The following is a 144,179-nucleotide window of genomic DNA, read 5'->3' as shown; positions in this document are numbered from 1 at the left end:
ACCATGAGGAAGGCAGGAATTCATTCCACACTAACCTCTTAGTTGAGGCAAGCCACTTGGTTTCTAATTGGTTCATTTTTCCTCTTAAGACACAGAAATGCTGATTCTCTATCCTTCTAATAATAAAGTTACCATGTTGTAGCTCTGGAGACCTGTGAGATCATTGAGCTCAGACCCCACTGAGTGCAGCAGCACAGGGCTGCAATTATGCCATCCAAGACAAACAGACATTTGTCTGTTTTCTAAGGCATCCAGGGAAAGACTTTGCAAACACTCTTAGTACTGTAATCTATATCTCAGAACTTTGCCTCTACTGACTAGAAAGTTGCCTTGTGCAACTGAAGCCCATTCTCCTTGTGCTCCCAGGAGATCATGGAAAATAGCTGGCCATTACATAGGATGAAAATAATTTCTGAAATGGTGTCACAACCAGTTCAAGTGTGAAAAACTTTAACCAATTGTTTTATCAAGTCAATAATCTCCCACAAGTATATGGCAAAACTTCTTTCCCTGATTTTCTTATTTAAGACTGCATTTATACTATACTCAATGTTGATTCAGCCGAGAAAATTAAGCAGAAACATAAATTTTTCTTAGTTTTATGTAAACATGTACAATTTATTATTGTTATTATTATATAGACCAAATATTTGAATCATGACAACTCAGGGTAAGACATTCCTTTTTTTTTACTTGTTTATTACTTTTATTATTTTTTCTTTAATGTTTTTATTGGAGTATAATTGCTTTACAATGGTGTGTTACTTTCTGCTTTATAACAAAGTGAATCATTTATACATATACATATATCCCCATATCTCTTCCCTCTTGTGTCTCCCTCCCTCCCACCGTCCCTATCCCACCCTTCTAGCTGGTCACAAAGCACCGAGCTGATCTCCCTGAGCTATGCGACTGCTTCCCACTAGCTATCTATTTTACATTTCGTACTATATATGCCCATAGATAAACTACCACTCTCTCTCCCTTCGTCCCAGCTTACCCTTCCCCCTCCCCGAGTCCTCAAGTCCTTTCTCTACTAGGTCTGCTTCTTTACTCCCTTCTTGCCCCTAGGTTCTTCATGAGCATTTTTTCTTTCTTTTTTTTTTTTTTTTTTTTTAGATTCCATATATATGTGTTAGCACACGGTACTTCTTTTTCTCTTTCTGACTTATTTCACTCTGTATGACAGACTCTAGGTCCATCCACCAATTTTGTTTCTTTTTATGGCTGAGTAATATTCCATTGTATATATGTACCACAACTTCTTTATCCATTCTTCTGTCGATGGACACATAGGTTGCTTCCATGTCCTGGCTATTGTAAATAGAGCTGCAATGAACATTGTGGTACATGACTCTTTTTGAATTATGGTTTTCTCAGGATATATACCCAGTAGTGGGATTGCTGGGTCGTATGGCAGTTCTATTTTTAGTTTTTTAAAGAACCTCCAAACTGTTCTCCATAGTGGCTGTATCAATTTACATTCCCACCAACAGTGCAAAAGTGCTCCCTTTTCTCCACACCCTCTCCAGCATTTATTGTTTGTAGATTTTTTGATGATGGCCATTCTGAAAGGTGTGAGATGATATTGCATTGTAGTTTTCATTTGCATTTCTCTAATGATTAATGATGTTGAGCATTCTTTCATGTGTTTGTTGGCAATCTGTATAACTTCTTTGGAGAAATGTCGATTTAGGTCTTCTGCCCATTTTTGGACTGGGTTGTTTGTTTTTTTTATATTGAGCTGCATGAGCTGCTTGTAAATTTTGGAGATTAATCCTTTGTCCATTGCTTCATTTGCAAATATTTTCTCCCATTCTGAGGGTTGTCTTTTCATCTTGTTTATGGTTTCCTTTGCTGTGCAAAAGCTTTGAAGTTTCATTAGGTCCCATTTGTTTATTGTTGTTTTTATTTCCATTTCTCTAGGAGGTGGGTCAAAAAGGATCTTGCTGTGATTTATGCCATAGAGTGTTCCGCCTATGTTTTCATCTAAGACTTTGATAGTGTCTGGCCTTACACTTAGGTCTTTAATCCACTTTGAGTTTATTTTTGTGTATGGTCTTAGGGAGTGTTCTAATTTCATTCTTTTACATGTAGCTGTCCAGTTTTCCCAGCACCACTTATTGAAGAGGCTGTCTTTTCTCCATTGTATTATCCTGCCTCCTTTATCAAAGATAAGGTGACCATATGTGCATGGGTTTAACTCTGGGCTTTCTATCCTGTTCCATTGATCTATATTTCTGTTTTTGTGCCAGTAACATACTGTCTTGATTACTGTAGCTTTGTAGTATAGTCTGAAGTCCAGGAGCCTGATTCCTCCAGCTCCATTTTTCTTTCTCAAGATGGCTTTGGCTATTCAGGGTCTTTTGTGTTTCCATACAAATTGTGAAATTTTTTGTTCTAGTTCTGTGAAAAATGCCAGTGGTAGTTTGATAGGGATTGCATTGAATCTGTAGATAACTTTGGGTAGTATTGTCATTTTCACAATGTTGATTCTTCCAATTCAAGAACATGGTATATCTCTCCAACTGTTGGTATCATCTTTAATTTCATTCATCAGTGTCTTAGAGTTTTCTGCATACAGGTCTTTTGTCTCCTTAGGTAGGTTTATTCCTAGGTATTTTATTTTTGTTGTTGTTGTAATGGTAAATGGGAGTGTTTCCTTAATTTCTCTTTCAGATTTTTCATCATTCGTGTATGCAAGAGATTTCTGTGCATTAATTTTGTATCCTGCTACTTTACCAAATTCATTGATTAGCTCTAGTAGTTTTCTGGTGGCATCTTTAGGATTCTCTATGTATAGTATCATGTCACCTGCAAACAGTGACAGTTTTACTTCTTTTCTGATTTGGATTCCTTTTATTTCTTTTACTTCTCTGCTGGCCATGGCTAGGACTTCCAAAACTATGTTGACTAATAGTGGCAAGAGTGGACATCCTTGTCTTGTTCCTGATCTTAGAGGAAATGCTTTCAGGTTTTCACCATTGAGAATGATGTTTGCTGTGGGTTTGTCATATATGGCCTTTATTATGTTGAGGTAGGTTCCCTCTATGCCCACTTTCTGGAGAGTTTTTATCATAAATGGGTGTTGAATTTTGTCAAAAGCTTCTTCTGCATCTATTGAGATGATTATACGGTTTTTCTCCTTCAGTTTGTTAATACGGTGTATCATGTTGATTGATTTGTGTATATGGAAGAATCCTTGCATCTCTGAGATAAATCCTACTTGATCATGGTGTATGATGGTTTTAATATGTTTTTGGATTCTCCTTGTTAGTATTATGTTGAGGATTTTTGCATCTATGTTCATTAGTGATATTGGCCTGTAGTTTTCTTTTTTGTAGTATCTTTGTCTGGTTTTGGTATCAGGGTGATGTTGACCTCGTAGAATGAGTTTGGAAGTGTTCCTTCCTCTTCAATTTTTTGGAAGAGTTTGAGAAGGATGGGTGTTAGCTCTTCTCTAAATGTTTGATAGAATTCACCTGTGAAGCCATCTAGTCCTGGACTTTTGTTTTTTGGAAGATTTTCAATTTCACTACTTGTGATTGGTCTGTTCATATTTTCTATTTCTTCCTGGTTCAGTCTTGGAAGTTCATACCTTTCTAAGAATTTGTCCATTTCTTCCAGGTTGTCCATTTTATTGGCAAAGAGTTGCTTGTAGTAGTCTCCTAAGATGTTTTTTATTTCTGAGGTGTCCGTTATAACTTCTCCTTTCTCATTTCTAATTTTATTGATTTGAGTCATCTCCCTCTTTTTCTTGATGAGTCTGGCTAAAGGTTTATCAATTTGTTTATACTCTCAAAGGCCCAGCTTTTAGTTTTATTGATCTTTGCTATTGTTTTCTTTGTTTCTATTTCATTTATTTCTGCTCTGATCTTTATGATTTCTTTCCTTCTACTAACTTTGAGTTTTGTTTGTTCTTCTTTCTCTAGTTCCTTTCAGTGTAAGGTTAGATTGTTGGAGATTTTCTTGTTTTTTGAGGTAAACTTGCTATAAACTTCCCTCTTAGAACTGCTTTTGCTGCATCCCATAGGTTTTGGATCATTGTGTTTTCATTGTAATTTTTCTCTAGGTATTTTTTGATTTCCTCTTTGATTTCTTTAATGATCTCTTGGTTATTTAGTAACGTATTGTTTAGCCTCCATGTGTTTGTGTTTTTACCATTTTTTTCCCCTGTAGTTGATTTCTACTCTCATAGCGTTGTGGTCAGAAAAGATGCGTGATATGATTTCAATTTTCTTATGTTTACCGAGGCTTGATTTGTGACCCAAGATGTGACCTATCCTGGAGAATGTTCTGTGTGCACTTGAGAAGATAGTGTAATCTGCTGTTTTTGGATGGAATGTCCTATAAACATCAATTAAATCTATCTGGTGTATTGTGTCATTTAAAGCTTGTGTTTCCTTATTAATTTTCTGTCTGGATGATTTGTCCATTGGTGTAAATGAAGTATTAAATTCCACCACTATTACTGTGTTACTGTCAGTTTCCTCTTTTATAGCTGTTAGCAGTTGCCTTATGTATTGATGTGCTCCTATGTTGGGTGCATATATATTTATAATTGCTATCTCTTCTTCTTGGATTGATCCCTTGATCATTATGTAGTGTCCTTCTTTGTCTCTTGTAACATTCTTTATTTTAAAGTCTATTTTATCTTCTATGAGTATTGCTACTCCAGCTTTCTTCTGATTTCCATTTCATGGAATATCTTTTTCCATCCCCTCACTTTCAGTCTGTATGTGTCCCTAGGTCTGAAGTGGGTCTCTTGTAGACAGCATATATATGGGTCTTGTGTTTGTATCCATTCAGTGATCCTGTGTCTTTTGGTTGCAGCATTTAATCCATTCACATTTAAGGCAGTTATCAATATGTATGATCCTATTACCATTCTCTTAATTGTTATTGGTTTGTTTTTGTAGGTGCTTTTCTTCTCTTGTGTTTTCCACTTAGAGCAGTTCCTTTAGCATTTGTTGGAGAGCTTGTTTGGTGGTGCTGAATTCTGTTAGCTTTTGCTTGTCTGTAAAGCTTTTGATTTCTCCATCAAATCTGAATGAGACCCTTGCCCAGTAGAGTAATCTTGGTTGTAGGTTCTTCCCTTTCATCACTTTAAATATATCGTGCCACTCCCTTCTGGCTTGTAGAGTTTCTGCTGAGAAATCAGCTGTTAACCTTATGGGAGTTCCCTTGTATGTTATTTGTCATTTTTCCTTTGTTGCTTTCAATAATTTTTCTTTGTCTTTAATTTTTGTCAATTTGATTACTATGTGTCTCGGTGTGTTTCTCCTTGGGTTTATCCTGCCTGGGACTCTCTGTATTTCCTGGACTTGGGTGGCTATTTCCTTTCCCATGTAAGGGAAGTTTTTGACTATAATCTCTTCAAATATTTTCTCGGGTCCTTTCCCTCTCTCTTCTCCTTCTCAGACCCCTATAATGTGAATGTTGTTGCGTTTAATGTTGACCCAGAGGTCTCTTAGTCTGTCTTCAATTCTTTTCATTCTCTTTTCTTTATTCTGTTCCATGGCAGTGAATTCCACCATTCTGTCTTCCAGGTCACTTATGCATTCTTCTGCCTCAGTTATTCTGCTATTGATTCCTTCTAGTGTATTTTTCAATTCAGTTATTATATTGTGCATCTCTGTTTGTTCTTTAATTATTCTAGGTGTTTGCTCTTTTTTTTCTTTTTATGTCTGAGTAATATTCCATTGTATATATGTGCCACATCTTCTTTATCCACTCATCTCTCAATGGACACTTAGGTTGCTTCCATGTCCTGGCTACTGTAAATAGTGCTGCAATGAATACTGTGCTACATGACTCTTTTTGAATTATATGCCCAGGGTTTTCTCAGGGTATATGCCCAGTAGTGGGATTGCTGGGTCGTATGGTAGTTCTATTTGTAGTTTTTTAAGGAACATCCATACTGTTTTCCATAGTGGCTGTATCAATTGACATTCCCACCAACAGTGCAAGAGGGTTCCCTTTTCTCCACATCCTCTCCAGCATTTATTGTTTGTAGATTTTTTGATGATGGCCATTCTGACTGGTGTGAGGTGATACCTCATTGTATTTTTGATTTGCATTTCTCTAATGATTAGTTATGTTGAGCATCCTTTCATGTGTTTGTTGGCCATCTGTATATCTTCTTTGGAGAAATGTCTATTTAAGTCTTCTGCCTATTTTCGCATTGGGCTCTGTTTTTTTTTTTTTTTTTTTTTTTTTGCTGTACGCGGGCCTCTCACTGCTGTGGCCTCTCCCATTGCGGAGCACAGGCTCCGGACACACAGGCTCCGCGGCCATGGCTCGCGGGCCCAGCCGCTCCGCGGCATGTGGGATCTTCCGGGATCGGGGCACGAACCCGTGTCCCCTGCATCGGCAGGCGGACTCTCAACCACTGCGCCACCAGGGAAGCCCGGCTCTTTGTTTTTTTGATATTGAGCTGCATGAGCTGCTTGTAAATTCTGGAGATAAGTTTTTGTTCTTTAATTATTCTAGGTCTTTGTTAAACATTTCTTGCATCTTCTTGATCTTTGCCTCCATTCTTTTTCTGAGGTCCTGGATCATCTTCACTCTCATTATTCTGAGTTCTTTTTCTGGAAGGTTGCCTATCTCCACTTCAGTTAGTTGTTTTTCTGGGGTTTTACCTTGTTCCTTCATCTGGTACATAGTCCTCTGCCTTTTCACTTTGTCTCTCTTTCTGTGAATGTGGTTTTCACTGCACAGGCTGCAGCATTGACCCTACACTGATTATTAAAATGGAGTTGTAACATTGCATTTTTTTTTTCATTTTCTGTGAGTAAAGAAGATGCTTCACAGAGCTGGTCATATGAGTAATGCCATCAATGTGTATTCTAAACCAGCGTTTTTCAATTTTTAATGTGTAAATAAATTACGTGGGGTTCTTATTAAAGTGTAAGTTTTGATTTTCAGGTCAGGAGGGCCATACAATTTTGCTTTTCGACAAATTTCCAGGTGAAGTGAAGTTATTAGTTCTACAACTGATCCATACTTAGTGTAGAAAGGTTCTAGCCTACACCTTCATACCAGTTTGACTGACATCTATAGCTCTCAATACACTCACTGGTATATCAAGCAACCAGTCAACCAGAGGAAGCAACTAGCATAAATCATTAAATACGGCTAAAATAATTTGATTGGCCACCCTTCAATCATCTCATCTCAGTCTAAAAAATACAATTACTAAGTAAAGAGAAGTATCTCCAGGATAGTTTTATAAAAACCACACATAAAATATTTGTGCACTCTCTCCCTTTCCCCCTTCTCTCTTTCACACACACACACACACACACACACACACACACACACACACACACACCTTATCAGTTCTGTTTCTATGGAGAACCCTAATACCCCTGTGTATGAAAAGCTGAGCTTTACTATCGTCTTGACAGTTCTAACCACTGGGATTCTTAATTCTTTCCTTAGGTTTAGACTTTAAACATACCCCAGAGACAGTGTCTCAGTGAAGAAATTATGAATAAGCTTTAAGCCAGGGACTCACTGGATCACCACATAATCAACTTGATTGGGTCTTGAATGCCAAGTCCTTAGACTCTTGGACTGTTTCCAGAGGATCAAGTGCCTGTAAGCCCCACCCTCTTTCATGGACTGGCATTCCTGCCCTTGAGGGCCAGTCTTACATGACTAAAGGCAGCTGATAGATTCCTGTGCCTACTGCTCAAGCTTTTGTGTTTTATCCTGATCTTGGGCTCATTTTCAACCTTTGACTAGTGGTGTTTGCATACTGCTTGTCCTTTGTCCTCCTAGACTGATTTTCCAGATGTGAAACAAGCTGAGATCAGTTACCAAATCCTGGCATAACCATATTGTTTGGCAGCTGGGTTTTGTCAAATTTTTCTCTCTTTATCTGTGTTCTAGCCAACCCACAACTATCTAAACCCTACTCCTGACTGAGACAAACACACCAAATGTGCCATCTGGCCCCTGACTATTCTCCAGCTTCCTTTACTGCTAATTCTTTCACCTGCACCCCAAACCTACCCCAACCCATAAACACACCCTGCACTGTGCCCCCCATGAGTCTAGCTAGTCCCTGTACATCCTGGGTCCTTTCACCATTCCCTGCCTCTCTGAACAGGCTCTTCTCTGGGTGGAGTAAACTGCTTTCACTGAGCCTTGAAGAATCTGCACAAACACTGTCACCCTCAGGTCATCAGTGACCCTCGTAGTTGCCACAGTATTCTTTCCTCCACCATTTTGTTTATATCTCTTTAGAGGGTGTACTCTGCAATAGTAGTATTATCTGTTGTGCGTTGCTTTCTCCAGTAAACTGTGACTCCCTTGAGGGAAAAAACTAATTCTGTCTTACTTTTGTGATCCATGGGACTACTACAGAACTCATCACTGGAGGAGCTTAATTCTCTTTCGGTCCAATTATTGATTAACAATTCTGGGCAGAGAATGTCTTGTCGTCTATCAATAACCATCAACCTGGAATAAATCATTGTGACATTAAATTAAATTACTAAATTATTTTTCCTTCCAGGTATCAATTTTTTAGTATAAACTGGCTGTACACCAAAACTCAACTGAATTATAAATGCAGATGTAGAGGACAAATGCTTTATCCTCAATTTATCCCGAGTGCCAGTAAAAGCAACTACTGGAAAGAAAATATCCAGTAAGCTTATCTACAATCTCAAACCTAAAGTTCCATTGATCTAAGTAAGGATGTGGAATAATTAGAAAGCCATAAAATCCACAGAAGCTATACTGTACTATTTAGCATTTTCTTACATTCTTTATTCTTCCCTAGATGCAATGTCTTGTTTTCTCAACTAAATTTTAGGCTGCAACCTTTCCTCTAAGGTGCAAATTTTACTTGTAAGTTTTGGTTTCAGAACTGGCCTGCTCCTCAAGCAACAGAAACCATTGCTTAAGTGTCCTCTCTCCCTCCCAAGCACCTCACAGAGGGGCTACCTACCACACATGATGCCTTCCCTAATATTTTTTCATCAACAAACTAACAAAGCAAAATCTGTATTAAGTTGTATAGCCATGACAAATCATAATTCTCTCACTGCATCTTTATTTTAAACAACAAAATGATCAAGTGTGGATTTTGCTGTTGCTGAGAAAGCTGTCCAGGAAACTATGGATAAAATTTTCCAATTCAGAGCAAACTGCTTTTCCAGAAAGTGGAGGCTCAACCAGAGACAGTAAAGTTCATGACCTTAGCAGATAAAGTTTAGTCAGATCCATTAAGGCTGGGTCCTTTATGCTAACTGACCCTCATAATTGGCTGACAATAAGACTTGGGGATTTTATAATCCCTCAACTTTTCTTTGATGTCATACAAAATACTACAGATGATTCTTCCCAGTGAACCACATTGACCATATCCATACCTTTGTGTAGTCTCCTCTTCTGCAATCTGGGCTGGCCTGTGCCTTGCTTAATAGAATGTAGATAAATGTGGAAGAAGTTATGCCGACTTCTGAAGTTTGGTCAAAAGAAAGTTTGAGCTTCTGCCTGGAGTCCTGAGCTGCCATCTAAGAAGTCTGAGCCCCCAGGACCACCATGCTGGGGACAGCACATGTAGGCATTCAAGGCCACAGTTCCAGCTAACCCAACTGTCCAGTAGTCATCCTAGTTCAGCCACCAGACATGGGAGTGGAGAAACCACGTAAGCATCCAGGCTTGTCAAGCCTCCAGATGGCTTCAGGCTTAGCTGACAACTGGATGTGACCAAAGAAGAGACCTCTAAGCAAGAACGAGTCAAATCAGAACCATAAGAGATAATATCAAATCACTGTGATAGGGCACTAAGCTTTGAGGTAGTTTCTTATGTGACAATAAATAACTAGAACACTGTAACCAGGGGGAAGTAGACAAGTCCAGAAACAAGGCCTGATGTAAGAATTCCAAATCAGTGGGCACCTGGACACATGCAAGCTGAAAATAGCTTCCTCCACTAAGACCTGGGTCTTTGACCTCTCAAGAGAGAAATCATATTTGAAGATACCTTTCATTTTGACATATTTTCCTTTCCAGATGACTTAATTTTACTCCTGCTTATCACTTGGTAGTAAAGAATTCTACCCATTTTGTCACTTGAAGCAATAAAACAGAACCCCACTGTCCCTCGAGACTGCAGAAAACAATGAGAGGACCCCCATTCCCTTCCAGGCTGTGAGTCAGAACAGGGGGAATTGTCACCCCAAGTTCTGATGGCAGCTGAGCCAGCACATGGATTTCTCCCCTTGCTTTTCCCTTCTGTAAACTAGCACAAGAAAATGACACAGGCAGGAGCATGACAGTGCCCTGGGAGGTGAAGATGCCACATGAGGATGAGTCTGCAGAGTGGAGCTTTGTCCCTCTGCTCTACAAAGCTCATGATCCCACTTACCCAGCAGTGATTTAGCAAGTCTGCTTTCCAGGAAGTTGCCCATGAGGTTAACTCACTGCAGCAGGTGCAACTGTAAAAACAATGAAAGCTGAATTATATTAACAATCCTAATGGCAACTAAGTAGGTACATTTAGGGGCCTCTCATGATGGAGGAGGAGAAAATTTTACATGTACAGGTGCTTATGCTACAGATCTCATTAAGTGAGTTAAAAGAGAGAGAGAACTGGGCTTCCCAGGTGACTGCTGCCTTACTTCTTGTCACTCCAGAGTACTGTTCCTGAATGCCAGCACCATGTCAAACTGGAGATAGTATGGCTCCTTTGCCATGGAATTACGACAATCAGAATGCTAACCCAGTGAGAACTTGACACAATCATTGTTTCTCTTTGTGACCTCCTTGGGCACTTTTGCATCCCCAGTTCTAAGTACAAGGCCTGGCACACATAGGCATTTAATAAATATTTGTTAGGAAGAAGACTAGAAGCAACATAAGATGAGCTAGACTAGGTGAGCAGGTCAGGGAATTTATACACATGATATTTATTACATATCTACATCTCTATCTATTACATTTCCTCTCTGGTATCACATAGGGGATCTTTTAAAGCTGAACTACTTTTATAACTATGTATGGTGATGGATGTTAAATAGACTTATTGTGATCATTTCTCAATATATACAAATATTGAATTATTATGTTGTATGCCTGAAACTAACAGTTATATGTTAATCATACTTCAATAAAAAATAATAATAGTAAAGCCAAACAAGACCTTAGTTGGTCCTTGATTGCCCCAATCTTGCACAAAGAACATTTTACTTCAGACGCAGTCCAAGCCAGATCCTGAGTCAATGAGAACCAGGCCTGGTGATCAATTCAGGGCCCCATAGCCACTTTGTTTGGGGCTGTAGAATTACTCTTGCTGTTCTATGTATAATAGGCTCTCACATTTCCCTAAAGATATATAGCTTTTCCCTAAACTTAGGAGTTTCTAACAGTTTCTGCAATAAAGTATTTTTTCCAAATTAATTTTTATGTGAAACTCCAAAAATAAACACCTAAATGCAGGCCTATGTGTAAATGCTAGGCTACAATACAGATGAGGAGGCAAGGCAACTCAGCCTCTCTCTGACCCCTCTGAGATAAGTCTGAAGAATCATAAGTAAATAAGTACCTTGAAGCTGCTCATTAAATCAGGAACTCTAGCTCAGTTCTTGTCACTGAGATTCACACTCAACATGTGACGCCAGGCCATTTGGTTGGCAAGACGTGGGGTCTGGCCAGAGTTCCAATCAACCCTAGACCCACGGCACAAGAAGCCATCAGGCTGTGAATGACACCATTGCACTGTCCTCTGCTGCCAGGGCCTGTCCAACAGATCTAACCCCTTAAATGTTGATACCAGCCTGGATCAATCCTCATTTTACCACATATTTTAGACATAGCACTCATCAACCTCTACATTAATTTTCTATTTTTAGAGAACAAATTACGACAAACTTAATGGTTTAAAACAATAGATATTTATCATCTTATCACTACCATGGGTCAGGATCCAGGCATGTTTTAGCTGAGTCTTCTACCGAGAATCTCATAAAGCTGACATCAAGATGTCCCCTGGCTGCATCCTCTTTGAGAAATGGAATATTTCCTGCCATATCAGTTAACCAAGCACGTTACAGTCATCAGCGATTGCAGTCCTCCAACGTGAAGCCGGTGAGCCTTGAGGAAACTCAGGAAGGAAAGAATACCTGCCGTCTACCAGCCATCAGACTGCAGCCACTCCCTATGTTGAGCCCTGAGGAAACTCAGGACATGAAAACACAGGAAACTGGCCCTAGAGAGCTGAGGTGCACATCAAAGGAATGATTTCAGTGAGCCCAGACTCTTGCATCTTCCCATACATAGAAAAGCACTAAATTCCTTAACTTGAGATAACTGGTTTTCCTTTAATTAACAGTCATCTTTTGACGTGCAGACTACCTGCCCTTTGTTACAAAACTTCTATATAACCTGGCTCCCCCCTCACCTCCTGGGAGCAGTTCTCTCAGGGTTACTTGAGATGCGGCCTCCCAGGCTTGAAGTCCTAAAAATCCCCGCCGAATAAAGCATAACTCTTAAGTTTTAGGCTGTGAATATTTTTTTAGTCAACATCATTTAGAGGCACAATTAAGGAAAAACCTACTTCCAAGCTCCCTCAGACTGTTGGCAGAATTAATTTTCTTGTGGCTCTAGGACAGGTTCCATTATCTTGCCAGCTGTTGGCCGAGTACTACTCTCAGCTCCTACAAGCCCCTCTCAGATCTTGGCCACATAATTTCAGTGTCAAATCCCTTTCTCACTTCCCATCTCTTGCACTCCCTTTTCTGCTATCAGCTAGAGAAAATTCTCTGTTTTTAAAGGGTTCTTTTGATTAGGTTAGGCCCACCCAAATAATTAAACTCTTTGCCAACTGATGGGTCACTTTAATTGCATCGGGAGAATCCCTTTTTCCATGGAACATAGCATAGTCACAGGAGTAACACCAGGAGGCAGAGGTCATGGGGGCCATCCTGGAATCCTGCCTACCATACCCTGATAGACCCACTCCACATACCCCTGGACTGTTCTCTGTATTGGTCAGGAAGATTCATTGCCATAACAAAGAAACTTGAGGATCATAGCCTAGCACGATACGGGTTTACTTCTTTCTCACATCAGAGTCCTTCTAGGTCAGCAGGGGCTCTGCTGCACATTGTGATCTAGAAACTCAGGTTCCTTTGGTCTAGTGGCTCTGCTATTCCTTAGCACCCAGAGTCTTTCACTGGATCTTTTGTATTCTGCTAGCAGATGAGGGAAGGGAGCACATAAGGAAGATCTTGAGGGAATATATAGGCCAGGGCTGGAGGTGGCCTACGTGATTTCCACCCACATCCCATCAGCCAGAACTAGTCCCTTGGTTGTCACTAATTGCAGGGATATGTATTCGGGAAATGTAGTCTACGTGCCAAGAAGAAAAGGGAAACAGTTGGTGAAGAACTAGTTTACTCTTTGCTTAACTCCCCAGGGCTTAGCATACATTCTGGACTTGACACTCCAGATATTTACCTTTCTTTACCACAAATCCCATTCCTCTCCCTGCCTGCCCCCCAACACAAAAAAAATAAACAACAACAACAACAAAAAAAAAAAACAGGTTGGTTTCTGAGTCCTTTCATCGAAATATGGAATTTAAAATAATGACAGTGCCAAGATATCTAGCTTCTGATTCTGATGCCATTCTTTCAATAATTTTAGGTTCCAAGTAAACCTCTTTATCAAGCATTTATTATATCAAAGCACAAAAATTTCATCACATCACAAGTAGAAGGTTTGCAATTAACATGTAACATATCTGATTAGAATATTGAAAATTGAAAGAAGAGGTGGCTTAGAAAGGGATGTAAGAAGAGAGGGACACACATACACATTTGTTTTATGTAGTTAAGCCAGAGCCATCCCTTTTTCTACCCTCAGGTAACTTCCTATTCACTTTCAAAAACACCCTCTGAAGTCATTCGTTTCGGAGACTTTCTGGTGTGACTGAGTTTTGTTCTATGAGCTGCAAGAAAACAACTTGTTATTTTTGGAGAGTTACAGTTCCTGTGCTGGGTCAAGGAGAACATGCATTCCAATTCTGAGAGAGATCTAAGGGTAGTTTTAAATCTCACCTTGTGAAGGAAAATTGTTCTTTTCTTCCCTAATTTAAAGGGTGCTGAGAGGGAAAGTTTAAAAGATGCTGGAAGCCCTTGAAATGCCTGGAACTTGGGATATCCAAGGTTTTAGACATCTTGAAGTCTTTTTTTTTTTTTTTTTTTTTTTTCTTTTTGCGGTATGTGGGCCTCTCACTGTTGTGGCCTCTCCCGTTGCGAAGCACAGGCTCCGGATGCGCAGGCCCAGCGGCCATGGCTCACGGGCCCAGCCGCTCTGCGGCATATGGGATCCTCCCAGACCGGGGCACGAACCCGTATCCCCTGCATCGGCAGGCGGACTCTCAACCACTGCGCCACCAGGGAGGCCCAACATCTTGAAGTCTTTACATTCATATTTCAAAGGATTAGTTAGGCTGCTATTTATGTAAACATCACTTTTCACATCAGTCTTTGTTCATTTACTACCTGCTCACTTGTCCTATTTAATTTTCCTGTTCAATGACTTAATATAGAGATTTTTTTTACATGCATGTTTAATCAGTTCTGAAAGCCTTGCTTGTTTTTCAGATTACTACACCCCATCCCCATGATGCAGCGTCTTTGAGGGTAGAAAAGCAGGAAGTTTGAGACCCACCTTCCAAGTCTCTTCAGGGGGATAAAAACATGAGATCAGAAATGTCAGGAAGAGCAAGCAGAATTCCCCCATGGGAGTGGGCACAGATTTGTGGGAAGGGTGTTTTTTATACTATTTAAAGGCTTCATCGTGTGGTTCCTCTGTAAAAGGTATAAGAGGCTGGATTACGTTTGTGTGGTGAAAATGAGGCATCATTTCCTATTTGAGCTAGATATATTTTCTTAGAATCAAAATAATTTTTGAACAGCACAAAATCTAGGCTTCGTGATCCTTGAGATCAAATTGAGAGTAAAAATGATAGAAGGAAGAAGAGACAAGGAGAGCAAACAACATATCAAAGTAGACACTTTGCCCATGGCTAGGGTTCCAGCCACCCTACAATCTCTTCTGCACCTCTGATCTCCCAAACCGGTAATTTTGGAAGACTGTTTAGAAATAAAACTCTCAAAGATACTTTCTTCTGTGAGTTATTCTTACCATTACTTTCTATAAGTACCCTGTATAATGCTGTTCAGTCTTTATATCCAACCCACCTAACCTATTAAGTATAGGAGAATCAAGAAAATCAAAGTTTGAGCAGAATACACACACTTAGCACACATCTACCAGACACAGTTTACTCTCTGAAACACTGAATTTGAAGGAAGCAAAAGACGGTGGCCCATATTTCACTAAGGATGACTCACAGCAAACAGTTTTGGAATATGACCTGTTTATCAACTGTGCTATTTCATTAACCCTACTTTTGTTTAGAGGTAGGTATCTTCTGGTGTCACAGCCTACAGATTTATCTGTGTTAAATATGAAACACATGCTCTGAGCTACCAAGCCAGCAAATTATTCTGCTCTCCTTTGGCCATTCCTTTTCTGAGTACAGATAACTCTACCAAAGACCCTCAGTGAAAGACTAGAAGGTTAATAACCAGTCAAGCTCCTGCTATCATAACTTAAGATGAAGAAGCCACAGATGAAATATATTCATTCAGATGTTCAGGATACAGTGCTTAGGTGCATTATATTTTTTATTAGGTTTAATGTCTTTTTATAGGGCCATCCACCAAAATGATAAAAGGACTTTGTCATGTAGCTTAATAGCATTGGCTATTTGTATATGATGAAAAAAGGTGTTGCTCTCCAGCTGTGTGATCTTTATTTACAGAAAAAGCATGCAGAGGGTGAGGTCTACCAAAGTTCAGGGCTTCAAAACAAGCTGACTGTCTTGGCTGTAAATTACCTGTGACCTTGCATTACTAAATGGCTTTTCAGTGGGGTCCTGCTCTGAATCCTAGGATGGTGCCCTGCGAGTTATGAGCTCCAGGCTGCCATCAACTCTTCAGGGTGATGAGGAAGAAGTGTACTCCTACGGACATTTGAAACTGAAAGAAAATTGCAGGCACTGACCCTTCTTGAGTCTGTGGCCCTTTCCACAGCAGGGAAGCAGTTTGATGCCAGTTTTCTTTCTTTGTAACCAAACCTGCATTCCCTTCCTCCCCCTTCCCCTAGGTTTATTTCTCTTGCTTTGCCTACCTGGCAAATAGGATATGATGGGTTAACACAGTAGAAGATCCAGTTTGTCTCTTAGTCCTGAGGAATAGCTTTTGATACGTGCAAATTCACACAGTATTGCACTTCTTGCAATTATTTTATATGTGTCTATGTTTGGTGTTGATGGATAGCCTATGACTTTGCTCCTTGAATTTCTCCCAGCCCTCTGAGAAGCAGACAACAAGATAAGATTACAGATGAAAGAGATGTACTAGGAAAATGCCAGTGAGGGGCAATGGGGAGGGAAACTGGAGGAGGCTGGGAGAGCATCAAACTGCAATGCTGACCCCTATGTAGGAGAAAGGGAAGGAAGAAAGGAAGGAGGAAGAAAAAAGGGAGGGAGGAAGACAAGTCTTACACTGCAGTGCATTTCTAATAAAGTTCAGTAAAGCTAGCATGGAGTCCTTCTGAGCCAAAATCACCTGTCCAAGAAGACTTTTAACTCCCCAAAATGGGTCTGCCTGGGCATCCCTGTCCCATTCAGCACTGGCTAGGAACAGCCTTCAGAAAGTGAGACCCAGGCGCAAATATAATAATGAATTTCAAAGCAGAGCATAAGGAACAGCTGTTCAACTAGACTCCCTGCAGTAGGAGACCTGAGGGGCACATTTTCATGGCCACTGCACTCCTCGTGATTCCGCTAAGGGGAAGTGACTTCCTTTTCACTTACAGTTGAGGAGCGGTGAAGCGGGATTAATGTTTCCAACCCCCTATCCCCTGCTCAGTTACTCCTCTGAATTAATCTAACTGGTGAGACCAAGGAAAGTCTGACCTTTGCTAGGCTGTGTTACTCTATGGATGAGATCACAGCATTATAAAAGGAAAGGTAGTTATTTCTAGTTCTATAAACAATTAGATTTTTGTGAAACAGGCCATATTGTCCGTTCAGCTAGCTAGATAACTGTTAAATAAGAAAATCCAACTCTCCCTTAGATTTAGAACAAGGAGTAACTTCATTCTACAGTTCAGCTTTACCAGGAATCTCCTCACTTTGAGAGTTCTGGGGAAGTTGTCTACTCTGTAAATAAATCTAATTCTATGATTTTAATCTTTAATTATATTCTTGTTGCTATTTATCATTTGAATGGATCCCGGAAGGGAGACTGGTGAGTAATTAGTATCACCTAATTTCTAATGTATGGATGAATGTGAGCTTGCTTACCCAAAATACCTGCATTATCCTGAGTATAATGCATGAGGACAGCAATGTACTTATATGCTCCTTAGCACTTAAAATAATATCTGTGCTATAAGTAAATATCTTTTGGTGACAGCCCTTGTCATCGAAATAAAAGAATCAACAAATAGTGCACAGAGAATCATGCTTGCAGTCGAAAACAGCTATTTATAATCAAACACCTCAGGACTTTTAAAAAACAATAGAAATACCTTTGGCTTCTTAAGAAAGCAAGGTGAACACATAGATAAGATTCTCTTCATGGAGGTCTCTTTATAAATGCAAGTCTCTAAAAGACCACTCAACCTGGAAACAAGAAGAAAGTTTCATTGGTAAGAATGATAATCTCACTGTGAGATACCAGGAATAACTCCATTAAGAATTTATGAAGAGAGTTAAATCTACAGAGAGCTCAAGTGTTCCTGTCATAAGAAGGCTCTCCAGAGTGATAATGGTTTTCACCACGGGTAAACTGGAAGGCTTTTACTTCATCATTTTGCAGTCCACAGGAGAAGATGGTAGGCAGAAAAACATAAATGGGAATTCAGGCATTGATTCATCATGGAAAAACTTGAATTTATCCATGGTTGTTGTTTTATCTCTGGACTAATTGTCTTCTTCTGTTATTAAATAGCAAAGAAAATCTGTTTATGCTATTAAAAAATGTAATAAACTTATTGAATCTCAAGAACATAAGTCTGGAACACATTTTTTTAAATGGTAGAAGCATTGTGAATAGTGTACAAAAGTGTCAGACATAATCTAAACAGCATTTCCACCATGATTAAAGAGAATATCCAGGAAGCACTTTGAAAAGAGCTTTCAAAGTCATCTGAAATCAGTCTTCTTTGAAGAAAATTATCCTGGAAAATGGAGTGTAGCCAAAGCTATTCTTCCTGCTCTGCTTAGGAATGATGCAGTGTTTTTCAGAGGACAAATAGAATATTACTCAAATCAATGAAACATATATCATTGAAAAGTCTACGTCTTTGTGTGGTTACAGGTCCAGGTGTATAAAAAGCAAAAATATGGTTTCATTTTATCAGATCTCCTACAGACAAAATGTTCCCATAAATTCTAAATCAGTAAGACAATTCTTTTAATGACCAGCAATTCACCCCAAAACCTATATTTTCTTGGGCTAAATAGGATAATTGCCTAGTAAATCATCCAGCTCCTAAAGAGATATTTTGTTTGCATAAATGAATTCCTATTCATACACAGAGGCTCATTAAATCCTATGACCTAGAATTATAAGCAACAAAGGCAAAGCCAACACGATAAATTGGAGATGATAAAATGTGACCTTTTTTCCTGGGCCCCTACTCCTTCACTTAAAAGTGACTGCAAAGATTGCATCAATAGCCTACTCATGTGAGATGGCTTAGATCAAGGGTCTCCTATCGCACTTTCCCCCCAAGATACACTGAAGAAATAATTAATCTGATTATCCTCTGAGGTCCCAATCATGCCATGTGTTTACATGGGTTTATTTGGTCGAAGAAAAACATGTGGTACATATCTTCATTCCAATAGCTATGGGAAGTTCCATCTGCTACATAATAAAGGAAATCATTAAAGAAGCCTGACACTTGGTAATCTTAGAATAGTGCTCTGCATGGAATCCAAACTCATTATACATGAATTCATGTACAAGTCGCTTTTATGGGCTACCATTTGTGGACATGTCATGGTCTCACATGCAACATGGATTCAAATTTGAATCTTCAAACTCTGCCTATAAATAAATAGGAAAAGTTATAGCTGGGATGTTTCTATAGGTATCACCTTATCTTTCCAATTATATAATTTTCTGTTTATATTCTCCAAAGAAACAGTTAAGATTACATTCTTGTGTGATTTTTCCAGCTAAAGTGGTTGTGGTTACAGGCAGATAACTAATCTAACATGAGCTCAACACATGGGAGATTTCCACCTTCAGGCATTTGCCAATCTTTAAGCTACACAGGAAAATAGGTTAAGAAATTAAACAAAAGTTATTTTAAAGCAGAGCAGAAATCCTCAATAAAATTTTAGGAAATCAAATCCAACAGTAAATAAAAAGAATAGTATACCACAGCCAAGTGGGATTTATTCTATTGGAGTATCCAAGGGAAGTTTGATATCCAAAAATCAACCATTGTAATCAACCACATTAACAGGACAAAGAAGAAAAGTCGTATGATCATATCAATTGCCTCAGAAGAAGCATTTGACAAAATTCAAAATCCATTCATTATAAAAATGCTTAGCACACTACGAATAGAGGGGGGACTTCCTTAATCTCATAAACAGCATCTACGAAAAAACCTATAGTTAACATCATTCATACATCAAAGGCTGAATTCTTTCCCTCTAAGAAGAGGAACAAGACAAGGTATATGCTTTCACCACTCTTATTCAAGATATTACTGGAATTTTTAGTCACTACAAATAAGGGAAGAAAAAGAAAAAAACACACATACTGGAAAAAAATAATAAAACTCATCAGGCTGAGTTACTGTCTCTATTCACAGATGACATGATTGGCTATGTAGAAAATTCCTAGGGATCTACCAAAAAAAGTCCTGGAACTGTGAGTTCAACAAGCTCACAGAATGCAGATCAAACATCAAAATTAACTGCACTACTCTACTCTGGCAACAAAAAAAGGAAACTCAAATCAAAAATACAAACCATTTACAATTGCTCCAAAGAAAATTGAAGTCTTAGGTATAAACTTAATAAAACATGTATAGAATCTTTATGATAAGAATTACAAAATGATGATCAAAGATGATCTAAATACTTGGAGAAACATACCACTTTCATGGATTACAAGGTTCAACACAGTAAAGATGACAATTCTCCCTAAATTGTTCTATAGGCTTAACACAATTTTTATTAAATCTTAGTAAGGTGTTTTGTATAACATACAAGTTTATTCTAAAAATGAATAGAAAGAACTTGAAATAGCCAAAACAACTTTGAACAAAGAATAGAGTAGAAGAAATCACTCTTCCCAATGTTAAGGTTTACTATACAGTTGACCCTTGAACAACATGGGTTTGAACTGCACTTATAAAGTCCACTTATATGTGGATTTTTTTTCAACAAACAGTACATACTACAGTACCACATGATCCACGGTTGGTTGAATCCACGTAGGTGCAGAACCACAGATATTAAGGGTCAGCTGTAAAGTTGTACGTGGATTTTTGACTGTGTGAAGGTTGGCACCTCTAACACCCACATTGTACAAGGGTCAACTGTATAGCAAAAGTAACTAAGACAGTGTGGTACTGGTGAAGGGAAAGACACATAGTCCAATGGAACATAATAGGAAAACCAGAATTATAACTACATGAATATGAGCAATTGATTTGTGACAAAGATGCAAACAAATCATTAATGTTTTTAATGATTAGTGCTGCAGTCATTGGATACCTACAGGCAAAAGCATAAACCTTGACTTAAACCTCACATCTTGCACCAAAAATTAACTCAAAATGCACTGAGGACTTAAATGTAAAATGTAAAACTATAAAACTTCTAAAAAATATATATCAGAAGATTTTCATGACCGCTTAGGACTAGGTAAAGTGTCCTTAAACTTGACACCAAAAACTCACATGTGCACACACATACACAAAAAGAAGTTTAATATTTTAGTTTTTATCCCTGGCTGAAGGTTTACTCCTTTTTGTTATAGTCAAGGGAAAGTATCTCATAGATACTGACTGAGGATCACAGATCCTTGTGCCTGGCGACTAGACCTTCCTCTAATAATACTGGTACCTGAACATCTAGAATCTTAAACTTCAAAACTAGACTAGAAAAGACTGCCAAAAAGCTAGTAAAAATATGGCATAATGAATCATTGAGAATGATAATGATTCATGGATTTTTGAGCACCTAAATATGTACATAGGAATCAAATGATATCTTAGATGTTATTGAATTCAGTCATCCCCAAACTTGGTCACCAAGAAACCCTCTTACTTTTTCAACAATGCATTCTGTGTTAAAAGCTTTGTCTATTAGAACTAGTAACTACGAATCATTGAAGCCTGTGTGCCTGTTATTATGATAAACATTTATATACCTAATTTGATATTTTAAAAATTATAAAACATCTACTGTCAATCATTATTAAATATATGAGGAAACTAAAGCCAACAGTGGTTAAGGAACCTAAGATCACATAGCCAGTAGAATTGGGATTTGAACTCAGGCCTGTCTGATTTCAAAGTCAAAGCTTTCAACCTCTGTGATATACCACTTCCCCATTCTAAGATACATTAAAAACATATTACATTGAACCATATGAAATCATTCTCTTTTTAGGTCAAAAATTGTCAAATATCCTCAATTTTATATAATTCAACCTAACGATTAATTCCTTCCCTCATTCTGTTTAGTATAAGAAAACCACAATTGCCATACTGGGCTGATAGTATTCCAATCAAAAGCAAAATGAATTTTCTATTTTATTTGGCCTATGTACCACTGACATAGATTTTTTTTTTTACAAACTATTAATTTACTTAGGCTTTTTGAAATATTAAAGTAGTGCTACACTCAGGTTGGGAACCACTGATCTACCTAACTCCCCAAGCTCTTATTTTTATAGGCAGGGAACTGAGTGTCAAGATGACAGAATTAGTGACAACACAGGATTAGAGGCCCTCCTCTGATTCTGCTTCTCTGTGATATGATAGCATCTAAAGTCTATTCATTTAAGTAAATTCAGTTTACCAATAACAATTCCTGGGGCAACTGTTTGCCTAAATACCTATATACACACAGGATATATACAGTCCCTGGAACTTTGAGTTTTCTTAGTGCTCTTCTAACTTTGTTGAGGGAGTGGGACATAGAATAGAATGCCTGGCTATTTCTATCTAGATGAAGGAAGGACAATATTTCACGGGACATATTTCTTCATAAGTCTAGATCATTTGCTCATTCACTAAATACAAAATCTTCAAGAAGCCAGCAAACTGAGAAACCAAGAAGATAGCAAATTTAAAGGAGACTATTCATTGAACAGCACATATCACCATGGGGTAGGAGTGGGGATGAGTTCCAGGGGTGCTCGCTGGAGTGGAGCAGCTCCCTTGCTATCTGGGTGTAGCTGTATAGGATGCAAAAGGCCCTCCTGCCTTCTGCAGATTTTTTACAGGAGTCATCTGTCTGGTGTGAAATCTGTTGTGAAATGTGATTCTGGAGCAAAAAGGACGCCAGTTAGAGACTGCCTGGATACTGGGTTAAGGGTGAACCTCTAGAGAACTTTGGAAGGTGTTTTCAGTAAATAGGAGATTTAGCAGTGATAGATGAAAAGAAATTATAGCACCAAGTTCTGAGACAGAAAACTCCTCAAGTTATTGATGGCAACATTTCTGAAAGCTGAAATAACTATTTTACTAGGGTGTTATCAGGTAAAATATATGGCTTTCTTTAAGAGCTAGTCACCCATTTACAAAAGCTCACCATCTTTTAGCTACCACTGATCTATCAATCATGGACTGCTTTGACGCTAAACCTGGCATTTGAGCAAGCCAAGCAGAACTACGATTCAGGGTCTCTGCTCCCTGGCCATTAGCATTAGTGTATTCTAAGGATTATACTATAATATCTTGTGTCTTTACAGCACCTTTCTCCAGGGAATTGCAGAGTTATAGACTTTTACTCTAATCCTCAGAAATAGTTCTATGAGACTGTCTATGAGACAAAGAAAGTGAGGGACAAGTCTTCTGAGGAAAGTTTAGCCATCTATATCTGACTAAACATTTTCCGGTGACGAGAGTAGCTAGTCTAGAGGCAATAACCAGAGGTACAGTCACATCTCTGAGCTCATGCCTCTCGGTAACCAGAGATGAGTTTCCTGCTTGTCTCCATTTCTCCAGCTGTAAGGAAGAGTTAGAGCTAGCTATCAATTAGGGCAGACGCCCAACACTGACAGGGCCTAGAGCACAAGTACAAATGGACCCCTCCCCAAATGCTCTGTTCTTCCCACTCCCCATGGTTCTACATATGAAGGGCCTCGTGTGGCTGCTTGTGGACAGCCCACTGTGTGCACCTACCCTCCCAAATGCCTGTCCCTTGGCCACCTCTGTGGCCTAGGCTTGAAAGCTTGGGGCTTTCTGGGTCTTGAGTACCCAAAGTGCAGTTAGGAGGGATGCAGTCTTTGGGCCCTAAGGCCCCTGAGGAGGGGCAAGGCTGGAGAAAGGAGAAAGGTCAGAATGGAGCCTTCCAACATACAGAACCCGAGGCAAAGATCCAGTTGCCCAGGTCTAAGATGTCATGGAGATTGTGATGTACTTCCCAGAATCCCCCATGGGACAGAAGGGCTCATTCCTCCAGCTGCTCGGAGTCCCGCAGCTCACAGCCCTCAACTTCAACTGTCACCTCTCCCTCTCTCGGAATAGCCCTAGGTTGAAGAAAGTTGCCTCAAATAAGTCACATCCCATTCCTGAGGCCAGCCTCCATCCAGTGGCTGATTGACATGGGTGTACAACATCCTGGGCCCCTCATCTCAGTTGCAGAAAACGCTGCAGGGTCATCCCGGCCTTAGAGCTCCCCCAGAGTTAGCTGAGGCCTTTATTGAGACTGCACCACAGTCAACTTCTCTTCTACACAACCCTGCTTCCTTCCCTTCCCCCACACATCTCCTGCACACTACCTCCTTCTCAGAGTCTACTTCCTGGGGAACCTGATCTTTAACAAACAGCAATGCTAGAAACACCCCCAAAAAAGCTGAATACAAGAAAACTATAAAACGCTTGTTAAAAACAGTCAAGTAATGCTTACTCACCTTATAAAAATGGGCCTTTGCTTGATACAAAGCTAAAATGGGATTTACTTTAGGGTTAAACAAACTGTACTTGTGTATGTGTTTGTTTATTCATTATTTTTGTCCTTGAGGAACTGAGGGAGGAGAGAAGTGATTTGGGGCTGAGGGACTAAAAATAAAAGGTCCTCCACAGTCAGTTAAAGATCAGAGATCTCATCTGCAGGAAGATGGCGGAAGAGTAAGATGCAGAGATCACCTTCCTCCCCACAGATACACCAGAAATTCATCTACACGTGGAACAACTCCTACAGAACACCTACTGAACGCTGGCAGAAGACCTCAGACCTCCCAAAAGGCAAGAAACTCCCCACGTACCTGGGTAGGACAAAAGAAAAAAGAAAAAACAGAGACAAAAGAATAGGGACAGACCTGCACCACTGGGAGGGAGCCGTGAAGGAGGAAAGGTTTCCACACACTAGGAAGACCCTTCGCGGGCGGAGACTGTGGTTGGTGGAGGGGGGGAAGCTTCGGAGCCACGGAGGAGAACACAGGAGAACACAGCAACAGGGGTGAGGAGGGCAAAGCGGAGAGATTCCCGCACAGAGGATTGGTGCCGACCAGCACTCACCAGCATGAGAGGCTTGTCTGCTCACCCGCCGGGGCGGGCGGGGCTGGGAGCTGAAGCTTGGGCTTCTGTCAGAGCGCAGGGAGAGGACTGGGGTTGGCGGCGTGAACACAACCGGGTTAGTGCGTCACAGCTGGCCGGGAGGGAGTCCGGGAAAAGTCTGGAGCTGCTGAAGAGACAAGAGACTTTTTCTTCCCTCTTTGTTTCCTGGTGCGCGAGGAGATGGGATTAAGAGCGCTGCTTAAAGGAGCTCCAGAGACGGGCGTGAGACGTGGCTAACAGCGCAGACCCCAGAGACGGGCGTGGGACGCTGGGGCTGCTGCTGCCGCCACCAAGAAGCCTGTATGCGAGCACAGGTCACTCTCCACACCTCCCTTCCGGGGAGCCTGTGCAGCCCGCCACTGCCAGGGTCCCGGGATCCACAGACAACTTCTCCAGAGAACGCACGGCGCACCTCAGGCTGGTGCAACGTCACGCCGGCCTCTGCCGCTGCAGGCTCGCCCCGCATCCATGCCCCTCCCTCCCCTGGCCTGAGTGAGCCACAGCCCCTGAATCAGCGGCTCCTTTAACCCCATCCTGTCTGAGTGAAGAACAGATGCCCTCCGGTGACCTACACGCAGAGGTGCGGCCAAATCCAAAGCTGAGCCCCGGGAGCTCCGTGAAAAAAGAAGAGAAAGGGAAATCTCTCCCAGCAGCCTCAGAAGCAGCGGATTAAATCTCCACAATCAACCTGATGTACCTTGCATCTGTGGAATACCTGAATAGACAGCGAATCATCCCAAATTGAGGAGGTGGACTTTGAGAGCAAGATTTATTATTTTTCCCCTTTTCCTCTTTTTGTGAGTGTGTATGTGTATGTTTCTGTGTGAGATTTTGTCTGTATAGCTTTACTTTCACGATTTGTCCTAGGGTTCTATCCGTCCGTTTATTTTTTTATTTTTTTAAATTTTTTTCTTGGGCATCCCTGAGAGTGGTTGAGAGTCTGCCTACCAATACAGTGGGACACGGGTTCGTGCCCAGTCCGGGAAGATCCCAAATGCCGTGGAGCGACTGGGCCTGTGAGCCATGGCCACTAAGCCTGCACATCCAGAACCTGTGCTCCGCAATGGGAGAGGCCACAAGAGTGAGAGGCCCGTGTAACGCAAAAAAAAAAAAAAAAAAGTTCTTAATAATTATTTTTTATTTTAATAACTTTATTTTATTTTATCTCCTTTCTTTCCCTTTCTCTCTCTTTCTTCCTTTCTCTCTTCCTTCCTTCCTTTCTTCCTTTCTTTCTCTCTTTCTTTCTTTCTACTTTTTCTCCCTTTTATTCTGAGCCGTGTGAATGAACGGCTCCTAGTGCTGCAGCCAGGAGTCACTGCTGTGCCTCTGAGGTGGGAGAGCCAACTTCAGGACACCGGTCCACAAGAGACCTCCCAGCTCCACATAATATCAAATGGCGAAAATCTCCCAGAGATCTCCATCTCAACACCAACACCCAGCTTCACTCAACGACCAGCAAGCTACAGTGCTGGACACCCTATGCCAAACAACTAGCAAGACAGGAACACAACCCCACCTATTAGCAGAGAGACTTCCAAAAATCATAATAAGTCCACAGACACCCCAAAACACACCACCAGACGTGGATCTGCCCACCAGAAAGACAAGATCCAGCCTCATCCACCAGAACACAGGCACTAGTCCCCTCCACCAGGACCCTACACAACCCACTGAACCAACTTTAGCCACTGGGGACAGACACCAAAAACAACGGGAACTACGAACCTGCAGCCTGCAAAAAGGAGACCCCAAACACAGTAAGATAAGCTAAATGAGAAGATAGAAAAACAAACAGCAGATGAAGAAGTAAGATAAAAACCCACCAGACCTAACAAATGAAGAGGAAATAGGCAGTCTACCTAAAAATAATTCAGAATAATGATAGGAAAGATGATCCAAAATCTTGGAAATAGAATAGAGAAAATACAAGGACCTAGAAAAACTAAGGATGAAACAAGCGACAATGAAAAACACAATAAATGAAATTTAAAATACTCTAGATGGGATCAATAGCAGAATAACTGAGGCAGAAGAACGGATAAGTGACCTAGAAGATAAAATATGGAAATAACTACTGCAGAGCAGAATAAAGAAAAAAGAATGGAAAGAACTGAGGACAGTCGCAGAGACTTCTGCGACAACATTAAACACACCAACATTCGAATTATAGGGGTTCCAGAAGAAGAAGAGAAAAAGAAATGGACTGAGAAAATATTTGAAGAGATTATAGTTGAAAACTTCCCTAATATGGGAAAGGAAATAGTTAATCAAGTCCAGGAAGCAGAGAGAGTCCCATACAGGATAAATCCAAGGAGAAACATGCCAAGACACATATTAATCAAACTGTCAAAAATTAAATACAAAGAAATCATATTAAAAGCAGCAAGGGAAAAAAAAAAACACTCAAGGGAATCCCCATAAGGTTAACAGCTGAACTTTCAGCAGAAACTCTGCAAGCCAGAAGGGACTGGCAGGACATATTCAAAGTGATGAAGGAGAGAAACCTACAACCAAGATTACTCTACACAGCAAGAATCTCATTCAGATTTGATGGAGAATTTAAAAACTTCACAGACAAGCAAAAGCTGAAAGAGTTCAGCACCACCAAACCAGCTTTACAACAAATGCTAAAGGTATTTCTCTAGGCAAGAAACACAACAGAAGGAAAAGACCCACAATAACAAACCGAAAACAATTAAGAAAATGGGAATAGGAACATACATATCGATAATTACCTTAAATGTAAATGGATTAAATGCTCCTACCAAAAGACATAGACAGGCTGAATGGATACAAAAACAAGACCCATATATATGCTGTCTACAAGAGACCCACTTCAGACCTAGAGACACATACAGACTGAAAGTGAGGGGATGGAAAAAGATATTCCATGCAAATGGAAACCAAAAGAAAGCTGGAGTAGCAATTCTCATATCAGACAAAATAGACTTTAAAATAAAGAATGTTACAAGAGACAAAGAAGGACACTACATAATGATCAAGGGATCAATGCAAGAAGAAGATATAACAACTGTAAATATTTATGCACCCAACATAGGAGCACCTCAATACATAAGGCAAATACTAACAGCCATAAAAGGGGAAATTGACAGTAACACATTTATAGAAGGGGACCTTAACACCCCACTTTCACCAATGGACAGATCATCCAAAATGAAAATAAATAAGGAAACACAAGCTTTAAATGATACATTAAACAATATGGACTTAATTGATATTTATAGAACATTCCATCCAAAAACACAGAATACACATTTTTCTCAAGTGGTCATGGAACATTCTCCAGGATCGATCATATCCTGGGTCACAAATCAAGCCTTGGTAAATTTAAGAAAATTGAAATTGTATCAAGTATCTGTTCTGACCACAACGCTATGAGACGAGATATCAATTACTAGAAAAGATCTGTAAAAAATACAAACACATGGAGACTAAACAATACACTACTTAATAACGAAGTGATCACTGAAGAAATCAAAGAGGAAATCAAAAAATACCTAGAAACAAATGACAATGGAGACACGATGACCCAAAACCTATGGAGTGCAGGAAAAGCAGTTCTAAGAGGGAATTTTATAGCAATACAATCCTACCTTAAGAAACAGCAAACATATCGAATAAACAACCTAACCTTACACCTAAAGCAATTAGAGAAAGAAGAACAAAAAACCCCAAATTTAGAAGAAGGAAAGAAATCATAAAGATCAGATCAGAAATAAATGAAAAAGAAATGAAGGAAATGATAGTAAAGATCAATAAAACTAAAAGCTGGGGGCTTCCATGGTGGCGCAGTAGTTGGGAGTCCACCTGCCTATGCAGGGGACGCGGGTTCGTGCCCCAGTCCGGGAGGATCCCACATGCCGCAGAGCGGCTGGGCCTGTGAGCCATGGCCGCTGAGCCTGCACGTCCAGAGCCTGTGCTCGACAATGGGAGAGGCCACAACAGTGAGAGGCCAACGTACTGCAAAAATAAATAAATAAAATAAAATAAAATAAAATAAAATAAAACTAAAAGCTGGTTCTTTGAGAATATAAACAAAATTGATAAACCATTAGACAGACTCATCAAGAAAAAAAGGGAGAAGACTCAAATCAATAGAATTAGAAATGAAAAAGGAGAAGTAACAACTGACACTGCAGAAATACAAGAGTTAATGAGCGATTACTACAAGCAACTCTATGCCAGTAAAATGGACAACCTGGAAGAAATGGACAAATTCTTAGAAATGCACAACCTGCCAAGACTGAATCAGGAAGAAATAGAAAATATGAACACAACAATCACAACCACTGAAATCAAAACTGTGATTAAAAATCTTCCAACAAACAAAAGCCCAGGACCAGATGGCTTCACAGGTGAATTCTATCAAACATCTAGAGAAGAGCTAACACGTATCCTTCTCAAAGTCTTCCAAAATATAGCAGAGGGAGGAACACTGCCAAACTCATTCTACAAGGCCACCATCACCCTGATACCAAAACCAGACGAAGATGTCACAAAGAAAGAAATCTACAGGCTAATATCACTGATGAACATAGATGCAAAAATCCTCAACAAAATAGTAGCAAACAGAATCCAACAGCACATTAAAAGGATCATACACCATGATCAAGTGGGGTTTATTCCAGGAATACAAGGATTCTTCAATATATGCAAATCAATTAACGTGATACACCATATTAATAAATTGAAGGAGAATACCCATATGATCATCTCAATAGATGCAGAGAAAGCTTTTGACAAAATTCAATACCCATTTATGATAAAAATCCTGCAGAAAGTAGGCATAGAGGGAACTTTCCTCAACATAATAAAGGCCATATATGACAAAACCACAGCCAACATCATTCTCAATGGTGAAAAACTGAAACGATTTCCACTAAGATCAGAAACAACACAAGGTTGCCCACTCTCACCACTCTTTTTTTTTTTTTTTTTTTTTTTTTTTTTTTTTTTTTTTGCGGTATGGGGGCCTCTCACTGTCGTGGCCTCTCCCGTTGCGGAGCACAGGCTCCGGACGCGCAGGCCCAGCGGCCATGGCTCACGGGCCCAGCCGCTCCGCGGCATATGGGATCCTCCCAGACCGGGGCACGAACCCGTATCCCCTGCATCGGCAGGCGGACTCTTAACCACTGCGCCACCAGGGAGGCCCTCACCACTCTTATTCAACATAGTTTTGGAAGTTTTAGCCACAGCAATCAGAGAAGAAAAGGAAATAAAAGGAATCCAAATCGGAAAAGAAGAAGTAAATCTGTCACTGTTTGCAGATGACATGATACTATACATACAGAATCCTACAGATGCTACCAGATAACTACTAGAGCTAATCAATGAATTTGGTAAAGTAGCAGGATACAAAATTAATGCACAGAAATCATTTGCATTCTTATACACTAATGATGAAAAATCTGAAAATGAAATCAAGAAAACACTCCCATTTACCATTGCAACAAAAAGAATAAAATATCTAGGAATAAACCTACCTAAGGAGACAAAAGACCTGTATGCAGAAAATTATAAGACAAAGATGATACAAATAGATGGAGAGATATACCATGTTCTTGGATTGGAAGAATCAACATTGTGAAAATGACTCTACCACCCAAAGCAATCTACAGATTCAATGCAATCCCTATCAAACTACCACTGGCATTTTTTTTTTTTTTTTTTGCGGTACGCAGGCCTCTCACTGTCGTGGCTTCTCCCGTTGCAGAGCACAGGCTCCGGACGTGCAGGCTCAGCGGCCATGGCTCACGGGCCCAGCCGCTCCGCGGCACGTGGGATCCTCCCGGACCAGGGCACAAACCCGTGTCCCCTGCATAGGCAGGCGGACTCTCAACCACTGCGCCACCAGGGAAGCCCCCACTGGCATTTTTCACAGAACTAGAACAAAAAATTTCACAATTTGTATGGAAACACAAAAGATCACGAATAGCCAAAGCAATCTTGAGAAAGAAAAACGGAGCTGGAGGAATCAGGCTTCCTGACTTCAGACTATACTACAAAGCTACAGTAATCAAGACAATATGGTACTGGCACAAAAACAGAAAGATAGATCAATAGAACAGGATAGAAAGCCCAGAGATAAACCCATGCACATACATTCACCTTATCTTTGATAAAGCAGGCAGGAATGTAGAGTGGAGAAAGGACAGTCTCTTCAATAAGTGGTGCTGGGAAAACTGGACAGGGACATGTAAAAGTATGAGATTAGAACACTCCCTAACACCATACACAAAAATAAGCTCAAAATGGATTAAAGACCTAAATGTAAGGCCAGAAACTATCAATCTCTTAGAGGAAAACATAGGCAGAACGCTCTATGACATAAACCACAGCAAGATCCTTTTGACCCACCTCCTAGAGAAATGGAAATAAAAACAAAAATAAACAAATGGGACCTAATGAAACTACAAAGCTTTCACACAGCAAAGGAAATCATAAACAAGACAAAAGACAACCCTCAGAATGGGAGAAAATATTTGCAAATGAACAACTGACAAAGGATTAATCTCCAAAATTTATAAGCAGCTCATGCAGCTCAATAACAAAAAAACAAACAACTCAATCCAAAAATGGGCAGAAGACCTAAATAGACATTTCTCCAAAGAAGATATACAGATTGCCAACAAACACATGAAAGAATGCTCAGCACCATTAATCATTAGAGAAATGCAAATCAAAATTACAATGAGATCATCTCACACCAGTCAGAATGGCCATCATCAAAAAATCTAGAAACAATAAATGCTGGAGAGGGTGTGGAGAAAAGGGAACACTCTTGCACTGCTGGTGGGAATGTGAATTGGTACAGCCACTATGGAGAACAGTATGGAGGTTCCTTAAAAAACTACAAATAGAACTACCATATGACCCAGCAATCTCACTACTGGGCATATACCCTGAGAAAACCATAATTCAAAAAGAGTCATGTACCAAAATTTTCACTGCAGCTCTATTTACAATAGCCAGGAGATGGAAACAACCTAAATGTCCATCATTGGGTGAATGGATAAAGAAGATTTGGCACATATATACAATGGAATATTACTCAGCCATAAAAAGAAACGAAATTGAGTTATTTGTAGTGAGGTGGATGGACCTAGAGTCTGTCATAGAGTGACGTAAGGCAGAAAGAGAAAGACAAATACTGTATGCTGACACATATATATGGAATATAAGAAAAAAAATGTCATGAAGAACCTAGGGGTAAGACGGGAATAAAGACAGAGACCTACTAGAGAATGGACTTGAGGATATGGGGAGGGGGAAGGATAAGCTGTGACAAATTGAGAGAGTGGCATGGACATATATACACTACAAAACGTAAAATAGATAGCTAGTGGGAAGCAGCCGTATAGCACAGGGAGATCAGCTCGGTGCTTTGTGACCACCTGCATGGGTGGGATAGGGAGGGTGGGAGGGAGGGAGATGCAAGAGGGAGAAGATATGGGAACATCTGTATAACTGATTCACTTTGTTATAAGGCAGAAAGTAACACTTCATTGTAAAGCAATTATACTCCAGTAAAGATGTAAAAAAAGATCAAACAGAAAAGTAAACCATTTCTGCTGTTAGAGTATGAAGCAAATGGAAACATATGTTTTATCTCTACCTTACAGAGCTCCTAGCAGAGACCTTCTTTACAGGATGCATGTTTAGAATGCTGCAAGGACTCCTAACAATTTAGAAATGCAGTGCATTACTTTTCAGGATGCAGGGCAATTTTCTGAGTTGTATTGAAGGGACACAGGAGCAAAATCCGTTCTTCCTAAAAGAGGGATAATGCACAACGTCCAAGTGGCTTCTCCCCAGCTACTTACTAGCTATTGGGATTAAATAACATAACGTGTGGGGCTTCCCTGGTGGCGCAGTGGTTGAGAGTCCGCCTGCCGATGCAGGGGACGCAGGTTCGTGCCCCGGTCTGGGAGGATCCCACATGCCGCGGAGTGGCTGGGCCCGTGAGCCATGGCTGCTGGGCCTGCGCGTCCAGAGCCTGTGCTCTGCAACGGGAGGCCATAGCAGTGAGAGGCCCACATACCGCAAAAAAAATAAAAATAAATAAAAAATAACATAACGTGTGAAGAAGAAATTTGAGGTCTAATCCTAAGAAGAGCATGGGTTTGGTCCTCCTGCTCATTTAGCATCTTAACCTCTTCTCTCCTTTAAAAAGGAAGATCTGTTCAGTATCAAAATAAGAGGACGGCTCATGTTGCTGGAGCTGAGCGACAAAAGTCTGATTCAGCAAGAAAAAGTAACAAGAGATAAGATAGCAGTGATTGGCAGTCAAGAAAAGAACTGGCAGGCAGACCGTAGAGCCCTCAACTGTCTTTGGGGAAGAAGAAAAAATATTTCCTAGGAGAGTACAATAAGAAATTGTGGTCAGAAAATTCACTTTCTAATACCAATATTTACAGCATCCATAATTTCACATCCCCAAATTTGGACATGCTGCTGTATGATCTGACAGATGGTCCTATAACAGGGAAAAGCAACTGAAGTCAGTAGTGTCTGAGGAAACAATGGAGGCTTAATGCTAAAATCCCATAGCTTCTTTTCCTAACAGGATAGTTTATGAATCTGCTTTTTATATCCTAATCAGTAATTTTTATATCCCCCAAGAAAAGCAGAATAGGGACAGAATAAATCTTGTTACACATTGATATGTTCAATGTGTAACCATGCTTCAATGGACAGAGTTGCTAAATTCCTGAACTTTCAACATGGCAAAGAGTACATTCAGTGATAGTTGGGAAAGAAGATAGGAAGAAGGAAAAGTTACCTCACAGACTTTCTTTACTGAGCCAGCCAACCTGGAGGAGGAGGACCCACTTATATATTCACAGAATTGGAAAGATCTGTACTCTTTCAAAATATTTACATAAACTGGTGGTGGGTGAATGTAGAGGCACTGATGGCTCCTCAGGAAACCCTAAAGTCATGGCCATATTTTCATAGCCAGATGAGTCAAAGATAGTAATAGTTAATATTTACTAAGCACTTTTTATATAAGAAGCTGTGTGCCAGGTACTTTACATTCTCAGCCACTCTGTATGAGAAGGGATGTAATCCCCATACTATAGATGAGAACAATGAGACTCAGAGAATTAGGTGATTTGCCCAAAATCACAAAGCTAGTCAGTCATGGAGTCAGGATTCAACCTCAGGTCTGACTCTCCAAAGCCCTCTGTTTTCCACTATGACTAAGTCTCTTAATCCTGAAACCAATGGCCAAAGTTTTAGCTGCTACTTTGAGCTGAAGAATTTCTGGGATCATCCATCATTGTGCATTTTCTCTGCTCCTTCTCACTGGGACAGTCTGCTCTGTAGAATGAGTCAGAAAGATCTCTGTACCTGTGATTATCAGATCACCTGCAAACTTGACCTGGCAATCTTAGTGAGGTAAAAGGCTGCCAGGTGTTCTTATGGAATCCAGAACAACTTGAGTAGACCTGTGCTTGTGTCTCTGTGCCCTAGGCTCCGTATCTGAGGTGCTGTGATTGCCACCAACGCTGATGTCACCTACCTGCCATGGGTGGTATGGTGTGTTCTCTGCAAAGATGGCCACCAATAAATATTCCCATCTTTAGGCACGTGCCCATCAAGACTTCAAGACTATATCTGGGCTGACTGTGTGGTTTGCTTTGCCAATAAAATGTGACAGAAGTGACTCATGCTGAGTTCTGGACCCAGGCCTCAAGAGACCAGGTAGCTTCTCTTCTCACTCTTGTTTGGAAACCTGAACCATTGTATAAAGAAGTTCAGTTACTCTAATGGACACGTCACATGTAAGTGAAGTCCCACTCAATAGCCAGTACTAACCACCAAATGCATTAGTAAACCACTTTGTATCAAGCACCAGAATGATGCTGCCACATAAGATAGCCTAGTTGGGACTTCCCTGGTGACGCAGTGGTTGAGAATCCGCCTGCCAATGCAGGGGAGACGGGTTTGAGCCCTGGTCTGGGAGGATCCCACATTCCTCGGAGCAACTAGACCCATGCGCCACAACTACTCAGCCTGCGCTCTAGAGCCCACAAGCCACAACTACTGAGCCCGCGAGCCACACTACTGAGCCCGCATGACACAACTACTGAAGCCGGTGTGCTTAAGCCCATGCCCCGCAGCGAGAGAGGCCACTGCAATGAGAAGCCCGCACACCACGAGGAAGAGTAGCCCCTGCTCGCCACAACTAGAGAAAGCCCACACGCAGCAACGAAGACCCAAAGCAGCCAAAAGTAAAATAAATTAAAATTTTAAAAAAGCCTAGCTGACACAATAGAGAACAGAAAAAGGATCAGCTGAGCCCAGCTAACCCAGAGAATTGTAAGAAATAATAGTTACTGTTTTAAGCTACTAAGTTATGGGGTAGTTTATCATTCAGTAATAGGAAACTGATACAGATGGGCCACACATGGCTATTGCTCCAGACCCAGCAATAAAGCAAAGTTTTATTCACCTTCCACTGGCCAGCTGTACTCTATAGAGTACACATTCTAGGCACTGCAGGCAACCAGCTTCCAATGGAAGGTGGGTGGAAAAAGGGAGACCATCCTACCACCAGTTTGCTCCATATCCTTTGTCAGCATTGAGTAAGACTGAACCATCTAGCTTGCTCAGCAAAAGTGCTACAAGCCCTTTGGGTCAATTAATCATTCAGTTCTCTTCTGTAAACCAACACTTTCCTCAATCCTTTGGATCAAAGAAGAATAACAAAAATATCATTTCAAAGCTATTGATCCCACGTATTTGTTAAATGAGCTTTAAATCTGGTCTCATAGAGCCCAAGTACTGAGCTACCCTTGCCAGCACTAAGGCTCCCTTCCAACTGTCCCCAGATAGCAGTTCCACATCCCAGCATTGATATATAAAGAGATTCTGCTCCCTGTTACCCACTTCTCTGTAGGAGGCAGAATCTCACTGAACCCACGAGAAGGAGGACACGTTCTTCCTCCAGTTCCCAGGAGGCACCGCGAGTGACATGATCCTCAATCAGGTGTTTTATTGAAGGGTGATATTTGCCCTTAGAGCTACTTGGCACTGGTCATGTATGTCTCTTCAGTTTCTCAGTGCCACTTCACTTGGAGCCCTTTTAAAATTTCTTTCCCTATTGTACAGATGAAAGCTTCATTTTGACCTTCCTCAGATGTTATATGATGTTGAAACAAGTGAAAATCTTTTTCAAGTTCTGGTTTTATAAATTCACAGACTCCTAAAAATCTTCACTGCACAGAATAACAATCTCTAAAAAAAGGGATGTGACATACAGAAAATAATGAAATTCATTCTACAGAGAGTAAATTAACTGGTTTAATTTGGAAAGAGGCAGGAGAAAGGAAGATTATATTATAGGGGAATTAGACTCGAGGTTTAGTAATCACAAGGAGAAAGAACATCTGCCTGTGTCGTCATGATGGCGGACTGCCTTGGAAGTTGTACTAAAAGATGGGAGTGGGGTGAGTAGGAAGAGAACTGCCTTGGTAGGAAATCCAAGAAGAGTCAGAAAAACATGACTCTCAAACATGAGATAAGAAGGTCAAAGGACAGGGCAAAAGAAAACTGCTAGAGTCTTTGAGACCAAATAAAAAGAGGAAATCAGAGTGGGAAAGCCCACTCTAGAAGTCTGAGAAAGACTGTTCTTGGTAATAGTCCTTAAAAATAGCCCAGAGTTACTTAAACAGAAATACTGTCTAGACAGGAGATTTTATCTTTTGTTATTTGTTTACTATTTAAACATTTGAGGCTTATTTAAGTTAGTTAAGTTTTAGTAAAGATCATCTTTTTTTAATTAAAAAGAAAAGGAATTCCCTTTCCTATGCTGATCAACCACTTCCTTATGCCACAGGGTTTGGGACCATTTGAGCATGCCTCTCTACTTCACCAAGTTATTGGAGGCGGAGTAGATGGAGATTGCCAAAAAAAAAACCCATTATTTCCTGGATCTCATATAGTCACAGGAGTGACAGCTGTGCACATCCTCCTTGATTTGACCCTGAAGCTATGAACTGGCTGCCACAGCCATAGCAAAATTCCCGTGGTAGAAGAGAACTGTTTCTCCTCTCCTCCTCCTCTCTGCTTCTCAGTTCTTAACCTCCAGCCTGACACCTCCGTGTGCTTTTGAGTCTGTTTCCACAGTTTCCAGGCAAACTTTGATTTAATTATTTGTATTGTATCATAGACTGCAAAAATACCCATGACTAATCATTTTCTGGAGAAGGCACATGTCTCCTTTGAAACTTCATTTTCATTTTTAGAAAGCCAGCATTCTAACGAAGGTATCATTTCCTTATTTAGGAAAGGACTGTCTGCTGTTTGTTGGCCAGATTCCCTAATTCACCCGAGCTAGAACATCTAACATCTGCCAAACACTTCCTCTGTGCCAGACACTCTGCTAAATGTCTTTACAGCAATCCTTTGGCAGAGGCATGATGATCTTCCTCAGTCCACAAAGGAAGAAGCTAAGATGATCTGATATGCCCTGGCTATGCCCTAGTAAGTGGCAGAGCTGGACACCAACACTTCATCCCCTGACTCCAGGGACTACTGCTTCCTGGTAGTATAGAAACAGAGGGCCACAGTTTATCAGATCAGGTCTCTTCAGATTGGCCGTCAAAGCTGCTTCTACAAAATGCACTCATAAACTGGTTTGAATTTCTCACCAATAACTTGATCTTAAGTACCACTTGCCTAATCAATGAAAAGTTTTATTTATTTTAACTGTATTGCTAATGTATAGCGACTCTAAACCCCATTCTTGAGTATGGTAGGATGGAGTATCTCGTTCTCCATTCTCGGATAAGGAAGATATTTAAAGTCAACCTACCTCCCTTTCTCTCTCATTTCACACACTTAAGTGAACCATGCCAATTGCTAGGTTATCTACCACCTATGACGTTTAACAGAAAAAGGCAGAACAGCTTAAATGGCAGTCAGGATCACTTCCTAAATCTCCACCTCACTGAAAATGGTATTTGGGATAATATCCTCCCTTTATCCTCCTAGTTAATTCTTCATCCTTCTAAACTCTGCTCTCTGCCCCAGGAGGCTGACATGTTCAGAATACATCAACATAACCCCTTGCTGTTGGCTCTTGTTAGATTCAGCCAGTGGGACACAGTTTCAGGAGATCAGAAGCGGGAGGAGAGTGAGGGTAGGTGATTTTTCCCCAGGGAGTCCCCATACTGGGCTATGAGTTGGCTGAACTCCTCCACTGTCAGGCAGCCCTCTCCATATACCTCTCTCTCTCTGGGTCTCCCTCACCTCTCCTTTCACTTGTTCCTTCAGACCTGACAGTATTAACAAGAACCATGGCATAGGAGTACACACCATCTCTGCTGCTTTTCCTAAGCTATGCCTACACCCTTCTAAATAGACTTTTCATCAAACTCCTCTCAAATTACCTAATCTTAATGTGCCATCTGTTTCCCGTTGAAATCTTGACTGATACAATATTGAAAACGTTGGCAAGAACCTACAAGCCTCGCAAAAACATTACGGCTCTATAAAATTCCTACTTAAGATATAATCTCAAAAATTAGGAGAGAGAGCTTTTTTTCTAAAGACCAGGCTTTCATTTATTAGAGGTTAATTATGAATTGAATCAGATGAAGAAAAGAAGGTCTATTTCTTTCTGCCTAAGTAAAAATATTGCAAACATAATATAGCAGAAGAGAAAGAGGTATGTTTATCTTTATAATTACCAGGGTTAAGGTGCCCTGACCTGCAATGTTCTTTGGGCATCCAAAATGTCTGAGAGTACCATGGATCCTCCCTGTTCTTGCTTATCCTCTTGCCCTATTAACTCAAAGTAACACGAAGGCCCACCCACCTCCAGAAATCTGGGATCCAGTACTTGCCCTTCCACTTAATAATTCTGACCTTGGCTGTATTATATTATCTCCCCAAGCCTTGGTTCCTGTTATGGACTGAATGTCTGTCCTCCCAAAATGATTATGTTAAAACCCTAATTCCCAGTGTGATGGTATTTAGATGTGGGGTCTTTGGGAGGTAACTGGGGTTAGAGGAGGTCATGAGAGTGGGGCCCTCATTAAGGGATGTAGTGCCCTTAGGAGAAGAGATACCAGAAAGCTTGCTCTTCCTCCTCCATGTGAAGACACAGTGAGAAGGCAGCCATCTGCAAGCCAGGAGGAGAGCTCTCAGCAAAAACAAAACTCTGCTGGACCTTGATCTTAGACTTCCTAGCCTCCAGAACTATGAGAAAATAAATCTTCTGTTGGTTAAGCCACATGGAGCTTTGTTATGGTATTTTGTTACGGTATCAGCCCAAGCAGATCGATGCAATCCCCTTACCTTTAAACCAGAGGTGAATACTAGACTACCCGCATTGGAATGTCTCTCTCCCACTTATTAGTTGTACAGCCCTGGTCAGGTTGATTAACTGTACCTCAGTTTCCTCATCTGTAAAGATAGAGTAATAACACTACATACTTCTTTGGTTTGTTGGGAGGATTGAATGAGGTAACAAGTAAAGTACTCAGCACAGTGTCTGGCACTTACTAAATCTCAATTAACATTAATCATCATCATCACTCCAATGGAAACTCAGAATAAATAACTCTGCCAGGGGTAGGACAGAGTCAGCAAAGGCTTCCTGAAAGAGGTGATGAAGAAAACAGGTAAGACCACATCCTATAGTCAGCCCTTGCTGCACTCGCAAAATATGTAACCCAATGTTAGCCATACAAGTGCTTATAATCTGCTCTTTGATTAATGTATTGGTATTTGAAACAATAATCCAATTATAAATACACACATTTAATAATGTGTAATTTATATTATGAGCAGTTAAAGAATAAGTGTGGAAAATGAGCTGACCAGTAAGGAGAGAGTTCAGTAGGCACTTCATGAGTTCATGGCTTGTCCCTTTGGATAAGGGGTAAGGGGTGGATGTGATATGCCCAGCTAGAGAAAGGATGCACATTATCTTAAACCTCCTTATGACAGGATGTTTAGCTTTACTGAGTTCTGCGGATGTGAATTCCCTAACCAGACTGTATATTTTCTTAGGTCAAAAATCATACTTCATTTTACACTTGATGCTCACCGCCCCCCAGGATCATCTCAAAGTACTGAGCATATAGTAGACTTCAACACATCTTTACTGAATGGTCAAATACTAAGTAGGCCGGCCCTCATACTTTCAGTCCATTGAAGAAGACTTCCTGAAAAGAAAGAATTTGAGGAGCCATTTGAGCAACAAGTACAAGATGGTGAGTTTACACAAAGGGGGTTGTTTCTGGGCAAAGATATGCCTTGGAAAAGGTCAGTTTAAAAATAATTTCTCAAAGAATTTTGTAACTCCTGCTTTCTAGTTTTGTTTTAAAAGAACTGCATAAAGTTAAGAAGAAGAAGAGGAAGGAAAGAAGAGGAAGAAGAAAAATGCCCTAAAAGCCCTGGGAGAAGCCCAGAGACAGATGGGGGTGGGCAGTCCTGAGAGAGCAGGAGACCTCACTTCTCCTTCTGTGGGAAATGGGGACCGTTGCAGCTGACTGTAGAATGAGGCAGCAGGACCGTCACCTGCTCTACAACCCAAGTCTGATTCACATGAGCAAGGATCAAGACTTGCTCAGTTATCAGTCTCCACCCCATGTTTCTCTGGTTTTGACAAAATGCATGCAGTCAGTATTCATAGAGTTTGTAGGACTCACCACTTTGCTAGGCCCAAATGCTGGAGAGTAACGGGACATAGCAAGATAAACTAGAATAGACATCTGTTCCCAATGACTTTACATCCTGAGGGATAGAAAACACACAAAAGTGACTATATAGAAAAGAATATTATACACAGAAGAGATTGACTCAAACACCAAAAATGTTATACCTTTGTTAACTATAAGGTTGATCAAAAAGGAAGAAGAAAAGTAAAAGATTTTTCACAGGATGTAAGTCTGAGAAAGGTCCTGAAAGAAACGAAGGAACTGGCTTGGCCAGGGTACATAAGATCATTTCAACTTAGGGATGGGGGAACAATCTGAGGAGGAGTTGGACAAAAATAGACAAGATATATCTATCACTTAGAAATTGTGTTCCAAGCCCGCCAACACTGTATTATTGAGCATATTTTGGGATTTATTGTTCTCTCATATAAAAGATATCCAAAGGGGGATGATACAGGTCTGGTATGGTGCTCCTTGATGTCATCAGAGACCCACACTGTTTTGAATTTTCCCTTTCACTATCCTTGACCCTCATATTCTTATGTTCTCAAGATGGCTGCCAAAGCTCCAGCCATCATGTCCATGTTTCAGACGAAAGGAAAAGCTAGAGTAAATAAGCACACGCTTCTCTTTTGAGGAGCTTCCCCAACAACTTCCGTTTATACCTCATTGGCTAGAATTCTGTCACATGGCTACCCCCTACCTGCAAGGAAAGCTAAAGGTATATGCTGTTCTTCTGGGCACTCCGCTACTCTCCAAAGAATCAAATATTTATGAGTAAGGAATAGTTCTAGAGCTCAATAAAAAGTCATATCAAAAGTATTCGCCGGGGCTTCCCTGGTGCTGCAGTGGTTGAGAATCCGCCTGCCAATGCAGGGGACACGGGTTCGTGCCCTGGTCCGGGAAGATCCCACATGCCGCAGAGCAGCTGGGCCCGTGAGCCATAGCCGCTGAGCCTGAGTGTCCGGAGCCTGTGCTCCGCAACGGGAGAGGCCACAACAGTGAGAGGCCCTCGTACCGCAAAAAAAAAAAAAAAAAAAAAAGTATTCTCCACAAAAGATGAAGAGTGCATGTAAACAACTAACCCTGTCGTTTGTGGCCTATGTCAGACTTTGAAGAGGGAGTTGAAGACAAAGTGACAATTGTTGCTCTTGCAAAGTAAGCTGGTTTTGAAGAGACAGATTAAAAGCTTGTCAAAGAGCTCTTAGAAAACCTCATGCCGAGGAATTGCGAAGTGCAGAACTTGTTCTACTGGATGTGCAATGTCAATCACTGTGGAAACGTGTTCAGGACCAGCAGAGCACACAACAGCACGTGGCAGTCAGTGGCTCATATGAAATATGACACTGTGATCACAGTCTCTTTTAGGACCATCAACATCCCAATGTCTCTCTTAAGACCTTCAAGCTCCCTTGTGTTGACATTTGGTACATTTTCGAACTGTCCTCATGGGATTCTGACTTCCCATCAGTTGAGTTTAAAATATAAGTCAAGAAATTCTCATACACCATTTTGTAAAAAGTATTTGGTTGTATCTTTAGGAATATAAATGTAATTCTTTTAAACTTGGGTTGAAAATATTGATTTAAGACATAAATATGTTCTCTGAAGTTTAGAAAACCAAGAGGTATTCTACCAAGGCAACGTTCACCAGGAAGATGTTCTGCAGAGTATGCCTATGACTACATCATGTGCATCCCAAGAGTCCAGCAGGAAATAAACACAGCAGTTAACAGGGTACCCATGTAGCTTAAAGCCACTGAGGGTACCCATGTAGCTTAAAGCCACTGAGGGCACCACTCATACTATGATCTATAATAATTGCACCCTTGGGGCACAACCTCATAGACCAGCCTGCAAATAGCACCCACATAATGGTCCTGGTAACAAATGTCTATGGAAGAGGATGCCTCTCTAGAATTTCCACATGGCAATAACTGAAAACAGCTGTAATACTTTATTCTTATTAAGTGTTTTACAATTTAAAATATCTTTAACATACGAACCAATCTGGATCATTCTTCTTTTTAACAGCAGAAGAAACAATTTCATGAAAATTTAGTGACTTACACAGAGCCACACACCTCCTAAGAGGCAGAATCCATGGCCACAGTGGTATACCTATGTGTATTCAGACTGTACCTGATGGGCAGGATTCAGTCTCTCTCAAAGTTACTGAGATCATGACATTCTAAATTTATTTTTACTGATATGGCTGGTGAGTGCTAAGAGATTATAAATCGTTTTTTCTTCCTCTGGTTTATATAAATGATACAAGAGCCTTAGACACTATAAAATTATTAGTTTGTTTAACTGTATGGTTAAAACAAAAAACCTACCTTCAGCCCCTCTCATATCCAAAACTCACCCACCTCAAACAAAACAAAGTCCTTAGTTTAAATTTATGATATGTGAAAGGCACCAGACTTGGAGTCAAGAAGCCTGGATGTGTTCCTAACTCTGTAACTAACAAATGTTTTCACTGCTAGGATCCTCAGTTCCCCCTCTGTAAAATGAGGGCATTAGAGCCTCAATACCCTTGTAAGCTTTACATCCCAAGATTCGTTGCTGGCCTGGTTAAAATCTTACTCAAGCTTACTAAAAGGACTTGGACATTCCAAACGTTAAGATCCATGACACGGTAAGGAACAATGCCAGAAAAACATGGCTTGCCCATGTGACAAGACGGCCTCTATAAATAGGAATCCCAGAATATCTGTTCATAAGACTAGCGGCTGGTAGCTCTCAGCTGCCTGGAGCTGCTATAGATTTAGAAGAAACTTCTTTGTTTGGCTCTTGTCCCGTATTTCTAAAAATCCAGTAGCTAATTTAAGATTTAGTACTAATAGATCACCGTTTTATGCAGCTTAGTACACTGACAAGCTTGTAGAACTAGGTTTATTGCCTGTATATCCTTAGTTCGTGACTTCCAGAAGAAACTGTGGGAGTGAGTCCTGTTCTGTCTCCTATTTAGCCCCCCTCATAAAAACCTGGAACTGTATTTTAAAATAGGGCAGCAAACTGTACTCTCTTAGCTTGGGCCGGCCTGGGTCTGGAAACCTGCTGGGAGAAGAAACTCAACTTTCCTGTCAGCTTCTCCCCACCCCACGCCCAAATTCGCAGGGTTGTAAGAAGAGAGGGAAGAAAGAGAAGGCCCGGGAAGACCCAGTTGACTTGGTCAGTGTTGATGTTCTTGGTTGTCTGACAGAGGACCACAGTCAACTATTTACCTTGGGGAAACATTTGTGGATTCCTCAGAGGTCCACGATGATCTCCTTTAGATGACCGGTTGCTACATCCCTCACATCAGCTCCTGTCTTAGCGGTAAACCCTAGAGCCTCAGACTCTGGACCCTCAGTGCCTTGCAGAACCCACTGCAGGAGGCTCCAACCTGATTCCCTTTCATGGCCCCCATTTGGCCAGAGGAAGGTCATACATTGTTGACAAATGTTAAATACGCAACCCTTGTTCTTGCCCTGCCTTCATGTGTGGCTTCAGCCAATCTTTCATTTCCAAACTACCTTCCACAGAGGAGTAGCATGCACCCCCAAATCCACACATCAAGCTTTCAGATCGGCTGCCTTACAGCCCCTCTCACCAGGCTGAAATGAGAGGGAAGCACCCAAAATTCTGTTGGTGCTGGGAGCAGGGGTACACTCCCCACACAGACGATTCACCAAAGATACACCCTCTCTTGGCTTTTTAAACATCAACTCTTCTTACCCTCAAAGTGCATATTGGGCTAAAGGTCATAAATCTTGTGCCTGACCATCTCCTTTGCATAAGGGAACCTATAGGGGATCTAACCTCAGTGCTGGATGTATAAGTACCTGCCCTCTGATGCTCCTTCTCAGACAAAGAGGGCCTATAAGAAAATAATTTCTTTTTAATATCCTTTTGTTTAATTTACAAATATTCTTCCACCCCTCAAAATATTTCTATGAACATATAATCAATCAAATATTGTTTTCCTATAAATATAAATCCCTAAAGTTTTTCATTTCCTCCTTCTCATGGGCCCTTCCTCTTTTGTGAAGTGTGCTTTACCCTCATTCATTTACTTTCCTTACCCCTTCCATTCTTAATTGCTTCAGTATCTCTGTTGCCCCAGAGGCTTTATCCAAAGAAGTATATAGGCAAAAGTTAGGAAGAACTTCAGAGTTCACCGAATTCAACTGGTTAGATTAAAAACAGTAAAACCAAGACCAGAAAGAATTTGCCCAAAGTGAAAAAACTAGTTAGCACCAAAATTATAGACAGCCCTCCACGTAAGGCTACTCCCCCTCTTCCTCTCCAGACCCCAGGGCTCAACCCTTACTTCCTCCTTACTGCCTCCTTCGTTGTGGCTGTTCATTCATATTTAAGCTCTGCCTCTATAGAGAGTAATATGGATGCTTTGCCCAGCTCCCTTGAGACACCTTTATATGGATTGTGAGGTGGAGGAATTTTGGGGCAAAGCCACTCTGCATGAGACTCTGCCTGAGATCACACGCTTGCTTCACCCCTCCCCCTCCTGGCCTACTGCCCCGGTTCCTTCATTCGTCTCCCATGGGAGCAAGTCCTTCATGAGCCAATTGCATCCAAGCACTTGTCCCAGGAGCCGCTTCCGGGGGGAACCCATCCTATGACAGATTCTAAAGCCTTGCTCTTAATTCCACTGTTATGCTTCCAGAAGAGTCTAGCCCTGTCACTGCACAGAGTGCCCATATAGTAGGTACCTAGTATATGTTTGATAAATATATGTTTTGCAATAAATTTTAAGAAATGACAAGCCGTTTGAATAGAGTAGATGGGAACCCATTTTCTCTTTTATGTAGATATTTGATGTTGATACAAAAAGCATGTGACAACTATTTGTCAGAGAATTTCGAAAATTATAAGCTTACGAAAAGGAAGATATAATCTGAAATTGTCTGTCAAAACAGTTTGTTACCAAATGAAAATGAGAGTAATAAATGGCAAGTTAAAAGTTAGCAGACAGGGCTTTCCTGGTGGCGCAGTGGTTGAGAGTCCGCCTGCCGATGCAGGGGACGCGGGTTCGTGCTCCAGTCCGGGAAGATCCCACATGCCGCGGAGCGGCTGGGCCCGTGAGTTATAGCCGCTGAGCCTGCGCGTCCAGAGCCTGTGCTCCACACTGGGAGAGGCCACAACAGTGAGAGGCCCGCGTAACGCAAAAAAAAAAAAAAAAAAAAAGTTGGCAGACAGATAAATTCTAAAGTATCTGAATAGCACATCAGAAAGTTAAAACTGGTCCCATCTTAATAAATGGCCCAACAGTAAGCATTCCCACTAATGTCCTAAATGTGAAATTTCTGAGAAATGTTTAAAAACGTACCCTCTTTGGTTCTCTGAATTTTGTACCAATACACACACACATACATATATATTCACTGTCTCTTCATTATGACATCACACACAGTAGGAAAAAAAAGTACTTGAGACCTTACAGAGGTTATTTAGGCTTGATTTAAATGTATTCTCAGTAGCTATTCAGAACTTGCCTGGGACCATTCCAGGCACTTAAAAAAAAAATTGCTGGTCAGCTTTAGCCGTGATTTGAGAGATACCAAGTGGTCAAATGGGTAGGAATGCACCTCAAGCAAGTTTAGGTTAACCTTGGAAAAGGGATAGAAACAATATGCTGCTTTTTCCCAGAAAGAGAGAGTGTCAAATTTATAGAATGGACCCTAACCACCTAATGAATAGCTTCTGTAGTGGTAGCCTGGAAATAAAATGTCTGCACTCCAAAGAGAATTACTGGACAGTAGAGTCAGGGAATGCAGAAGTTATGATCTCTCATGTTTCTGGTGGGCCTGAGAGGGCTGTGATCTCTGGGCCTACAGCACCCCTTATTCCTACCTCCACTAAAACAGCTGCTACGATCAGGGCAGAGCTTTATCACCTTTGTTGCTGGGAGGTAAGCCCTCCTGCACCTGTGCCCCATTCTAAGGTGCTGTTTCCAAATCTACCTCAGCCTATTTCCGATGCCCAGCTTCAACCCTGAGGCCAGGCACATTCCTAGGTCCTCCTACCCATTGCAGGCCTTCAGTCACTGGCCTCTGCCTGGGACTCCAGCCTGGTACCTGTGGCCTGCTATCTGGTCAGCATAACGGCGCATTCCCTCTGCTGCCAGTCTGGCACACATGACGATGATATGTTCCTCCTTTCTGCGCTGTCCCCTGTACCCCATCTTGTCCCATAGCCACCACAACCTGTTGCTCGTAAAATATGAGGGATCTTTATGGATTTTAGGTGTGAAAAACCTCTTCAACAAGGAACAACTGTTTTCAAGGAACAGACACTACACAAATTAGCTTAACCAAAAATAGTGGACTTTTCTGGAAGGACACAGGGGACTTCCTGGGATCCAGAGAAGGTAATATAGTAGAACCTCAGAAGAATTAGAATGAGTGAGAGGGACCGAGAGCAGTTTCGAACGCCAGACTCATTGGCCTGGGGGTCTTTTACCTCATGTTCACTCTGCTGCCAACTTTCTATGCTTTGGCAAACCTTAGCGAATGCAGACCCACCTTCATGTAGCTTCTCACCTCATGCACCTGACAAACACCAACTAAAGGCTGTGTGTCCCACTTTCAGGTTCCTGAGAGAGTGGATTTGATGGGTCCAGCTGGGAAAAATAAGCCATGGTGACAAGGGAAGGACAGATTAGCACCTGTGGCTGCTTCCTCTGGGGCTATGGGAAACACGCTCCCTGGCGGTGGGAGGAGTGATGAGCATGTCAGTACACCTTATACTCCAGAGCCCTGGAGAGTGAGTCATCCTGGTCATCTGATTTCCAGAGAGCTGAGATTTTGGAGAAGCTCCAAATTGTGCATTATTGTCATTACATTTATTGAAAATCTTTTAAACATGCATTTTAAACTTCCCTGCTTCCTGATCAGTATGCTGTGGAGCCAAACCTTCCTCTTATGACTCATCCATCCTTATCATCACCATGTACCGTACCTTCTGCAATACAGAGAGGGCCAGAGATCCTTTTGAGGGAGGTCGGTGGGGCTATTTTCACCCACAGAGAATGGCACAGGTTATTATGTTCGGGGGTTGCTTGTCATCAGCCGCTTCCTGTTGCTCTCATTGTACCTATTTCTAAAAGCCCTTCTTCTCAGGTTTAATTTACTACTGTTACAATCCCTGTAGCTTTGCAAATTAAATCACCCAGACTATTTGTCACGATCCATCAGGTTGCAAGGAACAGCTGTGCACTCAGGTTCCTCAGTTAATGGAGGACCATATAAAAATTCACAAAATATTGAAGAAGGCTCAGCATTCCCAAAGCCAGCTCTCATAGGGAACTAGGTTACTGTCCAGGGCACACAGCCCAGCTCTTCTGGCCCAGTTATCACATTCCCTATGGGGGAGGAAGAGTGGGAATTCATAGAATGCACAGGATGAAACTATGGGCCCCTTAGCGCAGCCATCACCAGGTAAAAGAATTTGGAACGTGTTCTGATGCATCCTACCATGACTGAATCATGTATTCTGTTGAATTTTAATGTGAGCACAAATTAGCTGAGGCTCTTATTACAGATTTGGATTCAGTAGGTGTGGGTGTGGCCTGAGTGTCTGCATGGTCCACAAGCTCGCAGGTAGCGCCTATGATGATGCACCCTGAGTAGGAAGGCTATTGGGCATGTTCAGTTGTGGCCCGTCAGTGATAAACCCCACCTGTGTCCTGCATCTCTTACATGAGGACCTAAGGAGGAGCTTCACTCTGGAGGAGGCTTCCTTGTCTTGCTACTACCAACCTGTTCCCTCTTTCCACCTTCTCTGTTTCTGCTTCTACATGACTTCTATTGCCCTATGTTTCCTGCTGACATTTTTCTGTGTGTGTGAATCTGGGCTTCTACCCTTTATGTCTCTATCCCTTTCTAAGTCTCACTTTTAAACTCCCCAACACACAGAATCTGCCTGTGTCTGTTACTACCCAGTTGGGGCCATTCCATCTGAACAGAGGTATCACACCAGACCGCCTCAATAGCCATTGGTTCTCCATGGATAGCTGCCTTTGCCTCTGGTTCTGGTCTCTAAATAAGGTCTCACCAGATGTGGCCGGCACCAAGTAGCATTGTAGAAAGAACTCAGGTTTAGAAGAGAGAAGGGCTGGCTTGGTAACTTAGCTATGTCACTTACTATGAGCCCTTAGGCAAGTCACTGGACATTGCCGGGTCTCTATTTATTCATTTACAAAATGGAGATAAAGTTATTATTGCAAGGAATAAAATAATATTCATATAAAGCACTGTGATGGTTTTTTGATGTGTTAACTTGTTTAAACTGAACAACAGTCCCCAGTTATTCAGTCTTTTTTTTTTTTTTTTTTTTTTTTTTGCAGTACGTGGGCCTCTCACTGCTGTGGCCTCTCCCTTGCGGAGCACAGGCTCCGGACGCGCAGGCTCAGCGGCCATGGCTCACGGGCCCAGCCGCTCTGTGGCATGTGGGATCTTCCCGGACTGGGGCATGAACCCATGTCCCCTGCATCGGCAGGCGGACTCTCAACCACTGCGCCACCAGGGAAGCCCAGTTATTCAGTCATTTGATTGAATAATGTAGGTGCTGTTGTGAAGAGATTTCACAGATATCCCTTGTGGGCCTCAATCAGTTGGAAGGGAAATTATGCAGGGTATGTGGACTGAGAGGCTTTAAAAGAGAACTTAGGCTTTCCCTGCAGGAGGGAGGAGTAAGGAGGAGAGAGAAGGAAGAGGGAGACTCTTGCCTGTGGACAGCAGGCAGGGAAAGAGGGAGACCCCGTGCCAGTAGGTTCCAGCCTGCTCATGATCTTCCCTTGCTGACGACCTGCCCTAGGAACTCTGGGCTCAGTGGACTTAGTCAGTCCTCACAATCCTGTAATCCAGTTCCTTGAAACAAATCCTTCATGTGTATATATATATATATATATATATATATATATATATATATACACTTTTTAAAAACATCTTTATTGGATTATATTTGCTTTACAATGGTGTGTTAGTTTCTGCTTTATAACAAAATGAATCAGTTATACATATACATATATCCCGATATCTCTTCCTTCTTCCGTCTCCCTCCCCCCCACCCTCCCTATCCCACCCCTCTAGATGGTCACAAAGCACCGAGCTGATCTCCCTGTGCTACACAGCTGCTTCCCACTAGCTATCTATTTTATATTTGGTAGTGTATATATGTCCATGCCACTCTCTCACTTCGTCCCAGCTTACCCTTCCCCATCCCCATATCCTCAAGTCCATTCTCTACGTCTGAATCTTTATTCCTGTCTTGCCCCTAGGTTCACCAGAACCTTTTTTTTTTTTTGATTCCATATATATATGTGTTAGCATATGGTATTTGTTTTTCTCTTTCTGACTTACTTCACTCTGTATGACAGACTCTAGGTCCATCCACCTCACTACAAATAACTCAGTTTCGTTTCTTTTTATGGCTGAGTAATATTCCATTGCATGTATGTGCCACATCTTCTTTATCCATTCATCTGTCGATGGACACTTAGGTTGCTTCCATGTCCTGGCTATTGTAAACAGAGCTGCAATGAACATTGTGGTACATGACTCTTTACTTTTATGCTTATTTTACTTCTTGGTTCTTAAGCATGTCTGGAATAGGCAAGATTGCTAGAAAATAGCAATAGTTGATATTGAGAATTTTTTGAGAATTTCTGAGCTTATGTGTCAGTTATTTAATGTTATTGAGATTGCTCTGAATGAGTAGTTGTAAATGAAAAAAGGCACAATAGTCTCTGTAATCCTACTTGACTCCACTCTGCCAAGCATCTCTTGTCTTCTCTTCATCAGCACTCCTATCTCCTTTCTTCTGGCAATAACACCCTGCAATGAGGGAATTAATTAGCTCTGTCACATCTCATATGGTTGGAAGAAGGATGTTAACAATGAGACTCCGTGTATGGCCACAAGGATAAGCACAAGAGCTGATTCAAGCAATGATTCTATGGTATCTCCCTGGACAGGGGGGATGCATGGTGGACACGTGAATCCATAGAGTCAGATAAGAACTCTACCTTAAGATCATATATGGGACTTCCCTCACGGCACACTGGTTAAGAATCTGCCTGCCGGGCTTCCTTGGTGGCGCAGTGGTTGAGAGTCCGCCTGCCAATGCAGGGGACACGGGTTCGTGCCCCGGTCCGGGAAGATCCCACATGCCACGGAGCGGCTGGGCCCGTGAGCCATGGCCGCTGAGCCTGCGTGTCTGGAGCCTGTGCTCTGCAACGGGAGAGGCCACCACAGTGAGAGTCCTGCATACCACAAAAAAAATAACAAAAAAACCCCCAAGAATCCGCCTGTCAATGCGAGGGACATGGGTTCAAGCCCTGGTCTGGGAAGATCCCACATGCTATGGAGCAACTAAGCCCGTGCGCCACAACTACTGAGTCTGCATTCTAGAGCCTGTGAGCCACAACTACTGAGCCTTCACTCTAGAGCCCACAAGCCACAACTGCTGAGCACACGTGCCACAACTACTGAAGCCCACACGCCTAGAGCCCGTGCTCCACACCAAAAAAAAGCCATCGCAATGAGAAGCCAGCGCACCACAAGGAAGAGTAGTCCCCGCTCGTCACAAATAGAGAAAGCCCACGCACAGCAAGGAAGACACAGTGTGGCCAAAATAAATAAATAAATAAATAAATTTATAAAAAAAAAAAAAGAGAGATCATCTATGGACCCGGAGAAAAACAGAATCTCTCTCCTAAATCATGAGCCATAAGCATATGAGCTTATGATTACCTGAAGCCATTGCCTATATAACATACAGAGCTAATTTGAGGACAAAGGAAAAATAATTGGAAAGCCGAGTTGAAAAGCAGAATAACATGGTTCATTGACTTTAGCATTTGAGACCCAAGATTTAGCTATGCCTCAAACTGCATCATCTTTTGTTAGTTATCTACTGCTACATAACAATTTACCCGAAATCCTAGCAATTTAAAACAATAATGTGTTATTTCCCGAGTTCCTGAGAGTCAGGAATCTGGGAGTAGCTTAGCTGGGTGGTTCTAGGCCAGGGTCTCCCGTGCGGCTGTAGTCCAAGTACAGGTCAGGCTACAGCCATCTGCAGGTTTGTCTGGGTCTGGAAGATCCACTTCAAAGATGGCTGTTGGCTGAAGGCTTCAATTCATTGCCAAGTGGGTATTTCCACAGGGCTGCCCAAGTGTCCTCACAACATGACTCCCCCAGAGTGAGTGACCCAAGAGTGAGAGCAAACAAAAAGTTACAACATCCAAAGCTACACTCTGTTCTGCCACTGTATTCTATTCATTAGATGTGAGCCACTATTTCCAGCCTTCCGTCAAGGAGAAGGGAATTAGGTTCCATGCGCACAAAGCATTTGTGGATATTTGAAACTAACAACTATCCCTGGACTTCCAATTATATGACCCTACAATTTCTGTTTTCTCTTGAACTAGATTGAATTGGATTTCTGTCACTTGCTGTTACCAGTTGGAGACTTCATCACATTTATTCCTTGTGTAGCTATGACCTTGATTCCATATTCTCATAAGTGGAGCTTTCTCCAGGTGATATGCCACCTGACGTACATGTTTCTTACCTTGTTTTCTTGTACTTAAACCGAATGCTGATAACTGCTCAGAGGTCAGTTGCTCCAGGACTGAGGCCCTACTAACTCTACTCCAATTCCCAATGACTACTACCTACCTGGAACTGCAAGGATCTGCTTGATTCCCAATGACTACTACCCACCTGGAACTGCAAAGATCTGTGCTCCTGATGTTTTGCTTTGGAATTTCTTTGTGTTGCCTGCTTGCCTATTATCATTTTCTACATCCTCATGCTGTACCTTTCTACCTACATGGATTTCTTCTCTTCACTAACGATAAGGTCTGTGATTTCCTACTACCTTACTAGTGCCTACCTCTTCCTCGACCTTGCATGATTATTTTCAGATCATAGTCCTACAACTCTGGCCCATCTCTCTGCAGTTAACCCTTCCATATCTGTTTGATTTATAAGATATATTACTCTACAATTCTTTTCATTAAAAAAATTGATATAACTTTACTTAACAAAACCTTGACTTAGGAACAAAGTGACAAACCACCTTGAAGTTATTGATAAAGTCCCACTGGGAAAGAGCTGCAATGCTAAACGTTGGTATTAAGATCAAAACAAATAAATGGCCACATGACTTTTAAATTTAAAAGTCTCATGAATAGGAACCAGAATACAATATAAAAAGTGACATTAATCAAATGATGTTAAAGCTGGAAGCTCTAGACATTATTGTGTCTGATGTTTTCCAACCTGGGGCCAATGAATGTAGTAACAGCAATCATGAGATATGTTTTAATATTAAAAAAAAGAATGGAAATATTTGCTCACAAGGAGGATATCAGACTGACTAAAATACCAGTGTCTTTTATCTTGCATGAAATTTTATTAAATCTGTATAGTACTGTGTAGAACAAGAACAGAGTACCGATTCTCTATTAGTGATCACGTGTTTTGACTAGTTATATGCGATAGCTGGTTCACACTTGTTAACACAGTCATATGTAAGGAGATTTCAGGACCCAAACTGAACATACCTAATGTACAATTGACCCTGGATTGGAAAACAGAGTAAGAACAACAGTTAATAATCTGTAACAGTTAACAATACTAAGGTATGTCTGCACTTAAACTTCATTTCTGAGATTGCATACACTCAGAGCCAACAATCTATAATTATTAAGACATATACACAGTGGTGAAAATTTCTTAAATGTTCCATAGCGAGCAAAATCACCTCCAGTTGAGAATGACATTTTATCCACATGATAAAATCTAAACTTCCATACTTGAAATGTGAACTATGTCTCTAACTGCTACTGACTGCAGGTCTTCTAAGAAAGACCTCAAAAAATCCTAGTTGGGGGCTTCCCTGGTGGCGCAGTGGTTGAGAGTCCGCCTGCCGATGCAGGGGATACGGGTTCGTGCCCCGGTCTGGGAGGATCCCATATGCCGCGGAGCGGCTGGGCCCGTGAGCCATGGCTGCTGAGCCTGCGCGTCCAGAGCCTGCGTGTCCGGAGCCTGTGCTCCGCAACGGGAGAGGCCACAACAGTGAGAGGCCCGCATACCGAAAAAAATAAAATAAAAAAATAAAAAAATAAAAAAATAAAAATCCTAGTTGGAATTCAGCTAAATGACTGGAATGACCAGTAAGGAGGGAATTATCTACCTCTGGACTAAGAAAAATAGGTTGACAAGGAATTTATCAACACAGATTCAAACAACTCAATCTAAAGCTGTGATTAACAGGAAAAAGGGTAAAGCTGGTCAGTGCCTACATTCTGAAGGAAGCAGAAAAGTGGCTCTCAGACAGAGACTACCTTATTAGGAAGCAATATAATGACGCTTCTCAGGATCATGCTTAGTCATCTTAGCTCAGCTCATGCTTTAAATGTCTCCAGTTTTCTCAGATGCCCGTCCCGTTCCACACATGTCCTAAGTTATCTCATCTACTTCAGCCATCTCAATAGCTACCTAGTGTTGATGAATTCCAATTTCAAATTTTCAGCTCAGATCTCTTCCCTGAGCTCCAAGTATACACCTTCAATTTCCAACTGGGCATTCCACTTGTAGATCCCACAGATCTGTCAAATCCACATACCTAAAACAACACTCAAGCCAGAGCTATTTTAGCCAAAGCTTTGGAGTAGGACCGTGCTAGGATCACAGTGGTATCCAGGCAGGAACAGATCAGTGGGACTACAAGCTGGTTGTCCATGAACACCACAGTGTGTCTGTGACCTGCCTCCATGAGGTCATGTGTGTGGGTGGTTGGCCTGATAATAATGAACAGATATGGAATGGGCAGGATCATGTTCAGAAAGATTCAAGTTAGCCATGGATGAAAAGGTTTCCATTCTATCTCTTTAAAGAAAAAAAAAATCAGGAAAGGGACCTAGAAAAAATTGTACATTAAAAAAATGGTACATTGGGCTTCCCTGGTGGTGCAGTGGTTGAGAGTCCGCCTGCCGATGCAGGGGACATGGGTTTGTGCCCCAGTCCGGGAAGATCCCACATGCCATGGAGCGGCCGGGCCCGTGAGCTATGGCTGCTGAGCCTGCGTGTCTGGAGCCCGTGCTCCGCAACGGGAGAGGCCACAACAGTGAGAGGCCCGTGTACTGCAAAAAAAAAAAGGTACATTTTGACATATTTGATATCAAAACATACTATCCTATTCCCAAACAATGGCTCCAGCAAGTTAATAACCTTGCATGCTGTGATGCCAAGTCCCATTGAAATCAGACCACCCATCCTGACCCAAAGACAGTGTAGCCGTAGGCCTCTGATTTGATAACATGTACATCCTGCCAAGTGGGCTTTGTGTTCATATTCTAGTATCTCTTGACCTTGGCACCTGGGCTATTGGAAGCTGTAATGAGGAACAGTGTGTCCTGACATGAACACAGCCTGAAGCAGGCTGTTCTAGATGAAGCAGCTCAGCAAGGCACAGTGACCATCACAGAAAATGTTGACACAGGATTTTCTTAAAAACTGGCCCAAACAGTAACATAAGTCATTCCCACGATAGTTGGCTCCGTGGTTTGCATTGGCTTCCCTAGCACTCCCACGATACTAAGTCTCTCATTGCCAATGGAGCTGTGATGGCAAAATTCAAACCGATTGCCTTCTAAACAAAGCCTCCATATAACTACTTAAGAGAACTGCCTGAGAGAATTATGATGCATTTTTCACTTATCTCCTTTAAGGTCTACATTTTCAAACCTAGTATAAGTAATGCCTAGGCAATGTTAAATACTTACAGCTTTTGGTGTGTTTCAGAACTCTTGTAGAACTGTACTAGGTACAGTTTGGAAACCATTACTGCAGCTACTGCCTCATACTGGGTTGAGGGAATTGGCTCCCAGAAAAGTTAAATTATTTGACAAGGTCACCAAGCCAGCTAGTAGAAGTGATAGAATTAAGCATTGTCCTTTGCCTCCCAGTCCACCTCATTTTCTAGCACACCTTGCATATGGAGTATGCGGTGTTGGTAGAACATCCGGGTAGAGACATCCAGGACTGAAATTTGAAAAGGAGGTGGAGTTTAGAGTTACCCACTCAGGAATTATTCACATTGAGACAAGGACGGAGGAAAAAGAGTTATGAGGAATAGAAGTCAGACTATAATTCCAATTAAACATATTATATGAAACTATGATCAAATCACTGAAAAATTATTTCAGAAAACAGGGTCTGAAGTGAAGCAGTGAAGAATTTCATGGCATACAAACTCTTTCATCAGTTTCACATTTGTTCCATTCATTCACTCACCTGCTAGCACAATGTTAAGTGCTGGGGGATATGGAGATGAATAAAAACTTATATGGTGTCGAGATAATGACAAGCTACTGAGAAAACAAATGAAAAATGAATTTTTGGCCAGAATAGAACTACTCCCTTAGTATTTGTCATTTGTTATTAAAACTATAATCAATCTAGCAATTAATAAGAATTTATTATTGTTTAATACTATGCTAAGTATTCTAAATAATAATTTGGTCTTGATCACACAGCTAACCAGCTAATCAACCAACCCTAATACCTGTCTTACAACTAGACTTTCTATGTAAGAGAATGCATTTAAACAAACTTGAGTTTGGCTTTCTGCTACCTGCATTCAAAACTACCTAAATAAATATACTGCATTTCAACTATCAATAATAGGTAAGTAAAAGAAACTACTCCTACTTAGGAATGGGGAACCATAAATCATACTGCATATAAAATTATAGGAAAGCCAAATTTGAATGCTGTGTTCAACTGTCTGAGGGCTCTCCATTCTGTATATGTTCACACATTTCATTATTTTTTTCACCCTATTTTTAGTGACATTCTTCTATACAGTATACAAATTTCTACTGCAATAAGCGAAGCACCGGCTAGAATTTTTATGGTGCTATCACTGAGCTTCACACACCAAAATTTAGTATTATTGTGCCCTGAAGCCTGTTTATTTTCCCGTTGTGTTGGTGATATCCCATCTGAGTACTGAATCTGTTCATTATTCAGTTAAACTGAATGGAAAGAAAACACTACCTCACCCCTTCAGTCCAGGTCATTACTAAGCAGTCACAGATTATAATGCTGAAGATTTGTGTTATTTGTAATGACCATGTATTTTAAAGGAGGCAGAATCTGTCTAATCTAGTTTCATCCTAAAATTTGATATGCCCAGCTTTAGAACCAAGCAATAAATTTTGAAAAATGGGATGTTGTCTATAAGTTGAAATGAGCACACAGCTAAAATATTAACATTTTTATGTTACTTGATGCCCCTATAAGTTTGAAATGGCTCTTCTATTTAAAAGGCAATTTTCTAGATGACTGGAAAATTACATTCACAGATGATGCCCCAATACCTTTTTTTTTTAGTTTTTTAAATTGCTTTATAGCAAGTCTATGAGTCAGCATGCACTGTACCACAGATAATTCAAATTCAGAAACCAAATCTCCCGGATTTAAAGAAACAAATGACTTAGAGAAAGACAAATATCATATGATATCACTTATATGTGGAATCTTTAAAAAATGATATAAATGAACTTATTTATGAAACAGGAATAGACTCAGAGACATAGAAAACAAACTTACGGTTACCAAAGGGAAAAGATGGCAGGAGGGATAAATTAGGAGTTTGAGATTAATGGATACACACTATTCTACATAAAATAAACATCAAGGACCTACTGTAGAGCCCAGGGAACTATATTCAATAACTTGTAATAACCTATAATGGAAGAGAATCTGAAAAAGAATCACTTTTCTGTACACCTGAAACTAATACAACATTGTAACTCAATTCTACTCCAATAAAAAAGAAGCAAATGACTTAAAGCAAGTTGAAAATTCTTTAAATTTAAATTAAATTAAATTAAATTCTTTAAATGACTCAGAGTGTGAGGATGAAAAACTTTTGCCTTCCCTCCATGTCTTTATTATAGCATGATTATTCTTAAAAACATGTTGTATTTTTGCCATTTTAAAACAGAGAAAATGCATAATTGTCCAACAGATAATCAGCTTGATCACTAGTGAGCAGCTACACATGAACGAAAGAGGCTAAATCAATGATTTCAGAAGATGGGGCAGGTAAACGATCCAGAAACACATTCAGTTTCTTAGAACCAAACAAAGGTGATCTGGGGATTAGATTTCACTGGAGTGCTCTCAATAAACCTGCAAAATGAACTATAAAACTATTATATCTGGGAAATAGAAAAACTAATGGTCCTCGTCCTCCAGACGTTGGGGTTCATAATTCAAAAAATAAATAAGAGAAATGAGAGGATTATAAACTTCCTTGAAATTAAAAAAAAAGAAGGCACTTCAAAAGAAGCAGTAAGGGCTTCCCTGGTGGCGCAGTGGTTGAGAGTCTGCCTGCCGATGCAGGGGATGCAGGTTCGTGCCCCGGTGAGGGAAGATCCCACATGCCGTGGAGCAGCTGGGCCCATGAGCCATGGCCACTGAGCCTGTGCGTCCGGAGTCTGTGCTCTGCAACGGGAGAGGCCATAACAGTAAGAGGCCCGCGTACCGCAAAAAAAAAAAAAAAAAAAAAAAAAAAAAAGAAGAAGCAGTTAAAATTTTTTTTAAAAAAGGGTTTTGGCAGCATGTTCTTCACAAAACAATCTGAAGAACGAAAGCTCCAATTATGCACTGAGGTGTGTTTACCCTGAAGTAGGCTTCCTTTCTCTCTCTGAAGCAGGCCCTGTACCCAGCACTGGGGCCACTGTTCCCTAGAAGACAGTTCTATTTCATAGCACAAAAAACAGTTACACACAACGTTTATTTTTCCACCTCAGCAAACTCTGTCCCTCTTTCTTCTTGAAAATGTCTTTAAGTCATTTCCCCCTCCTTCTTTGCTCTGGAAAGGAGAAATATAACCAGAAAAGTAGCATAAACATTCTGAATAAAGTATTTAATCCCTGGTAGGAATAAGATGGAACAAAATAAAGTACGTGACTGAAAAGTGTAACAACCTGACCAGGAAATGTTATGAGTCCTGAGCAACGCCATGAAGGAAAAGAAGAAAACAGCAGCAGCGTTTGTGTTGACTGTTAAGGGAAGAGCCCCACAATGAGAACTCTGGATTTCCCAATAGGGTTTTTAGAGTTATCACCTGTTTTTTATCCCTTGGGCAACATAACCACAAGCAAAACTGTTGTTATTCTGCATTCTCTCTTACACATTTTTCACGACAGACAGTTTAGTAGCAAAAGAAAGGAAAAGTCCATCATTAATAAGATAGTACAATTTACTGCAAAATTATTCCAAATTAGAGTTAATTGGCAAACCTTAGCCTGACAAATGTACCCACAGTAGTCCCCCCTCACCACTCCTCCCTCCAGCCTGTCCCAGGCAGGGGCCCTTCCATGCCACATATATATTTTATATGCTTTTCCCTCCTGCCTGCAGGTCTTGGCTTATCCTATACCCCGATCCAGAAGGCTGCACCTCAAACTCCTGTTGAGCCACACTCTACAATTCCTTCAAGACTGGAAGCAAAACTTCTCCATCCTAAGCAGCCTTCTCCCACTAATCCCGCTTCACCAGGTAAATCTCCCTTCCTCTAAATGACATTATGTCTACAGCACATTCAGCACAGTGTCTGGCCTCAGTGAATTAGTTTTTATTATTATAACTTTGAATTCCTTCAGATGTTACATTGCCAATCTAGAATATCATAAAGGTCACCTCCAAATTAAATATTTCAAGCAACCAATTTTCTCCTTTATAGTTCTTATCTTCCCTTTCTAAGTAAATGTAGAATGCTCAAGTGATACTTGATGAATTGAGTTTGGGGGGCTTATTTTCATCTCCTGAATTTAAAATGCAAGTGTTTATTTTTAAATTTTAAACAAATTTATGACTTCTTATAAATTCATTAAGTCAATTCTGTCAATAAGATAGCCAAATGGTTGATTTATGTTCCAGATCTACATGAATACAGAATACACAAAATTGTAAAAATGTGTCTGGTTGTGCTTATGGCTAAAGACTAAATGGAAAATGAGGGATAAATAAAGTCCAATGCCCTGAGAATATCTACCTGCTCTACATCTCCACGGTTGAATCAGTTAAATGTTTAATGCAACTGCCATCCCATAGTGAATGACCTTCATAATTTGACTTTCCATCTAAATGAAAGATCACCCTCCTTTCTAGTGAGTACAGTTGTTCGCCTAAAGAGCTAATGATTTCTGATACACTTCACTTTCATTCTTTATCTTCTCTTTGAATTTCGAAAACCTAATTAAGTTTCTTTAACTTGATTCCATAGTAGACAAGGTTATTTGAGGACAAAATGAGAAACACATTTAGAGGCTCTTTTCTTCTTTAAAAAGTTTTAATTTTTTCTTCTCTTTCTCTTCCAAACTCTATTTCCTCTCAGAAATAATGATGAAGAAACCATACCTTCCCATTCTTTCTCAGACAAAAAAGGTCTGAGAAATTTCTGGACTCATTAGCAGATAATGGGAATAATGAAATCAGAGTGGTCTCTGAAGCCGTCCTATCCCAGGTGTCTCACTCAAAGTTTGGGTATGGTATGGTTCATTTATTAATAAAGCGATTACTCCATGGCTGAACTATCAATCTCATCTGTTGGACCTTTGCCTAGGATGAAAATTGTATCTTCCTGAACATCCATCTGCTTTATTCTCTCAGTCCCTATCTTGACAAATGACTATAACTTACAGAACAGATTACTTTCAGCAAATACCATCTAAGCTCCCATCTTATGCTTAACATTTTTTTTATCAGTTGATGCCCTTTTCTTAAATAATCTACGTAGACAAACTACTGCTTTTCTTTCTTTCTCCCTGCCCCATGCCCTTTTCCCCACACATACATTCTGACTGATACAAATAACTTCCTAGTTATGTATAATTTCTGTATCGAATATCTTTACTCACAAAAACAATTTTCCAAGAACTCTGAACTCAAATTATTACAAATAGCTGTGGAGAGTCAGGGACAGGCTCTAGTGAATTGAGGCTTATCCCAAAGTTCCTCTCTATCATCTTCCTGAAAAACTGACACCCCTAAGACAGAGCATAAATATAGCCTTAAAAAATAATCTTACAGCAGATTTCAACCTTCTAATTACCATTCATAACCCACGCAGGAGAACACTGCTGTATTCTTCTCCAATGGTCTGATTTCACAGAATCACAGAATCTTAGCACTTGGGGAGGGACCTTGAGTGAGGAATCTACTCCACCTTTCTCATCTCAGAAAAAGACTGTAATTCAGATAAAGTCACTTCTCAGGGTCAAACAGCTAGTTAGTAGCAGACCTAGGACTAGAATTCAAGTCTTCTGACTTCAGTCCAATGCTCTTTACACTATTTTGTTAAGTTAACAATATTCCATGCAAAGAAGGAGTTGAGTGAAATAAATTCTGCATACAAATTCCTCTAAAACATAGCATCATCCCTGGGAAAGAGAAACTTTTTTTTCACATATAGTGAGTAGAGATCTGTGTCAGATGTTCTGTGTCAGAATTCTGATAGTCAGAATGTCTATAAAATACCCAGGTCTCCAGCGTGTGTACACACACACACACACACACACACACACACACACACACTCGCTCGCTCTCTCATTTCTTCCTCTTCCTCTCCCCATCCCCCATACCTTTAACTCTGAGCCAGTTTCCCCATTTTCCATCAACAGAACTTATCGCAGCCAGCAGCATTATCAAACTGCAAGAAACGTGTGTCTGAGAAAATGGAAGCTATGTTTTCTCTAGTATCTATGCCATTTTTAGAACATGACGCTCCTCAGACTGACTTAGAGGACGCCATCAAGGCGACCCAAGCTTCTTTTGTCAACCCCTAGAGCGATCCAGAAGGAAAAAGAAAACATCTTTCACCCTCTTCTCCTGCCTCACTTAGAAGTCCTAATCCCATCACACTGCAGTATGAGAGGAGAAAGAAGCAAGTTTATTAAGAGACCCAAATCAGCAGTTAAGCTTCCCTATCATATATTTTTCATACTGTACACTATATACGAGGGGTTTTGCCCTGACATTTCATTTGTGAAGTGAGCAACATCTAAAAAATCTATACATATGGGAAAGGCTCTTTTGCATCCCCTGGAAAGCCAAGTGAGGAATTCTAATATATCCAGCTTTATTTTAGCAGAAGCACTGAGACAGAAAGGAAAAGCCTTGGGGTGGAAACAAGAGTCACCCCAGCCATTCATAACTGTGTGGCTTTGACCTGTCCCCTCTGAGTCACTACTAGATTTGAGGCCCGCCATCCACAAGCCCTCCTGAAGCAGTATGCCTACCCACAGCCCCTGTGATATAAATGACCACATTTGTACCATGTGACCCAGTGACCCACAGTCAATTGGATCACGATTTGTGCCTTCAAAAATATGGTGATCCGGGCTTCCCTGGTGGCGCAGTGGTTGAGAGTCCGCCTTCCGATGCAGGGGACGCGGGTTCGTGCCCCGGTCCGGGAGGATCCCACATGCCACGGAGTGGCTGGGCCTGTGAGCCATGGCCGCTGAGCCTGCGCGTCCGGAGCCTGTGCTCCGCAACGGGAGAGGCCACAACAGTGAGTGGCCTGCGTACAGCAAAAGAAATATATGTATATATGGTGATCCATCCATAGACTGGGCTTCAGTCTTTGACATGGTGGGAAAAGATGATGTGAACAATTAAAATTCCATTCTTCAGAATTCAGCACTGGGAAATCCAGAGTTGAGGCAACTGGTAATAGAGGCAGGAGCTAAAAAGGGCATCAGGACATGTCATGTGGCAGAAAAGAGCCAGAGAGAACACGGCAAGATGATGCCATATGTAAGATGATGTTTTCAGGAAGCAGAAACTACAAGGAAGCAGTGAAAGTGAAAGTCACCTGGTTGATGGAAGAGAAGAGAGGCGACATACAGAGAGGGAGAGCCTGAGACTCACTCCATCTTTATCTACCTTCTTCCTTCCAGGTAAGCCTTCTGGTTAACGCCTCAGTTCATCCCTCCTACTTTGCTTCCCTTGCTCTGTTTACTTTCCCAAACAGACCTCACTTAGCATGGCTTTAGATCCGCCTCAATCGTGAGTAGTGCTTGTGCTGGGCCCCAGGCTCTGAGAGCCATTTGACTTTCCAGATAATTGTCAAAGGGCTAGACTGAAATGTGAGGTTTGATCTAGAGGGATGCAAATCATGGAAAGTGAGAGACAAACACTGCAAACTTTATAGGTTGAATACAATTTTGGCATTACCATGATTTTTGAAAACCATTTGCAGAGCTGAAATAGCTTTTCATGTATATAGATAGCACTATTATAAGTGTCCTTACTAGCCCTTTCCCAGCTGAATCATTCTCACTGTGTAACTTTTCCTCTTAAATCTGTTTTGAATTCTAATTATGGTCATTCTCCAAGTTCAATTCTAAACCTTGGAATTTGATAGAAATCAGCCTAATCTTTTGCTTCATGCTATGCTCTTTAATGATAAATTGAGAGAATAGATAGAGAAATCTCAGGTCTCTTTTAGCTCTAATATCTACAAGCTAAGATGTACTAATCATTAGCTTGATAACTGGAAACAAATAAAACAGAACAAAAAGACATTTTGTTTTAGTATCTGTGCTCTAAAGGAGGGTTTTGGTAGAAACTTCTTTTTGGAGCAGGAGCTTAGGGAGAAACTTGAGGATTTTTAATTATCTTTACAGAATACATTAAATATGAATAAAATAAATAGTATTTATCCAGAAAAAATGTAAGTGGAAAGGAGTTCTAAGGGCCTAAGATATGGCCTTACTTACCCTAACATCTTATAAATATGGTCTCTAAAATCTGCCACCCCTTCCCATGGGTATACTCAACAATTCTGGATGAGCTCAAAGATGAGGAAGATCAGAACTCACTGTTTTGGATTTTAGATCAGGAAGCAAAATTTCCTGAGTACTTAAAGGGATTAATAAGCTGTTTAAACATGCCAACTAATCAGGTGAATCCATCAAACTGATCAAACCCAGTGAACATGTAGCCATGTTGAAATATTCCCTGTTACAGGCTAAAAATCATCAAAAACAAAAGAAAAAAACCCACAAATATTTGTGAAGCCTTTTTAAGGGCTTTTTTACCTTGTATATATATATCTCCAGGCTTATCATCCACTCAAATGTTGAAGAGCCTAGAATGGGAATGTGCCTTCACATGAGTGATTGATGGCTGCTCACTCCAGCCAGCTGACGTGCATGGAGAGAAATTCTGTGTAGGCTGAGGCTAAGCATTCAGACAACTGCAGAATTGGGCCTGAGCACCCTGATGAAGCAGGACAGAACGCCCAGTTGTAAACGGGTCATAAAAAAGATGAAAGTCACATAATTTTTAATGGCAGTCATGTAACTTCTAACGGCAGTGGACTAGTTCTCAGAGTCCAAAACAGAGCATATGAAGAACAGCAAACACTTACACTTATGTTCAAGCTTATGAAAATAAAATCTTTTTCTTTTTTTATCTTATCTTTTTTTCCTTATACTTAAAGAAAAGTATGTCTCAACTCCACCTCTATATTCCAGAGCAGGTCAGACCACCTCTAAGTGAAAAGAGGAATTGGCAACACAGTGGAGACGTATTTCAGAAAATTTAAGTATATAAATGTCTAATCAAATTAGGCTTGTACTTCCCCCTTCATTGAACCATAATTCAATAACTCTCGTTGAATGAGAGTTTTATTATGCAAATCCACTAGAAAGCACGGTTCTCTACATCTCTGCCAAATGTTGAGTGCAACAATGGCCGTCATGTCGTTCTAGTAAGAAAACACTATATCCTGAGGACAGGAACTGGAGCACATATAAAATTTTAATATGTTCATATTGCTTAATACAGTAATATCTTGAGAGAATACAATAAATAACACTTGGAAGTGGCACTGTTCTGTGCCAAGTTAACCAGAAAGAAATGGCTAATGCTTAGCTATAAAGCATTAATCTTCCAAATAAGTCTCTGGCTGTACAGTTTTCCGTATACTTTGCTTATGCCTGTTTTTGTTGCCTTTGGTTGTGTATTTTATGTCTGCTTCTTTTTTGTATTACCATATGTATAATCCTTCCAAATTAAGCACTGGTCTCATTGCAAATTGTTCAATGTGTTCTTCACATTTATCAAAATAATAAATGGGATAAGGTGAGTCACTAAAGATTTTCTTGTTCACACAAACACAAATGACTTAAGGAATTAATGTTTAAGCATTCTTATACAACCAGTAAGTTAGCTGAGCCATTTCCCAGGAGTTTAGAGACACTCTGAAAAACGTAAACCTTCTAATGACCTACCAAATGATCTCATTAACTTTATGAAATTGCAATAAAGCCCACTAATGTTCCTTAAACATAGCATTTACTCCAATCACTGCTGCTGGTAAATGCTGGTCAAACAATGCCTACACGGCAGAAGGGCTGAAAATCTTTACTTCTAACAAACATCAAAAGAGTCCCTTTGGAATACATAATTCCAAACCCAAAACATTTTATTTTCCTGTTAGAGTGATATCCACTTAAAGGAATTTAAGCTTAGTACAGTCGATGTAACTCCGTTCTCCAAGTTATAATGAAAAACCAGGTCCAAATCTCTGTCCTCATTCTCCTGCAACCACCTGATTTGAGCTGAGCAATAGCCAAGGATGCTGCAAGGGCCACACCCTGAGCCATTCCTGGAACATCACAGAATAAGAACATCTCCAAGTGGTAGAGACTCACAACTGCCTTGCTGCATGGAGCCCTCTCCAATAACCCCAGCACGGGGTCATCCGGACTGCTGAAGAATTCCAGGGATGACTCGCTCACTGACCTTTTATGCTATCACTGGGCAACTCCAACTTGGGGAAAGGTTTTCTATGTGCTTGCTATCTTAGACCTTGCAAAGGATCTTTTCTATCTACGCATGACATTGCCAGGGACGTGGCAAAAGCCTCCTACTAGCCTCTGGTTCTTCCTGTATTTTCCACTCCCATTTACGTCATCTGGGTCAGGGTGTCACACTCCTGCCTTTCCTGGTTCTCTGAACCCCAGGCTCAGCTCACAGCTCCCGATTTTCACTTCAGCCCCAGTTTGCACTGACAACTATTTAGACATGCTTCTCCCACACTCCGTAGCATGTTCATAGAAACATAATTTGTAACTTGCTCTCTGGCTCCACAAAGCTATAAACTACATGCAAGAGAGTCTCCCGCCTTCTGCCATCTCCCCCTCCTTGTGCCCTGAGTAGCTCTCCCACCAAAGAGCCAGAATCAGATTACGAAGAGCTGAACCGTCCTGAAACTTCTCCTCACACAGCCCCATTCTGTACCCTGAAGTCAAACAGAGCAAATAAGATGTGGTTATAAAAAGGTAGTTCAGAGTTTACCAGAACAGGAACTGGGGGCTTCTGGGGGCAAAACAAGGTGGAGTTCAGAGCCCGCCCATATCAAGACCAGAGGCCCAGGCAGAAGAAAGGATGAGGCTAGATCCCAAGGCAGTGCTGCTCCCCTGTTGAGGGCACACCCCCTGGCCTTGGTCCTGAGCCATCGCCTCCAGCCTGCTTTGGAATATGCTCCCTCAGTAAGTCCCCCTTTCCTCTCTCTTTGCCTCTCTTCAACAATCATGCTTGACCCATCTCTCCTTCAGACCTCACAAAGGTTCCACCAGCCAGACATGCCAACTTCCTAAGTGTATATTTTGATCTTTTCCTCTCCAACTCTGCCACTACTGCTTTCATCCAGCCCCGCATCACTTCACACTTCCCTTCCTGTCTCTGGCTTGTTAGCCTCAAAACCATGTAGCCAAAGAGAGTTTTCCATAATGCAGAATTGCCCGTGTCCTTTCCCACTCATCCCTTTCAGTGTTTTCCATGGTCTTAAACAGAGAGTCCAAGCTTTTCAGTGTCATAGACACAGATCTGGCCTCTGGAAACTTTGTCCACCACACAGGTCATCATTTCCTTTCACTCCCTGTTGCAGAAAAAACAAAAAAAGTTGTTTATTGTGCCCTGAAGACGCCAAGCTGGGTGCTTTCCTCCACACCTTTGTTCTTGCTATCCTCTCTGCCTACAGTACCCTGCACCTACCTCCCCATTCCTGACTTGAATATTTCTTCTTCATTCTCCAAACCTCCACTTGAGCATCACCTACTCCAAGGAGTCTTTTCTAAATCTCTTAACGCTAAAGAAGGCTGTGGATTCTCTATACCCAGGGCCTCTCCCTAACCGTGTCGTATTGACTGTGACTGTCTACTTAGGTATGTACGAGCCTCTTGAGGTCAAGGCACGTCTTATCTCTCTGAATAGGTGGCACCTGGTGCAGAGCCTGGCACACAGCAGCAACATGTAAAATGTTTATTAAATAAATAGCTGAACAAAATTTTTAAGGATAGGACATACCAAGCAAACGCATGAGAATCAATGGTTTTACAATCAAGGGCAAAACAGAAAGTTTCCAGGTAAGTGCTATAATGATTGAGTTGATGGTGCTCTATGAACATGAAACCCTTATGGGAATGGTTTAGCAAACTTGTAGTCAATAGTTTGGAGTCAGTTAGAGAATAGAAGGTGGTTTGTATTGAATGGAGCATGTGTTACATTTAGGTCAGAGTACTAATAGAACTTAGACCCCATAAAAATGCAAACTATACTGAGGGATCACCACTCTCTAAGCACAGAAATTAATGAACAAGAGTGAATCAGGACCATAAAGTAACACTGTCTTCATGTGACTTATCGAGTAAGTCTTCATTCAACCACAAGCAAGCAAGAGCCTTTAGGGGGAAGAAAAAAATAAAAACAGACCTCTATCAGCACCTTAGTAGAAAAAGAATACCTTCCAGACCAAGACTACAACCCAGGAGAGCCAGGGCCTCTGAGAAAACAGAGGGTGCTGAGCTCCTTGTAGCCCCACTAACTGTGCCCTTGGATTCCAACCCTGACCACACAACTAGAGTGGTTTTGGTACTGGGATGAGTACTGTGATTGTGGCTTCTGTATTCACCGTGTTTATCTACTTGGGTCAGGAAAGACAGGCAGAGACAACATATTAGAGAAGAAGATATGATAGAAAAGAAAATGAATCTGCAACTAAACAATACGGTTATCAATAAACTAGCAACCTAAGAAAAACATGAATTCTATCCTTTCCTTTTCTTTCCTCTCTCTCTCTTTTTTCACCTCTCCCCCACCCCTCTCTCTTTTTCTTTAATCTTTCTGTCTTTATTTTTTTCATTGCTCTTGCACTTTTCTTCTCTTTCAAGGTAAGGAGAGACTGAAAGGCGAAAAGTATGAGATTCTGTGGATTTAGGAGTTATAGGTTCAATGTCTAAATCTTGGAAATTTTTTCTGGCACATATACCCACACATGTACCCATAACCTCCAGTTATTTCAACAACCATTACTTTTAAATGTCTAGAGTTCTGCCTCCAAATCATCATTCATACCACAGGAGCCTCAATAGCTACCTTCAAAACACAAACCTGGACAATTACTATATTTATGTTCTATAGTGGGTTGAATGGTACCCCTACTCCTGAAAAGGTATGTCTACCCAGAACCTGTGAATGTGACCTTATTTGGAAAAAGTGTCTTTGCAGATGTAATTTAGTTAAGGATCTTGAGAAGAGATCATTTTGGTCACCCTAGTTGACACTAAATCCAATGACAAATTGTGATGAGAGAGATAGGGATTGGAGTAATGTGTCTACAAGCCAAGGACTTCCCATAGCCATCAGAAGATGGGAGAGGGGCATGGAATGGACTCCCCCTCAGAGCCTCCAGAAGGAACCAACCCTGCTGGCACCTTCATTTTGGACTTCCAGCCTTCAGAACTGTGAGAGAATAAATTTGTTGTTCTGAGTCACCTGATTTATGCAAATTTGTTACAGCAGTCACAGGAAACTAGTACATGCAATAATTACAAAGTCATCTCTGTACCACCTGCTTTACCAGCAAGCATTCTAGTGTTTTTGTGGATGGAGGGGAATTCTTCCTTAAATGTTCCTGAAGGTCCTTTTATTTCTTCTGGGGATCTGAGAACAAGTTCTCTTTGTTACTCATCTGCTGTCTCTTGTTGCCATCTTCCAGGTCTAAATGATGCCATCCCTTGGCCTGACAACTCTGTCCTAGGAAGTGAGAACTCCAGTTCCCTTGTAGATACCACTGCTGTCAGTATCAGAAGATGTAACACCGAGAATAATTTACAACTGCTAGCAGATGTGGTTCATTTCATTGTCCACATGCCCTACATTGCACAAGTCTGGGGGGGCACTATTTACCTTTATTTCCACATGAAAGATAACCCCTGAAAGCAGTGTAATGCAGTGAAGGGTCCTTCTCATGGGGCCCCCTACAGAACCAGCTCCCTTACCTAGCTCCACCTGTCAGGTCCCAACTTCATTCCAACTGCTTGGAGTGAATTTAAGCAGCCTCATTACAGTCCAGAATCAAAACAGCCACGAGGACCAAAAAAGAAAAGTTCCCCCTGGAGCCAATCTAAAGCTCATCTTCTCAGGACCAGCCTCTTGTGGCTAACCAGGGAGACATCTTCACCTTTCTGAGATAACCTCACCTCCAACCCACTGTAACCTCACCTTGTGGCCCCCAAAGCCAATGACATCAAAATTCAGCTGCTCAACACCTCTTCATTCCTCACAGCCAGGTTCTTCAGTCTTGCAGTCACTCACTTAAGACTATAGTGGCTATCTCCATGATGGCCATCATTAATTCCTCTCCTTCCTGAACATGCATGTTAATCTCACATTCAGAGGTGGAAAACATTCCTTCACCCCCTTCAGTCTTGTCTGGTCTTTTTTATTTGGTGTGGGAGGGGTATAGTTGTTTTACAATGTTGTTTTACTTTCTACTGTACAGCCTAGTGAAGCAGAGTTCCCTGTGCTATACAGCAGGTTCTCACTAGTTATCTATTTTATACATATCAGTGTATACATGTCAATCCCAATCTCCCAATTCATCCCACCCTCCCGTCCCCCCTTGGTGTCCATACATTTGTTCTCTACATTTGTGGCTCTAGTTCTGCCTTGCAAACCAGTTCATCTGTACCATTTTGGTCTGGTCTTTGATGCTTTGGCAAACAAGAACTGAAGAAGTGACCCTGTGCCCAGCTCCAGGCCTGTGAGGAGGGCTGACAGAGCTCACTTTAGTATCTGCCACCTGAGCAGCCATGGAGAGGTCCAGCTAAAAGGAAGTCCAGGTTGAGCTTCGTCTGGTCTGGTCCCGTTTCTTTCTATGATGGCTCCTACAGTGTGTGGGGAAGAATAGGTCTGGCCGTCTCTCCTGTTGTCTATTTTACCTCAGCTTTTGGGCTTTTGTTAGCATTCAAACAAGATACATACATACCTATACACCCTTCCATTAGAATAAGCAATAATTTACCCCCAGAGCAATATCTAAATCCATACTTAGGATAAAAAAAAAGCATTTCTTAGAAACAAAACCCACAAAAATGTACCTCTGATTCAACTGTACAAAACAATTGCTATCACTAAACCATCTCAAACACTTGCAGTCAAATTAATAGTTTCTTCTCTGTTTTCCCCAAATGGGCATTTACTTTTGCATTTGCATTTAGTTAAAGACTCTATTTAGTTAGTTTTCTCCAAACAAATATAGAAGTCTACCCAGAAAGAGTAGTCACATTTCTACCTCTTTTAAGACAAACACTTTATGCAGCTTAGAAATGACAATTATTTCCTTTTCTACCACTTCCATCAAGGTTTTAAAAGCTTTGGGAATTATAGCTAGGGCTCTATGTTATACTTCTATGCCTGTAAGCTCAAGTTTTATTCTAAGAAACAATCAAAAATATGTGAGCCAGCATTATATTGCTCTCAACCCTTGATTATCTCTAGAAAATGTTAATGTACATTAAGAAAGTGAAGGAAAAAGCAGAGACAGGGAGCAGATATGAAAAGGGCTGTCTCGGGGGTGGGGTTTAAGCCATTTCAGAAGGAGAAAAGCTGAAATGAAGACGAGAAATTCTATTTCCATTCTATTTCTTTCTCCTCATATTCTTCCTGGCAATTACATGTACTTCACAAAAACAGCATCAGGACCAGAATACAGCTCAGGGGCAGTCTTAGGCTTAAAGTGTTCCAAATGAATTTCAAAATTTCCAAATATTTGAAATATAATTGAAAATATTCCACTCCATGAGAGTCAATCCAAACTGGTCCGTCCGGTATCCACCAAGGGATGGTATCTGCATTGTCATCTCGTTGTCACCACCATTACTGGCTGTAGGAAAAGCTGAGTTCACTGCTTATGCTGCAGAAATAATGCTCAATTTATCCAAGTTACATGTATACAATAAGGAGAATAACAACTGTTTATAACTTAGCAGAAACAAAAAAAGGTTATTCTGAATGTCTTGTTAGCAAATCATTTTTTAAGGGTAAATACCAGCTTGTCTCAAATACAGAGTCTATATTTATTGTTAGTGCTTGACCAAAAATAGATACTTTTAAAAGAAGTAACAAAAGCTCAAATAAGCATCTGTTTTATAATCCAATATGTAATATAGATAAAAATGTCCAAAATTAGTAATGCAGTTAGACTATGGGCCTTTAAAATCCCCAAAATGCAACATTAAACCAAACAATAATAAAGAAGAAAATCAATGCCTCTACAAGAAAAAAGAGTTAATGAAGCCTTCAAAACCTAAAGGCGCTATGGTTTAAAAAGATTTCTTATTATTTATTTCTCTTTAAAAGTACAAAATTAATATAGTTCCCCTTTCTGTAGGCTTTTAACTGTTTGAAAGTTGTGACATCATAAAATATTAGATTTTAAAAAAAGGAGATTCTAGGAATTCCTGAGAATAGGGACAATATTTAAAGTCAACAATGATTAGTAGCTGAAATATCAATATATCAAGACCTGGGGGAAAAAAACAAGAAAAATATGTGAAATCTAATAGAAAAATGGCAAAGTACACCAGCCTATTCATGTAAACATATTAATTATAGCTATGCTAAAGCCCTTGTCTATCAAGGTGATCTGTATCACCTGTGGGTCTGTTTCTATGGTCTACTACTTAATTCATTCTCTCTCTCTCTTTCTCCCTCTCTCCCTCCCTCTCTCTTTTTATCATTTGTTCAAGATTCATGTATGCGTAGTAAATTTTGACTGAATGCCAGATGTTGTACATGATATCTTCTTCTGGAAAGGGTTAGCCCTTTTCTTTGCTAGGCAGATAAAATAGAGGCGGCCACCTTAATCCATTCATGGACTGAGCAGTGTCATGGATGAGTTACAGTTCCAGCAAGGCTCTGTCTACAACTGTATTCCTCTCCTCCAAAGATAAGTGCACCAGGGCTTCCAGATAAAACCTGGGGTGTTCACCAGGTCCTCTTCCCCTGGTGTGTCTGGTAGTCTAATCCTTGTCTTCTCAGCCCACAGACCTGTTGAAAATTCCACTCTATCTTTGGAGCTGTTCTGCTTGGCTTCTTAGCCTACTACCTGTTTAGCATCAGTATTTAACAAATGTCTTGAGGGAAAACAGGTAGTGTGTTAGGTTCAGTTCTCCACTCCTCCCTTCTCAAAAGGATCCTGACCTCCCAGGGTTTTAAGTTTTGCCTTTCAAACCCCACTAGACTGGCAGAAACTCTGCAGGTTTCTCTTCCTCTTAGTAACAGTTCTTTTCCCAGCTCTGCAACATCTTCCCCACATCTGGAATTGGCAAAGGCCCAAGGAAACATTCATTCACCTCCCCTTTTCCTGGGATCTTGTCCCCATAAGTACTGACTGCCTCAAAAGATCTCCAATGTCTTTAGATGTGTTATTTATTTATTTTTTTTAATCTAGCTTTTCTAAACCCCTTAAGCTTTGGTGGGTGCATTGGTCTGCTGTAAGCATTCAATCATACCTGGAGGCAAAAGCTCAAGGTACATGAATAACACACATAAGAGGAAATCTGGCAAATTCATAGCAAGACTAAATGCCCTGTGATCCAGTGATCCCACTTCTTCTTCAAGTGTGCTAGTCACAGAATCGTTTGGGGCAGGGACCTAGAGGCATCTTCAGTTACTATCACTAGGTCAGTGGATAAGTAAACACTATAGATGCACACTATAGGGTGCTATGAGGCAGGGAGGAATAAAGAGCTAGATGCCAATACAGGTGACCTTGGACGGCACAGGGGTTAATCCATGCATAACATATTCAGCCCTCTGTATCTGCGGTTCCTCCACATCCACTGATTTGACCAACCACAGACCCTGTAGTACTGTAGTATTTAATATTGAAAAATATCTGCATATAAGTGGACCCATGCAGCTCACAGTCACGTTTTTCAAGGGTCAACTGCATAGCCCACTGGATACACCTCAAAAGTACAGAAACAAAACAAAATATACAGCCTAAAGTGAAATCAAGCACACAGATACACACACAAACACTCACACAACATTACATATATTAGAAGAATACGTACATCCTTGAGAACACAAACACATTAGAACAAGTGCTTGTGGGAGGGACTATCAGGGATAAAGGGGAAGAATATAGAAAAATAATGAGAAAACACTTTTAGAGCTGTTACTATGTACCTGGCATTGTTCTAAGCAGTTTATAATGACTTAAATTCTGTCAACAGTGCAGGGAGACAAATGCTATTATTATCTGTACAGTTGAGGAAACTGAGGTACAGAGTGGTTAAGCAGCTTGCTCAAGGTCACACAGAGAGTAAGTGGTAGAGCCAGAGTTGAAACCTGGGAAATCTGGAATGAGAGGCTATCCTGTGCCATCTCTCCTGGGAGGCTTCAGATCAACAGCAGGTACTAATGTTGAGGAATGTGGTGACTTCAACGTGCTGCCCCAGAGGTCCAAAAATTAATCAACCGATTACTTTATATATTACCTGATGAGAACATTTGGGTAAGGCTGACTGCATCAAAGGCTTCAATTTCTTTCCAGCAGAAGCTCATCTTTCATGAAAAGTATTTTCCTCATTTCCCTTCAGCAAACAGTCTAAACCATTTGAGGTGTTGAACAAATCTCAAAGAGAGTTGAACAGTGGTTGTAATCTCAACAGGAGCATATGGTTTATGTTTTATGCTTCTTTTACTTGAGGATCAGTGACATGATCTTTGGCCATGTCAAGCCCCACAGTTCCCCTCAGGGAATGGATCTCACAAGAACAAAAACAAAAGACACTGTGGAATGTCCAGGAAAATATCAGGAACTTGAAAGTAGAGAGGAGTCCAGATAACTGGGCTTATGGTGGATTCAATACCACACTGATTTGGGTCTTAGGAGAGATCCTAAAAATACTTCTTAAGGTAGAAACTTAAAAAGACATGTTAATGAAAATAATTGTGGGGTTCCCGGCCTTGAGAACACTGAAATCAGTAAATGGAATGGTAGACAAGGTAAAGAAGGAGGAGACAGTAATCACTGTTTAGAAGAACCTGCCTATTGACTAATGGAAGTAGTGCTCTGAGAAATGGATGCAAGAACAAGCGGGAGGGAATGGTGGGAGAGAGGGGAGTGAGGAGAGACAGAATGAAGAGGAAAGGGAGGAAGGGGGTAGAGAGTGAGAAATGGGAAACGAAGTGGGAGAAGAAAGAGAAGAGGAGAAAGGAGGTGAGAAGAAGTGAAGAGGGAGAAAAGGGAGGGGGGATTAAGATGGGGAGCAGGGGGAACAAACTACCCATATTCTGTTTCATAAAAATAACTTTGCCCTTTACAAAGTGTCTTTCAAGTCTATTCCTCTGGTGAATCCTACCAAAGTGAAAATCAGTTGCTTTTACTCTTCCCTCCACCCCCTACCCCCACAACACACACACATTTACCTTCTTTTCTTCACTGTATTAACAGCCAGAACTTATGTATAGATTTAAAGAAAATGGTACCAGCTGTCCCCCCACCCCGGTGTTATTCACATGTACATACATCACCACGTGTGATGTGCGGGCCATTTTCTTGTTCGCTCTCAGATCCGGAGCCTGTCTGTCCCCTCTTAGGCTTCAGATCGACTACAGCTATTTTTGTTTTCTTTTTTTTGGTTTTTTTTTTTTTTTTTTTTTTTTGCTGTATGCGGGCCTCTCACTGTTGTGGCCTCTCCCGTTGTGGAGCACAGGCTCCGGACGCACAGGCTCAGCGGCCATGGCTCACGGGCCCAGCCGCTCCATAGCATGTGGGATCTTCCCGGACTGGGGCATGAACCTGCATCCCCTGCATCGGCAGGCGGACTCTCAACCACTGCGCCACCAGGGAAGCCCCTCGACTACAGCTTTGTACTCCTTTGCCTACTAACTTCTAGTTGGTTCAGCAAATAAATAGAAAGCACTAGTGGAAGATGGGCAATTGGGAAGCAAGAGAAGCCAGGGTATGTGTCCCCACTGTCCTCAATGGAGGCAATGTCTCCAGTGGTGCCTATGCCTCTTCCTTGACCTCAGCTCCTCCTTCTGTGGGTTTTCAGCTGCAGCCTGGTGGCCCTGGCTCCCAGGCTCTGGTAGCGTTACCTGCTCCTGCGGTCCCTCCACCTAGACACGCTCACAGCTCTTTTGGTAGTTCAGCTCTGAGTTGAGCTGTGCCTTCCCTTGTCTTCAGCTCCTGAATCACCTCTATTTCTAGGTCTCCAGATGCAGTTCCCCCTACTGAGTACAGCCCAGTTTTTCTGCCTGGAGCCTGTCTGAAACACTTGCAAGCAAGCTCAGATAGTATAGGAGGGCACACAACCCACCCTTCCTGTCCTCAGCTCTCTTGTGTGGCAGGCAAATACCAACATCCACCCAAAGTTATCCACATCTTAAGCAATCCTAGGAAACTGTTTTTTACATGGTAGAAGGAACTTTGATCCTGGATTATCCAAGCGGACCCAATGTAATCACAAGGCTCCTATAAGTGAAAGACAAAGGCAGGAGGGTCAGAATCTAAGAAGGAGATGTGATGGTAGAAGCAGAGGTTGAAGTGATATGATTGCTGGAGAAGGCCAGAGGCCAGGAATGCAGGCAGCCTCTAGATTATAGGAAAAGCCTAGAGCATTCAAGCCCCTCCTATTACCTTGATTTTAGCCCAGTGAAATATATTTTTGACTTCTGACCTCCAGAATTGTAAGATAATAAATTTGCATTATTTAAAGCCACTAAGTTTTTTCTAATTTGTTACAGCAACAATAGGAAACGAATACATCCTGCAAGGGTCACCTACCCTAGGGAGCACAGACCACTAAAAGAAACCGTAGACACTCCTGGGAGAATCCTGGGAGAATCCTGGGCATCACAAGCTCACAGGAGGGCAAAAGGAATGGAAAAAGCGATAACCCCTTCACCAAGGACCAACAAGTCTCAACACCAGGTCCCAACAGGCACATATGCAGGGATCCTAATACAAACTAGGGAATGACAAGAATTCAATTCAAAGCCAACATGACACGTAAAGCACCTGATTTTTCAATAATGGAATGTAATAATGTCACCTGAGCTGCCCGCTATCACACTTCACAGTGTCCTCTCTATCAGGACACCAGGGAAATTTTCTGAGTTCAGTGTCAGAAATCATTGTTTCACTTATTTGACTAGTTTGATCTTACTTAATAGAGTCTGTAAAATGTGTCAGGCCATGCTTCCTGTTCCCATTTGGCTGTTAGATTTAGGGCTTAAGTTATGGTTCCCCTGTGCCTACAGCATAGGACTTTTATGGACTAACCTCACTTCTGACTCCATTGTACGTTCCTACCTTATTTTTTCTTTACTTGCATCTCTTATTTTAAATTCATTCATTCTTTATCATGCATACCTTTAAAACTAAAATTAAGACCCTTCTGACACAAGATAGGGTATAAAGAAGCGAATAAACACATAAATTATCAACAATGGATGCTACTGGCAAGAGAGGATGGGAGAAGAGAAAGGCATGAATGATAAAGGTCCAAAGGGCTAATGCAATCAGAAGTGAAGTTGAGACTGGAGAATATTGGGAGAAACATATTTTCAGTTAAGCAAGGATGTATTTTGAAGGATGCCAGTCAGATAAAGGAGGCAAGAGCTCTCCACCATCCCTCCACCGGATCTCCCGCAGCTCTCTGACCACAACTACAGACTGCCAGTGAGTGTGAAGAGGTGCAGACACTAGAAAATCCCGGTGGGCAGTGGGACACTCACAACAAATGGACAAATGTACTCAGATGTAGTTCTTGGCATTGATCAGTATTAGCCTAGGTATTTTTTCCTTCCTTCCCAGAAAAAGACAAGAACACACACATACTCCAGGGCCTACAAAAACTGCACATAAAACAGACCCAGGAATGTTCCTTTGGACTCCTCCATGTCACTTCCTATCTTAAATGAGATTTTGCAGGCAGGCTTTATATTTGGGTAAAAATATCCATGATCCAAGCAGCTGTTATTCATAATGATTATTTGAAGATTTATAATAGGCAGGATATAATCACTGCCCTAATTAACAATATAGACTAAAAGCATCAGGTAACTGATCTTCAGACCAAAACTATCCTGACAATAGGGAACATAATTGCTTATTTATACAAATGGTCTGTGCACTCAGGCATTCTGTTTAAATAGATCATTATAGCCATTTCCAAGACATTATAATCCATTAAGGAAATTAGACATGTTTTACAAGTCCTAATGATACAGCCCCATGACCAAATACCTCCAGAAACATTTATCCAGTTCATCTCTCTGACCAACCTGACTTGAAATGAGGGCATTCGGCTGAGAAAGCTACCAAGTGGTTCTATTTTGAGAAAAGGCCAGAGCAGGATCTCAAGGTTCAGGGGGTCGATGCTTTCTTTGTGCTGCTGAGCAATAAATGATTATTCAGAACCAACCCCTACTTTTGAAGTCACTAAATTATGAGATTTTTAATAACCACCAGTAAGACTATTCTCTTTATTCATCACACAGAGGTAATGATTTTCTTCTGAATAGCTTCAGTAGGTTTCATCTTTCTTCGCTGCTACTGTGACTCTTGCTTGCCTAAGAATAATAATTCCCTGGCCTTTTCCCAGAGCGGTTCTGCCCTCATCATCCCTTGCCTGGATGATTCTGGTGGCTCTTACTGGTCTCCTGGTCTCTGGTCTCTCTCCCTCCACTCATTTAATGCATAGCAGCGGATGAATCTTCCTTAGGCAAAAGTAGTAAGTATACCTTGCTTTGCCACATATGCTAACACATATTTTCTCATTCAATTATTAATCTGAGAAAAATTAGATAATTTCCCTGATTAAAACCCATGATTCCTCACTGCTTACAACCAAGGTGACCTTGACTTTGACAAACTCAGTTTGCCCAGGATAGACCCAGCTTACATCCACTGTTCTGATACAATTCTTAAAAGCACTGCTTTCACTCTCAAAAGTGTCCTAGGTTTGGACAATAATTTTATTGTTCAAATACAGGGTAAAGCTGAAACTCTTTGGCTTAAAGTTCATACCTACCTATCCTGAACAGGAGTTCCTCTAGGCATAACTGTGTTAAGCAAAAAGCTGAAATCCCAGTAAATCTGAGGGAGCAACTAACCACCCTGCCACCATTCACACTAAACACTTCTGGGACAGAGTATACTGCCCTTTAGAAGCATGGAGACTACAGGCTTAGAAAAGACCCTCCAACTCAAGCTATTCCACCATTTTATCGATGAGCAAACTAAGGCACAAATAGCTGATGACGGAGCCAGGCACAGGCACCTCTGCCTCCTAACTCTTGACCCAGGGTGTTTTTCCTTCTGCAAAAAGTGTGAATATGAGAAAGATGTTTTTTTCTCAGTATTAGGAATAAATGTTAAATTGAGCTGTTTACATTCCTCCATGCCCAGAAGCCATGGCAGCATTTAAAAGGACTCTACAGGGTGAGAGATGCTATCTGTTCTTGTGAATCAATAAAGCTATATGACTCATAAAGAAATCACACTCACAACCTCAATTTCACTAACAGCTGCTATGCATTAAAGAAAGGAAACAGGTGCATTTTCAATTAAAAGAAATTAAACAAATAGACAACCTACTGAATGGGAGAAAATATTTGCAAATGATATGTCAAATATTATTTGGTTAATATCCAAAATATATAAATGGTTCAAATAACTCATTATCAAAAAACCAAACAACCTAATTAAAAAATGGACAGGAAACCTGAATAGATAGGTCTTTTTTCCAAAGAAGATATAAGACGGCCATCAGGCACATCAAAAGATGCTCAGCATCACTAATCATCAGAGAAATGCAAATCAAAACCACAGTGAGATATCACATCACACCTGTCAGAATGGCCATGATCAAAAAGACAAATAAATGCTGGCAAGGATGTGGAGAAAAAGGAACCCTCGTACACTGTTGGTGGGAATGTAAATTGGTGCAGCTACTTTGGAAAACAGTATGAGATTCCCCAGAACACTAAAAATAGAAGTACCACATGTTCTAGCAATTCCACTCCTGCTATATATCCAAAAGAAACTACGACACTAATTCAAAAAGAAATATGCACCCCAATGTTCATAGCAGCATTATTTACAATTGCCAAGATATGAAAGCAACCTAAATGTCCATCAACAGATGAATGGATAAAGACGTGGTATGTATATATACACTGGAATACTGTTCAGCCATTAAAAAAATGAAATATTGCCATTTGCAACTACATGGATGGACCTAGAGGGTATTATGCTTAGTGAAATAAGTCAGACAGAGAAAGACAAATACTCTATGTTATCACTTATATGTGGAATCTAAAAAAGGAAAACAAAGGAATTAATATAATAAAACCGACTAACAGACATAGAGAACAAACTAGGGGTTACCAGTGGGGAGAGGGAAATTAGGAGGGAAAAGAAAGGTAGGGGATTAAGAGGTACAAACTATTGATACTATGTATAAAATAAGATATAAGGATATAGTCTCAGCACACAAAATATAGCCAATATTTTATAACAACTTTAAAGGGAGTACATCCTACAAAAATATTGAATTACTATGTTGTACACCTGAAACTGATATAATATTGTAAATCAACTATACTTCAATTTAAAAAAAAGAAAGAAACTAGGGCCTCACACCCAATGGCCCCCCAAAAAATTACAAATGGGTCTCCAGCTTCTTTGGTGTACTTGTTTCTTTTCTAATCCACAGGCCCTGAGCAGGAGCTCAGCTCTCTGTCCCTCATTTCTTTCTGTCCCTCTTTCTTCCCTTGCTTCTCTCCACCATCACATAAGCGACAGGGGCCAAGCCTGAGTCTCCCCATCATTCCTGTGCTGCTTCGAGTCACACTAGCGGGAAGAGCGATAACAAAGGACAGGTCACTTCAGCCAAACTACCTCACAGCACATTTCCTCCTTCTGCATTGAATCCTTGCAGTCTAGCAGCTTCACGGGAGTTTTAGGAAAGAATTAAAAGTATGAGATAGGCAGCAGGGTGTGGGGAGATGGGGAGTTGTTGTTCAATGGGTATAAAGTTTCATTTTGCAAAATAAAATATTTCTATTAAACACTAATGTGTATATAGTTAACACTACTGTACTGTATACTTAACAATGGTTAAGATGGTAAATGTTACGTTCTTTGTTTTTACCCCCCAAAAAAGTATGAGGTAGGTGTAATAGTTAGTTTTATGTGTCCACTTGGCTAGGCTGTAGTCTCCAGTTGTTCAATCAAGCAATGTAGGTGTTTCTGTGTGAGTACAATTGGTCCTCTGTATCCACAAGTTCTGCATCCATGGAGTCTACCAACTGCAGATCAAAAATATTCAGGAAAAAAAATTCCAGAAAGTTCCCAAATGCAAAACTTGAATTTGCTGTGTGCCAGCAACTATTTACATGACATTTACATTGTGTTTGCAACTATTTACCCAGCATTTGTATTAGGTATTATAAGTAATCTAGAGATGATTTAAAGTATATGAGGGGATGTGTGTAGGTTATATGTCATTTTATATAAAGGACTTGAGCATCCACAGAATCTGGCATTCACGGGGGATCCTGGAACCAGTCCCCTTCAGATACTGAGGGGCTGCATTTTGCAGATGTGATAATAGTCCATAATCAGTTGACTTTCGGGAAGGGAGATTATCCTAGATAGTCTGGGGGCCTGACTCAATCAGCTGAAAGTTCTTAAAAGCAGATCTGAGGCTTCCCTGAAGAAGAAAGTGAGCGAATGGACAGTAGCTTCACCTCATATCCAAGAGTTCCAGCCTAACCTTCTTGATGGCCAACCATATAGAAGTCAGACATCCTTGGATTTCAAACTTGCCTTATCAGCCACCACAGTCAGATAAGCATTTGCACAATCATATAATGCTTTGCAATAAATCTCTTAATATAGGACTCCCACGGGTCTGTTTCTTGATTAAACCCTGACAGAAACAGTGGGGACAAAAAACTCTAGGTTTTTCTTTCCTTTTGTTGTAGAATTATATAGAGAACATCATAGGTTTCCAATTGACATATATTAGAGACCTAGCCAGGTCCAGATCTTCCAGCAGGTGGTTAGACCCCAGTGGAAATAGTGCCCTCACTGGAGTTCATCCCCCTCCCCCTTTTCTACCTCATCTCCCAATCTTTGACATTTGCCCATCACAGCTGTATATGCCTAAGACTTCCCAAAGGATAGGCTCTCTCCAGACCAGTGATTCTCAATCCTGGCTTCACTTTAGAATCCCTTAGCAAGTTTTAACAATACTGGATCCTGACCCCACACGAGACCATATAGACCTGAATCCTAGGGATGGGGCCTGGGCATGATTTTTTTTATATATATAAATTTATTTTATTTATTTTTGGCTGCATTGGTCTTCATTGCTGCACGCGGGCTTTCTCTAGTTGTGGCGAGTGAGGGCTACTCTTCATTGCGGTGTGTGGGCTTCTCATTGCGGTGGCTTCTCTTGTTGCGGAGCATGGACTCTAGGTGCGTGGGCTTCAGCAGTTGTGGTTCACGGGCTCTAGAGTGCAGGCTCAGTAGTTGTGGCGCATGGGCTTTGTTGCTCCACGGCATGCGGGATCTTCCCTGACCCGGGCTGGAATTCGTGTCCCCTGCACTGGCAGGAGATTCTTAACCACTGCATCACCAGGGAAGCCCTGGGCATGAATTTTTATAAGCTCCCAAATGACTCTAATGTGAGCCACTGGATTTGACTGGCCAGTTGTAATTATAACTTCAGTGTCAACTAAAATCATTCTGCCCTAGATAATCTAGATAAGATTGTCTGAAACCCCATTCACCACTTATGGAAAGCCCAATGTCCTTGCTAAGATCTCTGCACATTTACTAGGGCACTTATGGTCTATGGTAGGGTGGCCAGATTTAGCAAATAAAAATAAAGGATACCCAGTTCAATGGCAGAATTTGGCAATTTATTGGAAAAGACTGAATATAGGACATTTAGGGCATCCTAACCAAGTCGATACATGCTTCAGGACAAAATCATGAAATACATGTGCATGTTCTATATAGAGAGAGTGCCTGGCAATTCTATGACCCATGGACACCCCTCAGTCCAAGTTCTTTCTCTCACTGAATTGTTTTGATTTATTTAGTCTACTTGTAATCCTATATGTTCTGTCAGGATTCTGCATATGTGAATTCAGATGTACATCTCACTTCCTGTCCTTATGTTCACCCTCGTGGGTAAGTGGCTTTGCTAGAAGCCTGAGAAGGGTGTTAATATTGCAGCAACACGAACAGCTGAAGACTGAATAAGAGGTAGCTTGTTGTACATGGTTATGGTCACTTCACTTGACTGTTCAGTCTCTTCCTCTTCTATCCTCTCTTCTCTTCTCTGCTCTTACCCAAATCCAAATTCCCACTTTTTTCTAATGAGGTATGATTTAGCAACCTCTACAGTTGCCTTCTTACCTTCTATCTGAGATGCCTTACAAGATACAGCCCTCAACAAAGGCAGGCCCTTCTCTCTGAGGGATTCTATTACCACCCAGAAAAACATTTATTTTTCACCCATTCCCTGATTATGCTAATATTTTTTACATCAACAAATACTCATTGGGTCCTCAGAGTTTGGGAAACCATTTTCCTGGAGTTTTCAATAAAAGAGAGCATTTTCAAGTCAACGTTAGCCTTCTAAGGGGAGCAATGTGAGCTAGGGAAGCTGGATCACCTAAAACTCCACAGTCTGTTAGCCTGACTGGTTAGCTGGAATGTGCAATGTTATTAAGTCAGACTTTGGGTTTAATGCAGTTTTCCAACATACGCTAATCATCACCTTACCTGGGCCTATTAAGAGTACAGTTTCTGACTCCCAGCCCAGACATAGAGAATCAGAACCACAATGTGGGTGATTTGAATAATTAGCCAAGTTTAGTAAACATTAGTTTTAGCACTTAAAGTCCCTGTTAAAATGTAAACAAAGACATTTCCAATATGGAAGGATCAACATAAACTGATTCCACTGAGCAGTCCTGGAGGGAAGATCCAGTCTGGCAGTACACCTTAAATCTCTGGGTCTAATTCTCATTGGTTCAGTGGCTGGGCTAGAATAATCTCTAAAGTTTCTCTCAACTCTAGAATTATAGAATGTACCACTGGATCCGATAATGAGGCTTCCAGACCACCATCCAGGGTACTGACGCATGGGAAGGAATAAAGCCAGGAAGAGATCAAGAGGCCAAACAGTGAGAAGGGAAGCAAAGCCTTGTCAGAAAGGATACTTTAGGGCCTCCCTGGTGGCGCAGTGGTTAGGAGTCCGCCTGCCGATGCAGGGGATATGGGTTCGTGCCCCGGTCTGGGAGGATCCCATATGCCGCGGAGCGGCTGGGCCCGTGAGCCATGGCCGCTGGGCCTGCGCATCCGGAGCCTGTGCTCCGCAACGGGAGAGGTCACAACAGTGAGAGGCCCGCATACCGCAAAAAGAAAAAAAAAAAAAAAAAGAAAGGATACTTTAAACTGGAGGATCCTGAGTCCAGTGGGAACACAAGAGGCACTCGGGAGGGAGCTGTGACTAAGAGCACAGATGGGGATTTCTGCGACATTGGTTCACTGTGTCTCGGGACAGTCTTACCCAGGACTACCCCCTTTATCTCTTCATATAAAAATTAACGGTCAGATGTTCCCGATATTCCTGAAGGACAGGCCAGCCTGCTTCTACTCCCACTAAAAATCGTAGCATGGGTGTTATAAAGGGGGGATGTGACATCACTAAAGTACTTACTAATGGAGCAAGATGTTCCATTACCCCAAAGACCCCAGCTTTCTGCTCAACGCACATTTAACACACAAGCAGCTGACTCAACACAGAGGTGCAACGATTAGAAAATGATCGGCAGGGACTTTTTTAGTTGTGCCATGGAGAGTATGTCAGATTCAGGATTAGGCATCCATAAGGGGCGCGGAGAGGGAAAGGGCAGTTTCCATGTCACTTATTTGTCCTTTAAAAATGGCTGCTCATCACCCCAGTGCATGTTTCCCCTAGTTACTCCATCACCCAGAAATGATTCCACATCTGAACAGATATTAAATTCAGGTATGAAAGCTTCAAATCATTCATGAAAAATTAAAGATAAGTGGCAAAATGCCATGTTTACCCATTGTTCAAATGAAACTAAGATTTTTCAAGAAGAAAATCTAGACTACTGCTAGAAGTTTCAAAGCAATAACTGCAACTGTTCCAAAGAAATGCAAGCAAATGATTAAAACAATGATAAGGCAACATTTCTGGAACATTAGTTCCATATAAAATGAAGAAGAAGAAGTAGGGGGGAAGGGGGGAGGTGGGGAGGGGAGGAGACTGTGAGTGTAGCATGTTAAAAGAGGAAGAACATTGTACTGTGAACCCTTTTCGTAAAGAGTTTCCTAAAGAAGAAGGAGGGAGGAAAAATGGAAGATAAAAAGGAGGCAAGCTGTGCTCTTCTGAGAGGTTACTGACCACCTCAGATGGAGCTCCAGATGTGGCTCATTAAGATCCATGTCTCGAGAGCCCTGTGGGAACAGGTAGAAGATAAGTCAGAGTGAAAGAAGGAGAGAACCAGGAGTTAGAAAGCCTGAGCTGCACCTTTGTAACCATGGACAAGGAATTTGGTTGCTGTGCCTATTTCCTTATTTATAGATTGAGCGTACAATGCCAAGCTCACATTATGGTTAAAGGATTAGAAATCCTATAGGAGTCCATTACATCTAGTAAGTGCCTAATAAATAGTAGCTACTGATATGACCTGAAATCCTCACCATGTTTTATTACTATTCTGTTTACTAGAGGCCTGTTGGATGCATGAACATTATAAATTATCAGACATTCCCTCTCTAGGAGCAATTACATGTCTCCAGTAATATGTTATCAGGCCTGGTTTTGCTAATCAAAACCAACATACAAATGTCAGAATTTTGAAGACTGAGAAACAAGACTGACAAGTTTTGATGACAGGAAAGTGAGAAGGAAGAATAAGCACACACAGTAGAGGCCTGGTAGGGTTGCCCAGGCAACAGAGAGTCAGGATGAAGGCCCTGCACAGTCCACTGGAAGAAGCCTCGAAACTGAGATAATGAGGCACTGAATATAAAATCTGCCTCTCTCACAAATGTGCCTCCAGCAAATGCTTGGTAGTTTGCCCTTCTAAGGTCACCGACTCAGGAGCCTGGATGTCAGGGTTTGAACCTTAACCCCACCACTTCCTCGCTGTGTAACCTTGAGCAAGCCACTTAACCACCCTGTGCTTTGTTTTGTCTCCTCAGATTTACAACAGAGAGAATGCTGGAATGCATCCCTAGGGTTGTTGTGAAGGTTACACGAACCTAGCATGGAGGGAACAGTGTGTCAAGGGCCAGTATTGTTACTAACAAAACTATCTACTCAGTAATATCTCACAGGAATCCTGAGTAAATATTTTAACTACCATTACTATTATTTTTTACCTTTAATTAATTTCATACTCTCACTAATTAAATCTCTCAGACTCATAGGTTAACAAGCCTTAACAATTCTGAATATGGAAGGCTGCTTTACCTAAATGATTTTAAGGATTCACACACAATAGGTTAACTTTTAGTAACTGTTGAAAAAATACACTAATTCAGTAAATTTTCTTACAATAGAATTAACTGTTATTTTTGTAAAAACAATACTTGCTAATGGCTCTTTTTAAGTTCAACCAATTAAAAAATACAAGAAAAAGATTCCAAAGTTCACTTCGAATCCAAGTACCTAAAATAGCAAATACCAACATGACATTCATATAAATCCAGGTATTCTCCAAGTAGGCAGGGGGACAGACAGATAAGTGATTCTAGAAAACTTAGTTATTGTTGGGAGAGTATTACGAATTGTGTTGGAGAAGGAGAAGAGAGGGGGATAAACAGTGTGACTCAGGTAATAGGAATTTGATGAAATCTCTTCCAGAATGCTCCCCCATTTTGTTTGTAGGCCATGGCAGCTAAGAAGAAATCCAAATCAATTCAGTGGACAAGATGGAGAAGGTTACCACATTCAGTCATAATCACACATGTTACAGCTCCTCTCCTGAAAGTCAGAATAAGTCAAATGCAGAACGCCCTGCCATCCACACCAGCCACAAGAGCTGACCCTGACTTCAAAAGGCAGCAGCAAAAGGAGCTGTAACCTCAGCAGTGACCGTCTTGCCAAATATGGTCAATAAAGTTTAAATCACTTGAAGTTCAGTTCAAAATAAATATGTTTCTAATAAAAGTGTGTTTTCATAGATCTTCACTGATGCAGACACTCTTGGCTTGGGGATCCCTGGGGTTTTATCTCTAAAGAAGGCAGGCCTGTGAACAGAGCTGAGGGGGCAGGCGGATGGCCACAGAATTACATGAACCAAGCTGCACGGAAATTTAACCACTTTCGACATTCATACGTAAGGAGGGAGAGAACAGGAGTAGGATGTTTAGAATTCATTATCTGTGTACAAACAGACAGAATCTCTTCCACCATTTTTGGTCCAGAATAAATAAATCGTGTTTCCTCTATTGCATTGTTGTGTATTGTTCATTAACTCACCATTAAAAAGTATATAAATAATCCCACTTTTAGTAACGTGATGTCCCAAACATTTTGTAGACAATTAGATTCCCTTCTGAGCTATAATCTCATGTATTTCTCCAAGCAATTTATATTTTAGGAACTTCTAATGGCACTATAAAAACTTTTTTTTATGGATGCTGGCAAATATATCTGCCACAGGGCGATTTAACGTATTTTAATGAACATATTAATAACTTACTTTTTTAGTTTTTTTTTTTTTTTTTTTTTTTGCGGTACGTGGGCCTCTCACTGTTGTGGCCTCTCCCGCTGCGGAGCACAGGCTCCGGACGCGCGGGCCCAGCGGCCACAGCTCACGGGCCCAGCCGCTCTGCGGCACGTGGGATCCTCCCGGACCAGGGCACGAACACGCATCCCCTGCATCGGCAGGCAGACTCCCAACCACTGCGCCACCAGGGAAGCCCAATAACTTACTTTTTTAAACTACCCTTTACTATCACTGATCTAAAGCATATGCCTTAGAGAGTATCTGTACCAAGAGGATTATATTAAACAATTCTCTCAAAGAGAGTTCAGGGAATTTTTTTTCTTTTTTTTTTTTTTTTTTTTTGGCTGTGTTGGGTCTTCGTTGCTGCGCACGGGCTTTCTCCAGTTGCAGCGAGCAGGAGTTACTCTTCGTTGTGGTGCACGGGTTTCTCATTGCGGTGGCTTCTCTTGTTGTGGAGCACAGGCTCTAGGCACACGGGCTTCAGTAGTTGTGGCACACAGGCTCTAGAGCGCAGGATCAGTAGTTGTGGCACATGGGCTTAGCTGCTCCGTGGCAATGTGGGATCTTCCTGGACCAGGGCTCGAACCCACGTCCCCTGCATTGGCAGGCAGGTTCTTAACCACTGTGCCACCAGGGAAGTCCCTCAGGGATTTCTTTTTAATAAGAGATTTAAAACCCACAAAAGACAAGTTAAAATCTATTTTGCCATATTGCTCAAAATAAAACTTAAACATAGTGATCTCTGACCATTGGTCAATAGATCATTGATTTTTATAGTTAGGTTCAGTAAAAGAAAATGACTTCTTGTTATGGACTGAATTGTGTACACCAAAATTCATATGTTGAAGCCCTAACTCCCAATGCGACAGTATTTGGAAATAAAGCCTTTAGAGAAGTAATTAAGCTTAAGTGAGGCCATAAGTGTGGCCCATAATCCAATAGGACTGCTGTCCTTATAAAATGAGGAAGAGACACCAGAGATATCCCCTCCTGCCTTCCCTTTCACACCCTCTCTCTTTCCCTGCACATGTACAGCAGAAAGGCCAAGTGAGGAAAAAGCAAGAGGCAGCTATTATTAGCCAGGAAGAGGGGTCTCACCAGAAACTAACCCTGATGGCACCTTGATCTTGGACTTCCAGCCTCCAGAACTGTAAGAAAGTAAATTTCTGTTTTTTAAGCCACCAGTCTATGGTATTTTGTTATGGCACTCCAAGCTGATTAATACACCCAACAAGGAATTCCAAAATAGTATGATAAATGCTATGAAAATGGGAAGAAGCCCAGGGGCTTCAGAGAACACAGAAGAAGCAGCTCACATGGGCTTGGGTCAGGAAGGGCTTTCAGAGAAGTGGCTCCTAAGCTGAAACATAAGAGATGGGTTTAAGCAGCATCTCTCCAAGGGTGGTCTGAGGACATCTGGGAGACTCTGAGACCCTCTTAGAGGGATCATTGAAGTTCTGTTTTCCCAATTGCTATGAGTTGAATTGTGTCTCCCCCAAAAGTTACATTGGAATTCTAACCTCCAGTACCTCAGAATGTGACTTTATTTGGAGATAGTCTTTACAGAGATAATTAAGTTAAAATGAGGTCATTAGAGAGGGCCTTTTATATTGAATACATATTGAAATGATAATATTTTGGATATACTAGGTTAAAAAATATATTATTAAAATTAATTTTATCTGATTCTTTTGGAGTTTTAAAGACCTACTCGAAAACTTAAAATGACAGTGCTGGTCTAGCCGAACGTAGCTACAGAGCCTTAAGGTCAACAGGAAACTGTGTATCTAAGTTTTCTTTTAAAATAAAGTTGGCTTATTAATCTCTTTAAGATTTTGGAGCTCAAGCAGCCTTGCTTGGGACCACTCTTGTCACCAATTGAGAATATAACAGGAGGAGGAAGCATTCTCCTAATTTTAAAAAAGGTATCTAAGGAATAACTGAGGCCCTCTAGGACTCGTACCATTAAGAGATCACGAGGACTGCAATGAGGGATTGCCCATATTGAGTCAAGAACCTCTAGAACGCCCATATAGTAGCTGGAGATTGAAAAAGGAGCTGGGGTTCCTGGGTTAGGAGGCCAAGGCTTGGAGCTAGTGTGGACTTATTTACCACAATGACTACTTGAAGAGTATACCTGTTAGGATGCTTTTAGCTGCAAGTAAGAAAACTTAAAATAGCATAAACAATAGGGGAATGTATTGCATAACAGAAAATTCAGAGACAAGGCAAGATCCAGAGTTTGTTGATCAAAAAAGTTCAAAACCATGAGCAAACATTCAATTTCCTTTTGTCCCTCCCTTTTTCCATGTACATCATCCCAGACTTTGTAATGCTGCTTTGTTTGGGCTTTTTCTCATGGTTGTATAATTTCACTGATGGTATTTAAAGCCACATGCTTCTTTTTTCCCACCATAGAGAGAAAGAGAGTGGCTTTCCATGTCTCTTTCTTAAAAGCAAACAATGTTCTCCACAGCTACCAGGAAACTCTCCTCATTTCTCATTGGCCAGATTTGGGTCACATGCCCATTCCTGAACCAGTCACTGGCCAGGGTGATAGGATTACACTTAGACCAATCAGGTTCCCTTTTCCAGAGCTGAAGGGTAAGATAGCATCCTCTGAGCAACTTGTCTTGCAAGAGGGTGAGGTGGATGCCTGAACAAAATTCAGGTCATGTTAGGAAGGAAGAGGGCAAGGAATTCTACTGGGTAGGCAACTCACAGTGTCCATAGCAACTGTTTAAATACAAATAAAAAGGAGCCATCTGATAAAGGGTTAGTGTCCAAAATATATGAAGAACTCACATAATGCAATAGAAAAAAATAAACAACCCAATTGAAAAATGGGCAGAGGATCTGAATAGACATTTATCCAAAGGAGACATACAATGGCCAACAAGTACACAAAAAGATACTCAACAACACTAATCATCAAGGAAATGCAAATCAATGACACAATGAAATATCGCCTCATGCCTGTTAGAACAGTTATCATCAAAAAGACAAGAAATGACAAGTGTTGATGAGGATGTGGAGAAAAGAGAACACTTGTACACTGATGGTGGGAATGTAAATTCGTGCAGCCACTATAGAAAACAGTATGGAGGTTCTTCAAACAATTAAACATAGAACTACCATATGATCCAGCAATCCCACTTCTGGGTATTTATCCAAAGGAAACAAAATCCTAACTCAAAATGGTATCTGCACCCCCATGTTCATTACAGCATTATTCACAATAGCCAAGATATGTAAGCAGCCTAAGTGTCCATCAATGGATGAATGCATAAAGAAAATGTGATATACACACACTGGAATATCTTTCAGTCATAAAAAAGAAGAAAATCCTGCCATTTGCAATAACATGAATGAACCTTGAGGGCATTACGCCAAGTGAAATAAGTTAGACAAATATTGTATGATCTCAGCTCTATGTGGAATCTAAAAAAAAAAAAAAAACTGAACTCGTAGATACAGAAAACAGATTGGTCGTTGCTAGAGGTGGACGGTAAGGAGTGGCAAAATGAGTGAAGGTAGTCAAAAGGTACAAACTTCCAGTTACCAGATATCAAATAAGTTCTGGGGATGTAATGTACAGTATGACAAATATAGTTAAGAGTATTGTGCTGTACATTTGAAAGTTGCTAAGAGATTAGATCTTAAAAATTCTCATTACAAGAAAAAAATTTTGTTTAACTATGTGTGATGATGGATGTTAGCTAAACTAATTGTGGTGATCATTTTGCAGTATACACATGTATCAAATTATTATGTTGTACACCTGAAATTAATACAACTTATGCCACTTATGTCTTAATTCCTAAAAAAAAGAAAGAAGAAGAAGAAGAAGAAGAAGGAGCTAGTGGGGAGAAAGCTTAAAAACACAAAAGAGGGAATAATACTTCCAGCCAATTAGTCAGTCCTGAGCCAACTTCCTTCAGCCTCACATCAGCCCCACAACTGGTTTGGCTCAGGGAAAACCATCTAATTTTAAGTGGCCAAAGCAATAGGTCATTGTGAAAGAGCATTATAAAAACAAAGATTCTATTTCAAAGCTAAATATCAAGGACTTCCAAAATATCTCTTGTTTGGTACTATCTGGACCTCCTCTGCCTCCGTTTTTTTGCATAAATGGCGAAGAAGCAAATAATCCTTAATCAGCTTCTTGCTCCATTTCCAGCAGATATACTTAGCCCATCTTTATGTTCCATCTCTCTACCTTCACACAGTCCCCAAGCTTTTCAGGCCACAGTAATGAGAGTGTGTTCTCTTGTGACAGTTTTCCAAGCCTCACTGGATACAGATAGGCCATAATGTAAGAGGAAAGAGTAAGCTTGTAGGATCAGGGTTTGCTTTGTAACTGAGAAGGGGACAAAAGATGTCCTTTAGTTACTGTTGTGTTTATCACAAAAACAGCTTGGGTTTTCAAACCCTTGGAAGTAAATATTCTAATTCCCCCACATGACTCCTTCTGTAGCAGCCCAAAGGTCAAGATATACAGAAGGAACTGGAACTCCACAAAGTTGTGTCTTCACTGAGCACAGTGAAACACAATGGGAGTATACAGTCAGGGCTAGTAAGTAAAGGAAACAAATCATGCTGACATGGCTCCAATCAACCAGTGGAATTTTGGAGTTAAAAGAGAACTTCATGTTTCCAGAGTCTTAAAGGATGAGTAGAAGTTAGCCTGATGAGGGCCCAAGAGAGGGAGGACGTGGTAAGTGGGCAAAGAACTCCAGGGAGAGTGTGAACAAAGCCAGCGAATGGTTCTGAACAAGGAAGGGATTGGTGCTCCAGATTTTTTTTTTTTTTTTTTTTTTTTTTTTTGCTGTACGCGGGCCTCTCACTGCTGTGGCCTCTCCCGTTGCGGAGCACAGGCTCCGGACACACAGGCTCCGCGGCCATGGCTCGCGGGCCCAGCCGCTCCGCGGCATGTGGGATCCTCCGGGATCGGGGCACGAACCCGTGTCCCCTGCATCGGCAGGCGGACTCTCAACCACTGCGCCACCAGGGAGGCCCGGTGCTCCAGATTTGTGTTTCTGTTTTCAATATCTGTAAGTCTGTTTCTGTTTTGTAAATAAGTTCATTTATATGGTTACCAAAGGGGAAACATGTTGGGGGGAAGAATAAATCAGGAGCTTGGAGTGAACATACACACACTACTATATTTAAGAGAGATAACCAACAAGGACCTACTGTATAGCACAGGGAACTCTACTCAATATTCTGTGATAACCTATAAAGGAAAAGAGTCTAAAAAAGAATGAATAGATGTATAACTGAATCACTTTGCACCTGAAACTAACACAATATTGTAAATCAACTATACTCTAATAAAATTAAAATTAAAAAAAAAAGAGAGACACCTTCAAGACAATGTAGCCCTCTGTGGCAGGAAAAATAATGTCCCCCACCCAAAATACCCATGTCCTAATCCTCAGAACCTGTGAACATGTTACTTTACATGGAAAGGGGTAATCTGCAGATGTTTTTAAGTTAAGGAATTTGAGATAAAGATTATCCTAAATTATCTGGGTAGGCCCAGTGTAATCACAAGGGTTCTTGTAAGTAAAAGAAGGGGGTGGGAGAGTCAGAGATGGGATGTGCTGATGGAAGCGGAGGTCACAGGGATGCAACTGCTGCTAGAAGGGGTCTCTGAGCTGAGGAATGCCGGAAACCCATAGAAGCGGGAAAAGAGAAGGAAACTGATTCTCCCCTAGAACTGCCAGAAGGAATGCAGCTCTGCCAATACCTGGATTTTAGACTTCTGACCTCCAGACTGTTAGAGAATAAATTTGTGTTGTCTTAAGTCACTAAGTTTGTAGTAATGTGTTATAGCAGCAATATAATACTAATAAACTCCATTACCTCATTTTATAAACGACGCCCCCTCCCAATACCTGCCATACGTTGAGATGCTTGTGCTTCCTTCTTTCATTTCCTTCTCTTGCCACACTTATGGTAATGATATTTTTGTTTGCTAACTATCTCTCTAACTAGACTCTGAGCACCTCCAGGGTATAAACCCTCTTTTCTTCTTTTCATCTCTCATAACACCTAACACATATTTCTGACCCACAAAAATCTTCTATTAAATATCTGTCAGCTGGAAGGAATCCAGGAAATAAAATAAAAGGAATAAGAAGGCCAAAGACATCTCCCATGAGGGGCTGTAAAGGCCTAGGCTCTCTTTGATCACATTTGTCCAGGCAGATGGGAGGGGGGCCGGTTTTAAAGGCTGGGATAAAGTTACCCAGGGCACACCTCTCTGAGGTAGGAGGGGCTCAGAGTCAAGGAGAAGGCCTCTACGTTTGTGTATTAAGCTATGGGGTCAAAATGCTACAGGAGCAACCAAAGTGGTGTCAGGGAGGTGACATTGAGCCTTCAATGTTCTCTGCAGAAACAGATAATATTCTCCAAACTGGGGTGGCTTCCTGGCTTCTTACCTTCATCTGGAAACAGACCTGTCCCCTTGGGCCCAGGGTGGGCTCAGCAAATCACAGCTTCCCCCAGGGCTTTGTACTAAAGGTGGGTGCCTAACCCCAGCTGTGCCAGGGGCTTTCCGCAAGGATTTTTCAGACGCGTCTTGGAAGAGCACAACCTCTGTCCTCCTTGGTGCCAGCTATAAGGTGACCAGGTTGACCATTCTGCTGCTCCAGCCCACAAGAAGCTGGTAGAATGAGGACAAGCCTCAGAAAGAAACAGAGATGAAAGGGAGACGCTGGCAGGCCTGAGCCCTCAAAGGTCCCAGGAGTCGCCCTGGTTTGTGTAGCTCTTCCTCAAATTCTGAAAACTACACCAATAACTCTCCCCGGGGCTTAATCTGCTTGAAATCGGTTGCCTGTCACTGTTAAAGGAACATCTGGCAAATGCATTGGGTAGATATACAGCCAAGCAACAAAAAGCAACACAAAGCTGAGGTAGGCTCATGCGTCATCACCTCACACCACATTCTCTGAATGGAAGCCCTCCCCACCTGTATGCATCACTTCACATCTGCTGGCATTTGTCCTCACCCTCCTGGGTTAGCCTCTTGACCATGACGTGCAAGTGCCACTAAGACCACATTTTTGGTGTCCCCAGAGCCACAGAATGTGGTGAGCAGTCCACTGAAGGAGACAGGCGGGGGCTGAAGGTTAGCATTTCTATGGTTATAAATACTTCCCTTGCTAAGAACTGAGCATGTCAACAGTTTCTCCTCTTGTCCATTTCACCAGCTTTTGTTGTTGCTGTTCCAGAATATTGTGTGGCAGATCATAGACACAGGCCAAACATTCATGAAGGGGTTCAAAGAGGGAAAGAGGGGAATTTCTTGAATAATACCCTTTTATTTGGTCAAGCAATGAATCGCCTATTTTGGCTGAAGCAGAGTCATTAACAAAGTTTCCAGCTTCTGAGTCCCGTTTTCATTCTTTCCAGCCTCTCCCACTGAAGTCTCTAGCCCTCAGAATGAGCCCCCATCTACCACCCCATGTCCCTGAACCTCATAACGTACTGAGTACAAAAGCAAATCAATCCAGAAACATTTCTGGGCAACCCATCATCGCAAGGTGCTGCACTCAAGTCTGAGGGTTCAAATGTGTTAGGTATAGTCCCTGCCCTCAAGAAGCCAATGATAATGATGATGATAATGATAGCAGCTAACATTTACTGAGACCTTACCAGGGTCTGTTTGGAAGATCTAATCTAAACACCAAAAGAAACCAGAAGAACGTTATCTTCGTTTTGTAACAAAAGAAACAGAAGCTCCAAATAGCTCATACAACTCAACAAAAAAACAAACAACCCAACTGAAAATGGGCAGAAGACCTAAATAGACATTTCTCCAAAGAAGACATACAGATGGCCAACAAGCACATGAAAAGATTCTCAACATCACTAATTATTAGAGAAATGCAAATCAAAACTACAATGAGGTACCACCTCACACTGGTTAAAATGGCCATCATTAAAAAGCCTGCAAATAGCAAATGCTGGAGAGGGTGTGGAGAAAAGGGAACCCTCCTACACTGTTGGTGGGAATGTAACTTGGTACAGCCACTATGGAGAACAGTATGGAGGTTCCTCAGAAAACTGAAAATAGAATTCACATATGATCCAGCAATCTCACTCCTGGGTATATATCCAGACAAAACTGTAATTCAAAAAGATACATGCACCCCTATGTTCATAGCAGCACTATTCACAACAGCCAAGACATGGAAACAACCTAAATTTCCATCAACAGTTGAATGGATAAAGAAGATGTGGTACATAAATACAATGGAATACTACTCAGCCATAAAAAAGAATGAAATAATGCCATTTGCCACAACATGGATGGACTTAGAGATTATCATACTAAGTGAAGTAAGTCAGACAGAGACAGACAAATACCATATGATATCACTTATATGTGAATCTAAAATATGACACAAATGAACTAATCTACAAAACAGAAACAGACTCACAGACATAGAGAACACACTTGTGATTACCAAGGGGGAGGGGTGTGGGGGAGAGATAAACTGGGAGTTTGGGCTTAGTAGATGCAAGGTATTACATATAGGGGGGATAAACAACAAAGTCCTACTGTATAGCACAGGGAACTATATTCAATATCCTGAGATAAACCATAATGGAAAAGAACATAAAAAAGAATGTATATATATGTGTATAACTGAGTCACTTTGCTGTACAGCAGAAACTAACACAACATTGTAAATCAACTGTACTTCAATTAAAAAAAAGAAACAGAGGCTCTAAGAAAAACTGTCCTGTGCAAGGTCACATAAAATGATATGATAAGTGACTGGGACTCAAACTCAGGTCTGAATTCCAAGTCTCTACAGTTAAACCCTTGGCTTAAGAGATGAAAACTCTATCTACAAGGGGCAACTTATGATACAGAGATAGAGATACATACACACTGATTGCACAAATGTGGTGAAATGTTTACACTCAGAGAATCTGAGTGAAGGGATGTGAGGTTTAATTGTACTGTACTTACAACTCTTTTATAAGTTTGAAATTATTTTAAAATAGATTACTTAATTAGAAAGTATGCCTAACTTGGGGCACTCTCACTACGTTGAATAGGAGCTGAGTGTTCTTTTCACCTGTGCCAATTTGACAGGAGAAAATAGTTGTCTTAATTTATATCTCCTTATTAATGAGCATTAAGTTTTTCATAATATTCTTTGCCATTGTATTTTCAGTTTTAGTCGATTATCTGTTTGTGACTTTTTCTGCTTTTTCTAGTGGGTGTGGTATCCCACCCAGATCCCATCTTAAGGGCTGGAGCACTCATTCCCCAGCTGCTGGCAATATTAGCTGCTGATGGCTCACAGCTGCTTCCCTCATGGAGCCTGCATCCACTCCAGGGAACTGTCTCACCCACGGGTACGCCCTCTTCCAGGGGGCAGCCAATGACCCATGACTGCCTAAAGTGGTAATATGAAGGCCTGGCCCCCAATCTGAACTTGGGACGACTCTGAAAGGCCATCTCAGCTCCCAGTAAAGTTGGGTAAGACCTCAGTTGCAACCACTTTGTGAATCACTGTCTCCCTCCCCATTGTCTGTCTTCCTCACTACTGTCCATGTGTTTTTCCAAAGAGCACTCTCCAACAAGCCTGCTGCATACAACCCTCCATCTCAGAACCTGTTTCCTGAGAACCCAAGACAGGCAGAGGGTCTTTTACTTATTGAAATGCAGTAAGAGCTGCGCAGATCATCATTAAAACTTGAAAATCCGCAAATCTGTTCTAAGAGAATTTAAAATGTTCACTGTTAATCCACTCACTGCTATAACTAATATCTTTTACGTTACTCAAAGCTGTGTAACACCTACGGAGAACCTACTATGTGCTTTTCAAAGCCTTGTGTGTTCCACTTGATCCTCACGATTGTAGCCACGAAGGGCTTGAGCTCCGGAGCCCAGAACCTGCCTGCGTTCAGGCCCAGATGCATCACTTACCCAATTGCTTAATCTCCCTAGGCTTCAATTGTCTCACTTATCAGGTAGGCATGATATCAGTTCCTACTTCATATTGGTGGTGATTAAATTAGTTCAATTATGTAAAGGTGATAATCTGCTATATAGAAAACACATGAGGAGGATGATCTTCACAACCATCCAATGAGACAGCCTATTTTACTGCCCAAGGCCATTGGAAGTACCCAAAGTTACACTAACTCTTGCATATACTTTAGTTTACAAAAATAATGTACAAGAATACAAAATAGCTCTCAGAAGTGCAGGAAGTTATGGCTTTTGTTCATATCATGTTTCACAAGTCTACAGCAGTATAAAATAACCTCCTTCAAATCTCATTCCAACCAAAATTCTCTGTGTTCAATAAACAGCTGCAAGTAATTGAAGGCATATTCATAATATACTAGGTTTTCCATGTATAACTGGAAGTATATAAAGACATGCTTCACATTGTCTTATGTTTCAAGGCACCTATGACTCTACACTTTAAATCCATTTTATTATATTTAGGCTAATCGCAAACCTTGAATATGTGATGACATATTGACAATTTGAGTACTTCTTAGTTTCTTCTAGAAAAGACAGTTGAATGCAGTGACAGTGACTGAAATTGAAGGCTAAGAATAAGGCTTCTGTTGCCAAATAGAGGGGCTAAGAGAACAAGCTTAGCATGAACAAAGCATAATTTAAAATTTGCATATCAATTTTTGCAACTGATGCTTCTTCCAGTATTCCAAAAATAATTTGTACAGTTTATGCTCTAGACATTCCTTTATACTTGAAATCCATGGGAAGCAGAAAGGTAAATGCCAACCTATCAATCACTCTAAATTTCAGCATTATAAATTTTCTATTTGGGGGTTTGGGGGAAAAAATGGTGTTTCCCACATTTATTCCCTGGGAAATATGCAGACATTTGCAATGCTTCACAGCCTGAGAAAGGTTTGCTTACAGAACCATGTGTATATCCAAGCTAGATTCGGTCTTGAAAGTGCCTATTTATTTCATTTCACCAACAGCCAAAGGGAGGCATTTACAAAGCTCATTTAAAATAAGTATTAATTCATTAAAAGTAAGGTAACTAAATACCACCCTTCACTTTGCAAGTTACTTAACCTCTTAGACAACTTACTTAACCTCTCTGTGCATCATTTTCCTAATCTACAATATGCGGGTAATAACAGTACCTAGCTCAGGGGCTCCTTGTGAGGATCAAATGACTTAATAAATGTAAAACTCTCAGAACAGTGCCTGGAACGTAATAAACACTATATAAGTGTTAGCCATTACAACTTTATTATCATCACCATAATCATCATCATTGCTATTATTAAATATAAGCTTTATTCCATGTACCTTATATATTCAAAGTAATACGTTTACTTATTTACACTATTCTATGAGTCAGTCTTCTAATTCACACTGGTTTTTCTCCCCAGCTTTATACACATTAATAAGGTTTGACAATTACACTTACTTTTGCCCTATGCATAATGTGACAAGCACTTACTATGAGACTTTCAAAGCCAAATAAAGCCTCAAAATTTTTTCTATAAAAGAGTAAAGAAAATAATTAATTCTATTTTATTCTTAATTGGAGACATTTGTTCTATTCCTAATTGAAAAATTATAAGATCCCAACGCTGGAGAGATTTTAAAATATAGTTCATTTTACATCTTGTCAAATTACTGTCAGGAAAGCTCAGGGCAAAATGCTGGGGCTAATGAAACCAAACTTTAGGTTCATTACCAGGGCTAATTAGAGCTTATTACATTAAAAAATACTCGTGTTCTAAATTCAAAATGCACAGTTTCTGAGTATTTTAATTTATTTCATGCAAAGGAAATAAATGAACATAAATAATTCAAAGTCAATACCGCTTAAAAGTCAATATACTTCCCTTCAGTGGGAAATAGTGATTTAAACTTAATATTGATACTTAAAGACAAGGAATCTGCACCTCAAGCAGATAATTATAACTGAATGATAAAAAACGTTCTAGAAAAAATTGGAGTGGAAGAAGAGATGGGTAGGTGGCACCAAAACAACTAGAAGCTGTCTGTAACTGTACCAACCTGTCCCCTTGGCACAAGTGGTAGGTTCAGACAGCCTCAAAAGTGGTGATTTGCTCTGCAAAGGTTTGTAGGAGACCAAAGAGCAGGGTCCTGGTGGCTGTGACACAAAAGCCTCCATCCCTGCTTCTGTTTGCTCAAACGTGGAGATAAATTGTACCAGGGCCGTGTGCGACAAAATGGTTAAGCCCGCCAAAGCTGTCTTCAGCCTTCCCTTTTCAAACTCTACTCAGTATCAGTGGCCTAGAACATTTCTGCTTTTAAAATTCCTCTTTCCTGGCAAAATGAGGAGGGGACCATATGTCATCATTTGTACTTGGCGTGAAGTTCATCTGCACTTCCATCACCCTCTCATCTGAATTTCCACCTTCAAGCCTTCAATCTCTATTTAAAGAATAAGAATATTTAGGGCTTCCCTGGTGGCGCAGTGGTTGAGAGTCCGCCTGCTAATGCAGGGGAAACGGGTTCGTGCCCCGGTCTGGGAAGATCCCACATGCCGCGGAGCGGCTGGGCCCGTGAGCCATGGCCACTGAGCCTGTGCGTCCGGAGCCTGTGCTCCGCAACGGGAGAGGCCACAACAGTGAGAGGCCCACATATCGCAAAAAAAAAAAAGAATAAGAATATTTAACCTCTGCAATAGGAGTTTAAGAAGCTGTATTAGTTTCCTATTGCTTCTGTAACAAATAACCATAAACTTAGTGGCTTAAAACAACGTAATTGTATTATCTTCTAGTTCCAGAAGTTAAAAGTTCAAAATAGGCCATCAGAAGAACTGTGTTCCTTCTGGAGGCTCTATGGGAGAATCCATTTCTTGCCTTTTCCATCTTCTAGAGGCTGTGCACATTTCTTGACTCATGGCTGCATTAACCTGACCACTGCCTTCATCTTCACATCTCCTTCTCTGATACTGGCTCCTCCTGCCTCCATTTTATAAGGACCTTTGTGATTTCACTGGACCCACCAGGATAATCCAGGATAATCTTCTCATCTGCAAATGTGTGACCATGTACAGTAACATAGTCACAGGTTTCAGGGATTAGGACATGGACATCTTGGAGGAGTCGGTGGGGGAGGGGCGGGGAGATGGGAGTGCATTATTCAAACTTACCACAGAAGCTGGTCCCTGCTTAGCAGAATATGGCTCAGCATTGCCGGCTCCCTGACACCTGGACCACTTCCTGCCTGGACTCCAACAAGTCTGTTCCCATATTCTCTCTCCTTTTCTCTAATTCTTTCCAGTTCCTTTGTCCCAAGACCACCAAATACCTATTATCCAAAACTCTTCAGTCTCACTATGACCCTCCTTTTTTCTATGTCTTTGACAGTGACCTGGTGCTACCCCCTCCGTCCCTGCTTCATCCCACCACCACCAGCTTATTCATGGAATCTGCCCCTACTTCTGTCCCAGGAATACAGTACCTAGTATGTTGCTATGATTCTGCTGTCTCTACCTTGGCTTAAGAACTGCCCCCACCTGGGACTAGGAGACACTGTTTAAGAAACTTTTGCTTGCAGGGGAGAGAGAAAAGAATGTTCATGACAGAGAATTACAGACGGAATGGCCTAAGTGGGAAGAACATAGGGAAACCAGTCCTGAGGCCTTTACCTTTGAATCTCTGATGAAAGGGAAAAATAACCATCGATGCCTATTTAGAAAACAAACAGCATTAAAAGAAAATAAAAGTGAAATTTTGTTTTAGCTATGGAAATATCCTTTTAAATATGTTATACCTTCATTAGAGGAGCTGATCTTCCCTGAATGTGTCAGATCAATTTGGTTGTAAGTTTTATTGGGTTGCAACACTAACCACAGTACAACTACAGAGCAATGAGATTGGTTTTACAGCCCAAAGAGAGTCAGAATTCCATACTTTACTCCACTGCCACAATTTTCTCTGTCCAGGACTCACATAGTAAAACCATAGAGCCATATCTCTATGAAATGAGATGGAATATTGCCAAATAACATCGTAGAGTCCCCACTAAAGGCCAGGGGTCCATGAAAGGATCCTAGGCCATTGTGGCTTCCTTTGGATGGTCCTACTCTCCACCTCACATATGTGCATAGAGGGTGGGGATGGAGATATCCATCCATGTTCTGTCCTTAATGCTGTGGTACAGACTCATTTTTCTTCCTCCACTTCAGAGAGCTACAAAACCTCTAAGCCCTGGAGTCTAGCTTCTCTTATCCCACAATAGAATTATAGGCCTTTGTGTTAAAAACTCTAGACTCCCAGAAGTTTTAGAGTTAGAAGTAGCAGAAGAGCAAAGAACTCAATATGGTGAGTAAAGAAAGAAGGGCTCTAGATTTCCCATGTGTGAAAAAGGGGAACAGCGACTTGGGGGGAAGCTCTGGAGAACAAGGCACTCATGCATCATTCTTGACTCAAAGACAGCCAGTCATTCACTTCTGAAGCCATGGAGTACCAGAGAGGGTACTTGCAGCTTAGCCTGAATCAGTGAGAGAACTGAGGATGTGGAATTAGATTGTTAATTAATTGAAGGCCAGTCTCCTTACCCCACCGCTTTCCACTTGCTGATTGGGGTGGAAGCTTGGCTCCCTGGAGTGCCCCGTTGACACTAGCCAGGAGAGTAGATTGAGCACTGTCTGTTTCCGCTGTGTCTTAGTCTGAATCACTGAGAGAGCATCTGGGAGCCCAGTGGGTGGAGTGGTACCCGACAGATGATGGAGAAGGAGACTCAGCTGCAATACTCAGGGTATTACAGAGGGAGCAAAGCAAACGACCACCAAAAACTAAACCCAGGCCTTGCTCCATGATCTGCAGGGGGCCTCATGACTTCTCTGTCAACCACATTCCCTGGTGTAAGCCCTAGGGAATGATACAGATTCCAAAACCATGACTAAAGTTAGATATGGCAGTATTTTGGCAAATGTGATCATGGATCCAGATTTATTTTAACTTGGGGGAAAAAGAAGCAATATAGCATTTCTTGCACCTAGGATTAAATTCATGTTTTTCACCTAAATACATGTAAGGAAACAAATTTTAAAATTTTGCATGTATCCCACACACATATATATCTTTTTTTTTTTTCTTTTTGCGGTACACGGGCCTCTCACTGTTGTGGCCTCTCCCACTGTGGAGCACAGGCTCCGGACGCGCAGGCTCAGCGGCCATGGCTCACGGGCCTAGCTGCTCCGCGGCATGTGGGATCTTCCCAGACTGGGGAATGAACCCATGTCCCCTGCATCGGCAGGTGGACTCTTAACCACTGCGCCACCAGGGAAGCCCTATATATCATTTTTAAATTTGTTTCTCTATTGGGAAAGAATTTCAAAAAAGAGAGCTCCTTGTGTAAAGTATGGAATACAGATTACAATTTGTGTTTACGTAAGAGCAAAAAAACCCTACATATATTAAAAGATAAAGAAAGGTAGATACTTGATGTGGAGAAAAATCTGCCTATGAAATCAAGTTTACTGGAGGAACTTAAAAAAATTAGCTCAACCTTCCCAGCTCATCAAATACTGTATTTTAAAAACCAGTCTATAAGGAACTCCAAGGAATCTTTACCATATGCGTCAAAGGTATTTGATTGATTCACTCTGTTCTTTCTCCTTAATTTTTAGATTTCATAAATCTTTTTACCAAGTAATTATAAACCTTTAAAGTCCTTTCCAGTGATTTTATCTTTCATAGATGATGGTTTCGCTCTACTTTCATATTTTTCAAAGAAGCAGCTTAAAACATCTCAGATGTTTCTCTTTAACGTAATAAGATTTCCTGGGTCTTATTTCATTCCCTGATTTTATTTTGTTAAAGGAATTGTTTTTTTAAAAAAAATTATCAGATAGTGCACAGTTATTCAAAATAACTTACCATTAATTTTCTATGAAATTGACTTCATCTCAAGTCATTTCAAGTTTATCAAGACTGAGTAATTGGGGCTTCCCTGGTGGCGCAGCCGTTGAGAGTCTGCCTGCTGATGCAGGGGACACGGGTTCGTGCCCCGGTCCGAGAAGATCCCACATGGCGCGGAGTGGCTGGGCCCATGAGCCATGGCCGCTGAGCCTGCGCGTCCAGAGCCTGTGCTCCACAATGGGAGAGGCCACAGCAGTGAGAGGCCCGCGTACAGCAAAAAAAAAAAAAAAAAAAGACTGAGTAATTAGATAACTGATTAGAGGAGTCCTCTAATAAACAGTGTAAATATGGCGCTGTTTTAAAAAGGCACTATTCCCAGAAAATGTGGGGAGTTATTTAAATTAAACATCTTCCACAAATGGCATCTCCCCAAACCTTGGCAAGCCAGCTACTTGAGCCGTCACCCACCAGGGAGCTGTGGCCCTGGGGGGAGGAGGGAGAAGAGCAGGGGAAGGGGGGCAGGGTGAGCGAGTGGAGGTGTGTAAATACAGCACAATAGCATATGCCAGCATCTTATTCTGAGCATACTTCAGGTTAAAAAAAAAAAAAAAAGCTAATGAGGCACTACATTCCCTTATAAAATGATTCTTTCCCACAGGATTTATTTGAGGAACAAGATACTCCGTTCCACATCTAATTAGAGAAAAGCTCTGTAGAACAAAGGAGTGCAAGATCACTGAAATTAATACATCATGGTCTTGTCTCCTAAAGGAGCTGGTATCTATGAGAAAAAAATCATTACACTTTTTAGGACTATCATTACTGTATATCACTACTGTATACTGTCAATCCCTCATTATAAACAAACCAAAAATGTATATATCATCTATATAAAAATAACTGATATCAGTAAACTATACTTCCATTGTTAAAGTACTTTTACATTCACTTTTTTAACCTTACAACAAACCAATGAAGTTGAAATTGTTATTAAAATCCCTATTTTACAGATGAAATTGAAGTTGAGAGAAACAAGAGCAGAGAACCTGTCTCTTTCTGCCTTCAAAACAGATGCTGTTCCCAGTGTAACCACTTCTGGAAGATGGCTGGAAGACTGTTTCATGGGGAGCATCCTCTGACCCTGGTCATGAGAGCTTGGCAGCATCTGTCCCCTACCCCATCTGTTGGGCCTGTCTGGGGTCTGCCAGCAGCCCAGCGACCACTGCTCCTGGGTGCTGCCTGCTGCACTTGCCTGGCAACCAGGCTTGTGTACAGCCCTTCTCGGTGAGGCCACATCTTTTGAACCTGTCTCTCTTTGTGTCTTTAATGCTTTTGCTCTGACCACCCTGCCTCATAAGAGCATGACCCATGTCTGCCCACATCAATTCACTGTGTAACAGCTCACTGCACACCTCACCTCCTCTCTGTATCTCCTGATCAAACACATGACATTGAAATCCAGGGGATGTTTGGTGAGGCCTTCAGTGCTGGCGATGCCATGATCAAAATACTGATAAGAGTGTAAAACCAGAGATTCTCAGGCATTTTCTTGCCTCATGAGTCCCAACTCTACCAAATCCCCACCATGATTACACACACACACACACACACACACACACACACACACACACAAACACATTTTGCCTCAATTGCAGAGATGGTAATGTCTCATTCATTTATCCATTCTGAGTAGTTAATTTATAACTCTGATGTTTATAAAAATTATTTTTTAAAATCTTTAACAAACACTTATATGGCACCTACTGTATACCAGATGCTGCTCTAAGCACTTTACAAATAATAACTCATTTAATCTTAATAATCATGTCTTCATTTCACAGATAGGAAAGGAGGTCCATTGCCCAAGATCGCTTGCTAGGAAGTGGGGGACCAAGTTTCTAACTCTCAGAGCCTACGTCCTGCATCCATTCTTCAGCCACTGTACCCTACAACCTCCTGGTTGAGGCACATCACAGGTGATTTCAAGGAAGCACAGGTAAAAATGAATGCTGGTGTAGAACAAACTGAAGAACATGGACCATCAAATTAAGGAGAGAAAATAGTGACCTCAATAGACTGATACGGTAGTAGTGCAGACCCTCTGCTCACAAATCAAACATTACTTGGGTACTTCAGGCTTCCCAACTTCCTCAACACTCTTTCTTCCCTTTCCACCCCCAACACACCAAAAATAAACAATCTGGAAACATCTCACCAGCCATTCTCCCTTCAGCTCACAAGGGAGGGCTTATCTGTAATATTTTCTGCCTCCTAATTGTCAAGATGCAGGGATTATATGGATCCATGTACAGAGGCAATGCTTTCATAATTTATAAATAATTGCTTTTCAAGCTGCAGCACACAGGCACTTCCCCTGAGCTTGCCAAAAGGAAAACAAAACAAAAAACTCAGCAGTTTCATATCTCATCTGTGACACTATTGTTTAGGTAGGGGGTTTGGCAGTTTGGGTTTGGTTTGGTTTGGTTTTGGAGGTTTGGTTTTTTGGGTATTTTTTGGCTTCTTTTGGTATTCAACCACATGGTTGTGCACTGAAAACTCGTTTGATCCACATTCATCTGTAGGTCTTTTGTGTGGCAGCATTACACACGTCTCATAGTTTTCCTTAGATTCTGGTTTATTTTATGATCACTTAGGGAAAGTGGTAATGTTATAGCTGAGGAATTTATGTTATAATATTGGTTCTTCTCTGGCCTAAAAAGGACTAATTGTTCTTGTACCCATTCTGTCCTGCTGTAGCTCCTTCCTTCGCTGAGTTATTACTGACCTGTATTTAACTATCTGGGTGGGCTTATGGTAATAATTAAACTGCCCTCTCCATTAAATCCCAGGGACAGCAAACAGTGAGGGCAGAGAAGCAGGGCTTGCAGTGACATTTCACCATCATCAAGAGGACAGCTTGAAGGGCACTTGTATGTTCTTTCTCTGTTCTTTGAGCCATGAAACTATAAACATCTGATGATAAAGCATCCTTTAAAAACTCTGAATAATTTATTGGGCTCTTGCTTGCAGCAGGGTTCTCTTGTTTTTTAACACTAAATTTCTACAATTAGGCGGTGGCTTTGGAAACACATTAAAGAGTCCTCCAAAGAATACTATAATCCAAACCCCAATAAAGACCAGATTTGGAATACTTAACCCTGAACCGCAGCATTTAAAAAAAAAGAAAAGAAAAAGAGAAAGAGAGAGGGAAGGAGAGAGAAAGAAAGAACATTATGGCAGTAGCATGGATCGCTGGCAAGAAAAGTCCTAAAATCCGGAAATGCATACGAATTCTACCTCTCCAAGTGCTTCACTGTAATCCAAGAAAAATGAAACATCCTTAGGCTCTTGTCTCCAATATCCAAAACTCAGAGATGAGATGCATAGTTAAAACTAGGTTGGGCTGCATTATTTTTTAAGAAGTTAATAACAACAGTGGTGTAAACACATAGTACGAGCCTGAGGCAGGCAATTGAGGGTTAATCTGGTGAACCCATAGTTAGGGGCCCAGACTTTCACTCTTGTGACCCTTCTCTGTCCTCAGCTTGCCAACTCTTGGTTGTAAGATGGTTCCTTGAGCTCCAGCCACTGTGTCTGCATTCCAAGCAGCAGGGAAAAGGAAGGAATAAAGAAGGAACTTGCCCCCTCCCTTAAAGAATACTTTGGACAACACAGCATATTCCCATATCACATTTCATTGTCCAGACTTAGTCCATGGCCACACCTTAGTGACAAGGAAGCAGAAAAGGTTGACTTTTACCAAGCAGCAAAGTGCCAGTGTTAAAAGCAAGACAACAGCCCAAAATGGAGTTCCTTATGCTAAGCCCCACATCACCAAACAGAGACTTAATTACAGTTTCTGTTCTCCCAGAAATGGAATCTTAAACCAGTCAGTCAGGAATCATCTGATCAGCACTAGCTAGGTACTCTGCCTAATAGACCCCTGCCACCCCCTGAAGGAAAGTCACCTTGTAATAACCAACCCACTTTTTGCCTTCTACAACTTCCTTCTCCTGCTTCCCCTCTGACTATAAAAGTCTTTCACTTTGTACAATTCCTAGGAGCTCCTTTCTATCTGCTAGACTGTATGCTACCCGATTCAAGTCAATTTTTGCTCAAATAAATTCTTGAAATGTTTAATATGTCTCAGTTTATCTTTTAACACCAGCTTGGCAGGAAGCAGCGATGGATTTGGGGAGGGAGTCTCTGCCCCATAGAAATGCAGGCTTCCCTTCTGGGATATTAAAATGTGTCAATGAAATACTAATATTATTTCTCCAAACGTGGCATTTAGACAACATCGCATAGTGGTAAAGTGTTTTCTCTCTTCCACCCAGCCCTTCCTGACCTGTACCACAGTTATATTGCTCACCAGTGCCATCCCCAAATCTGATAATGTCCTTCAGGTTTTCAGCTGGGGTATCTACACTGTTTGCACTGTTTAGAGTCATGGCATTAGAAGATGCTTCCTGGGAAAAACCTACCCAAATATCAAAATGTAATTGTAAATATGAGAAGTAGCTGGTATTACAAACTAACAAGAGACAGAATCCACTACTGAAACTGTTGGAGTGATGATCAGGGAGGGAATGTAGGGCTGTTGTGATGCTAACAAGAGCGAAGCGTGGGGACAAGAAAAGCTGAAGTTTATAGGTCATGAGATACACGAGACTCACCAGCCCCACCAGTACTGTTAACAGTACTTGTTCTCATTTACCTGTCACAAGAACCCTATGACACAAGTAACCTTTTCTTAAACTACTTTATAAATAAGAAAATTGAGGTTCAAAAAGGTTTAGAGGCTTGTTCGGGGTCATACATACAGTAAACAGCAGAAATAAAATGCCAAGAGACTTAGAAAGGATCACGAAAATTACCGAGCAGTGCAACAACCCAGAAGAGAGAGCTCCTGCATAGAGACAGGCCACCTGTGAGGAGCAGAGACCTTTAACTGGAGGGAAACAGCGAGCCTGGGGCAGCCTAGCAGAAGGGGAGTTCAGTCACAGCTTGAACTCCCTCTCAGCCCTTCTGCAGAACTCCTGCAGGTGCCCCTGTTGGCTGAACCCAAGCAAAAGTCCAAAGTCAAGGGAGTTCTTGAAATAATCTGCATAAGTCAGTCTCCCAGAGCAGAAAGCAGGATTGAAAGGGGAGGGCAGAATCCAGAGGGGCAAACAAGGTCCCAGCCCAGAAGATGGGCCATCACTGTCCTCTCTGTTACATTCAAGGACAACGATGGGCAAGTGATATACCTTGGCCCATTTTACCATAAAATTTCCCTTCCTATTCTCCCATCCACACCTATAAGTGGGAGTCCAGAGGCAGGATGTGTTTCACTGCCCTCTTAGTGCCAGCAGGTAAGAAGGTAGAACTTTGGCCAACTATATTTAAAGGTTTCTAAAACCTGATATAAACTCTGTAAGAGAGCGGCAACTGACTCTCCTATTTTTAAATTATGTTTGGGGTGGGGCAGAAATTACAGAACTCTTGCACATAATTTCTTCCCTGGTTTGATGACACTTAAAATCAAGAACTTTCTTCTTTCATATGAATCATCTGTTCATCAAAGTGTCTTCTACTTAGATCTCTTGGTTTTCTTCAGGGAAAGAGAACAGCAAGGCAGCAACATTCTTCAAGTGGATGTCCCCTGACTGGCAGACATGTCTTTACCGAGACCTCCCCCTGTAGGTGAGCAGGTCTCTTTTCCATCCTCTGTAAATGATGTTTTCCTTTTTTCTGCTCCTTTGCTCACAATCCTGCCTGCTTTCCTAGTCTTTTCTAGCACGACACTTACTTCCCACCTACTCACTTTTTCAAGAACGCCTGTTTCACTCGTTCCCAAAGGAGTTTTGGTTTACTTGAAATTTCCATAGCAACTGTGCTCATCAGCAAAACACTGTGGATCCTCAATATCTATCAGCACTGCCTGAATTTTCCTTAAACTGAGATTTGGTGTATAGAGATCAGACTCATTCTTTTTCATGAGGAGGTATTCTTTCATTGTATGAACTTACAATTGTTCTTTCTTTTTTGTTTTTCTTACAATTCTTTTTAATTAATCTCCTGCTGGTGGACACTTAGATTCATTCCTTCATTGTTTCACCATTATGAACAATGCTATATTGAACATAGTTATAAATGTATTTCTGTGCTCCTCTGGCAGTATTCCGTAGGACAGATGCTAAAGGATAGATCTGATTGGTCAAAGGGTTTATATATTTATCATTTTAATAAATACTACCAAATGTCTTTTTTTTTAAGTTGTACATTTGGGTTCCTACCTAGTGTATGAGAGTGTCCCCTACTTCTCCCCAACCCGTCTTGCAACAATGGATACTACAAATCATGAAAATATTTTCCCAATCAGATAGGCAAAAATGGTATTGGAATATATTAATTTGAATTTCTATGATTATTGGTAAAATTGAGCATTTTTTATTTGTTCATTGAGCATTTGTGTTTCTTCTCCAACTTGCCACTCTCTGCTGTTTCCTGTTTTCTTATTGAAGTGTCTTTATCTTATTGACTTGTAGATATTCTCTATGTAATATAGATTAAACCATCATTTCTGTCATATATTACAAATATTCCTTCCTGGTCTCATGTTTGCCATTCATTAATTGGTTTCCTTATGGACACAAATTTTGAAGTTTAATGTGATAAAATCTCTGAACTTTCTATCTCTTCATAATTATAAAAATATGAGAACTTATAAAAGCATAAAACGTTTCCCTCTCTCTTCTATCTCTTCTCCCCCTCCTGTCTCCCTCCCTCTCCCCCCACACTTCCGTCCCTCCCCCCTCCGTCCATCCCTTTTCCTTCTATCCCTGTTCCCCTCTCTTTTTCCACTTCTCTTTGTCCACACAGCTCTGAAATTTCTCATCCATTGTGTTGAGCATTTTATATACTCTTTCACGCTGGAAACACTCCTTCAGCTTTGGAAATGTTTCTTGGATTACTTTTTCAATGTCCTTCCCTTTTTTTCTCCATTCTCACTTTCTGAAACATCTGGAAATCTTGAATTGGTCCTTTAAATTTTCTTTTCTCTCTAGTCTATCTTTTGGTCTTTTTGCTATATACTTTCTGGGAGATTTTCCCAACTTTATCTTGCAAATCTACTGAGTTTTAAATTTGTTTTCCTGTTTTTAGTTTCCAAACAATCTTACTTTTGTCCTTTAAATGTTTTGTTTTTATAGCTTCCTGCTTTTTATATCATAAATGGAATACCTTATTTCTCCAAGGATATTAACGAGAGTAAGTTTATTCTTTTTATTTATTTATTAAGTTTTGTCTTCCTGCATGGTCTCTGTTTTCCCAAGTTGCTTTTCTATTTTTTTCCTGGTCTCTGGTTTTCATGTCAGAGTTTTCCCTTAAATGTCTAGTGATTCTTGCCATCCACTCACATTTTTAGAGTGGGGTGCTATAAAGCTGGGGATATGCTGTGCCTGGGGCATTACTGTGAGGGAGGTCTGCCCTTGCCACCACGTTGAGGAAGCCCCAGTGTCGGTCTTTTTTATGTCTTTTCTTGGACTGGTTATGTGCCATGCTAGAAAGGCATAAATCTGGCAAACAATAAAACATGGGGGAAGAAGGTTGGTGGTCTTAACAGTCAGAAAGTAAACTCTCACTTAACACCTTATTTTCAATACCCCACCCTCAATTCTACCTGTTGTGCCCTGGTCCAGACCTTCTGTTTATACACTTCATACAGTAAACTTACAGCCACTATCAGGAGGGGAGGGTGGCAGGCTGCAAGTGCATGGGCTGAGTTGGATCTAGGAGCCTACTACTAATAAACAAGGTTTCAACCCACCATCCTCGACCAAGCACTGCCTTTGCCTCCACTTCCAGAGGCACTTGGCACTGCAAGTTCCTAAGACTGGGGAACCACAGTGTATATCAAGTTTCTTCACTTTCCCACTGCCAGTTTAAAAGTCAGCTCTCTCTGTTTCGCTGGATCAGCAACCTTCACCCTTCTGCTTTCCAGCTCCCAAAATGTTGCTGTTGTCTCCTCTCCAGGTCTATTTTTTCTTGTGGGATTATAGCTTTAAAAAATATTTTTCCTATAATTATAATGGGTTTTTGAAAGGGACTGGAGGCTAACAAATATGTTTGATTCATCAACTTTAACTAGAAGCTTCTTAGTATGAAATTTTACATACATATTTAAACACTTTTCCCTGTCAATCTCCAGTGTTAATGAGTATCTATATCTCATCCCCATACACATGCCCATATACAGATACAAAGAAGAAAAAAGAAAAAGAAAAGAATCTCAGCACACTTTTAAATTTCTCCTGTACCTTGCTTTGTCTATTAAGTTAAAATCATCATAATTAAATTCAAGATTTATTATGATACATTAATTTTGCTTAACTAGCAGCATTAATGGTTCCTTTGCTCACATTGCTTCTTCCATTCACTTAACAAATATCTGAGTATTTTCTATATTTCCAGAATTGCTTTAGGACCACATATTCTTCCCTTGTGTCGCTTACATAAATAGTGGGAGAAATGGGCAATAAACAAGTTAGCATGTAACTAAATATCAGTGTTTTACATAGTTACATTTGCTCTATAATATAAAGTAAAGTGAGGAAACAGGAAAAAAAGAAGGGTGATATTTCACATAATGTGGCCAGGGAAGGTCTTTCTAGCAAAGGTATGTCTGCACAGAGAACCACATCATGTAGCAGAGCAAGCTCTATACACTAATGTTGTCTAGTGGTGTCCAGCATCCATTCCCACTCCCTTCTATGCTCTCCACTGTATTACAGAGGTTGGAAATCTAGACTTTCTTGCCAGCAGGTTCTGGATACAGTTAGGTTCAGCCAATATGATGACTCATGTGAGAATTGGAATGTGCAAGGGAGGAAGCAGGCTCATGCCTGCAGGATCCACTGGTCTTACTATGTACCCCATCACCCAGAAGAGGCTGCTGCTTTGGAATGAGGGACTAGCCTCTTTAAAATTCAATTGCAGCACCGTCTGGAAACAGCACCTTGCAAGGCTTGTGCTGTCCTACAAATTGTAGTCTATGGTCCTAGAGAATATGCAATAAATGTTGTTTCCACTCTAGTCAGAATAAGTCCAGGAGGCAAAGATAGACGTAGGAGTGGCTTATTCATTAATATAACTTATTATCGACTCATGATATGTTCATTCTTTATGTGTTTGGAGTTGCTAGACAGAGGTGTTAGTTCCCAAGGGAGAAGCAGTCCCACCAGGAGACATGACAAGTGTTCCACTGAATGAGAAGTTGCAACTGGCCTTCCTGGTCACTTAAGGCCTCTCATGCCACTGAACCAACCATCAAAGAAGGGGATTACTCTCCCACCTGGAATGACTGTTCTGTATTATCAGAGGAAATTAGGGTTGCTACAGAACGAAGAGGCAAAAAGATGATATGTGGAACCCAGGGAATTCTTTGGAGCACCTTCTACTCTATCTATGCCCCATGATAAAGTTTTAAAGTAACCCAATATGAATAGGACCTGTAATGACTCAGACTCTAAATAAATCCAATATAGTTGGAGAGAGAGCTCAGACTTTTCAGGAGACAGTCTACTTACCTCATCAAGTAAAAAAAAAAAATCCTGAATAACTGAGATTCTGGATGAGGACAAAGATAGCATGAATGAAGATAGGTACAAATTTCAACTATAGCCTTGTGACCAGATGAAACAAGGACTGCAGTAACTATGCATATTTTCTTTCTTGTTTTGAAATTTATATATTTGTGTACCTTTTCATCAATTTTCCTTTTCCCTCTTCCTAATATTTTACATAATTTATTTTTAGATTATATATGCCTTCTACTCTAAAACGAGTTCCTTTTTGCAAAAGTAATATTAGGTGAAATAAAATGAATGTGGGAAAGACCATTCTGAAATATATCAATAAGGAAGAGAGAAAAGAATTAGCAAAGAAGACAGTGAAAGCCAGTCAGTGAGTAGAAGAAAATTAGAAGTGTAGTGCTCTGGAAACCAAGAAAAAAGATAGATAGGAGGGGTTTCCCTTTTACAATGCTGCTGAGGAATCCATGTGAGATCAAAGAATTGACCACTGGATTTGACAAGTTGTTGATTATTACTGACCAACTAAGAGTGAATTTTGTGGGATATGTGGTGCAAAACTTGACAATAAAGTGGGTTATAATAAGAGATAATGAAGTGGAAACAGTGAGTATAGATATTTTTTCCAAGAATGTTTTTTTCTAAAGGGAAGGAGAGTTATAAGTTTGGTGCTGATATAGAGGGTAACTAAAGGGGAATATAGTGTTAAGGGAAGATTCTTTCAAGACCAACAATATCACACCTTAGTAGGCTTTGGGCAATGATCTGGTGGAGAAGAAATGTGATCATACAAAAGTGAGTGGGGAAAACTTCAGGGAGAAGTCATGGAGCAGATAAAAGGGGATGGAGTCTGGTGGGTAAGTAAAGAGACTCACCTTAGTTGAGACTATGATGATTTGTCCATTATAACAAGAGGCAAGACAGAGAACATGGACACAGATACAGATAGATTAGTAGATGGAAATATTCGAGGTTATTTATATTTCCTTTTTTATTTCCAACAAAATAAGAGTCAAACATATCAGCTAAGTATAGATGAGTGCGGAAGATTGGAGGGTTGGTTTAAAGAAGGAGAAGAGGTCATGAAATACTGATCAGGAAAATGGAAAGGCAAAATTATGAGGGATCCATAGTAGAAATACGGAGTAATAATGACAACATGCATGAAATTTCCAGTCAACACTATAAAATGAGACCAGTTAGCAAGATTGTGTTTTACTAGAGCTACGTTCAGCTGCTTAGATGTAGGGAAGTTGTAAATTTGGATTTAACTGAGGGTTGAGGATTTTTGTTCAGGTAAAAAGCAAGAGTTGGAAAGGGGCTTGGGGATGTTTAAAAGTGGATGATCATGGTGAGGAGCCATGGAAGTTGGGTAAGAAGTAGAGACGGATGGCAATGGCAAGCAGGTTGTAACACAGGAACATTGGCAGATTGAAGACCCCAAAAGACTGAAGGGGTCAAAATACTGAGCTGAAGAACATGCTGGAAAAATGCATGGGGGTCCAGAATATTATTTCACCACAGGTACATTTTAAGCTAGCCACTCTATACCAAGGGACAGCTGCACAGCTCAGGCACACGCACCCCATAACCCCACTGTATTAACAAAGCACCTTGATCCACTTCCACAGTGGGATTCTCACAGACTCCTTTCCAACTACAATTCGTGAAGTTGTTATCTCCAGTTACTCCTGCCAGGTCCTAGGCCAGTAATCTAAGTGTCTTGAGAGCATACCTTGTTTTTCCTCTTATGCCTAAGTCATCACCACCTTGACTCTTTTTTTTATTTATTTATGTTTGGCTGCATTGGGTCTTCGTTGCTGCGCACGGGCTTTCTCTAGTTGTGGCGAGCAGGGGCTGCTCTTCATTGTGGTGCACAGGCTTCTCTTGTTGCAGCGCACGGGCTCTAGGTGAGCAGGCATCAGTAGTTGTGGTGCACAGGCTTAGCTGCTCAGCAGCATGTGGGATCTTCCCAGACTAGGATCGAACCCGTATCCCCTGCATTGGCAGGCGGACTCTCAACCACTGTGCCACCAGGGAAGTCCCACCTTGACTCATTTATCATGTTAAAATATAGCAAGGATTTTTCACATAAAGCCCTTTTGTTAAGTCTGAGAACTGTAGCATGCTAAGGGTTGTCAGCAAAAATCACAGGGAAACAATTACTCCTTTTAAGAAGCTTTGGTCTTTCTGTGAACCACACACACTAAAAATTAGTTGATTATAACTCTAAAATAGGAAACATTTTTATACCCTGTTTGGGAGGGAGGGAGGCAACTGCACATTGGCCTCTTGATGAAAGTCTATTCTTTGTTGTGTCTTTACTGTGTATTTAGTCACTCTAAAGGATCAAACGTATCAAAGAGTTTGGCAAGAAATCTTTCCTCCCCTTTCCAATTTCCCACAGATTTTCCAAACTTTGGCCCCTGAACACACAAAACCATACAAGCCTATTACTGTAAACTTACTCTGTCTGAAAATTAAGAGACAGAACAACTTTGTATTCCAGTCATAGTCTGAAATTGCAGTTCTTAAAATTTGAAACCAAGCTGAAAATTCTAAGTCAGAACAAAGGATAATTCAGTCCCATATGTCTGGAAGAAAATTAGCATTAATACCTGTAGTCTCCAACTCCATATGGACTAAGTGGAGGTAAAAATATGTAATTTCAGTTGCTTCCTTTTCTCTTTTATTCTCCCCCCATATCCATCTCATATTCGTACTGTTTATATAAGCACATTTCCATTTCCAGAACACTGTCATGTACTAACCTTGAAACTCAATAATGTATTTTAATCCAGGGGTTTTTCTTTTTTGAAAACCAACATTCATTGGCATATATGATAGTTATAATAATAGCGTAAAGTTTACTAGAGGGCTCCAGAGTCAAACTACCCAAGTCCTAATCCCGGTGCTACCACTACTTACTATTAAATTGAGACATATGAAATTGCCCTTTTTGTAGACAAGGCAAAAAAACTAATACTTACCATTCTACATGATTCAATTTAATAGAAGTTTCTAAAAACCCATCTGAAAAAATAGGAATAATAGTTGCTTTGATAATTAATGAGATGATAAGAGGGTTTTGGTTGCATGATTAATTATAGAAGTGGCAAGTAAAAGGTATGGTAGTACAGTGCTTCTCAAACTTTAACCTGCATAGGAATCACCTGGAGATCTGAATAAAATGCAGATCCCGATTCAGAGATTTGGGTTGGACCCCAAGATTCTGCATTTCTAACAAGCACACAGATGATGCTGACACTGCTAGCCCAAAACCAGTCTGAGTGGCACGTATTCTAACATATTTCCCTTCTCTGATGAGAAGAATCTCCTGGGGCATTTGTTAAAAATACTCCTTCCCAGGCTCATCCCCTGGAGGCTTTATTCAATAGGTCTGAGATGGGGTGCAGGTTTCTTATTTTTAACAAGTACCTGCAGGTGAGTCTCATTATTAGAAAAGTATGAGAATCACTATTGTAAATAATAGAGGTAGAAACAAAATTCGATGTGAATTAAGAGGGGGAAGAGATCATTTCTAGCAGAGAGGTCAAAACAAGCTTCCCAGAGGAGGCAACCTGTAAAATAGGCCTTAAAAGACAGGTGGAATTTGACTCTAGCAAGATGTGGAGGTGAGCATTCCAGAGCAAAACTAGAATGACTGAAGACAGAGTTAGGATACTGTGGTACAGAGGGGGCCATGCAAGTAGTTCTATTTACTTAAGAGCATAGGGTTCGTGAAGCAGAAGATCTCAAATACCAAATAAAGGCATTAGGACTTTATTTTGAAAAACTGGGAAGATAGCAACAATTCCTGAGCAGTGACATGATCAGAGCTGGGCTTTTAGCACCATAGCTGTTCATGACTGAAGCTGGGCCAAGACTGGACATAGAAGGATCACTGTGGATTCAGAAGCAGAGCCTGTGACCGGGAACTGAGGGCTTAATGTGATGGGCTTGGGGTGAGTTTTTCTTTGTCTCAGCTTCATCAAGGACAAAATGTCCATTTAAGCATCTAGGTGTTCCTGAGATGTGTGATTTTCCAAGGCATGTTTTTTACGTCCTCATTTCAGAGAGACCCATCTGTGAACAGCTCTGTGGAGCCCGACAGCAATGGAATGAAGGGAGAGTCCTTTCCAGTCACAAGTAAGATTAGGTCTCATCATCCACACAGACCTCAAGAAACTTAGATGGGATTTCTTAGAGCTCACCCCAAACCTGATTTCTCTAAGAAGTTCCCTGTTTTCCTAAAACAGCATTTTCTGAAGTCCAGCCCGTGCACTCCAGAAGTCAGTGACAAAACAAGCGTGCCTTTAGGAGAGTCACAATCTTTCAAGTACGCCCTCCCTTTTACTTAAGACAATGTATTATTAATGTGGCAAAGTGTCTTACCTTTCTCCAAAAAGAGGATTCAGATGGATGGATGGATGGTTGGCTGGATGGATGGAGAAAATATCCTTAGCTATCATCCCACGCTAAATTCTACTTTCAAACTTCTTCAAACTCTAACCCTTAAGTTGTCCTCCACACCACACTAGTGGCCCTCCCAGCAGTCTTTCTGCATCATCTCCCTTTGTCCAGAATTATTCCCACCTAAGGGCCACCAGACCTCCCAAGACCCTCATCAGCAAACTGCCTCCCCTCACTTTGGGGTCTGCCATCCTCGACGCATTTGCTACCTAAGTGGTCATGTTTTGTCCAACACGTCTCTGAGTCAGTGCTGTTCCGGTTACAATGAGTTTTTTATTCCCCCTGGTGCATGGTATTAGATAGTCAGCCAAGACAGACTTCTCAAACATTGAAGTCATACCACCTCACACAGCTTTAAACCTTTTCTCTTTAAATGGCAAAAGAAATTCAAGAGGTTTCTGAGAGGAGCTGGACTGGCCTGGATAAGGTGACTTGATTAAGATTTGTGTGTGTCCTGCAAGTATGCTCAAGATAATAACAAAGGAAAATCCCTGTTTTGTATACCAGGGACCCAAGAATTATAAAGGGAGTGGGAAAAGGAGAAGAAAAAAAAAAAACCACTTGAGTAAGGCACTTAGGGGACAAACAAAGGAATAATGGTTTCTCTCTAAAATTCTAAATCAGCAGTATTAAAGATGCCTCCACAAGGCTCAAATATACATAAAATATTTCAAAAGACTGTAATTCACGTGCATCTAGACATTTTTGCCTCACAAATAGCCAGCACAGCCGCGTCTCAGATCCCACACACTCTGCTGTGTGCAATACTTCTGTCACAGCTGAAATGCATTAAGTAGTCTGAAACAGTACTTCGTGTTAAAGCTTTTATTCTCTTTCATACAACACATTCTCTTTTATTCCGGTTATCACAGCCCACTGCTACCCAGGATGTTTAAGGCATTCTCAAAAATACTACAGACTCACCACAGACCACCTAACTTTTCTTTCTTAGTTAATGGTCTGTAAAAGGGAGGCAATACCAACTTGCCCATCAGACAACAGCTACCATTTATTAAGTACCTACTGTGCACTGGGCCCTTTGTATACAGTACCGCTCATCCTTACACTAGCCTGCCAGCACAGTTTTATTATTCCACCCATTTTACAGATGAAGAAACTAAAACTCAGGGGCTACAGCACTTGCCCAAAGCCACCAGTAAGTTCAAAACCAAAAACTGAACACAGGCTGATCTAGTCCCAGGGCTTACACCACCATGCTCCCCCAGTGACATAGACGTTAACCTATTTCTGGGCAGTTAACTGCAGTTCCAGGTTTAAAAAAAAAATGCGGTGGAAGGGGACAGAGCCCACATACATACTTAAGTGCTTGGTCCTCATCTGTAATCTCCAGCCCTTCTCCTGAGATCTCGCTCTTCCGAATTTCACCACAGCAAGCCACAACTTCTCTCAGCTCACTCCACTTTCACGCTAATACAGTTGTCCCTCTGTGGCCACCTACAAATCCTGAACATCTAAGGGAGTTGATAGGAAGAAGGTGGGGACTGACACCTCCCTCTATCACAGCTGAATATGATAAGGACTAACATTCACCAGAAGACAATAATGTAGAATTTGAGAGGGTGGTAACATCCCCAAAGACGACAAATTTGCACCCTAAGCATAACTATTACAAAGCCAGTTTTATGATTTTCCAGGCACTTTAGTTTACATCACCAGGAAAAAAACCCAAGTATATAGTACTTTCTCTTAATCACTTTTAGGCGTGTTTTGTACCATCAACTTAATAAAATCACATGACTTTGTTCACATGCATAAACTACAGATTTGAGAAAATATTAATGTTTAATTCTTGCCCAACTCTTGGATTCTCCTTCAGCGACACGTTACCAGGAAGTTCATCAGCAGTAACCCCTCTTTAAACAAATTCACTCCACATTATAAAAGTCCTCTGAGTGTAGCCATTTACTGCTTACACCAGAGTTTGGGAAAGCTAGCCTCAGGGCTAGAGGGCAAGCTGGATCACATTTGCCTAACTGCATGTTTGGGTTAACCAAAAGCAGGCTAATCAGAACCACAGGGTATTTAAGTGAACTTCTTTGCATCCATAACATAGATTCCTGAAGACAAAATAAAATTTGCTTAACCAAGTATGCTGCTCTCATTAACTCATTACCCTTGATGTTTGTTCATAAAAGCTGATTTTGGTCAGACTAGTGGTCATTTAGGGGAAGATCCATACCCTAACAAACCTCATGATGACCAAATAGCATTCACATGAAAGAGGTGGTGCTGCATCAAGACTAGGGTCAAAAGTGGAATGCTGGGCATCTTCACCTCACCACAGAAGCTGCACCAGCAAATTAATGTTATAATTTTTGCCAGGTTAGGAGTTGAGATGGGAAAAGCAGAGCCCAATTGTCTGTTTTCTACTTAGGGCTAGGAGAATCTTTGGGGCGAAGGAAGGAAATACAAGTGGAACAGAATGTGCATGTATCTCCTCTTTTCTTCTTTTGCCCACAGTGTATCTCGTTTACAGCTTCCTTGATGATGGAATATCCTTTCCTTCCTTCTTTCTATCCTTTCTTTCCTTTTTTTCTTCTTTCCTTCCATTTTTTCTTCTTTCCTTCCATATCCACTATGTGCCTGAGCAGTTTTCTATCTCTTGATATGCTAAGGGAAGGTGGAAAGCAGGGTGAGGGAGGGAATGCAGCCTTGGAATTAAGCTCCAGGAAACAAAATAAGCAGCCCACAGATGACTCATGTAGGGAGTTTTGACTTCAGTGTGCAAGTCTATAGAGAGATGTGGATTTGAATCCCACCCAGAAGCCATAGATCAAGGAAAGGCTGTGTCTTTCTTCCATCCCTCCTACCTCATTCCTAACCTAATTGAGACCATACCCACCCTCAGAGACACTAAAGAACTAGATGTGAACTCAAATAGTTGTGGTTCATCCATGATGTGGTCATAAGCTGCCTCATGTTTCCTTTATTTTCCACGGCAACCCCAATATAGAATAAGCACAGAGTTGGAGATATTTGGCTACCAAATAGAAAGACAGCCAGGAGGATGTTGGGAAGCCTGCAGAGCAGCAGCCACATATGGAAGGAAATATGACACTCCCCATGAAAATGTGCTCCCCGGGAAGCAGATGCTGATCATTACCCAAAGACAGGGCAAACAACTTAGCTTTTGTTCCCATTAGTTTATTCATTGTTCTGAGGTGAGTTATAGCATTTGTATGGGTCAAAAAAGCTTGATGGTTGGGAATGGACTGGACTTTGAGTCACAAAAAAACCTTCCTGATGTGTTTGTTCAACTGTGATTCCAAAAGAGCTTTGTTTCCCCTGGAAAGGAGACTTGGTACCTTCTGGCAGTTAGTAAGACTCAGATGATGAGCTCTTAAACTTCCTATCAATGCATGGTCCCTTAGACCTCACCAATCCATGTGACTTGTCTCTAGTAGCCATAGTGGGAGTAGGAGTTGGCGCACGTATCAATATATCCAGCAAAGAATAAAAGCAATATTGTTGCATTCTCTCCATTCGCACTGAAGCCTCATCACCTCACACCTGGAATATGACACCTGCTGGTCTCTCTTACCTTAGGATACACAGCACCCTGATAAATAAGCCTAACCACCTCTTCCATCAGATGGTCTCCCTGCTCAAAAACCTAAATTCCTGCTTGCTGAAGCAAATCTAAAGTCTATTATCTGGCTATTTAAGGTCGTCCCTAATTCTACCCTCCAATATGCCTTCCCAACCTTATTTCCCAGTAACTTGCAAGATTAATTCACTCCTTGAGCCCCCTAACCTCTCCTCTATTGTATGCTACACACATTATGCTCATTTCTACTCCTGTCACTTTCCTTCTAATAACTTCCTTATATCCCCTGTCTGTTTTAGCCCTACTCCAGCGTTGAAGTCTCACTACCCAACAACTTCCTCTCACACTGAAGACTCCTTCCTCTGAATTCCTACAGAATGTGTAGTCTGTCCCAGGTAGGTTACAATTAATTACTGTGGCAGAGAGTAATTTTTCCCCAAGTTTCTCATCATTCTATTCTTCCTTTAAGTATAGCATCCTCTTTTTTATCTAAGTGTATGAGTCTCATCTAGGGACTACATTTCCTAACTTCTGTCTAAACATATAACTTAAATTCTACCAATGGAGTTTGAGCTGAAATCAATTATATAATTTTTCCACATCTTGTAAAAAAGACATTATCTTAAATTTTTTGAAGATTTCAATTCTTTCTAAGTAATTAGTAGAACTAGCAGAGAGAAAATCAATAAGGATATAGAACATTTTTTAAAATATTGTAAACCAATTTGACCTAATTGATATTTATTAAAGCACTAGACCAAATCATGGCCAAATATACATTTAGTTCAAGTGCTTGTGAAACATTCACCAATGTAGACCACTTACTTTTATAGCTAGGCTATAAAAAGTTCCAATAAATTAAAAGGATTGCTATTATGTATAATATGTTCTCAGACCACAAGAGAATAATAAATCAATGAAAACCAAATATCTGGAAAATCTCCAAATATTTGGAAATTAAGTGACACATTTCTAAATAACCCATAGGTCAGAGAATAAATCAAAAAGGAGATTAGAAAGTATATTTAACTGAATAAAACATAACATATCTTTGTTTGTGAGATGCGGCTAATGTAGTACCTATGGGAAAATATATAGCTTTAAATGCATATATTAGAGAAGAAAAGAATAAAATCTATAACCTAAGCTATCACCCTAAGAGGCTAGAAAAGGAAGATCAGATTAAACCTAAATTATATAAAAGGTAGTAAATAATAAAGAGTAGAAATAAATGTATCATACAATAAGCAAACAATAGAGAAAATCAATAAAACCAAAAACTGGTTCTTTGAAAATGTCAATAAATTTTATAAACTTCTAGTTAGATTTATTTTAAAAAGAGAGAGAAAGAACACAAATTACAACACCAGAAATGATAGGGGATATGACCTTAGATTCTAAGATACTAAAAGGGACACAGAAGAGAATATTATTAACAACTTTATGACAATAAATCCAACAACTTGGACAAAATGGACAAATTCCTCAAAAGAAATAAACTACCAAACAGACACAAGAAGAGAAAGAATATCTGAATAATCCTATTCTATATTAGAAAATAAATTTGCAATAAAAAGCTTTCCATAAAGAAAACTTCAGGCCCAGATAGCTTAACCGGTAAATTCTATAAAATATTTAAGGAAGAAATAATACCATCTTTCAAAAGTACCTCAAAAAATTTGAGGAAGAAACATGTCACAATTCAGTTTATAAGGCTGGAATAATTCTGATACCAAAAAGACATCACAAGAAAAAAAAAGACCAGTACCCCTTATGATCATAAACACAAAGTCTTTACAAAATATTAGTAAATTGAATCTCACAATATATAAAATTGGTACAGATCTTCCTCAACATACAATAGGGTTACATCCCAATAAACCCATCGTAACTTGAAAATATCATTAGTCCAAATGCATTTAATACACCTAACCTACCAAACATCATAGCTTAGCAAAACCTACCTTAAACATGTTTAGAACATTTACATTAGCCTAAAATCAGCAAAATCATCTAACACAAAGCCTATTTTACAATAAAGTGTTGAACATGTCATATAATTTATTGAATACTGTACTGAAAGTGAACAGCAGAATGGTTGTACGGGTACAGAATGGTTTTAAGTATATGCATTGTTTACCTTCTTGATGGTGTGGCTGACTGGGAGTTGAGGCACATTGGCACTGCCCAGAGCCATGACAGAGTATGGTACTGCACATCACTAGCTCAGGAAAAGATCAAAATTCAAAGTACAGTTTCTACTGAATGTGTATCACTTTTGTAAGTCAAACCATAGTAAGTCAAGGACCGTCTGTACTATATCTTGATCAAGTTGGGGAAGGGGGGATGGGGCAAAGAATATCCCAGGAATACACTGTAGTTTAACACTTGAATATAAATCAGTGTACTTCAACATATTAACACAATAATAGAGAAAACCCATATGATCGTCTTAATATTTGCAGAAGACATTTGAAAAATTCAATAACACAATTTGTGATAAATACTCTCAGCAAACTAAGAATTGAAGGAACCTTTTTCAACTTTTTCAAGTAAATCTGTAAAAGACGTATAACTTACATCATACACAAGAGTGAAAAACTGAATGCTTTCTCCCTAAGATTGGGAATAAGCAGGATGTTGCTTTCACCACTTCTATTCAACATTACACTGGGGGTCCTAACCAGTGTAATTAAACCAATAAAAATAAATAAAAGGTATAATATATGCATACCTTGGAGATATTGTAGGTTCAGTTCCAGACCACTGCAAAAGCAAATATCTCAATAAAGTGAGTCACAGGAATTTTTTGGTGTCCCAGTGTATATAAAAGTTATATTCACACTACACTGTAGTCTATTAAGTGTGCAATAGCATTATGTCATAAAAATGTACATACCTTAATTTAAGATACTTTATTGCTAAAAAATGTTAACCATAATCTGACAAAGCAGTGTTGACACAAACCTTCAACTTGTAAAAATGTAATATCTGCAAAGCACAATAAAACTAGTGATTTTTTTAAAAGGGATAAATTGGAAGATTGGAATAGACACATACACACTACAATATATAAAACAGGTAACTAATAAGGACCTACTGTATAGCATAGGGAACTCTACTCAATACTCTGTAATGACCTATATGGGAAAAGAATCTAAAAAAGAGTGGATATATGTATATGTATAACATTCATTTTGCTGTGTACCTGAAATTAACACAACACTGTAAATCAGCTATACTCCAATAATTTTTTTTAAAAAAAATCAGTAACTGTAAAGAAAACATACAAAGAATAAAATAAAGTTAAAAAAAATACTAGGTGTACCTGTACAGTTTGAAAAGGAAGATGTAAACTATCTTTATTCACATAAGATACAATTGTTTTTACAGAAGACTAAAAGTTTATTTTAATAGCTATTAGATTTAATAAGTAAATTTAGCAAGTCTGCAGTATACAAAGCCAATACACAAATATTGTCTTCATATTGAAGCAGATCAGAATATTACACCTCAAACATGCTACTTTGACATAAGGATTATTTTGAGATGAAGGCAACTGAGAAAAAGCAAACACAGGAAAAGCTCTCTGCCCTCCCCCACCTGCAGGACATAAATTTCCCTTTGCGAAGATGTCCCCCTCCTCACTCCCATACCAGGAAGATGGCACCAATGTGAGTCTGCATAAATAAACCTTACTAACTAACCCTTATCTTCCATTAGCTTCCTTATATATTTACTTCCCGCATTTACTGCCTCTAGAAGACCAAACCCTTTTTCCATTGTCTAGTCACACTCCACAATTTATCACCCTTTGCTGAAATGAAATATAAGACCAAACTCTAACTGCTTCTTTGAGTTTCATTTCTTTTCTGTAAGCTCCTGTAAACATAAAAATATTAATAAATTTGTATTCCTTTTTTCCCATTAATCTGTCTTTTGTCAGTTTAATTCACAGGCCCCAGTCACAAATGCAGAGGGTAAATGAAAGTATTTCCTCGACTACATTATGTATGAGAAAAAAATTTTTTTGAAAAATACACAATACATTTAAAATAACAACAAAAACATGAAATATTGCATTGGCCAAAGAGTTCATTCGGGTTTTTCATAAGATGTTATGAAAAACCCAAACGAACTGTTTGGCCAACCCAATACATAGAGATGAATTTAACTATGATGTGTATACTGAAAACTACAAAACATTGCCAAGGGAAATTAAAGATCTTAAGATGTCAGGTCTCACCACAATTGATTTATATATTTAAATCAGAGTAAAAACCCTAGCAGCATCTTTTGTGAAAATTGAAAAGCCAGTCCTAAAAATCACGTGTAAATACAGTAGACCTAATAGCCAAAGCAATTTTGAAAAGGAAAAACAAAGTTGGATGAAAACACTATTTGATTTCAAGAATTACTCTAAAGCTATGTATTCAAGACAGTGTAGTATTTGTATAGGTTACACATATGGATCATTGAAACAGACCACACAAATATGGACAGTTTACTTTTCAAAAGGGGCCAGGGTAATTCAATGAGGAAACAGTAGTCTTTTCAACAGATGGTGCTGTAACAACTGGATATCTGTATGGGGAAAAAATTACCCTTAACCCTTAGCTCTCAACATACAAAAAGAGTAATTAAAAATGGATCATAGACCAAAATGTTAAAGCTAAAATTATAGTATTTTTAGAAGAAAACATAGGAAACTATCTTTTGACATATTGGGTTGTATAAAGATTTCTTAGGCCACATAAAGCAAGAACCATGAAAAAATTAATAAATTGGAATTCTTCAACATTAAAAACTTCAGTTCTTTGAAAGATCCCATTAAGTAAATGAAAAGACAAGCTACCTTGGAGAAGATATTTACAGTACATATATCTGACATGGATATTGCATCAGAAAAATCAATACTAAGATGAGAACCCAAATTTTTTAATGGGCAAAAGATTTTAACAGATATTTCACACACAAAAATACATGAATGGCCAATCATCACATAAATGATGTTCAATATTATTAATCATTGGGGGATGCAAATTAAAACTGCAATGGACATCACTACATGGCTACTAGAATAGCTAGTTAAAATAAAGGTTGATAATAAAAAGTGTTGGTGAGGCTGTGAAGTACCTGGAATTCTTACATTGCTGGTGAGAGTATAAAGTGCTATAACCACATCTGAAAATAGTTCAGCAGTCTCATGAAGTTCAATATATACTTCCCACATCATCCAGCAATTGCACTTCTATTTTCCCAAGAGAAATTAAAACATATGTCCACAAAAATACTTGTCCACAGCTGTTCATAGCAGCTATATTCTTAGAAATCCAAAACTGGAAACAACCCAAATGTCCTTCAATAGAAGAATGGATAAACAAGCTGTAGTGTATTTATTTTTTTATTAATTTTTATTGGAGTATAGTTGCTTTACAATGTTGTGTTAGTTTCTGCTGTACAGTATAGTAAATCAGCTATACATAAACATATATCCCCTCGTTTTGGGAGTTCCTTCCCATTTAGTTCACCACAGAGCATGAAGTAGAGTTCCCTGTGCTATACAATAGGTTCTCATTAGTTATTTATTCTATACATAATAGTGTATTAGTAATAGTGTCAATCCCAATCTCCCAGCTCATCCCACCCCCCTTCACCCCTTGGTATCCATAAGTTTGTTCTCTACATCTGTGTCTCTATTCTACTTTGCAAACAAGTTCATCTGTACCATTTTTCTAGATTCCACATATAAGCAATATTATATAATATTTGTTTTTCTCTTTCTCACTTCACTCTGTATAACAGTTTCTAGGTCTATCCACGTCTCTGCAAATGGCACTATTTCATTCTTTTTATAGCTGAGTAATATTCCATTGCATATATGTATCACACCTTCTTTATCCATTCCTCTGTTGACAGACATTTAAGTTGCTCCCATGTCCTGGTTATAAATCGTGTTGCAATGAACATTGGGGTGCATGTAGCCTTTTAAATTGTGGTTTTCTCCAGGTATACGCCCAAGAGTGGGATTGCTGGGTTATATGGTAGTTCTATTTTTAGTTTTCTGAGGAACCTCCATACAGTTCTCCATAGTGGCTGTACCTATTTACATTCCCACCAACAGTGTAGGAGTGTTCCCTTTTCTCCACATCCTCTCCAGCATTTATTATTTGTAGATTTTTAATAAGCTGGGAAAACTGGAAAGCTACATGTAAGAGAATGAAATTAGAACACTCCCTAACACCATACACAAAAATAAACTCAAAATGGATTAAAGACCTAAATGTAAGGCCAGACACTATAAAACACTGAGAGGAAAACACAGGTAAAACACTCTTTGACATAAATCGCAGCAAGATCTTTCTTGACCCACCTCCTAGAGAAATGGAAATAAAAACAAAAATAAACAAATGGGATCTCCTGCACAGCAAGGGAAATAATAAACAAAACAAAAAGACAACCCTCAGAATGGGAGAAACTATTCGCAAATGAAGCAACTGACAAGGGATTAATCTCCAAAATACACAAACAGCTCATGCAGCTCAATATCAAAAAAACAAACAACCCGATGAAAAAATGGGTGGAAGACCTAAATAGACATTTCTCCAAGGAAGACATACAGATGGCCAACAAACACGTGAAAAGATTCTATAGTGTATTTATAACATAGAATGCTACACAGCAATAAAAATGAACAAACTACTGATACACACAACAAAATTAATGAATCTCAGAAACAGTATGCCAAGCAAAAGAAACAGATACAAAGGAGTGTGGTACAGGGTGCATTGTTGGGTTGTCACTAGCATGAAACTGAGAGTGAGTTTCTGCTTAAATATGCATCCTAGGCACCTCATTTGCATCACCCTAGTCTCAGGCTGAAAATACTCAATGTATAGTTTCATTTATATGAAACTCTAGGACAGGCAAAACTAATCCATAATGACAGAAAGCATATCTGTGGCTGCCTCAGGCTAAGAGTAGATGGTATTTACTGCAAAGGGCTCAAGAGAACTTTTGGGAGTGAGGGAAATGTTCAGTACCTTGACTGAGGTGATGGTAAAATGCGTGTAAACATATGTCAAAATCCACTAAACTGTATGCTTAAAATAGGTACATTTTACTTTCTGTAAACTATACCTCGATAATGCTGATTTTTTTAAAAAGGCATTGCTCATGCTCTACTTTGTCTCTCTGGCCTTGCCGTGATCTGGAGTGTGGAAGAGGCAGGGATAAATCACATTCACCCGCAGCAGAATAACAAGATAAAGGTGAGCTAGAAGCCCAGCTCACCTTCAGGGCTGGACAACTGATTCCTGGAGAAGTATAAGCTCCTTTCTTGTTTGAGTCACTGCAGTTTTAAACACTAGATAAAGCAGCTTAGCCCAAGCCTCAGCTAACACAATTACATATAATTGAGTATTTTTATCAAGTATTTTCCTGTGTGTTAGCCTTATCTGTTCCAAATAGACGATAAATTCTTCATATGGCAGGGCTAGAGGAAATGAGTCTTATTCCCCAAACCACTCAGGACATACAGGCTCATCAATTACAGACACACCCCATGCTTTGCTCTATTGCCCACAGCACCTCATCTAATTGAACCCTGCAGAGATGGCCAATACATAGCCAGCCAAAATGTATGACTAGTTTCTTCTCTGTCCCAGGAATATTCAACAATTAAGCAAATATTGGAGTCATTTGATGGTCTCCTGCTTAAAAGAAAAAGCAAGAGAAAATTTTTTAAAGAACTGACAGTACATATAGATAATTAAGAACACAATAAGAATATTACAAATTCTTAAAAATGGTTAGTGATAATATTGAGAAGTTCACAGAGTCCATATGACACCAAGATAATCAATCAGTTCAAGAGAAGTAGGTAATTAGATTATCAAAACACTACACACACACACACACACACACACACTGATTAAATTCAACTTTTAATTCATTTTTTTGACCCTGTATAAACATATCAGTATATCATTCTTCCCACTAGTTTACTAGAGTCTAAATTCACTTATACTTTGGGAGGTTGGAAAAACTAAAGATGATAAATGTTCTTCCAAATGGCTACGTGATAGCAGTAGTTTTAGTGTAATTTATTCCTCTAAAAAAAAGTACAGTGAGATGAAGAAAGAGGGGGTGAAAATTAGTGTCATACATTGATGACTGGCTCCTTTTCTTCACTGAGCACCTACCACGTGCAGGACCTCATTCAAAATTCTAAACAAATGAAGATATGTGGGCTGAAGCCACTCTTCACAAGTCTTTAGTCCTGTGCTCGATTTATAGCAGGAACTGTTTGTTAATTGTGTTACTTTTATAATTGTTGAATTGACTATCAAATGTAGAATGGACGGCTAGTGGGAATCAGCTGCATGGCACAGGGAGATCAGCTGGATGCTTTATGACCACCTAGAGGGGTGGGATAGGGAGGGTGGGAGGGAGGCTCAAGAGGGAGGGGATATGGGGATATATGTATATATATAGCTAATTCACTTTGTTGTACAGCAGAAACTAACAACGTTGTAAAGCAAATATACTCCAATAGAGATACCATAAATAAATAAATATATATATATATATATATTGGTGAATTAAAACGTCCAGGTTGGGAGACCTGTATTTTTCTCAGAAGATGCTGGTCTAAATCCCTTTGCGGTACCTACCATCATTTCCGGGGTTTTAAATATTTTTTGCTTGTGAAATGCTTAAGTTTTACTGCTGTTGTTATCATCCTTGTAACTAACATTTATGGGACACTTACTAAGTTCCAAACACAATGCCAAGCACATTTTTTATAACATTTTTATTGGAGTATAATTGCTTTACAATGTTGTGTTAGTTTCTGCTGTACAACAAAGTGCATCAGCTATATGTATACATATATCCTTATATACCCTCCCTATCCCACTCCCCTAGGTAGTCACAAAGCACCAAGCTGTTCTCCCCGTGCGATGCAGCTGATTCCCACTAGCTGGCTATTTTACATTTGGTAGTGTATATATGTGTCAATGCTACTCTCTCACTTCATCCCAGCATACCTTTCCTCTCCCCGTGTCTTCAGGTCCATTATCTACGTCTGCATCTTTATTCCTGGCATGCCCCTAGGTTCAACAGAACCTTTTTTTTTTTTTAGATTCCATACATATGTGTTAACGTATGGTATTTGTTTTTCTCTTTCTGACTTACTGCACTTGGTATGACAGACTCTAGGCCCATCCACCTCACTACAAATAACTCAATTTTGTTTCTTTTTATGGCTGAGTAATATTCCATTGCATATATGTGCCACATCTTCTTTATCCATTCCTCGGTCAATGGACACTTAGGTTGCTTCCATGTCCTGGCTATTGTAAATAGAGCTGCAATGAACATTGTGCTACGTGACTCTTTTTGAATTATGGTTTTCTCAGGGTATATGCCCAGTAGTGGGATTGCTGGGTCATACGGTAGTTCTATTTTTACTTTTTTAAGGAACCTCCATACTGTTCTCCATAGTGACTGTATCAATTTACATTCCCACCAACAACATAAGAGGGTTCCCTTTTCTCCATATCCTCTCCAGCATTTACTGTTTGTAGATTTTTTGATGATGGCCATTCTGACTGGTATGAGGTGATACCTCATTGTAGTTTTGATTTGCATTTCTCTAATGATTACTGATGTTGAGCATCCTTTCATGTGTTTGTTGGCAATCTGTATATCTTCTTTGGAGAAATGTCTGTGTAGGTCTTCTGCCCATTTTTGGATTGGGTTGTTTGTTTTTTTGATATTGAGCTGCATGAGCTGCTTATATATTTTGGAGATTAATCCTTTGTCAGTTGCTTCATTTGCCAATATTTTCTCCCTCTGAGGGTTGTCTTTTCATCTTGTTTATGATTTCCTTTGCTGTGCAAAAGCTTTTAAGTTTCACTAGGTCCCATTTGTTTATTTTTGTTTTTATTTCCATTACTCTATGAGGTGGGTCAAAAAGGATCTTGTTGTGATTTATGTCAAAGAGTGTTCTGCCTATGTTTTCCTCTAGGAGTTTGATAGTCTCTGGCCTTACGTTTAGGTCTTTAATCCATTTTGAGTTTATTTTTGTGTATAGTGTTAGGGAGTGTTCTAATTTCATTCTTTTTCTTGTAGCTCTCCAGTTTTGCCAGCACCACTTATTGAAGAAGCTGTCTTTTCTCCATTGTATATTCTTGCCTCCTTTAACAAAAATAATGTGACCATGGGCTTCCCTGGTGGCGCAGTTGTTGAGAGTGCGCCTGCCGATGTAGGGGACACAGTTTCATGCCCCGGTCTGGGAAGATCCCACATGCCACGGAGCGGCTAGGCCCGTGAGCCATGGCCACTGAGCCTGCATGTCCGGAGCCTGTGCTCCACAACGGGAGAGGCCACAACAGTGAGAGGCCCGCGTACTGCAAAAAATAATAATAATAATAATAAGGTGACCATATATGCCTGGGTTTATCTCTGGGCTTTCTATCCTGTTCCATTGATCTATCTTTCTGTTTTTGTGCCACTACCATACTGTCTTGATTACTGTAGCTTTGTAGTATAGTCTGAAGTCAGGAGCCTGATTCCTCCAGCTCCATTTTTCTTTCTGAAGATTGCTTTGGTTATTCAGGGTCTTTTGTGTTCCCATACAAACTATGAAATTTTTTGTTTTAGTTCTGTGAAAAATGCCATTGGTAGTTTGATAGGGATTGCATTGAATCTGTAGATTGCTTTGGGTAGTAGAGTCATTTTCACAATGTTGATTCTTCCAATCCAAGAACATGGTATATCTCTCCATCTGTTTGTATCATTTTTAATTTCTTTCATCAGTGTCTTATAGCTTTCTGCATATAGGTCTTTTGTCTCCTTAGGTAGGTTCATTCCTAGGTATTTTATTCTTTTTGTTGCAGTGGTAAATGGGAGTGTTTCCTTAATTTCTCTTTCAGATTTTTCATCATTAGTGTATAGGAATGCAAGAGATATATGTACATTAATTGTATCCTGCTACTTTACCAAATTCATCGATTAGCTCTAGTAGTTTTCTGGTAGCATCTTTACGATCCTCTATGTATAGTATCCTGTCATCTGCAAACACTGACAGCTTTACTTCTTCTTTTCTGATTTGGATTCCTTTGATTTCTTTTTCTTCTCTGACTGCTGTGGCTAAAACTTCCAAACCTATGTTGAATAATAGTGGTGAGAATGGGCATCCTTGTCTTCTTCCTGATTTTAGAGGAAATGCTTTCAGTTTTTCACCACTGAGAATGTTGTTGACTGTGGGTTTGTCATATATGGCCTTTATTATGTTGAAGTAAGTGCCCTCTATGCCTACTTTCTGGAGAGTTTTTATCATAAATGGGTGTTGAATTTTGTTGAAAGCTTTTTCTGCATCTATTGAGATGACCATATGGTTTTTATTCATCAGTTTGTTAATATGGTGTATCACATTGACTGATTTGCATATATTGCTGAATCCTTGCATTCCTGGGATAAACCCCGCTTGATCATGGTGTGTAATCCTGTTAATGTGCTGTTGGATTCTGTTTGCTAGTATTTACTTGAGGATTTTTGCATCTATGTTCATCAGTATAGTGGCCTGTAGTTTTCTTTTTTCATGACATCTTTGTCTGGTTTTGGTATCAGGGTGATGGTGGCCTGGTAGAATGAGTTTGGGAGTGTTCCTCCCTCTGCTATATTTTGGAAGAGTTTGAGAAGGATAGGCGTTAGCTCTTCTCTAAATGTTTGATAGAATTTGCCTGTGAAGCCATCTGGTCCTGGGCTTTTGTTTGTTGGAAGATTTTTTTTTTTTTTTTGCTGTACGCGGGCCTCTCACCGTTGTGGCCCCTCCCGTTGCGGAGCACAGGCTTCGGACGCGCAGGCCCAGTGGCCATGGCTCACGGGCCCAGCCGCTCTGCGGCATATGGGATCCTCCCAGACCGGGGCATGAACCCGTATCCCCTGCATCGGCAGGCGGACTCTCAACCACTGCGCCACCAGGGAGGCCCTTGTTGGAAGATTTTTAACCACAGTTTCAATTTCAGTGCTTGTGATTGGTCTGTTTATATTTTCTATTTCTTCCTGGTTCAGTCTCTGAAGGTTGTGCTTTTCTAAGAATTTGTCCATTTCTTCCAGGTTGTCCATTTTATTGGCATATAGTCACTTGTAGTAATCTCTCATGATCCTTTGTATTTCTTCAGTGTCAGTTGTTACTTCTCCTTTTTCATTTCTAATTCTGTTAATTTATGTCTTTTCTCTTTTTTTCTTCATGAGTCTGGCTAATGGTTTACCAATTTTGTTTATCTTCTCAAAGAATCAACTTTTAGTTTTATTGATCTTTGCTATCATTTCCTTCATTTCTTCTTCATTTATTTCTGATCTGATCTTTATGATTTCTTTCCTACTGCTAACTTTGGGGATTTTTTGTTCTTCTTTCTCTAATTGCTTTACGCATAAGGTTAGGTTGTTTATTTGAGATGTTTCTTGTTTCTTGAGGTAGGACTGTATTGCCATAAGCTTCCCTCTTAGAACTGCTTTTGTTGCATCCCATAGGTTTTGGGTCCTCATGTTTTCATTGTCATTTGCTTCTAGGTAATTTTTGGTTTCCTCTTTGATTTCTTCATTGATCTATTGGTTATTTAGTAGCATATTGTTTAGCCTCCATGTGTTTTTATTTTTTATATTTTTTTCCTGTAATTGATATCTAGTCTCATAGCGTTGTGGTCAGAAATGATACTTGATATGATTTCAATTTTCTTAAATTTACCAACGCTTGATTTGTGACCCAAGATATGATCTATCCTGGAGAATGTTCCATGAGCACTTGAGAAGAAAGTGCATTCTATTGCTTTTGGATGGAATGTCCTATAAATATCAATTAAGTCCATCTTGTTTAATGTGTCATTTAAAGCTTGTGTTTCCTTATTTATTTTCATTTTGGATGATCTGTCCATTGGTGAATGTGGGGTGTTAAAGTCCCCTAATATGATTGTGTTACTGTCAATTTGCCCTTTTATGGCTGTTAGCATTTGCCTTATGTATTGTGGTGCTCCTATGTTGGGTGCAAAAATATTTACAGTTGTTATATCTTCTTCTTAGATTGATCCCTTGATTACTATGTAGTGTCCTTCTTTGTCTCTTGTAATAGTCTTTATTTTAAAGTCTATTTTGTCTGATATGAGAATTGCTACTCCAGCTTTCTTTTGATTTCTGGGGTTTTAAGTTTTTATGTATAACCTACTAAATGAGTAAAGGGATAGAATTAGTTGAAATCATGAAACCCCACAGGACATTTAGAATCAACAGTGTAAAATCATTAGATGTTGCTTCATTAGCATCTCTTTCACTAGCTTTTTCATTTAACAGAATTCACTATAAAAAGCAGAGTATTTTCTATCTTAGTTTCATCAAATTTTCTTTAAAAAATTCAGATTTAACCACGAGATATTTAAAATGTTTAACTTTTAAAAAGTCAAAAATAAACAAAACTTAAGAATTCACTAATAGAAGACAGTCATTTGTACTCCTCCCTCCTATGTGAATGAAATACCTACATTACCCATTATTAGCCAACTTTGAATGAAGGAACAAAAACTGAAATATACAGCCTGTTAGTTCTTAAAATACCCTGTTGTCTTTAATCTCATTTCTTCATTTTATCTCTGAGAACTTAAAAAAGAAAAAAAGAAGAAAAATCTACACTGCGTTAAACAATAGGTATTGAAAAAGACCTTTACTTTCTTAGAGACGTTCCAACTATGCTCCCAGGAGTAGTTTCCTACAATGCAGTCCATGTACTTATAAGATGGAAACATAAGACATAGTTTCTAAGTAACTACTAGCAAGGTTTCACACATGTATCATCTTTAGGAGACAGGAGGAAAATAAACACTCATAAATACACACACACACACACACACACACACACACACACACACACACACACGTCCACCATCTTCTTCCTAGATTTTCTTCTGAGATTGGCTAGCATTATGACCCTGACAAGGTACCAAACTACCAACAAAGGGATTTCTTTGGAGTCGTAAATTGACAGCTCCTCTGGAGTCCCATAAAGAGCCCCTTTTCATCAGCATGGCTCTGTATCCTTTCCTTCCCATGCCCCTTTGGTCTGGAATACATCTTCTCTGAGCAGACACAGTAAAGAGGGAACTTCTGCCCCTTGGCCACACACTTGCACCCCTCTGCCCAGCTCTTCATAAGTTACCCCTCACCTCCAACTCCAAGGGAGGGAAATCATTCATCTAGTCCCACTGAGTCCAGGACTTAGATTGGACCAAGACACAGGGAGTGACTGTGCCTGGAAAGCAGGAGCCCTTGGCTTTTTTCCTGCCTCCACACAGGTGATGACTGAGGCTGGGCTGCAGGGCTCATCTCTTTCCCTCATAGCTACAACTATCAGCTTCCCTGCTCACTCTCGCTTGCTCTCCATCTCACTCCACCCTGTCATTCCTTCCCTTCCACCTCCTCTGCTCATGATTATGGGACTGTCAGATTCAATAGCAATCAAATAGGAGGTCTCACTTAGCCTTAGAGCCTAACCTATTCCAATACAGCTTTTATAAAATGAGATTTTGGGGTGCTTATCAAATATTAATAAAGTGGTGTATTAGTCAGGGTTCTCCAGAGAAACAGAGCTAATAGGATATGTATAGACATATACAAGAGGAAATTTATTATAGGAATTGGCTCATGTGGTTATGAAGGCCAAGAGGTCCCATGATCTTCCATCTGCAAGCCCGAGAACCAGAAAAGCCAGTGGTGTAATTCAGTCCAAGTCCAAATGCCTGAGAATCAAGGGGCCGAGATTATAGCTCTGAAAGCCCTAGAACCAGGAGTGCCAGTGTCCAAGGGCAGGAGAAGCTGATACCTGAGCTCAAGCAGAGAAAGCAAACTTGCCCTTCCTCTGCCTTTCTGCTTTACTCAGGACCTCAACGGATTGGATGATGCCCACCTACATTGGTGAGGGAGATCTTACTAAGTCTACTGAATTAAATGCTAATCTCTTCCAGAGACATCCTCACAGACATACCCAGAAATAATGTTTTACCAACTAACTGCATCCCCTTACCCTGGACAAGTTAACACATAAAATTACCGATCAAAAGTAGTATTTAGTTTCCCATTTGGCTATTGTTTCCTACTGTGTGCTCCCTCAGTAGGGTTCTCCAGAAAAAGTAAGGGTGAGGGCTGGGGTTCCCAAATGCTAGCCTGAACCCCTGAGAGGCAGCATGAACTACCCCTGCTTGTCATCCTTCATTGACCAGGCTGCAATGCAGACTCAAAACAAACATGATGTCTTTATGTGAACAATACTCTATAATTCTCAATTTTCACACACACTGTCTCACCTGAATCTCATACAATCCTGTGCATTTGGTACAACAGAGATTTTCAACTCTGTTTATAATAACAACACTAAAGCTGCGAAGAATTATTGGCTTACACAGTGAATTTATAGAAGGGCCAGGACCAAGAGCTGAGATCTATATCTGGTCAGGACATTTCCCTCCATGAACTACCATAGTCTCTCAGTGTTCACTTGCTTCTAAAAGGGACAAATGAAGCTGTATTCAGGAACCATATATAAGGTGGAATTTTGTGAATATTTGGGCGTAAGAGTGTGCAAGTATGTGTATGTGTGTACACCTGCATTGGCAAAGGACCAGAACATAGAAAGGGCACATATTATTATTTGACCTAGCACAATTTTAGTGGGTGTTATTATTTTTGCAAATTATTCCAGAGCTGGGCTTCCCTGGTGGCGCAGTGGTTGGGGGTCCGCCTGCCAATGCGGGGGACGTGGGTTCGTGCCCCGGTTTGGGAGGATCCCACATGCCACGGAGTGGCTGGGCCCGTGAGCCATGGCCGCTGAGCCTGCACTTCCGGAGCCTGTGCTCCGCAGCGGAGGAGGCCTCAGCAGTGGGAGGCCCGCGTACCACAAAAAAAAAAAAAAAAAAAAAAAAAAAATTATTCCAGAGCTAAACTTGTCCATTCCCCTGCCTTTTGGGAATTTGCACAGTAGTGAGAGTCCTCATATCCTCTTTCTGTTAGACTGTTCTCAGTTTAACACAGGGACTCCTACCAGACTTAATAGGAAGTAATCACAAATACTACTATATACAGTCATATGATGTCACAGCCTTTTCTTTCATAGAATAGGCAACATACTTCTAAAATAAAAAGATTTTGTTACTAGTAATATAAAAGTTCACTTGTTGTTTTTCTCTTCTTCAATACTTTTTATTTACCAAGTATTACTTTTAAACTAGAGCTGTACAATTAAACTAAAACATGCCCAGTACCGATAAAAAAGTGAGAAGATAAAAAGGAAGTCATTAGACATCCTTACCAGTATAAACAGACAAGTTAGCCCTGGGATGGTTGGCATAGAGATCTACCTAATATTTCAGAACAAAAGCAAATCCCTATTGTGATAAAATAAAAACAATTTTGGCTCAAAATCATAAACTCACTATGATTATTTATAGTAACCATCCACACACATAGTACAGCCAGACTGTAGATATGGAGCAAAGGGACAATAACCACCACATAACGACTCAGCAGGTGATGGAGCTTCAATCAGCTGGAGTGAAACCAAATTAACCTCCCAGTTTATTCCCATGGAGAGACTCTGTTTGCCAAGTTCCCGGCATGACAAATGCTGCCAGGGAATCTCTAAAACACACAGACCAGTGTAAGTGTTGACAGTGTTGGGGGCAGCCATCAGACACTGCTCTAATGTACAGGGTATGTGTCCTGTTTGCTCATGGTTGTCATTTGGCTAAAGGATCTAACCAATTTGCATATGCTGGGGTCTTAAGCAGTGTTCTCATCAAACATCTGGGTCTATAGTTAGAGTTGTAAAATGAATTCCATGGCATTTCCATGAATTATGTATATCACTGCGTCTTTTCATCAGTTGCAAAGCTTAGTTGCTTACAGGATATAAAGGGAACTCTGAGTTCTGAGACTTTTGCCAAATAGCCGAGGTAAACGGATTCTTCCATCTGTTAAATGGTGATAACAGTATTACTTTACCCAGCTTGATTTTGTTTTGAGGCTTAACCAATTCATTTGTTGATCTTTTTTTCTCCATTAAATCCTTATGGAGTGCTATATGCTGGCCACTGTTTGAGAGCATGGTAGGGGAGACAAATGGGATTCAGCAGTGAATAAACAGACATATATACCTGCCCTATGGAGCTTACACCCAGGTGTGGGGGAGGGAGGGAGGGGCCAGAAGAACCAACAATAAACACATAAATAAGCAAAATGTATATACATTAAAATGTTAAAAATGCTACAGAAAAAATGTAGTGTGAAGGGTGATAGGGATTGCCAGGGTGATACTGGGTTCCTGTTTTAAATGAAGGGATCAGGGAAGTCCTCACTACTAAGATGCCAACAAAGTTGAAAATATGTCATTGTTTGTATCCTCCCAAAGGATGGGAAGTACTTGGATAAGTGAAGAGAGTACATTTCAGGAAGAACAAGGCAGTCCACTCTTCATTATGACCACCCTGTTCTAATGCTCTTCTGAAATGAAGTCGTAATGAATTATCTGAATGCTCATGAGTCAGTACTGTATGTTATTCAGGATTAATCAAAATTTCATCCTCAGATATTATTAGTTTTCCATTGGGGAGTAATTAAAGGCACCACCATTTGAAGAGAGATCAGAGAATTTGAATTTGGGGCTGTGAAGGTCTAGTCCCCACTCTGCCTGTAAATCTCTTTGTAACTTTATACAAATCATTGTTTTGTTTATCTATTTGAATGGATCTCAGAACGTTTTGTAAGTGAGATATATGGAATAAAAACTACAAATTAAATTAGAAAGGAAAAAAACTTTTCAGTACTACTAATGAAAAAAAACTCTCAAAAGAGATTTGGAGAATGCGAGTGAAGTAATTTATCAAGTGAGGAATGAGAGATAGATCAAAACATTCAGAAGAGAGTGCACTCTGGGCCAGTGTATGAGGAGTGAGAGAAGAAGAAAAGGAAAAATCATTCCCTTAATTGGAGCCAAAGTGCTGAAGAAGTTAGTCATAGAGGATGAAAGAAAGAACGTAACCCAGAGCTAACTGAAGGATCCACTTGAAGGGGTTCAACTATACGGCAATGGATGGTAACTAGACTTGTGGTGGTGATCACTCTGTAGTGTGTACAGATGTTGAACTATAAATGCTCTATACCTGAAACTTATACTTAAAAAAATAAAGAATAAAGGATCAACTTGAGGATAGAAGAAATTCATGTCTTATCTAAAACTTCAAGGAAAAAGGAGGCTCTGTTATTCTAATTATGTAGGAAAAATAACATGGTTCAGGTGAAAGTCAGGAAAGAGAATTTAAGAGATAAATTCACAGTGAAGAGCAAAGTTCTTCAAAGTCAAAGGTAAAACCAAGAGGACTAAAGAAATAACATCAAGATAAATTCTACAGATAATCTATTATGCTTTTCTGTATTTTCCAGCTTTTCCAGAAGTGGTAGTTAGTACTTTTATAATCAGAAAAATATATATAAGTAAACATAAACACAATCTGAACAAAAGACTTCAGTACCAGAAGCAAACAGAAAGCTAGAACTAAGAATCCAAACTAAGCTATTGCCCCAAGGTTGGTGGTCTAATGACCATTTATTTCTATTAGAAACACTTTTGAGAAGTGTTGTGACTTTACAAAACATTCAGACAGCATCCCCTCAGAGGGCTGCTTCAGGTGTGATAGATGTTTCTGCAGTATAAAGGACTTGTACAATCGCAAGTGGGGATACAATAGAGAGGATCGTGCAGAAAAGAATCAGAACCAGTAGCAGGGCTAGGGCCAAAAGAGAGCTGCTACCCTAATCCTTTCAACAAGAAAGCTTTCATCAATATCCTAGCTAGAAGAGATTGGTAGGTCACACAAGAATGACATTTTAAATCTGCAGTTTTTAAAATTTGAGCTAGAGAACTCTTCTCACAATTGAACCTCATCACAGCCCTAGTATAAACAGACAGAAAGGGTCTAGATCAGCTGTGGTAGAAGAGCCTGAAAGTCCACCTTCTCAGGGTCTCCCATCAAGTGGCTCACCTGGGGCACCTCTGTGGAGTCCCTAGACTCAATGAAACATGGCTTGAAAACATTGGCTGTAAACCATACTGATATATTAGGAGTTAAATTTGCTGTATGGAGGAATACTCATAAATATGTACATATTTATATAAATATATTACATATTACACATATATTACATATTTATATAATTATATATTCATATATTTCATGTATGAAAATGAATTTACATTAACCGTTCAGTAAAGCTGGTATCTCTCTGATGTCCAGATCTTATTGAGGGCTATCTGACCCTGGATGGAAGCATCCAACTTTAGGGTCACTCTCTTGATGGGAGCAGTAGGCTGTGGGGTCATTTTGAACTGGCTGCCTAACAGTCCAGCTGCAGGAGAGTCAGCTAAAGAACACCCACACTCCCATCTGGGAGCACTCCCATCTGGATCCATGACCAGTTTACCTGAAAGTCTGAGAATAGCTTTTGTAAAATGAAAGAAGCAGAAGTTAGGCAAAAAAAAAGGTCAAAGTAAATCTAAATCTAGAATACAATTTATTGCCTAAGTACACTGTACATCGATCATTTATTGTTCTCTAGATTATTGAGTTTGTGTGGGTTTTTTTCTATTTATCTCATTTGCTTTTGCTTTTCTGCCTGGATATTTGCCATTTAGACATCTTTATCAAACAATCCACAGTGACATCTACATATGTGACTTTCTCTGAGTCACTGAAGTACACAGCCCACTGATGTGTAGTAGACAGGGGTCTATCGAGATGACTATAAGAAGGGTAGTGGAGAGTGATAAATGATCTACATTTGACTCTAAAACAAACAAGCCCCAAAGTTTCAACTCTAACTCAATAGCAATATATAATGGAAATGAAATCATAGCCATTTATCCATTTTAGTTGACATTTTTTATGGGTTCAGGAAAATAAGAAGAGCAGACTTAGATCAGGACTTTCCATACAGACAAGTGCAGGGGGAAAAAATGAACTGGTTAGTAGTACTTTATGAATCAATGCTTAGAACAAATGGAAAAATCCACTTCATGTGTTCACTCATTTAGGCTTATAAATAAGAACAAAGTAAGAAGCCAGACAATTCTTCAGGAGGCTCTACACAACCTAGGGGGCATGCCTCTCAAGCCCTCTGACCCTCACTTCTTCAATAGCAAACAGGGCTGTCTTCTTTTACCACCAAGTTTCTGAGGTTCAGAAACAAAGGCACACGAGCCAGAGTTCTCTGAATTTTCAAGGAATAAGAAACTGAGCAGAGTGAGGCTTGACAGCAGGAGCTGCTCCTTCTCTTTCTAATGAAAGTCCCTCAGAGGGAAATTCCCTTTCCATTCAAATTAAAACCAGCAATGGCAGAGATCACATTTTAAAAACTGTCTCAGGTACTAGGCAATAGAAGATCATTTTCAAATTTTCTAGGAATAAGCTTCTCCAGCTGCAGAAGCCCTTTGTAGTTCCGAGGTTTTCCAGGCAATAGCTGGCTCCCATCCCAGCACAGAAATGACAAAAACCTACTTTCAATAAAAGGCCACCGTGATGATGCCCTCTGGAAAACTGAAAGGAGAGAGTAAAAAAGGTGTCTGCAGGGCTCTGCAGAGCAGAGCTGGGTTTGGCTGGCACAATACATTTCAGAGATTTTAATGACTCCAGTTACAAAAGGGAGCATCAGTAGGCGTTTCTGTCTGGGCTCTGAAGGAGCACTAAGAATGCGCCTAGCTGGGGGTAGGGGGGAAGGGACCCACCATGGAGGAGTATGGAGACAAGAAAATGGACCTGAACATTTACCTAAACAAGGTGGTACTGCACTTGTCGCGTTCTGCCTCTCCTGGGGCCCTTGAATAAGTCTCAGCAAGAGACAAAAGGGAAAATGCTGTGGCTTTATTTCTCCAGAGAAAAGAAGTATCTGGTTTCATCCTTTAAATAAAGTGTCCAAGTGAAAACAGGAAAAAATGAAATGTTAAGGCTCACTAAGTTTTCCTCTAATGTCTCCTGTGTTGCCTTGAACCTTTGTAGTTCACTTTAGACTTAATAGTCTAATTTTTCAAGGGTTTCTCCTGAGCTTTAGTTCAAAGCAGCAGCACAAGCTCATGGGGGAAAGGAGTTGGGGGGGGAATGGAAAGATCAAAAAAAAACAATTCCTCATCATCTCATCTCATGAATAGTGCATCAGTTAAAGAATCCTCTCTAGCCAGCTTATCTCCATGGTAGTAAGATTCCACAAGCCCTACACTGAATGCAATTGAAGGAAAAGGAAAAAGGAAAATTTACCAAAACTATTTTGAGAAAAAGGAGTATTCATTCAGAGCTTGATAAGATGCCCTCCTTGACCAAATTTCCGTCAAGCTCCTCTGAGCCTCATGTTTCAACTAGGCCCTGTCTTTGGGCATATTCTCAAGAACCCAGTTTTAGCCAGAATCCTGCTAAGTCAGTTTAGAGATAATCTCCACCCTCAATATCTGACCAAATCCTCCACCCTTGATATCTGAGCACCCTAGTCTGCCTTCAGCAAGAATCCTGTTAAGTCAGCTTAACCAGAATCCCCTAGCCCTGCTGCTTCCTCTTGGTAATTTTCCATCCACTAACGCCCCATCCTGTTCCTTGGCTATAAATCCCCACTTGCCCGTGCTGTATTCAGAATTGAGCCCCTATGAGGAGATCTATACTGAGATCTCTTTTCCATTATTGCAATAGTCCTGAATAAAATCTGCTTTTACCACTTTAAGTCTGTCCAGTCTGGTTTATCTTTGGAAAGCTTATCCCTTCCATGAGGCTCGTGCATAGAAACCTTGACTGTCTTATTCACGGATAAGGCCATTTGTTTATGCACAGAATGGAAGGAATTTTGCTTCCAATAGATGATTTTACAGCAATCTGACACAGAATGGTTTTATATGTTGAGAATTCACAGAACCTGATTCTGAGTTCCACAGGATCAGTTAATTGTTTCAGTTCAGTTTGAAGAAGCAACCACAGGATCCCTGACACTGTTCTGGATAGAGGTGCTGTGAGATGAGAGCAAATTGGTAAGAACCCCTTAATCCCAGGAGTCTCCCAGACTCTGTGTTAGAACTTCCTGCTCCTCAAGCCCTGATGTTTTCCTCCCTTAGACATCTAGGCTTAGCACCCTTGTGGCTAAACCTTTCCCTATATTTAGACCTTACAGGGGAACACCAACCAATCTGCAGGATCCCTACATACTAAAATCTTCCATGGCCCTTATTTTACAGATGTGGGAACCAACACCCCCAGACATTTATACACTGCTCTCCAACACTCAGTAATGTCCTCCAGAGGGGTGATGCAGTGCATGTGCAAACAAGCAGTTCCCAACAGTCAAAAACAAAAGGAAAGAGTTTAATTCCAAAATATATTCAAGTAACAGGCCATTCTAATGAAATAAAAGAAGCAATAAATTATTCTGTACCTTAGAGGCCAAAAGAAAACCAAGTTATTTGACTCAAATCTATCTCCCTTCAGTTGGTTTTAACGCCACAGTTAAAACTCCATCTTCACCAAAAAGAACACTCTTCAAACTCTTTTAAAAAAGAGAATAATCATGGTTAATAGGGAAATAGAGAGAAGACATATTGAGGAAATAGTTAAGAAAGCAGATATTAGATCCGAACCAAATGACATTCTAGAGTAATAATAGAGCTTATTTACTGAGTGCCTGTTACATGGCAGGCACTAAGCCCTTTACATGGATTAACTTGTTTAATCTTACAACTTAATTGATAGGTACTGTTATTAACTGTATTTCACAGACAAGGAATCACAGTTCAGAGGGATAAATAAGTTTCCAGTTTCACAGCCAACATTCTTGCCCAGGCAGGTTAACTGTACTCTTAACCACTGTATTATACTAAGTTCCAAAGGAACCTGCAACGACTAAGACATTAATCTTGGGGGTGAGGGAATACATGAGACTAGGGTAAAGGTCAAAAGGACTGAAAAAGTCAAAGGTTCTTATTTTCAAAAACAGACAAAAGAAGATTATGAAAATGATATCCCCATGAGTCTGACATCAAACCCAGGGAAATGCATATCTAAACAGATAGTTTATGAGCTTAGCAAAGAAAGTGGTAAGTACTGAGTAGCAGCCCAGGCTCCGTCTTACCTTCTGATAGGATCACTAAAATGGCAGGCCAGGGAAATTCTAGAGACAAAGAGCATCTGAGTTCAACAACACATCAGCAACGTCTGTTGTACTATTTTTAAATTGATAATGGATAAATGTGGTTAGCTGAAAGCCATGTTCCCAAAGAGAACTGATGAGTAGGTATCTTTCAAATAAGAAGGAGGTCTTGGGTGACACAAAGCTCTCAATTATTTCTGTTTTGTTCTATCGAATAGGATGGAACACACTTTTCAAATACAAAGAGATCACAAAGTTTGGAGGTATCACAAAGAGAAAGACTAAGAGAATCAATCAACATTTGAAAATCATATTTGACAGGCTGGAATAATGTATCCAAACTCACAAGATAAAATTTAATGGAACAAATGAAACATATTGCACCTAAGTTTTAAAAAAAAAAATCAATTCCAGAATAAAGAATTGCCTTGAAAACAGCTCATGTGAAAAAGACGTCAGGGCTTGAGTGGATGACAAGCTCAAAATAAGCCCACAGCATGGGCCTGCTGCCGAAAACGCTAATGCAGGCCTAGGCTGCATTTAAAAAATGTAGTTGTCATTCCCCTGAGCTCTGATCACATCCAGAACCAGATTTATTGGAATTTACAACACATTTGAGAGGTTCACTGGAGTGTATCCAAGAGGAGACCAGCCAGTATCACAGAGGGTCTAAAAACCACATCAGGAAATATAGGCGATAGAACCTGTAATTCCACAC

Source organism: Mesoplodon densirostris, chromosome 3 (assembly GCF_025265405.1).
Source record: "Mesoplodon densirostris isolate mMesDen1 chromosome 3, mMesDen1 primary haplotype, whole genome shotgun sequence".
NCBI lineage: Eukaryota > Metazoa > Chordata > Mammalia > Artiodactyla > Ziphiidae > Mesoplodon > Mesoplodon densirostris.
Note: the sequence above shows the minus strand (reverse complement) of the source record.